We start from the raw sequence: 144179 nt of genomic DNA, 5'->3' as shown, positions 1-144179 counted from the left end.
TACCCTATCGCCTTTCTTGAATTTCACGAATCACTTTGGTAGGTCTTGTGGCTTTCTTTGCTCATTAGCCTGTGGCTCCTTGGGTTGCTTCCCACTTTTCTCCTTCAGCCTTCGACGCCTTAGGTGAATGGGTAGGTCACCTTTGGTACATCTAGTCTTAGGAGGTTGAGGCATTTTGGGATCACTATCTAAGCTTACTTCCGACTCAGAATTGAACTCTCTATCTTTACTAGAAGAGGGAGTCTCTCTTGGAGGTCGCAACTCAAAGGGTGAATCCGTCTTGAATAATGTTACGACACTTGGTTGGACTAGGCCTGCTTGCTCCTAATCCATCGCTCCTATGCGCTCCAACCCAGTCGCAATCCATGCACATGACTCCTTTCTTGATCCAAAAAACATTCCTCTTGCTTGGTTTGGAGTCTGCTCGAATCTGTTCTATCACCCGTCCCCCAGTGTCGTATTCTATGGTATCCATATCTCCTTTGCTTTGGCCACTAAAGGAACAACAATCCTCATATTCATCATTAGTGCTATCATTTCGTGGTTATAGGCACCGCATCTCCTTCATTGTGTAAATCTCCACCAATCTCTATTGTTGGTTGTATACAATTGACCATTATATACTTCAAGAGCTTTGCTCTGACGTACCAAGCATGCTCAGATGCATAGCAATCCTTCGAAAACTGTCACACATTTATAGGAAAAAGAGTTTTAGTTCATTATTGTTCTTACAATAGACTATATTTTTATCATCAATGAATATCTATCTTAAAGTTTAGCATCTTTCATATTACCTTTACATGTTTATCATCATTAAGATAAATAAAGTTAACCATTCTTCTAGCATTTGCAATCACCCTCTAGCCACAAGAATGGCTATCATCCTGATGAGGATATTGCAACCACCAACACAAAGTAAAACTATGAAATTTACGGATAGTAGTTCATAGAATAAACTTATGTTTCAATTATTTTAATCAATAACTTACCGCAACTTGTCTATATTGCATTGTTGCAAGCAAATCAGATGGCATAGGGGGCCTTTTCTCTAGCTCTTCAATTAATCTTTTTGCACTTCTATATATAAAATATATTGAAATTTAGAGTACTTACAAAAAAAAAAAGAATTGAAATATCAAGGAGCCCTTGGATAATATAACTTACAATTTAGCATTTCCATGGCTTCCTTTCATAGAGTTGATTAAAAAACATAGCTTATCCACCTAGTCTATTGCAATCAAGCTCCAATGAGAACTGAAAGCAATCATATCTCAACAAATTAGTAGGATAAAATCTCAGAAACTCTAATAGAATATTAAATCACTTACTTTTCATTATATGGAATTATAAGGAGCTCAAAAGTATTGAAGTCAATCAGATTGAACCACTGCTCAACAAAACTTGTATCAAGCTCGTTCCTCATAAAGAATGAGATAGATGGATCAAGAACCTCAATTTTCTGTTGCATATTCAAAGGAAACTCATGCATTACACACCTAGAAAAGGCATAGAAATAGTGAGTATAAACAAGAAAAATCTTATTATTAAAAAAAATCAAAAAGTAAAAGTAATTATGGGTGGATATACCTTAGGCAAGCAAGAATAATACTGTCATTTATTTCTCTTCTTTTATCTTTAAGAATCTGAACACATGTAGCATTAAAGGAGATAATCTCAATTCTTTTGCCTAAGTCACTAGGTAATAAACAAAACACATTGAATGCTTTTGGATTAGTGGCTTCAAGAAGGGTGACCGGCTCATTTTCAAAAGGCTCTAGTTGCTCTGCTTCCCTTTCTTCAGCCCTTTGCCTCCTATACTCTCTCCATTTATCTGCCCGCTCCTCTTTAGCTTTCTCCTCTTTTTCATATTGCCTTGTATCTCTCTCATGGGTGACATCCTCAACCTTTGGACCAGAATCATCTTTCTTTCTCCTAACTGGAGGCACATTAAGGATATTAAATGTGTTCTCATCAGTGAGGGGAATTGGCTCAAGGACCTTTGAAAATCTATATCTTAGCCTCCTAAGAATTACCATGTCCTTGTCCATGAGTGTGAGCCTATGAGCATGAGCAGCACAAATATAGACATCTTGAAAAAACTCAACTAAAAAATCCTATGTGGCATCTTGTATACAATCAAGGGCTATTCTTGTCCATCTGAAACTATCCAAACTATATTTGTAACAAATCTCCCTGACAAGCCTTTGAAAAGACAGCTTTGGAATTGCATTGTTAAGAGCCTTTATTGCCTTCTTCATCTCCCTTAGGCACCTAACATTTTGAGAAAACTTTCTCTTTTGCTTTGACTTTCTAGAGAGCTTCTGAGGCTTTGAATATTGATGAATCTTTGATGTTAAACCCCTAGGATCAATCTTCTCCTTCCTTATAGTTGCTTTAGTTCTAGCCATCTGCCAAAAAAAGACGTGTTACTTCTTGTCCAGTGTGTCCAGTGAAATGCGAGTTTCAGAAGAGAGACCTCCTTGCAGCATGTTATTTTCGTGTTTCACCAGACAACACATAAATAGCAAAAGAATCAACAAAACTAAGAAAAACAAAACATTAACCTAAGGAATGCCATAACAATTACCTACAATCTCTACACCATTAAAGCTATAGAAGCAATGTTATAAAACATTAGGGAAAAATAATTGTTTATAGTGCTCATAGGCTCACACTAGGGATAAAGTCCGTTTATAGTGCTCATAGGCTCATAATATTATAAAACATCAAGGAAAAGTGCAGAAAACCATACCTTGTTTGGCGCTTTGCTGGGAAAAGTCCTTTTAAAACCAATTTTGTGAATAACTCTGGTGAAACGCGAATACGTTCTTCACAACCAGAGCTCGAAGACCCTGCTGCATGACCATGAAAATGTGCTCCATGACCATAAAAATATGAAACAAATTTGGCCGTTGTTTCCCTTTATTGGGAGATTTTTTAAAAATTGATGGTACATGTATTACTTGGCGAAGTGTTAAGTAAAACACGTGTGACGTATTCTAAGACTGTTATTCTCAAAAAAAGGGAGTGCACACGTCTTGTGAGATATTTAATACAGTGTGTTAAGTGAGACACGTGCGCACGTATTCTGAGGTATTTCGTGCGTGTGAAAATATTGGAAATTTCGCTGAAATTTGCGGTCGCCTTTATTTTGCCATCATTACGTAAACTTTTTCGTTGGAACTATCAACACACGTTTGACCATCAATATAAAAGCTTTTTGAAATCATCTTCTTCGATATTGTCTTTCTTTCTCCCGAAATTTTGCTTCAATTTGCCTTCAAGGTCCTTGCTTCCTGTTTGAAGAACTGTTCAACAATTTTTGATAGGTAACAAAATTTTGTTATTACAAGTATCTGAACAAAATCTCATTGATTAGTATAGAAAGAATTTTTAATAACACTTGAAAAATTACAGATGTCATGTGCTTTGTGTCTTTCAAAAGGAGCATGGCACTTCCAGAAAGGATTTTATCATAAATTTCTATGTTTTAATAGAATTAATTCATAGTTCATGTTTTTCTTCTTGTTCTGCATCTATTGACCGATGAAACATGAAATAATGTCTCTGGTTAGTGGTGTGTTGCTAACTATCACGTTTCACCGGTGAAATGTTGAAATAACTCTCGTTTTCAAGTAGTGTTCGGTGAAACACGAGTTCTTCACCGGTTTTTGCCTCTAGACACTTGTTTTCGCATTTCACTGGTCACTTAAAAATTTTTCTCATTTTTTGATATTTTGTCTTGGAAAACGCGATTTTGGGGCCTCTTTCCATGGTTCTATCGTGTTTGATTGGACATTGTTGCCATTCTTCTTTGTTTGCAGGGATAAATCTTTAATTGGTCAAGATGACAAAGAGAAAGCTATCTTTGGAAGGAATGGATGAGGAGGGGCTAATGGAGACTTCTGATGATAGGCTCTTTGATTTCTTACACACAACTGGAAATTCTTCCAAGCTTAGCTATATTAGGAAAATTTTCAATGTTCCTCTTGATTTGAAAGAGTTATTGGAGGATCTTGAAGATATTTCAAATAACCCCTTTTAGCTCATCACCAAGCAAACACATCTATATACTCTCGCAAGAGAGTAATGAGACTTGCTTCCTCTTCCTCTGTCAAGTCATTGGCTATAAAGACATGTTGGGGTATCTCCTCTTCCTTGGCTAAATTGAGATTCTTAACCTTGACGGATCCTTCCATTGGTTTGCTGGCTTGCCTCTGCATCTCCCAGCAAGATCACTACCCTATCGCCTTTCTTGAATTTCCTGAATCACTTTGGTAGGTCTTGTGGCTTTCTTTGCTCATTAGCATGTGGCTCCTTGGGTTGCTTCCCACTTTTCTCCTTCAACCTTCGACGCCTTAGGTGAATGGGTAGGTCACCTTTGGTACATCTAGTCTTAGGAGGTTGAGGCATTTTGGGATCACTATATAAGCTTACTTCCTACTCAGAATTGAACTCTCTATCTTTACTAGAAGAGGGAGTCTCTCTTGGAGGTCGCAACTCAAAGGGTGAATCCGTCTTGAATAATGTTACGACACTTGGTTGGACTAGGCCTGCTTGCTCCTAATCCATCGCTCCTATGCGCTCCAACCCAGTCGCAATCCATGCACATGACTCCTTTCTTGATCCAAAAAACATTCCTCTTGCTTGGTTTGGAATCTGCTCGAATCTGTTCTATCACCCATCCCCTAGTGTCGTATTCTATGGTATCCAGCTCTCCTTTGCTTTGGCCACTAAAGGAACAATAGTCCTCATATTCATCTTTAGTGCTATCATTTCGTGGTTATAGGCACCGCATCTCCTTCATTGTGTAAATCCCCACCAATCTCTGTTGTTGGTTGTATAGAATTGACCATTATATACTTCAAGAGCTTTGCTCTGACGTACCAAACATGCTCATATGCATAGCAATCCTTTGAAAACTGTCACACATTTATAGGAAAAAGAGTTTTAGTTCATTATTGTTCTTACAATAGACTATATTTTTATCATCAATGAATATCTATCTTAAAGTTTAGCATCTTTCATATTACCTTTACATGTTTATCATCATTAAGATAAATAAAGTTAACCATTCTTCTAGCATTTGCAATCACCCTCTAGCCACAAGAATGGCTATCATCTTGATGAGGATATTGCAACCACCAACACAAAGTAAAACTATGAAATTTACGGATAGTAGTTCATAGAATAAACTTATGTTTCAATTATTTTAATCAATAACTTACCGCAACTTGTCTATATTGTATTGTTGCAATCAAATCAGATGGCATAGGGGGCCTTTTCTCTAGCTCTTCAATTAATCTTTTTGCACTTCTATATATAAAATATATTGAAATTTAGAGTACTTACAAAAAAAAAAGAATTGAAATATCAAGGAGCCCTTGGATAATATAACTTACAATTTAGCATTTCCATGGCTTCCTTTCATAGAGTTGATTAAAAAACATAGCTTATCCACATAGTCTATTGCAATCAAGCTCCAATGAGAACTGAAAGCAATCATATCTCAACAAATTAGTAGGATAAAATCTCAAAAACTCTAATAGAATATTAAATCACTTACTTTTCATTATATGGAATTATAAGGAGTTCAAAAGTATCGAAGTTAATCAGATTGAACCATTGCTCAACAAAACTTGTATCAAGCTCGTTCCTCATAAAGAATGAGATAGATGGATCAAGAACCTCAATTTTCTGTTGCATATTCAAAGGAAACTCATGCATTACACACCTAGAAAAGGCATAGAAATAGTGAGTATAAACAAGGAAAATCTTATTATTAAAAAAATCAAAAAGTAGAAGTAATTATGGGTGGATATACCTTAGGCTAGCAAGAATAATACTGTCATTTATTTCTTTTCTTTTATCCTTAAGAATTTGAACACATGCAGCATTAAAGGAGATAATCTCAATTCTTTTGCCTGAGTCACTAGGTAAGAAACAAAACACATTGAATGCTTTTGGATTAGTTGCTTCAAGAAGGGTGACCGGCTCATTTTCAAAGGGCTCTAGTTGCTCTGCTTCCCTTTCTCCAGCCCTTTGCCTCCTATACTCTCTCCATTTATCTGCCTGCTCCTCTTTAGCTTTCTCCTCTTTTTCATGTTGCATTGTATCTCTCTCATGGGTGACATCCTCAACCTTGGGACCAGAATCATCTTTCTTTCTCCTAGCTGGAGGCACATTAAGGATATTAAATGTCTTCTCATCAGTGAGGGGAATTGGCTCAAGGACCTTTGAAAATCTATATCTTAGCCTCCTAAGAATTACCATGTCCTTGTCCATGAGTGTGAGCCTATGAGCATGAGCAGCACAAATATAGGCATCTTGAAAAAACTCAACTAAAAAATCCTATGTGGCTTCTTGTATACAATTAAGGGCTATTCTTGTCCATCTGAAACTATCCAAACTAATGTCACAAATCTCCCCGACAAGCCTTTGAAAAGACAGCTTTGGAATTGCATTGTTAAGAGCCTTTATTGCCTTCTTGATCTCCCTTAGGCACCTAACATTTTGAGAAAACTTTCTCTTTGGCTTTGACTTTCTAGAGAGCTTCTGAGGCTTTGAATATTGATGAATCTTTGATGTTAAAACCCTAGGATCAATCTTCTCCTTCCTTATAGTTGCTTTAGTTCTAGCCATCTGAGCCAAAAAAAGACGTGTTACTTCTTGTCCAGTGTGTCTAGTGAAATGCGAGTTTCAGAAGAGAGACCTCCTTGTAGCATGTTATTTTCGTGTTTCACCAGGCAACACATAAATAGCAAAAGAATTAACAAAACTAAGAAAAACAAAACATTAACCTAAGGAATGCCATAACAATTACCTACAATCTCTACACCATTAAAGCTATAGAAGCAATGTTATAAAACATTAGGGAAAAATAATTGTTTATAGTGCTCATAGGTTCACACTAGGGAAAAAGTCCGTTTATAGTGCTCATAGGCTCATAATGTTATAAAACATCAAGGAAAAGTGCAGAAAACCATACCTTGTTTGGCGCTTTGCTGGGAAAAGTCCTTTTAAAACCAATTTTGTGAATAACTCTGGTGAAACGTGAATATGTTCTTCACAACCACAGCTCGAAGACCCAGCTGCATGACCATGAAAATGTGCTCCATGACCATAAAAATATGAAACAAATTTGGCCATTGTTTCCCTTTATTGGGGGATTTTTTAAAAATTGATGGTACATGCATTACTTGGCGAAATGTTAAGTAAAACACGTGTGACGTATTCTGAGACTGTTATTCTCAAAAAAAGGGAGTGCATACGTCTTTTGAGATATTTAATACAGTGTGTTAAGTGAGACACGTGCGCACGTATTCTGAGGTATTTCGTGCGTGTGAAAATATTGGAAATTTCGCTGAAATTTGCGGTCGCCTTTATTTTGCCATCATTACGTAAACTTTTTCGTTGGAACTATCAACACACGTTTGACCATCAAAATCTATCAACACACCTTTAACCATCAGTATAAAAGCTTTTTGAAATCATCTTATTCGATATTGTCTTTCTTTCTCCCGAAATTTTGCTTCAATTTGCCTTCAAGGTCCTTGCTTCTTGTTTGAAGAGCTGTTCAACAATTTCTGATAGGTAACAAAATTTTGTTATTACAAGTATCTGAACAAAATCTCATTGATTAGTATAGAAATAATTTTTAATAACACTTGAAAAATTACAGATGTCATGTGCTTTGTGTCTTTCAAAAGGAGCATGGCACTTCCAAAAAGGATTTTATCATAAATTTCTGTGTTTTAATAGAATTAATTCATAGTTCATGTTTTTCTTCTTGTTCTGCATCTATTGACCGATGAAACATGAAATAATGTCTCTGGTTAGTGGTGTGTTGCTAATTATCACGTTTCACCGGTGAAATGTTGAAATAACTCTCGTTTTCAAGTAGTATTCGGTGAAACATGAGTTCTTCACCGGCTTTTACCTCTAAACACTTGTTTTCGCATTTCACTGGTCACTTAAAAAATTTTCTCCTTTTTCGATATTTTGTCTTGGAAAACACGATTTTGGGGCCTCTTTCCATGGTTCTATCGTGTTTGATTGGACATTGTTGCCATTCTTCTTTGTTTGCAGGGATAAATCTTTTATTGGTGAAGATGACAAAGAGAAAGCTATCTTTGGAAGGAATGGATGAGAAGGAGCTAATGGAGACTTCTGATGATAGGCTCTTTGATTTCTTACACACAACTGGAAATTCTTCCAAGCTTAGCTATATTAGGAAAATTTTCAATGTTCCTTTTGATTTGAAAGAGTTACTAGCAAGTCTTGATGTTGAGGGAGAGAATTTCCAAGACATCTCTATAGCCTTACATACATGTATTAATCAGATCATAGAATACGAAAAGGGGGGGCTACCTACAGAAGAAAAGTTCTTGCAGGTCCAGAAGAGACTTCGTATTGATGATGTAGGATATGAAGAGAGATTGAAGTCTCCATCAGATGAGAAACCCAAGAGTTCAATAAATCTGTATGATGATAGTCTTCTCGAAGAAGACGAACACCGTAAGGTATGAAATATAATTCAAAGTTACCCATTGATTTTATGATAGACTAAATATCTTATATCTTATACTATTGTGGTTTGTTGTATAGATTGAGATTGAAGATCTAGACAACTTTCTTGGAAGGGCCAAGGGATCTAGGCCAATAAAGCTTGGGAAAAATCAAAGCCTTGGCCATTATATTGGAAACTTAAACAATCAAATAATTGTAATATATCATAGTAGATTGTCAAGCTCTCCAAGTCTACCAATGATGGCTTTGAGAGCTATCTTAAAGGTAATTGGATCTCAAGTTTTCAGCAGAGGTTTGGACAAGATCATTTTAGTGAAGAAGGAAGAAGCCATAAGAGTTTTTGGCTTCATGCCTGGATACAATGGATCTAGAGCTGGATATTTTGGGGTTCTTGGCTTCTATTTGCTCTCTTATATAGGAGATAGTAAGAATTTGAAGCTTCTTCCAGGCTATCGAAAACAAGAGTTTTTGAAATACAGAGGTCTTATTGAGTGGGATGAAACAAAAGATTCCTCTAGAGACCCTGTCGAGCTACTTGAAACCAAGGACTCCTCTGAAGGCCCTGTTGAGGTGCCTGAAACTAAGGACTCCTCTGGAGGCCCTGTCGAGGTGCTTGAAACTAAGGACTCTTCTACAACACAATCAGACTAGAAGATGCCAAAGATCAAGGGTTTCTTGAAACCCATCTTTTCCCAACTCTTTGTTTGGTTTGTAACCATTCCGTAAATCTTTGCTTTGCACAATAATTTAAATATCTATCTTTTCTTCTTTGGGTAACAATTTGTATAGTCCTTGCTAAAGATGATGTATTGCTTGATGTGGTTGTATCTTTAAGCTTGAATTTATGCCAGATTTGTTGATAGAACCATTGAAAGACCTCTAATAAACTGTTGGCTTTGTGTCTTCCACCTCCATGTCTTGTGTGCGTGAAATATTTGGTTCTTGCTTGATAATGTGATTTTTCCATACCTTGGGTTGACCAGATAGATAGAGATCCATATTGTTTAATAAAGTATGGAGCATGGTTGTATAAAATATGTTGCATAGTCAACAAATAATGAAAGTTATTAAAAAACATTATATGAGTTCGACAATGAAGAAACAGACATATACAAACTTCTTACCATATAGTGAGTAAAGTGTTGATCACCCCAAGCTTCTGTCATCGCCTTTTTGAAAAGGTTCAACTGGTTTTTAAAGTCTTTGAGATCATCATCATTCCATTCAGTCTTATCACAATAAAAAAACACTTTGTCTAGTGTTTCCCAAACTTTAGCTTTTCTATTTCGAGCTTGTCCATTATCAGTGTGATCCTTAATTGCATTATGTAGGGATTTCCACTGATTAAATTTAATAGTTGAGCCACCATTTCTTGAGTTTATCTTGCCAAGTCTCCCATGAAAGCCTAGAAACCTTCTAGCCTTTACTCCATCGATAGATGGTTTTTTTGGGACACAATTACCATCCTTGGACTTCTGAAGATCCGGTTCAATAACAACATTGCCACCATGCAAACCAATTGCAGAGAGAACTTTTTCAACCTTTGTTATAGCATCTGTTCTAGTTGATAATGACTTCAGCTTCCATGCAAATCCTATATAGAGATGAACAAGCTTTTCAATTATCCTACAAAGTGCATGAAGTGTATAAATATGGGCATTCGCTAAAGGAATGTCCAAGACTGGTTTAAGCTGTGGATCCTTATTGTGCCTAGAGGGAGCTCTATTCCAATCGTTTGAGTTTAACTCTGCAGAGCTGGCAACATGTAGTATAAGCAAGGAGATCTCGTGTTGGCTCCCTTTGATACATTATACATACATTTGAGTGTCTTTAGGTCACCAGCTATGTACCAGTCAATCCTGTAGTTCCCAAATCCTTCAATAAATAGCTCTCTCCTGCTTGTTGCCTTTGAATAACATTAGGTATTGTTGTTTGATGAAAAACCCAATATAATATATCAAAATTCTCAGTATCTACCTCAAATGCTCCTAGCCACTAGATGTTATATTCAGATTGAACACTAAATGATGTTGAGTGATTGCAATGACCTAACGAAAGTGCTCTATTCATCAAGGTGATAGAGATTCTCTCCAATTTTTTACATTTCAGAATCTCACTTTCATCAAGTTTAATCACAAATCTAGCCACTTCTTGTGCCTCTGCTACTGACAAGTCATAAAATTTTATCATTAAGCATTGTAGGGTGGGCAAGTCAAGGAAAATATTGTTAAATTCAATGAATGTAACCTCCTTTTTCTTGCCCTTGAAGGTAGCCTTGATATGAAAAGGCTCACCTAGAATCCCCATCACTTTGTTATTAACTCTGTTTGATAGTCCTAACCACAAATGCCTTCGGAAGTATGCAATTGCATGCCTGTCCTTGCTTCATATTTGATTGTAAAAGCTAGAAAAGTTGCATATAAGCATCTCGACTGATGCCAATACTATCCAGTGTCTTCTGTACTAACTCAGAATCCAAAGAATGATCCTTTACAAATGATTCCAAGCATTGTTTCTTTGCCTTTTTAAAATTTTTCTTCTCCAAAATATCATTTGAAACTACTGAAGGAAGAAGATGATAATAAAACTGAGCTGCTTTTAAAGAATCTCTTTCACTTGCATTTGATTGTACAAGAGATCTAAGCAAAATTAACATCACAAATCAATGCAAGTAATTTAAATAAAGCCATATTTAAGATTTTCCAAGTGAAAAAAAATATACCTTGCTGCTTGGATTCTTTTACCACAACCTCCTCCTCCTCGTTTGAGATTCTCGATATTTTTAAGAGCTCTTTGTCGATTTTGAAGGCCTAATAAAGTTTGCTTTCGTTGATAAGCTTTGATATGCTTTTCCAATGAATGAATTTTTTGTTGACAATCCTCTAGCTTCTACAACAACTCTATATTGTGTTTCATCAAAAGATGATTCTCTAGTCCAAGGATATCCTTTATGCAACAAGGTTAAGTGTATAACCTAAAAATCCATTGTAGCCATCACCAATAAACCTCATTAATAATGAACTATTATAGAAAGGAGGAGTGCTATTTCTGCTAGGATCTTTGGGATATAGCTTTCCATCTAACGCGGAGATATTGTGTGGTAATATCTATTTCTTTGTTGAGATTTCTTCCTCAAAGATACGTTGCTTTCTTTGAGATCAAAAGATCAATATTCTTCTTTCCTGCAAACCTTAGTATATGTTTCATAGACTCTGTAACCGCGATAGATTTTGTTCTCTCTCTTATTGGTTCATACTCATTATCCAACTCAATATGAAGATGATAGAGAGATCTTTTATGAGAGCTACAGAGATCATTGGATGATTGATCCATAGCTGAGTTACAGAGATCATTGGGTGATTGATCCTGGCTAAGGATATGATTAGAAGCAAGAACGAAAACAAAGAAGAGACTACTAAGGAGGAGAAAAAAAGAAGAGAGAAACGATGGAGGGAGGCAATCGAGTATCCACCAAAATTCAAATTGAATATTAGTTTTCACTTTAATGAGGAGAGGTAAGATCTTCATTATGACAACCTTTGCCAACTTTATGGCGACCTAGATTTCTAGGTTTGATGTGACCATGAGAATATCACGACAATGACTTATTAACAAATTTTGATATTTTAACTTACCAAAATATAAACCTTTTAAAAATTCTATAAAATGATTTTTATTTCTTAAATTGTTTTCTCTTTCTAGGATCTCTTACAGGGCATTTTCGAGACCTCAAAATTCCCCTAATGGGGGTTGGACTTGTGAGGTCTGTCAGTGAGCTCGAGTGTGTGAGAGCTATTGTCCATCCATGGTTACAATGAAGTTTTGAGCTTTTGTGCAACTAGAGTAATGGGTCCCATGAAGTCTATACTGCATTTCTCAAAGGGTCAATGGCCGATTACCAATATGAGTTTCATTTTATCCTTTTGAATAGGTAACTTTTTGCATTGGTGCTCATCGCATTGTTTGATAATTTTGGCTACATCCTTAAAGAGAGTGGCCACCATAATTTGAGTTGAAGAACTTTTTGGGCTATTGTATTGGTATCAAAATGTCCTCCAACTATACTGCCATGAGCCTCTTGTAAGGCACCCTCAATTTCATGCTTGCAAATGTGCTGCCTTAAGAGACCATACTTGCCCTATGCAATATAGTTGACCCATGATTAAGAGGTGTGTCAATTGAGCTTTTTTGATTGGTCATTCTAGTAGGCCTTGCTCAAGGATATGTATTATATTATCATCCAAATGAAGAGTGAGGTTGGCCTTAAAGAGTTGAGTTGCATGGCTAACATGGAACAAATGAGCATCATGGAGTAGATCATTGACTCTTATGGCCTTCCCACCACTAGTTACTCATGATAAGTGATTGGCAATGAAGTGTTGTTTCTCTATCACAATAGAAAAATAAAAAATCCAATAACAATAAAAGCCATCTTGATGCAATCCACGATACAAGGTTTATTTACAAGGTAAAACAATAGAAAAATCGAACTCCAATAACATTAAAAGCCATCTTGATGCAACCTATGGCATAATATTTATTTACAAGGTACGACAAGGCCTAATTGTCAACAAAAAAGTGAAAAGTGTAGCAAGGAGATAATAGGGAACTTTTTTACAGCGTAAAACATTGCTAACCCTTTCATTTCGATCGTGGAATATTTCATTTCTACCTTGATGAGATGGCATGATTGGGAAAGCTCACTAGGAAATCCATATTATGAGTAATGGGTTGTGATAACACTGTATAAGTAGAAATTTTAGAGGTATTGATATGTACATGGATTGTAATTGTCCAATTCGGGACTCGAAAGATAGAAGTAATCATAAGGGCCTTTTTTAATGCCTCATAGGAAGCTTAATCCAAGCCTAAGCAATCGACAACTTGTAGAGTGGTAATGGTAGTGTAGTTTAACAAAGAGTCGATAATACCTAGTATGGCCAAGGAAGTACTACATCCCCTTTGTATTGATGGGTGGAGAGAGATTCATGATAACCTTGGTTTTAGTAGTGTTAGTTGCAATATTGTATTTTGACATGACATAGCCCAAGATTATACCTCACTTAAACTAGAACTGACATTTGAGGAGATTAAAGGGAAGGATATATTGTATGTATCCTTTCAAAGACTAGGCGAAGCTTGTTGAGATATTTTTCCGAGTTAGACTATATACATGTCATCGGTGAGCACCACGAGCCACTTCCACAACATATTCTTGAACATAGTACACATGAGCCACTAGAAGGTTGCTAGTGCATTAGTCAGCCCAAAAGGCATGACAATATAAGAAAACAACCCCTTTCAGTGGCGAAGGCACAGTCTTTGGACAATCATCTAGGTGTTCTTGTACCTGAAAACATCCTAAAAACTTGTCTAGAAAGTTGTAAGCTTTCTTCCTTACTACTCATTCGAACATATGATCAATGTATGGTAGTGGATAGTGATCTCTCTTAGTTGCAACATACAACTTATTGTAATTAATGCATAAGTGAATTTTCTTGTTCTTCTCGATTATCTCAGCACAATCAGTGATATCTATTCTATATGCTCGATTTCATAGATGAATCCCACTTTTAGTAACTTGCTAATCTCCTTCCTAACATGATGCACATATCAAGGATTTATTGGATAGGGTCATTCATTGGCAGTATTGACATACCTAGTTTGTATACTTGATTTCATAAATGAATTCCCTTTTGATAACTTTTCAACACCCTCCCTAACATGATGGGTATATCAAGGATTCATCTTTAGATAGGGTCATTCCTTGATAGGATTGGCATCGTCCTTTATAGGAATTGTATGGGGGGTGAGGACTTGCAGTGGAACACTCTTAAGGTTAGCATAGTTCTAGGTGGAAATATCATAGTATTCCTTTATAAATTTAAATAGTTGTTCCTCATCCCTTGCACTCAGGGGATTCCCATGGTGCTACAATGTTTACTTCTTTGACCTTTGCCAATCCCTCAATGGGTTTGTTAAATGTGCATTTATGCTTCACTCGCCTAGCAAGTCAACTACCCAATCACTCTTTTTGAGCTTCATGAATATTGATGGAAGGTCTTATAGCTTCTTCTAACTTCCAACTTCTAACTTGTTCTTGGGAGGATTGCATCTTCTTAAGTGTTTTCATCTTAGGTGGACTAAAATTTTAGTCTTAAATTTGAAAGATTAGGTTGGTTGTTGTTGGGTTGGAGTTTCTACCTAATCTTCATATTCTTTATCAAAAGAATAAGAGAAAACAAAGAAATGCTCCACTTTGAATGGAAATCATCACATAGTATTCATCTTCAATAGCTTCTTAGTTTTCATGGTCTCTCTCTCGATCTCTCACTCATAGATACATTGTTTTACATAGATTTGGCTATCTCTCACCCTCTATCTCTCTCACACATACTCTCCCTCAATAGTACATTGGAACACAATAATAATCATCCATAACCTCTCTTTGGCCATGGATACCCCTCCCAAGAGGTATGCCTGACATGAAAGATCACTAGAGCCACTATAGTGTCCTTTCGTAGCTCAACAGTGTCACTCTCACTTCAGTCTTCATTTGAGTCTTTAGTAGCTACTTCTTTCACTTTTTTGAGCTATTTTGAACTTGTATTCGTCTCTTCCCAAGGTTAGAAAACTTTCCTAAGATATACATTCATCCAACATAATACTTACATAGGTATACATAATAGAAACAAAACAGAGACAGAGGCTCTACAGAAACTCAATAGAGGGTCTACATTACCATATAGAAGGTCATCAAAAAGCCTTTAGCTCAACTTAAACCATCAAGAACCAACTAGTAAGCTTCAAAATACTCTCAAACTCTATCAAAAATTATTCCATCCTCTCACAAAAAAAGAAATCAAAAGAAAATAGAAGCTTAATAGACTCAATCAGCACCAATCAAATACTATTAGGACATCAATAGAATATCATATCTCCATTGAAAAACATCATGAGCTTCTAAAACCTAATTAACCTTATCTAAAACACTCTAAAAAACTTCCAAAACAATCAATCAATATATAAAATCAATAAAAAATCAACCATTCAATCCTCAAAAACAACAAAAAGCAACAAAAAATAAGTCATTTTTCAGCCGTCAACATATCCCCACACTTAATTAGGGAGCACCCTTACGACCTTAGAAAAAGAGAATAAAAGTTTTAAAAAATAGCTCAACTAGATCTTCCACAACATCTTCAAGAAAAACCATCCAAGCACGACCCCAACTCATAACCTACATTTAATAAAGAATTGTAACAAAAGGAAAACATATTTATCCATTAACACAGCTTTGAAATAGAAAAGCATGACAAACTTGTAAAGGATATAAGATGTTTGTTTCGCAATAAACATCCATCCATCAGACAAAATCACAAGCCACCATCAGTCAACATCTTAATCAGCTCATCTTCATCTTCAACTCTGCACAAGAAGGATAAAACACCACATATACACCATAGAACATATACAAAACTCTCATACACACAAGACAATGTAATCTAAATCGCACATACTCCCAAAAAATGAAGAGCAAATAGAAAGATTTTCATTGAAAGGACCAATACATCCAAGAGAGTGTCCACAGGCTATGTAGAACGAATATATTTTTTCTTGAACTTCATACTTAGCTTGAGACATTCCAGACTCTTATTCTCATCCACAAAATGTAGAGGCACATTCTAAAGAAACTATAAACAACACATCCTTTCCAACATCATAATAAACCTAGTAGGAAAAGCTTGTGCAAAATAATTCATGACATCCATTTAAGCAACAATCACATTCTCATTAGGATTAATCATCAAGTTTAGAATACTCTTTCGAGTATTTAGGTGAGACAGTTGGTGCATAAAAGCAAGATACCAATAACAATGAGATGCCAAGCGTACCAAAGTATCCTCAAAACAAGTACGTGATCTAGCAAATTGAAGATAAGAAGTAGAATATTGTGCAAAAGTGTTCTAGGAACCATGAATGATAGGCCAATTAAACACTAGTCTTATCAAAGAATCATTCAATGTCCATTGCCGTCAATGGAGGATATCACTATTATACCTAGGAGTATCCATCACTAATTGTGGAGCAAGATTAATATAGTCAGATGGAGATGGTAAGAAAATAAGGGGGGAACAGTGAAGGGGTGGGTAAGATAAATCATAAAATGAAGATATTTAAAGGGATAATGAGGATGGGAAAAAAGGGAAAGAAAGTAAAAATTTCTTAAGGGATTTTGCAGGAAAAACAAAAGGAATAGCTGGGACAACTAGAGTAGGTTCAATAGGAGTAGGTGAGGATATAGGATTAGTAATTAATGGGCAAGTAGTAAAAACTAAAATTTGAGAGAAAATTATAGGGATAAAAGATAACAGAGGGATACTAATCTAGAACAGATGTGAGGATGGCCAATATACAAGGGTAATCGATAAGAAATTAGGGAATAAGATAGGATGTCATGAGGATCATATGAATAGATGGAGCATCAAAAATCACAAGTTGAAAATAAATCCTCATTGAATAAGGGATTGCTAGCAATATGGTTCAACACTTGGGATCTCAATGGTTGAATATCTGACTTATGAAAGACACTCTGTTGATGGTGAGGATCCAAAGCATCATCCTCCAAAGGAGGATGCCAAGCATAGCCTCTACACCACAATGTCTACTAATGATAATACTTTAGGCCATCAACCAAAGTCATTTCAACATAATGTACATACATGATTGCCTGCAAAATCACGTCTCCTACATAAATATTCATGCCCTCCTCATCAGGGATGTGCAAATCTCCTCGAAGATACATAAAAGATAGTAACTAAGTTTCATGAGAGATTAACTCATCAACAAATCTATCAAACATTGCTTTGAGTAAATTTCCAATTACATGTTCTGCCACCCATCCTCTAGAGGTTCTAAGTCCACATTACTCAAGGAAATGTACAATGCAAAGCGCTGTTATTGATATTGAATCCAAAAGGATGATGGAGGTGATACTAATTCAGCATAGTGGACAGAATCTTCCTTAACACAATTCATATGCTCCTGAAGGCGCTCTACCTTGGCAAAAAACCCATCATGCATTTTAGCCTTCTGTTGTAAATGTTTTAGCTCTTCCTTAAAAGACAACAAAGAAGACATCATTGGGGTTGAAGGAGGAATATAAAGAGTAGCAACTTTCTAGTTAAGTTCTTCAATAAACTTCTTTTGTGACTCTACAGTTTCTTGGGAATGCTACAACTGGCCCTCACATATACCAAGCTTACGAGCTAATTCTATCATTTCCTCAAGAGTGGCATTTTTCTCATTAATTAAGGACACATTCTCTTCCTCTAAAGTGGCAACCTTAGCTTCTAACTCCTTAATCATGGCCTTCTCTGAATCCATCAAATCTGTAGCTGCAGTCATTTGTGTATGGATATCACTTAAAGCAATCTTTTCAAAAGCTAAATCCTCTAGAGCTTTACTAGGCTGACTAGTCAAAGAATCCATCTTTCCTTGCAATGAGGTATACACTCATGTATAGATTGTCTGAAGATAGGAAGTCTTGGAACTCTCCAAAGCAAACTGGACACCAAAAACTAGCTATGAAAGCATAGATCTAGAAAGTACTGCTTGCAAGGAAAAAGGAATATGTGGATCCCATTGTCCTTCATGTTGCATTGCAAAGAGGTTGATACAAGATATGAATGAGGGAAGGGAGCTACTAGACACCTCAGGTATCGGAATCTGTACCATAGGAGTTGAAACATGGAGAGGATTAGAAGGACCCTATGTGCAACACTTATTTTGAATGATTCTAACAAGGGGTACATCTGCTAAATCTAAATTGATGTTTGTAGGAGGATAAGGAATAGGAGGTGGAGACTGTTGTGGAACTGGATGTAGATCAGGCACAAGAATGCACCTGGGGGAGGTGCCAATTGAATGATTTTCTATAGAAAAAACCCATAGAAAAAAAAAACTGAGTTGGCCTTTCGTGAAATGCTGAAAATGTTGATCCATTTTAGCCAACAAAAAGGTTATCCAATTAAGCTTAACCCCCTTTAGCATCTTGACAGATGCCATAAGGAGTTCTCGGGATAAACACTTTGATGCAGGCTGCCTAGCATAAGGTCATGGAGGAATTTGGACAACTTCTTCCATAAGGGAGAGGAAATATGTGCCACTGATACTCCTAAACTAGTGATAACATTATTCAGTACCAAAGGAGTAGAGGTCTCCTTTTGCAACAAGGTAAGGATCTCTATAGTGGATAATAAATGATTACCACTAAGCATAGGGGAAGCTGCAAAAGGCAAGAACAAGGCCTCATGAAAACTAATAGGGGATAAACAAAACCGACGGCCATAAACCAAGCCTGAAATCTTCTTGATAAGTCTCCAAAAAAGAGTAACAAAGCTTCATATCTCTAGAGGGAACTTCAAGGCCACAAAGAGATGAAGGCCAATCTTGTGAATACAGTCAGCATCCAAAAGGAGAGAGTAATCATGGATTGGTAATGGTACATGTTGAATCACAAGTGGGGGTGTAGAAGAAGATGCCATTTAAACCACACTAGATTACCCACACACATATACAAAACTAGGAAAAGGAGAAAGTATTCCTACAAAACCCACACAAGCCGCCACTGAGATAGATAACAAGGAAACAAAAACAACAACAAAAAACTAATTGGACTAGACCAAACCTTTCCAATCATTCCACATCTTACAAAAAATTCAACATGACTTATGCACATATGTGACTGAAAGCTTCATGCTATGCATACATACAAGCACCCAAAAACCTTGTAATCAAACACTCAAAAGAAAAGAAAATGCCACACATACTGTATCCCAGACACAATACAGAAATCAAGATTGAACCTTAGAGATGTCTAGCATTGATATATACACCAAGGTATGGTTATAACATGCTTTGGCACTTGGATTTGAGTTGCATTTGCTATACTTGGACTTTGGTTAGTTTCTTTGAGCTTTCGTGCTTACTCACTTGTGGATATTAAAGATTCATTGGACACTTATGCTCTCGGATGTATTTGTAATGTGCTTGGGCTTCTCAAATGTTTTGATGTATATGTCTTGAGCTTTGCTTGCTTACTTTGCATTCTGAATTTTCTTTCACTGGGAGATGCTTATGCTTACTTGGCAAAGCTTATTTATTTGAGACAATGGGACTCTTAGTTTATGTATATACTCTCTTGTATGTTATTGGATACAGATATCTATGCTTATGGGCTAATTTGATTCTGTATGCTTTGGACATTGACACTTACCTTTAGCAATAGTTTCTTAATGATGTATACATGCATATTGGTTATGTACCAAGCATCATCGCTCTTTGCTTAGTCCGTTGTGAATTTGGCTTATCTCTATACTTAGTCTTAAGTTCTTTTACATGCATGATGCATATGCTTTTGGGATGTATGGTTTATCGATACTTTGAGTTTATGATAGTTTAGTCAAGGTGGTCTATGCTCAATCATACTAATAGTTGTATCATTTGTATCTTGGTTGCTACCTAGATATCCCTCTTAGTGGAAGATTGCTATCTTGGCTATAAGCCCACAATTGGATTAAAATATACTACTACATTTATTTTAGCATTGTTGTAATTATAGTTTTTCAGCATTCTTTTGGAGAGTAGACAGTTTGTTTTGGCACACAGACTACTCAAGTCAATCTAAGTAGGGGTTGGGATGCAAATACGACTCACCATGCATTAATGGAATGATTTACTAATAAATTGTGATTAATTGGTCATCTAATAAAAACAAGTCATGTAGTTTTCACCCAGCCACTTCACCGCACACCATAGATATACGCCATACAAGGATTGGGGTTTCTTGTTTTAGAGACATAAGTATTGTTCGTCTATATTTATTTTGATGGTCCACAATAGATACATAATATACTGAAATACCATGTAAGCACAATAGGCATAAAACCTTCTTAGTAAAAGCTTGCTATCCACACTATTATAGTAGTGAATACACTATCAACACTAAGCTAGTGCAAGCTCAAATGTATTCAGAAGCACCTCAAGACATCCATAAATGATCCAGTATCAATATATGAGCATAGATGCATCAGTAGAAGCATAAATGAGCTCCGAACCTTGAAGTAAAAATATTCTAGACATGTATACAATAGATCTACTATATATAAAAACAATGATAAAGGTTGGCAATCTCTCGAATAATTCCCAAGAGAAAGCATCAATTCCGAGGAGAAAGCCAAAGTGTTTATCAAGTGTTGGGGATGGCCAAGGTGAGTGTTGTAGATGATGTAGGTTGTTAGGGACATGGAGCTGAAAACTGGTGCAAATCACACTGTATTTTTGGTCACTTTGCTGCTCCTACTTGCTACTACAAAGCCTCAAGCAAGGCTCAATGAAGGCTCTAGAACCCCTAGAACAAGCCTTGAATGATGCAAACAAGTTGGGAGAAGGAAAATGATCAATGCATACCTCGAGATGAAGAAGAAATGGTTGCCATGAAACCTTGAGTTGAAGCTTTTAATCTAGGCTAAAGAAAATGAAAATAAAGCTCCTTGAATGCTTGCTCTAATACCACTTAAAAGGTGAGAAAAAGGTAGAGGCATGAATGAAAGCAAGAAGAGAGCAAGAGCTATGGAGGTTCAAGCAAGAAAAGAGAGATTGGTGCATGGGAACTCCAACAGTCACAATATGTGGCCTACCCTCCCTTATTCTGTTTGTCACTAAAAGACTAAAGAATAAAGCAATAATGATGGGCACCCGCCACCTATAGTGTACAAGTATGCGGGTCTGTATACAATAAATATTGGTAGCTAGGCATAGGTGGCCTTTAACCCCCAACAAGCTCCACACACACACACACACACACACACACACACACTCTCTCTCTCTCTCTCTCTCTCTCTCTCTCTCTCTCTCTCTCTCTCTCTCTCTCTCTCTCTCTCTCTCTCTCTCTCTCTCTCTCTCTCTCTCTCATACACAATGGAAGCAAGAAAGAAAGTACACAAAGTTTTTACACATATGAATAGCATTTTCCATTAGTTCTTATCCTTTGCATAGAAGAAGTTTAGTGTAAGGGCTTCCTCTATCCTTTGGGCATCTTGCCCCTTCTATAGTCTTTCTAACTAGTCATGGATTCTATTACACTTGTAGACCTCATTCTATAACTGAAAATTAACTAATATACTTTACACCTTCAAAGTATCATCCAGTTATTTACAACTTGCATAGGTAGGAACATGGCTCTCATTGAAATAATAACATAAGCTGTTACAAAAACTATTTCTTTGGTAAAAATTTGTGGATCCAATTTTCTTTATTTTCTTCTTACATGGAGCATTTTCCCCCTTCCTAGATGATTGTCAATCCCATGGCACTTATACCAAAGATATGGTGTTGCTAGTAGTGAGAGGCTCTGAGACTCTGAGACATCTGATAATGGATTTGGTAGAGAAGAATGGTGTGTTATGGCAGAAAAAGTATGGAGTAGGCTCAAGGTAGTGGTGCCAAGAAACTTGAAGAAGGGTAGGTTGGGTTGAAGAGGAAAGGAGTAGTGCTAGAGGAATCATGATGTTTCAGGCCATTGATATTGATGGGTCATAAGGAACTCCACTCTACCTGTTAAGACACTCATGCTCAGCCTGTAGGGTGTGCCTACCTTAGTTTTGCAATATTTTGTATGCATGCAAGTACAACGAGGAGTTTCATTGAATTTCAAGTGGGTTTGGAATATTGTCCCACACTTGAGGACCCAACTGGTGAGAGATTATGGTGTTGTACTATTTTAAAGGTCGCAAGTCATCCGAGCAAGTCCGGGATATTCGATGTGCCCAAAGGTCATGACATGGGAAAATAGAGCTAGGGTATTACCCTAGGTGTAGTGAGGGTACATGTAGTTTTCTATTTTTCCCCCTTTTTTTAAATACAATACATAACAAGGTACAAGTGATGAAACAGGGGAAACACTTTACTCAAGAAGTGGCTTGAACGTGTGTATGAAAGACAACCCTTGCTAAGAAGATATTTTTTTACATACTTACATAGTTGCAATGATGATTCTAGGTAGAGAGAATGCATGCACATGGTAAAGATATTGTCCACCGTATCCTCCAATAATGGGGTACAAAAAGTTGGTAGTACTGGAACTCATAGGTAAAGGTAAACCATCAACACTTGATCAATTCTAGCATTGACATCAACAAAGAGTGGTGTAAGCCCATCTTTGTAAGGTCTTACTAGTTGTTGGAGGAGCTTGATGAGGAGTCGAAGGTAATTATAGATCATATAGTTTCTCTTAGATTAAATCAATTTCATATCTACATAAGCTAAAATATAAAAAATTGTGTGTGTTTAGCATAGTTGTGCTTCTATAGGAGTTAAAGTTGATATCCTATTTTTATTTCTAAATAATTTGAAATAAATGTATTAAAGGATATATGCATAGTTGAATATAGATTTGAATTGTTGAGCCTAATCCATTCAAATGCAACCTTACATTAATGTTGCCAATAAATTTATGTCCAGAGCTCTTGGCAAAGTTTATGGTCTAATCTTTGAAATTTGTTATCACATTAGAAGTGTTTGCTTATTAGTTTATTAGTTTTTGCTTAATAAATTAAGTTTTTTTCATTTCATTAATTTTTTCTTAAAAAATGACTTAGAAATGTAACCTTCTTGTTTGCTTGCTTGAGGTCCATCCAAACACAATGGACCATATATGAAAATCTTAGCCAACTTTGTATTTCCTTAAGAGTCCAATTCCATAATCCAACGAAATTTTGGCATTTTATTGAGTAAGGATGCCTAGATTTATCATGTGACTCTCTTGATCTGTAAAGTATAATGTGGTGATTACCAAATCTTATTTGCATCAAAATTGTCTATTTGAAATAGACTTGCTTATAGTGACTTTCTTAAACAACTTATGAAAAGATTACATTATAGATGAAGTGCATATTTCATTCGTTTCCATTAAAGATTCCATTTCTTGGTCATAATAATGTCTATTCTAGTTAAACTTAAAAACTACCATGAAATAAGTAAGAAAATAAAGTAAAAATCCTCTAAAATATGATAACACGCCATATACTAGAGCGAGAAACTGAGTTGTGGAGACAAAATTGATGGAAAACTACTACCAAAATTAGTTATATTTGACATGGCATGAACTTATAAGTTTTCCTTTTTGCCAACTAAAATTTACTTTGTGAACTTTACAATGAGAAAATAAGTCTTTCCCTATTACCTAAATTACTTTCCTCATGTATAATATGTAACCGAGAACTCTTTATTTCCCAATCAAACATTTGCCTAAGTAATTCTATGCATAAAATTCAATTGTCCAATGGTTAGCCAAGGAGAATGATTTAAGGTATTTTTTATTTCATCACCAAGCATGACGTTCTTATATAGTCTTACCTTTTCATCTAGATTAAAGGGTATGCTAGGGATGTGATTCAATTTTTAATCAAAGTTTGCAACCATGTTGCTCAGTTGTAAGCCAAAGAATTAAAATATCATTTAGATATTCTCTATGGAAAAGTTATTCTCTAAGCCTCCCTTCATTAATCACTAAAATTCTAAGTATCCGAGTGATCATATTATATCAAGGTTCTACTTATTGAAAATTCCTACTTCTATACGGCTTATAACTTGGCAACCTACCATAAAAGAACCCTATTAGGATATTCAAGTTCCAAGTATATTGGATCATTTTAATGGCCTATAGACACAAAATGTGCTTTATGGGGTGGTCACCTAGACATCATTTTTTAATGTGGTGCCCATTTTTTTGTTCATGGCCTATTGGACGTTTAATTCAAGGATAATAATTGATTGACACAATGTATACCGCTTTGACCTACTCTTCGCTACTACTAGGCATGTCCCTTAGTGTGGTCATCAATATTGGATACATTTGGGCAAAAAAGCTTACATATCTTCACTTGTGAAGGTTCACTAGGCCTCTTTTCGTTCCCCTTTTTCACTTTTCTAAACGTCAAAAATTGCCAAACATGCATCTTATTCTCATTAAAGATAACATCTTATTCTCATTAACCACTAGATACACGCAAAGAGTACGAAGTGCCAAATTTTGGCATTCCATCCGTTTGCATATCTTCCAACCAGAATTACTAGATACCATAAGTGACCCTAAACCATTGGCAAGTAACAAGTGTATGTCTCCTACTTCCACAATGATACAAGCAAGGTCATCTCCCAAATAAAAACATTCATTTCTACTAGCATCATATGTAGCAAACCACTTCTACTATGAGCATTAACATGAAATGATGCCCCTATATCAAGAATCTAACACATGCTATCATTTGTAGCAATCAAGAATACATCCCCAAGTGTAGAGACATACAACACATAGCCATTATCACTCTCATAGTATTGACTCCTATTAGTTGGTATAGATACTCAATTACCCTTATTCTTCATTATCTTCACTTATATATGATTGTACTGTGTATACTAGTACAAGGGGTGCCCGTTTTCAACTATTGACCATTGGCCTTTATCCCAACATCGACCATCCTTACATTCCCATACACACCCAAGTGCCTTGACATCTTCATAATAGACACCTCTCTTATCATCTCTATCTTAAATCTCTCCCCTCCACATTTGCACATTGCCTAGATCATCCAAATACTTTCATACATAAGCTCCTACATTTCACGGCATCCACCCACAAGAATCCATTGGATGCGATTGCTGTCAAGATTGTGGGAGAGAAGGAAGGAGTCTCACTTGTAGCTTTCTTGCTTGCACAATGGGGGAATACACACAAGGGTGGAGGCTGAAAACAATTTTCCTCTTCTTAGTTGTGGAAGCCAAAAGAACTCTCATACAAAGAAAATAGGAGAACCCTATATATGGGTCTCAAACCAAACTCAACTAACTAAGGTGGCATACTAACTGAACCACGAACTAGAGTAGATAAGGATAGCTATCACGTAGCTATTATTCATGGGCGGTGTACCAACCGCGTCTACAACTGACAAGTCGGTGACATAAATACACAACTGTCACCCTGGCGTATCACGAGTGGAGCTCGATATCTCAACACTCCCCCTCGAGCTCAATCCCAATTCCTGCACACCAAGCAGGTCTCTGAACTTGCGCAGCTTCTCTGCGCCCAATGCCTTTGTGAATATGTCAGCTACCTGATCCTCTGTGCTGACATAAACTAGATCAATAAGACCTAGTAAAACCCTCTCTCGCACATAGTGATAATGCACCTCAATGTGCTTTGTTCTAGCATGATAGACTGGATTATTTGCCAAGTGTATACTACTCATGTTGTCACAATAAATGACAACTGGCCCATCTGTAGACTGATGCATATCATAAAGTAGCTTATGCAACCAAGCTACCTCACATGCAGCCATTGCTGCATCCCTGTACTCAGCCTCTGTGCTGGACAAGGCAACTGTAGGCTGTTTCTTGCTGCTCCAAGTGACTGCAGCACTCCCAAAAGAGAACACATATCCACTGGTAGATCGTCTGAGTATGCGTCTAGCTGCATCCAAATGTGGTTTCCTTGGAGCCTGCATAAACTGACTTACCAATCCAACAGCATAGCTCAAATCTGGCCTGGTAATAGTCATATAAATCAAACTTTCTACTATGCGTCTGTACATAGAAGGGTCTTCTAGAAACTCACCTGTATCTGTGCTCAGCTTCACATTCTGCTCCAAAGGAACTGAAATAGGCTTACAGCCTGTCATCCCATATTTGGACAGCATGTCCAATCCACACTGCCTCTGCAAGAGCTGTATCCCACTTAGTGATCTGATCACCTCAATGCCCAAGAAATAACGCAGCTCTCCCAAATCCTTCATCTCAAACTTCTGCTTCAATAGCATTTTCACATGAAGGATATCTTCATCACTGTCACCTGTCATAATCAAATCATCAACATAAATGACAAGTAGCATAATACCTTTCTCTATTTTTCTCACATAAAGTGAGAAATCTGCCTTCAAAATCTGAAAGCCAATAGTGACAAGATACTGTCCTATCTTGTCAGACCATGCTCTAGGTGCTTGCTTCAAGCCATACAAGGCTTTCTTCAACCTGCAAACAAACTCAGGATAAACAGCATGCACATAACCTGGTGGCTGCTCCATATAGACCTCTTCTTGCAAATCACCATGCAAGAAGGCATTCTTTACATCCATCTGATGTAAAGACCATCTCTTTGATGCAGCCATAGCAATGACTGCTCTTACGCGCCATCCTTGCAACCGGACTGAATGTTTATTCATAGTCAATGCCATATGTTTGTGCATACCCCTTGACTACTAATCTTGCCTTGTATCTATTCACAGAACCATCTGCATTGTGCTTCACCTTATAAACCCACTTATAGCCAATTGCATTTTTACCTTTAGGCAAAGGTACCAATTCCCATGTAGCATTTGCTTCCAAGGCATCCATTTCTTCATCCATGCTTTCTCCCATTTTTCTTTTCCCATGGCTTCCTCAAAAGAAGTGGGTTCTGGTTCCTGTATCACTTTAACCATATATGCATAGTGAATGGCTGTAAATCCATCATATTTCAGCCTATCCACATGATACCTAGCTCTCGTAGACCTACACAAAGTAGATTCACTCCCAGGTGCTCTCAAAACATCCCTGGTCTTCCTTACTCCAAGTGTAACAATAGAAGGAATACCCAACTCATCATCAATGCTCTGTTCTGAGCCACTGGATTCACCATCCACATAAGAGTGACCTGCATTTACATCAAACATGGGCTGATCAACCTTCTCTTTTCCTTTTCGTAATACCTGCATACCACTATCTGCATTGCTTTGAGAAGATTCTCCTGATCTCAATCTGCCTGTCCATGGCGAAGAATGTGAACCACTGCTAGAGGACGCTCCAGGTCCACTAATATTTTGTGATTGCTGTTGTGAATTATGTGCAGCATTACCATTTTGTGCATCTACATCATCAATCACATTTACTGGTTTATACCAGCTACTCATCTCATTAAAAACAACATCTCTACTCACTGTAAACTTACGAGTAGAAGGGTTATAGCATCTATACCCTTTTTGCTGCAGAGAGTAACCAATAAAGATGCACTTTTCAGCTTTTGGATCCAACTTGGATCTCAGCTCATGTGGCACATGTACATAGGCAATGCAACCAAAAATTTTCAAATGAGAAATATCTGGTTTCCTACCAGTATACCTCTCCTCTGGAGTCATTCCATGTATTGCTGCAGTGGGAGTCCTGTTCATTATGTAGACTGCTGTAGCAACTGCTTCAGCCCAATAAAAATCTGGCAAGTCTTTTTCATTGAGCATGGCATGAGATACCTCTCCAATATGCCTGTTTTTTCTTTTTGCAATTCCATTTTGTTGTGGGGTATGACTGCATGAATATTGCTGCTTTATGCCATGCTCCTGCAGGAACCTTGCAAACTCATTTGAGAGGTACTCTCCCCCTCCATCTGACCTTAGGCATTTTATCTGCAGGCCTGTTTCTTTTTCAACCATAGCTTTAAGGGTTTTAAAATGCCCAAAAACTTCACTTTTCTTTTTCATAAAATACACCCAAACTTTTCTGCTATAGTCATCAATAAAACTGACAAAATAATGACAGCCTCCAAGAGATGCAGCTTTAGTAGTCCACACATCAGAGTGGATTAATTCCAATGGCTTCTCACTCTCTTGAACATGTCTAGGAAATGGTTTCCTTGCCTGTTTTCCAAACTGACAGGCTTCACATACCTTATGCATTTCTGCAACCTTGAATTTTGGCAATCCTGCAACAATATTTTGGGCCTGCATTGATTTAAGTCACTGTACATTAACATGACCAATGCGTTTATGCCAGATATCAATATCTGCAACTACACCGGTCCCATGTGCAAACATTGCTGCACTCAATTCAGGCATGTCTACATCCAATGTAAACATTCTGCCCTTCTTCTTTCCTTTTGCTACCAAGCGACCTTTATTTTTCATATCCTCAACAAAGCATCCATGAGGATTAAATCTTACCTGCAAGCCCTGCTCAACCATTTGACCAACAGAAACCAGATTCTTGGTGATATTCGAAACATGAAATACATCCGACAGGTATTTTTTTTTCCCATCCTGCATAAACAAGGGAATTTTTTCAATCTGCACAATAGAATGTGCAGTATCATCACCATTCTCCACAAATCCTGGTTTTTCCATTTTCCTTGCATCCTCCATCCATTCTGCATGACCTGTCATGTGGTTTGATGCACCTGAGTCAACATACCATACATCGTTGCTTTCTTCTGCACTTATCACAGAATTGTTCATGTGCTGCACCATAAACAAGTGCTCATTTCTGTCATCACCCTGTCTACTAGAAGATGCATAATTCCCTTGTTGCAATTTTCCATTCATGATGTCATTCTGCTTTTTATAGCAGTCTTTAGCCATATGACCCATTTTACCACAGTAGTAGCATTCAACATTGCTGTTTGCATTTTGGCCTCTTTGCCATCCACCACGACCTCTTTGGCTCCCCCTGCCTCTAGAGTTACCACGTCCTCCTCCATAGGACTGGTTTTCTTGAGTTTGCTGCATATTCTGATTTCTACCACGGCCTCCAAATCGGCCTCCTCTACCTCTGCCTCTACCTCTTCCAGCATTTGAGTAGAAGACAGCTTCTTTTGAAGTTCCTCCTGAAGAAGATGCACCACCATTTCTCTGCTCCTCAGAAATTAGAAAAGCAATCAACTCCTCAAAATCAGGAAATCTTTCACGAACTGAAATGGATGTCCGAAACTGTGCATAATCCTTTCCTAGACCATTCAAGGTCACGGAAACTAAATCATCATCTTCCACTGGCGACCCAATGGAAGCAAGTGCATCTGCAATCTTCTTCACCTTCATGTGGTAGTCATTGATGCTCATATTTTCTCTTTGCACATTATGCAACTCTTGCTTGAGCTACATTTTACTGGCTTGCGTATTTGTGCTATACATTTTTGACAAAGTATCCCATGCCTCCTTTGGCGTACTTGCATCCTGAATATGCACAATCATAGAATCTGAAATGCTGATAGGCAGCCAATACATAACTTTCCTGGCTCTCTCATGCCATGCTTTAAATGCCTGCATTTGCTGTTGATTGGGAACATCAGGAAGAACTGGTTCTTCTTCATTTCCTGCAACAAATTCCCAATATCCTTTTCCCATAAGGAAATTCGTCATTCTAAACTTCCATGCTTGGAAGTTGTTCTTGTCAAGCTTTTCAGTGACAATCTGTGAAAGAGAATCAGACGCCATTACAGAACACTGCAAAAAATTCTGTCACTGCAAAAAACACAACTTCACCCTCACAAGGGCAAATCTGCAAAACTGGCGAAAGTGGTATTTGACCACACAGTCACTTCCTAGTGACGATTTTGCATAAACAGGAACCAAGGATAATTCTGTAACTCCCAATGTCTCTGCACATAAGCATACGATGCAATTTCTGTGGTAACTTTTCACCGACCTGTAAAACAGTGGTCGCACAGCATAAAACTGGGCCTTTTCCTGAGTACGTGCAGAAAACTTCCGCCTCCAAAACAAGCCCCGAAATGGCCTCAAATGAAAAAAACAAGGTCGCCAAGGGCTAAAGCCCTTGCCCGCAGCATATACTGCCCTCTTGCTTCACCGCGAAGGGCGTCTCAACCTGAGACAATGCACTCTTGCAATTTTCGACTGTGCTACCTGCAGAGATCTGCTCCCAAAACAGAAAATGAAAGCAACACTACTCCTCTTACCAGAACACTGCGAGCTTGGCTTGCTTTCTTGAGCTCCTTACCACAAACAAGGCTCTGATACCATGTCGAGATTGTGGGAGAGAAGGAAGGAGTCTCACTTGTAGCTTTCTTGCTTGCACAATGGGGGAATACACACAAGGGTGGAGGCTGAAAACAGTTTTCCTCTTCTTAGTTGTGGAAGCCAAAAGAACTCTCATACAAAGAAAATAGGAGAACCCTATATATGGGTCTCAAACCAAACTCAACTAACTAAGGTGGCATACTAACTGAGCCACGAACTAGAGTAGATAAGGATAGCTATCATGTAGCTATTATTCATGGGCGGTGTACCAACCGCATGTACAACTGACAAGTCGGTGACATAAATACACAACGGTCACCCTGGCATATCACGAGTGGAGCTCGATATCTCAACAATTGCTACACTTTACCAACTAGTCCATTATTATCTATATTTTTGAGATGTCAATGGTTAAGTAAAGCCACTCACCACAAAAAAGGGAGCTAAATCCTTTTCTACATTTCATCACAAGTAGCCTTATCCATGGCCTACCTTCATGTTCTATGTACTACAAGATAGATCCAATAGATACTGGTAGAATGCATGGAGAGCTTATAACCCCATCACATTCCACTCTATGAGGTTCCTAATCTATCTTCCCTAAGTTGACCCTACCCCTCCTTTGTGTCACAATTAGAAGGATCTCACAAATGCTTTCAATTTTGGATTGCAAGGTAATAGTAGTTATTGTAGTGTATGTCAAAGGTTATCTTTAGCAACATCCACAAGAGTAATTCACTTTATAGCAAATATTTCTTCCTAAGCTCCACCTCTCATAACCACCTCCTCCTTTTTAATCCTACTATCTTATATCTCCACATCCTCTTTACAGATGATCACCTTGTCCTCACTACAATAGTGTTGGTCTTCTCCAATTATATCCATGGCAAACCATAGCCACCTCTAGTGTCACTCTTGTGAAGAAAATGCGGATCATTGGTGGTGAAGGAGAGAAATGTGTTGTTCAAGAAGCATGAGAAGGAGGTTCAAGTACAAGAAAAAGATCAAGTTGCTTATTAAGTTGCCCAAAGTACAAATGGTATACTCTCTCATCTACTAAGATGACTGGCCTTTGGCCATGGTTATATAGTCTCTGAGTGAGCTAGGGTTAGGTTTTCCCCTATTCTCTAGTCCATTCACACCTTGCCTTTCCTCATGCACCCTTACTTACATAGGGTTCTCATGCTATAATTCTAACACTCCCCCCCCTCGATCAATGCCAAGGTAGCACTGGATTACATAATATGTAAATGTTTCCCCACCTCAATGAATCACTAGGATGCCTTCATAAAGTAGGCTACAAGGGTGTTTATGGAAAGATGATACAAAGGATACTAGAAAAGACGGTCATTAGTTGCTTTGGAGACATAGTTGGCCTCCAATTCTTTTGGTGCTTTAGTAGAGTTCAGACATTTACTGGTGATATGTCATGTTTGCTTACATTTATTACACTTCATCTTGTTGGGATATTCTTTCTAGTTGTTGCTTACAATATGTCCCTTTTTATTGCAAAAGAAGCATATAGTGGAAATGCTATGAACCAAGAGTTGATCACAGGCTCTTGAGGTAGATGCTTGACTAGTGCTACTTCCTTTGATTTCGTTTTTCCTCATCCAAACAAGACTGAATGACATCTTCAAGTGTAGGATTTGATACATTTGTTAAAGTAGTTACAAGAGTTAGGAAGACTTTCCTTATGGCCTTTAAAAGTATTGCAATGGCTTCTTACGCAACTTGAGCTTGAATTGAAGCTAGTTGGGCCATTAGCCCCTTCATGTGGAAAATGAACTTTCCCAATTCTTCTCCTTGCTTGTATTCTACGCTGAAGAACTTGATTTTGAGGAAGATTTTGGAGTTCTTTCCTTTTGCACTATATAATTTTTCGAGCTCGTCCCACTTCTCCTTTGTAGTGCAAGTTGATCAATGTGGTGGATTAAGGATTCATCTAGGTGCAACTTATAGCTTGGGCTCTTTCATCATCTTCTACATCTATAGGTTGGATGGGTCAATGACCTTGGTTTCTTTGATGAAGGGTGAGTAACCCCTCTCCATCATTTTATATTTCACTAATACTTGCCATAGATGAAAATCTCTCCCATCAAACTTGCAAATTTGAGCTTTTACATCAACATAGGCCATGATAGGAAGGTCTTACTAATTGCACATGGTAATGGCAATGTCTAATCCTTTATAAAGCACACAATAAGAGTGGAAGAAAATGAAATGATGCTTAAATTAAATAAATAAAAGGCTAAAAGTGATTTAAAATTTAATTTAAAAAATAGCAAGATAACATTTGGAGAGGGATAGTGATATGGTGTATGTGTTTATAATTTTACACATAGCCTTACAGTTTCACTTAATGAGATAATCACTTAATGACCATACTAAAATGCTAAATGGCATTCACATCTTAGACTTAACATCCAAATTTTTTACAAGCATTAGCAACCAATGTCCAATGGATTGATCAATGTAGTGTTTAAAAACACTAATATCCAAGCTTAGGGAAATGGTTATGTTGAAGTCCGATTGAATGATGGGCTTAAGAGTCACGTTTGGGTTAAGATGTTCTGACTTTTGAGCCTCAAGACCTACAATGAACTCTAGAGATGGTTAGTCAATTATTAGAATCACTGTTATTGACAAGCAGGATGATTAAGGTTGAAAGAAAAAAGCTTGAAGCTTTCCGACTATGGCTATCACTTAGTGTAAGCAGCAAAGAAGGAATTTCGGCAAATCCTCTTAGGTGGATTTAGCCAACTTAGGGCGCTACCAAAGCCCTATGGAAGCCACCAACATTGCACCCTCTAATGGGCATGTATAGCAAAAAACACAGACTGTACCTTTTCCTTAGAAAATTAGTAATGTTGCCCTTCTGTGCGTGAATGTCGGGTCTTTGAAGTGCCAAGTTGGGACGCCTAGAGTTGAGGAGCAACTCCTTAGTTTAATGGCTCAGAGAGATATGCTATCAATATTCTCCACCAGGCCCTCCAAGCTTAGTGGGTATGGTTGGATATAGAGTTTCAAGCTTAACAATAGAGATGCAAGCACACTCAACCAAGCTTTGATACCATGTGAAGAAAGTGAGGATCAAAAGAGAAATGTATTGCTCAAGAAGCATGAGAAGGAGAGCTCAAGTATAAGAAAAAGATCTTACTTATTGAGTTGCTCAAAGTACAACTAGTACACTCTCTCATGTACTAAGAGTGACCTTTGGCCATGGTTATATAGCCGCTGAGTGAGCTAGGGTCAGGGTAACCCCTATCCTTTAGTCCATTAACATCTCACCTTCCCTCATGCACCCTTGTTTACATAGGGTTCTCATGCTATACGTCTAACAACTCTTCTCCCAACTTCCCTAACCCACATCTACATTCACCCTTGCGCTCAAATGACCTCAGTGTCCTCCTCTTCTTGGGCAACCCCTCTCCATCTCCACCACATCCCAAGCCTAGCTCCACTCCACTCCCAGAGAAAGTATTGTACCTCACCACTCACCACATTCCACTATTTTCCTATAATCAAGACATGGAGAATACTCACACTCTTCATGGTCACTCATAGGATAATTCTAACCTCCATTGAAGTGCCTCATGGCAATCATCTACAACATCAAAGATGACACCATTACCCTGCAACTTGGCTTGAAACTACAAAGGGTGCATGTGCAAGCTTCCAAACTATATCAGCAAATTGCCACTTGACAAAACTAATAAGCACTATGGAAGCTCATCTCTAGAGCACGGGAGACTCCTTAGCAACCACTTAGGCTAAACTCACGTGAGAGATAGAAAGACTTATTCAAAAGACTACGAACCCACATTATCCAACCATCAATCAAGCCACCTTATCTAAGGTGGCTCAAGCATTCATAACTCACCTATCGAGACCCGGGACATCTTAGATCTAGGAAGAGGCCCTTTAGAAGGAATTGTTGATGAATACCTGGCCCTACGTAGCATGCATGGGCATTACCTTTTCTCAGATACGCACTTGGTTCTGCTGACAGAAGGTGATTTGCAGCTTGCTAGAGTGTAACTCCAATGGCGCTACGGATGAAGTCTACTGCTACCTCCGATGACGCTACAGATCAACTCCACTGCAATCGTACAAAGACACATAGAAACAAAGATTTTCTCGTTCATTCAGGAAAGTAAAGGCATGGGCCTTACGTGAAGATCCGCTTTGCAGCCAGCTACTTTTCACAGCATCGTGAGTAAAGTTGCTGAGCAGCATTGTAAAGTTTTTCCCAAGGATTTTCTTTAGCAATACTTGTAACCTTCTTCTTCCATACAATATGCGTTTGGGCTTTAGCATTATTCTCCCTCTCTCTCACGGTGTTCTCTCTCTTTGTGCAACTCTCTCTCTCTCTCTCTCTCGTATTTATGTTTCGTCTTGAGTCCCCCCTTAGCTGCGGGATTAACCCTTCTCCGAGTAATCTCATGGAACACTCGATGCACACTACTATAGCTTTGCTATACTATTTCCTTAGCTCTACTCTTGCAAGACTCTAGCAGCAAAAGTGAGAGCATATAGTTGAGAGCCACTACATAGTTTCAACATCGACAGGTTCACCATATCCGTAAACCCTTACTATCATCTGCATTCACTACCATCTCTGTATGTAATTCACCCTCTCAAGTGCAACATGATGTTGCGAGTCTTTGATGCATCATAGATAAACAAGAGATCATGCTAAGATTGATACTCTAGTCATTAATGATGAGGTATTCAACATGATCCTTAAAGTGGGATGAAACACCTTATTATGCTAGCTAAGGGCCCTAAACTAACCAAGCTTTAGAAGAATAAGGAGTTAAAGTCCAAGGATGATGATGAGTTGTCAAATGATGATGGTGGTATTGAGACACCTCCACTAGCATTAGACTCAGATTAGAGATCATGGCACCTCAATTGCATGTACTCACACATATTGATTAAGGTGACAAACCCACTATGAGGCAAAGGACTCAAGGATACTCTAGGATTTAGGGTATGGTGGCACTAGCCTAATGTATATTTAGCTTCTCCCATGGTCCCTCATTCTCTCTCACTTTTTGTCTCACCTTCTCAAGCTTTGGCTATTGATGGATGAAAAAGAAAGCAAAAGCAAGAGATCCAAAGTTTGCATACACTAGAAAAAGTTGTCTATTCAATTCTACACATAATATGTATAGGATTTCTTTTTGGATGGGCACCCTAAACCCTCTTGTCCTTCCCTTGTCCACTTACAATGCTCGATCTTAAACTAGTCCTTCACAACATGCTCATGGAATTTTGAAATGCTTTCATGTGATTCTTCTATTTGTCCTACAAGATATCTTAATGTACATTTACTTTATGGACATTTTAGTTTTTACTCGTAGATTCATAAAATATACATTGCAATGAGTGACACACTCAAATGACATAAAACATACATTGCAATGAGTATCCCAGTGAGTCTCCACATGCTCCAGGTATTTTATAAGTTGACTCCAAATTTATGTGTAGTAGTCTCATAAGATTAGAAATTGAATAGAAACAATTTAAAGAGATGTTGAGGCCTTTAAATATTTCAAAAAATTAATCCATTTTTCAAAGGCCGCATCTTGATCTATTGCTAATTTCCTATTACCAATTGTAATTTACTACTTTTAGCAACTATTACATATAGTAACAGCTATTTTTGACAACTTATGAAAGTGATTTAGTAACTCCTACTAACCATGGTACCTTAGCTACTGCTATTTTTTGCAGGTTGCTACTATTAATATTGTTCTTTTTAAAAATTCTTGAAATTGGTTAGCAATGATTTCTTTAAGTTATCCATAAAGATTTACTACAATAATTATGCAAGATGAAAATCCAACACTAATATATATTCCAAACAACTTGCGTGTTTCTCAAGTATGAGCTTGGTTGGCCTTTACCTAGCCAACCACCTCATACAACAGACAAGGGCACAACACAAACTTTCTAACAATGCACCTCCTTAGCATAGACAATCACCATAATGACATAGACAAGGCATAAATTTCACCCAATAACCAACTTCAAGATTGAGAAATTCAATTTAAGATTTAAAATATATCACAAAGGAATCTAAATTGCCAGTTAATTAGTTTGCCATGATATGAGAGTAAGCCTTGTGTTGGAATCTCCCACGAAGAGCAAGTGAAAAGAGTAATAGTAGTTTTATTAAACATTGATATAATGAAACAACTATTTAGACTTCGCTGTAATTAGAAATCCATCGCAGTACTCATCTAAAGAGGAACTCTTTAATTAGAAATTTATTGCATTACTCATCTAAAGAGCAAGTGAAAGAGAGAGAGAGTGTAGTTTTAACATGGTAGAAACAATCCCATGATGCCTAAAAGGTACATCTCATTATTCGAACCCTAGTGGACTTGAAAATTTGGGAACTCTTCCACTAGCCATTTGTGTATGGAACCATTTGGAAACTCATCCATTAATCATATTAAGAAATGAGCGCACACACACACACACACATTTAAACACCTCATAACGACATGCAAGACAAAGAGACACATTGCAATTTTAAATACAATCCACTTCCACCTTGCAATAGCACAAAAAGAAATCTCCTTTGGGGTGTTGTTGCCACAAAAAGAAATCCAATTGTTAAAGCTTAAAAGTTACTAAATACATTATGACCCTAAGTTATAGCAACTCTAAGCTTAGGCTTTCTAATCCCTCTACGATAGCTCCATGGCCACATTAACTACCCATTTGCCCTCTTTTCTAGGCACCTTCATGTTGGCAATTTCACTTTGGTGATGTATTGGGTTGTGTTGTGTAAATATATCTATGACTCATTTTTTTTGTCCCCTTAAAACATTTTGATTGTTCTAAGACTTCAACTTTACTTGCATGTTGCCAAACACCTTATTTCATCATTGGTGCAAATGCATCTATAATCCACATCTTGGTCCCCATGAAACATTTTGATTATTTTTAGACTATCTGAAAATCCCAAAACCCAATTACTTTTATTAATTACTTAAATACCAAAAAAACTCAATTCACCTACTTATCAGAGCTTGGGGATTCCAAACAAATTCACCTTTTGGAACTCCCTTTACGAAAACCCATTAGGATAGAGTTTATTAGAATAATTAAAAGAATATGCTTTTGCGAACCAAGCAAGCCCACCATTTCCTTTCCAAACAAACTACACTTGCAAAATTCTTGCAAAATTTAGTAAATAAATTCAATTTTAACTTGATTTGCATGTTGCCATTACTTCATTACTTAACGATTTTTTGTGATACTATACAATCAAACGTTTTTTCTTCAATAGTAGCCTTTGTTTCTTAGATAATGCATACACCCCTAAATGCTCACAAAGGAGGCACTACCCCTTCAAATATTAACCAAAGAGAGCAAGAGCCACGTTCACATTTTTCCTTTGCACAAATAAGATAAGCTCACAATCTTAGTGGAACGGCCTTGATCACAAGGACCCTCCTCAATGACCATACCAAGGAGGACCAATAGGCAAGGACCCAAACTTAATCTAACACACCATGTGAACATAGGTGTCCAACCAAGTGATGCACCTAGTGAGACTTGAATCCACTATCTTAGAGTTATACCACCCACCAAGCCATCACCTTTGGGATCTTCCAATATTTGCCTTAGTTGGTTTTGTAGCCCGTGTGACTCTAGACATCCTTGGCAATCATCATCATCCAATTCCTCATGTTTCTTCATGCCATCCATAAGGAGGCACCCTAAGCCTGCATTGAATGCAATCTTAATTTGCAATGTAGCTTCATTTACTATTGAAAAGATAGTGTCTATCATACCTTGTTTATCTACCTCTTTTGTTATTTCAATTTCCTTATGTCCCTCCTCTTGCATGTCGGTTGTTCTTTCCTTGAATGCATCTTCACTCGTCTTATTAGTTATACCACCTCTATTGCCAACTCTCAATGGTAAAAAGTCTGTAGTGATTGTCCTATATGTGGACGACCTTCTTATTACAGGTGACTATGAAGATATGATCAACCAAACTCGTGTCTATGCTTCCAAGTTGCAAACTTACCAACGCTCCTTCCATGGGCTTGGTTCTCGATTTGGCTTGGTAGTGAATACCAAGAACACTAAGAAAATCTTCGGGTTCATCTCGTGGTCAGTATGAGAGCTCATGTCTAGCCCTCACCTGTAAGTGCTACCCTTGCACCATGGGTGGAGGTGATAAAAAAGATAAGAAAATGCTCAGTGCTTGTGCACCTGAACAGACATTCGTGCAAGGTCAGGTATAATGTAAAACTTCCACTATGAAGAGACTACCGAAGTGCAAACTAAAACAACTGTTGGAAGTGACAAAGAGAGGAACAGAGGTGAACTGTGGAAGAGGGGCAGACTAAGGTGAACTAACAACTGCTCTGTGTGTGTGTGTGTGTGTGTGTGTGTGTGTGTGTGTCTTTCGCATCCCATACTCATTTGTGTAAAGAGAAATAAATACTCCTGAGATTAACAAAGACAAAAATAATCCCCTTTAAAAGAATTCTGATATTCCGCATGCTGCCTTGAAAATCAGCATGAATTTATTGCAGAAACCAAGACACATTAGGCCTTTTCTGCTTATGAAGGGATTTTCATCACCTTCCAACATGACCAGAGCAATTGATATGGCCAAACAGTCTTGAGTGCCATCTGCCGAACAAAAGAATATATTGTGAATTCCATGGTACAGTAAATGAAGATGAAAGACTTCACTGTCATAAGAGGCTTAGAGGGAACTAGACTCATAAATGGGCCTTTCATGCCGAGCACAGCACCTTCAAATAAATCACCCCATGTTTTCAGTAAAGCAAGTTTGACCCACTTTTGGCATCAACCTGCACAAAAGCATTTCATAGGTTCGCGCTTACAAAATCCACATCAACATCTCTAAATTTCAGCAAAATGATATTCCACAACCACTCTTGCTAGAATAGACAAACCTACACTTATGCTCATTGGAGAGAAGTCACTAAGATATAAAAAATACTCTACATGCTTCCATTGAAATGGTGAAATGAATCAGAGTGCTAAAGACACTGTTGGCATCACCTGTACATTTGGCATGTAAAATCTCGCGTTCGTATATACCCCAGCCGATGATTGCTCATTCACATCCATCCAATGTTGGACCAATGTTTGATCAGGCAAAACACCAGTGTCAGTTACTAAAAGTCGGGGATGCAAACTCTCAGAAGCACGGGGTGGAAGATCTCTCATAACCCACAGTACCACAACTGAAGGTATTGACTCTCCTGCAAAAACATAAAAGCATTCACAATCACCCAACTTACTGTTCCAGCAAACATGTTTTCTTTGCTACTGCAACATTTTGCAAGCTGCTTATGAACCAGGTGGGAGGATTCCTACCACATAGCTTTTGGGGTAATAGGGTTTAGGGTTTAGGGTTTAGGTAATTTGTTGCTACACTCCATGCCATTTTGTCCCAAACATGTTTCTTTCTCATCAAGGGAAAAGTGCAGGTCGGAAACTCTCTTTCATATGAAAATGTTTCCATGCATCTGCCTAGATAATTGTGTCAGAATGCAGCTCTTTCATAAAAGTTGACATTAAGAATATATTCAAACTCTGAGATTGTATGATGTCAGAATGGCCAAATTCATATCTTTGCTTTTAAAGAGCTCCCATAGGCATGTCCACAGGCCATAAGAACATACTATAACACCATTCACTCTCTTTGCTTTCAAACAGCCCCCATAGGTGTGTCCACAGAACAAAAGAGCACAGTATAACATTGTTTGCTCTCTTTAACAAGGTCATCAGTACGCTGTGTGGCCAATAGTGCCATGGGCTCACCAAGGGCTAACCAAGTTCACTTTGGGTGACTCGTGATTATGGTAGCAATAACGTATGTGTACTCCTTAAGATGTTGTAAAGATCCCCCACCATTGATTAATTGGTCTCCACCCATATGAGTTCAAGTGGTGAGAAATTTCATGGATTTTGCATACTATGCAGCCTCATTTACACCACTTGATGAAGGAGAAAATGTAGGGTGACAAGCAGCAATAAGAATTTGATAAACTTAAGCAAGGTATGCATCCTGGCCCCCTGTTGATTGTGCCTCATCTAAGGAAGCCCCTTACATATATTTTACATGCCATCAGAGAGAAAAAGTTACAACCTCATACTGGCCTTATCGCCCAGTAAAGCATAATTTGTCATATTGTGAATGCATTGGGTTTCACTGTGTATGGATTATGGTTTATTGTACATGTACATTAAACAGAAACCCTCACCCTTGTTGTTGTGCGGTGACACAAAGTATGATATGATGTATGAAATGTCATGCACTATGATGTGGCATATTATCTGTCACATGATGTTGTCTCCATGTATGGGACCCATGATGATGGCTCTCGTGTATCTCATGTAAAGAGCTAAGTGTGGTAACATGGTTTAGACCTAGAGAAATCAAATCATGTGATGTGGCATGTGCCTTGTACCCAGACACTAGTAGCTGAAGAACTAACAGTGTGTGATATAGTCTGCTAAACAGTTGGCTACGCCAACCATGTGGAAAAAGCAGGAAAGCTCATCAAGAACATGGCAAACACAATCCCCATGACATCATACAGACCTCGCATTCATGTGCACACAGATCGTATTTCTATTCTGTGTGCACTTCCTCAGTTTTGGTTGAAATTTATTTTCAAGACTTCAAGAGCTGGCTGCCTTAGGGAGTAACTTGAGCTATGTGAGGCACTCATTTAGCAAGGTTGTATCCTGCAGGTGGTAAGCATTTTACTGCTGTCGATCTATACCGAAATGAGTTTCACAAGTATATTGAACTTCTTTAGTCTTATAGAACTAGCTACCCAATGATTAGATTTCTTCAGCTCTATAGAACTAGGTACCAATGATGCACTGAGCACTTGCATCTAAACATAGACAGCTATTCATTGCCTAATGTATAGCCAGGGCTAAGCTGATGCACACATATGCACATGCACATACACACACTGTGCATATCAACACAGGCACAATTACTACCCAGTGAAGCAGACTTCAAGGGTGTGTCAACAAGTAAAACTTTGAAGAGAGGATATGCTTCTTTGCTAGATCTCACCTATAAAGAACACTTGATTCGAAGCCACCACTTTTTGATGGCATTCCTTCAGTACTTCAGTGCTTTTCTGCATGTTTAAGTTAATATTATATCTATTATCCTACTCTTTTACTTTGACATTAATGACGGAGTAGCACTTCTTTTGTTCCAAACAACAATAATTTCCATTTTCGCCAACGGGGTCATGTAGTGGTTTGCATGTGGGTTGAGTTTGAGGGGTGTGTGAGTTCAAACCCAGCGCCCCACATCCCCAAAGGCACAACATATATTTGCTTCAAAAAAGTTCCATTTTCTACCAGTAATACTTTGCCTCATAAGAGCAACAGGTTACAAATATATGCTGAAGAAACAACCTACCTATAAAGTAGTATAAGAAGAGTAAAGTAGGAGATTGATCATGGTACACATGTTGTGATCGCCAAATGTCTAACGCCTGAAAAGTACCACCACATGTTATCAGATTTTATTGATGAAGCCCTCAGCTGTAACAGAAAGCATATAAGACTTACAGGAATGTCTGTAAACAACACTAAAAAAGCACGCAAAGAGAAGCAGACAACAGAGACCGCTGCTAAAACAGCAACCTGCAAAAACCAACTAAAGAACATGACTAGAAGAAACAAACAGAGAAGCATACTAGTAGCAATAAAAGCACTGCTCCTCCCATGAGCAGATACACTTCTGCTAAGCTGCAAGAAGGAAATTGGCACTTTTAGGTGTATGTACTGTGAATTCCCAGTACCACAATTGATAGTAATTCTCTAATGATTTTTGTAAAATGTGTTGCTTCTTGTGGTTCACAACAAAAACCTATCAAATCAAAGTTGACTTATGACAAGAGTATTTACGTCACCACTTTTATTACTACAAAAACGGAAGACTTTCACTTTTGGGAACAAAAACCTACTCCACTAAAGTCCATAGCAAATGGTCTCAAGGGATACTTGTTTGCACTACTCCACTAAAGTCATTGTAAAACCTACTCCACTAAAGTCCATAGCAAATGTTAGCAAAACATTGTTAGCAAATGGTCCATAACAAGTATATTGCTGCACCACATATAGAAGCCATTGTTTGCACCCCACCTCTACCTCTCCTCTCTTCCATGCTTGTATCCTGCAGCCTTTGCAAATCTTATAAAATTTTCACTTCATGTAGACAGTCAGACCGAGAGACTGGAGACTCTACATACAACATGCAGACCAGCTCCCAACTCATATTTGCATGAGCTGTAGCATTTTATCTGGCTTCAGTTACACATGGACATGCTGAACTTTTTGAGCTCACACTTGAAAGAAATCTTCTCTATAAGAGATGAAACACAAGAAGTTATTACATTAACATAGTTGTAAATAGTATCAAATACAACATCCTCCAGGTAAAGAGGTCCCAAAGCCAATGCCCATCGTTGTCACCAAGGATGGGAAACTGGATTAAAAATACGAAGCTGTTTGAAAGTTCTTAGAATGCACTAGTTGCCCTAAACAAAAGAAACCTGGATCCCAAGTCCCATACCTGTGTAGCATATACTAAGTACAAATATGATTAGAAACCACAGAAATAGTCTGTAAAGTTTTGCACCTTCTTGATGTCTCGGGAAGCGTTTTCTGAGCGAACTCTTCGCATTTTAAGAAACAAAACAAGCCCTGAATACCATGCACTATGAGGGTATCAGAGTACTTGAAGACAAAACTCACAAAAAGCATGCATAATTCACACTCAATGTGTCATTGACACAGCCAATTTAGGATCTGACTGACCATATCCTGCAAGACCACCTCCTGATATCAATATAACCACTGCAAAAACATCTGAATATATCTGCAACACCAAAAAACACACCCACCCACCCCCAAAAAAAGAAAAAAACAACAAAACAGAAAATAAATAACAAATAAAAAAATCATATCAACTTGATGGCTTTGGAGTAAATAAATGAACTCAGTTCTTTGATTTCTTTGTGTTTCCTCACAGATGCTACTATTCACTCCTATTAATATCCTGCTCTCCCTCAATTCGCTCAGCTTCCCCTTCCCTTGGTTTTCCCTCAAACAAAACTCTGCTTGCTCCCAGTCCCCTGCCATGCCCCCAAGTCCTCCCTCACTTAAATTACCCGTTCCTGCCAAGATCACCATTCAGAAGAGAGAACACTTCCGGTGAAACCATTCTCTGTCATAAAGTGGTCAGAATGAGGAAACTTCAAAGAAATTTATAGTCCTTCGTGAATCAGCAATTGGCATCTTCAACCAAAACAAGAATACAAGTGCACACTTTTGACAAAACAGTGTACTTCAGAGTGGATTTGGCTTATTCAACGAAGTGAAGAAACTACACAGAATATTATACTCCAACATAAATCAGCAATGCAAATCTGTCCAGAGCTTTTTAGACTTTTGACAAAATAGTCTGCGTTAACATCCTATACTTAGAAAATGGATTTGCTTATCCGATGCTGCCTGATTCTCTCTAAACTCTTTACAGAATACAAGTACTGGGCATCATGATATTGTTAGACATTTCCTTAAACCTCTAGGGCACCACTATGTATCTTACACGTGGTTTGTGAAAGATACTTCAGTAATAATGCTCTCCTGCTCTTACCTCGCTTGTTTCCCCCTCTTAAACCATTGTCTCTGTACCATTGCACACTACAATAAAGAGGCCCCTCAATAAGAGTGTCTGAAGAAAAGAAATGACAAATGTCGAAAGAATAAATCTGTATAACATTGATCTGCATGTTGCAATCTGAAGCATGTAAATATTGTCGCAGCAGAAATACTTGCCAATTTAAGAAGATGCAAACATCGTGTGATTCAACACAAGGCCCACCATAACCATAGTATCTTGTAGTTGTATTCCTCACAACAAAAAGAGATTGTGATCGTGTTCATCACCCGCAGTGTCCACATGTGACACACATCACCATCACTGGCTGATCTTCCACAACCATTGTTTGTTCTGACTGATCTAAAGTCAACAGACGGAACTGAAAAAGTCTCCTGCATAGCCACGCCTTCATACCCAGTTTCACCATTCAGCAGACTGTCTCGTCACAGTAATTGCCTTGCTCTAATCTTTTGTTCTAGACCAACTGATCTCCATTCCTTCTTTTTATCTTTTGATGAATGATTGAGGCACTATTGCACGATTACCATTACATATTTGTTCCCTTCTTTTCAAGGTGCCTGGACATTGCTTGCAAACACCCCAACTACCTATATTTCCATTGGGAAAAACAGAGGATCACAATCACGCCTAGCAAGGATGTGGAGCACCATGAAGGAAAAACATCTGTTGTACTCCATAGAAACAGGCTCTATTTTCACGTCCACCCAAAAGAAAGCCCCTCTTGGAAACATGAAGAACATGACCCAAAAGTGATGCAACCAAATGAACATGTGGAATGAGACACATTGGCAGCAATTTCAGTGTTATCCACACCGAACATGCTTGGCAAGATCAATAGAATTCAAAGGCATAGCACAAGCAAAATAAGCAGCTGCATGCATGTTTGCCACATTGATACGCTGATATTCAAGAAGAATATGCATAATAAAACCCTCCACGACTAAATTTTATCATCACCATACCATAAGTTGGTGATATCCTGGTAACCAGACCATGAAACTAGCCTTTGGTGAATCAAAGGGCAGTGATCTTTTATTTTGCAAGCACGTAATCTTCTTCTTTTTTTTGCAAGTGTGGCTAATTATATCGACGGAATGCTCATGCTCAACAAACTAGCTAGAGCTGATGCAAAGTCATAAATACATCATGTATTCAAGCCTCTCAAGGTGGTCTGGGGGGCAAGAAGCCATGGGGGGGGCGGGGTGGTGGTGGTGTTGTGTATCGCCATCTGGGGCTACCTGCCTACATCATGGAGAACAAGTCTTGGCCGCCCCAAGTGCGCAAGAAGTGAAAATGGAGCTCCTGACAAGCTCAAGACTCGCCCTGCACCTAGTCCCACCGGCCGCAAAGGGAGTGGATGATGGAAGTCCAGAGCTCTACCAAAGCCGCCTGTACTGAAAGGCTCTCCCTGCCAAAAACCTCCTAACAGCATGCCTTCCAGATGTGCCATCTAGTAAGCCTCCCTATGATCTCCCATACCTCAGAGCAGCCTGATGTAGGCTCTAGTACCTGGTGGTTGGGTAAAGCCTCCAAGCCGACCATTGCGCAAGACCCAACCTCAATGATGAAAATCGTGTCATGCATCCCGACCTCATACAAAAGGTGACGGCCCTAGCTGACTACCTGCCAGCAAAAAGCCCCCCACAAGATACATCCAAGGCTGGGTGCCAGATGGTGGAGAATGCGGCATGCTCCTCTCCACCACGAACTGTGTTGCCTCGCGCGACCAAAGGCAATGCTTTGGAGTTTCCAAAAGCTGTTATGGGCAGCGTTTATACCCTCCATCCTGCTGCATTTGGGCTAGCCAACTCCCCACCGCCAAACCTCCATGTGCCAAAAGCCATAGGAAATACAATACCCTCCTCGACCTCCAATTGTCCCATAGGCAGCACCAGAAAATCTGACGGAAGGCATCCATGATGTTGTGCTCCGCCCAGTATCTCCTATGCAAAGGCGCATTGTCCATGTCCTCCTGCATCAGTACGCATCTGCCAATCCTAGTTGTGTACTCCAAGAACCTCAATAGCTTCTTGGCAACCACAGTGGTGGCCAGCCATAGCCACTCTCCAGGGTCCCACTCCAGCTCATCAAGTGGCTTGCTCTCCCATATCCAAAGGCGCCACTCCCAAAACTCCTTCCAAAACACATAAGGCTCCAAACGCCAGGTCTTTCCCTGAAGACCAACCACATGAATCCTCCTCCAAAGAAGGACAGCAATCTCCTCATCCGGCTGCCCTCTGTCAAGGACCAAATGCAACCCTCCTGCACAATGAAGAAAATCCCATAGGGGGCACTACCCACTCTACCTGTTACCTATAGGGGGATACCTACCGGTGAAAATCTTGCGGCACATACCTCGCCAAGCTCTATCGGCTCTCGGATCGGAGGATCAATCCACTCCTGAGGTATCGTTGTGTCAATCTCCCTTCTCCTTAGCTTAGCTCCTCTCTGACAACCTGATGCCTGCTGGAACACCTCCTAGTCCACCATCCTATACACCTCCCACCACATCCTCATAGTACGAGCAGGGCCGGCCTCCCAACCAGCCCAATGGATGTGGGAGGCACTCACCAATCTATATCCCGTCCCGATCTCTGACCTGGGAATTCCAGACCATTGGTTGTTGGCGGTCTCTCTCCTACTGGCGCCCTAGGGGATTTTGAATTAGGGCCTCACGGAGGCCCTACCACACACGAAGTAGGCTACGAAGAAAGGAGGATCTAGGGGGTGTGATCTTGGCCATCATGAAGATCCATCTCAAGGATGGCTTCCAATCACCACCAAGCCTTGATTTGCACTTCTAGAAACCCTGCTACAGTAGGACCTTCCAGGTCTACCCTCCTAGTGTGAGCCCGCAAACTACTAGCTTGCCCAAAAGGTCCGAGCTTTGAAACTCGGAGTCTATGATCCCAAGCCCTCCCTCAACCCAATGTCGGATGATGGTCGCCCACGCCACCTTGGCCCGAGAATCTCTGGAACTGTCTGAACCGGCCCAAAGAAAATTCCGCACTAGGCGGCGAAGCTGAACTATATAAGACGAGGAAAAGCACCAACACGAGGCAATGTACCAAGCTGTCGCTAGGACCTAGTTGACCACCAGGTCTCGGCCCGCTAAGGAAAGGCAGATAGTACTCACGTATATTAGCTTGCGCTTGATAGAGTCGAGAATTGGAAGAAACTATTAGACAAGAGTGATGTTGAGTCCCACTGGGAACCCTAGGTATTGGACAGTCTGCCCTCTGCACACCCATCTAAATCCAAAGCAGACGCCCCACTCCGTACTAGAGTCCAGGTTCGTAAGAAAACCAACTGACTTTCGCCAGTTGGTTTTCACTCCTGCTGCAGTGCAAAACACCTCCAGAGCTAGTCTCACTCTCTCCAACATCAGCTCATCATCCTCTATATAAAGTGCGGTATCATCTACATACTCTGAATCTAATAGCTCTCCTCCCTCACTTGAAGTTGAAGGCCACATAGCCCGCCACACGTGACCGGAGAAAGCAAGACATCGCCTCTGCAAAGAGTAGGAATAGATACGGGGCCAGAGGATAGCCCTGCCGAACCGATCTCTCCAACTGAAACTCCTTCCCCCTCCTGCCACCTATGAGAACCCTACTGGTAGCCGATCTATAAAGTGCAGAGACCCCACGGAAACATACCTGGGGGAAACCCAACCTCACCATGGTGCCCTCTAAGAAGTCCCAGTCAACCCTATCACAGGCTTTCTTGAAGTCTAGAATAAGTACAGCCAATCCTTGACCACTGTGTTGGGCCCACTCAGTCACCTCCTCGAAGAAGGTGAAGACATTGTATAGGATGCTCCTATCTTGGAAAAAACCTATCTATGTGTCATGAATGATGTCTGGAAAAAAGGGATAGGGTCGCCTACCGATCATCTTGGCTAGTGCCTTATAGACCACTGCCAACAAGGTGATCGGTCTCCACTAGGATAGCTCCAACCGGTCTCCCCCTTTGGGGAGGAGACTGATAAGACCTGCCGATAGACTCCCTGGCATCCGTCCTGAGCTGAAAATCTCCTGAAAGGCCAGCAATAGGGGGTCCTTCACCACCTCCCAGTAGGTAGTGAAGAAGGCCTTAGAAAGACTGTCCTCTCCCGCACATATCTGCCCATCCTGTGCATGAAAAGCCTCCTCTAATTGCTTCTTTATGAAGGGGTCTAGGAGAGAGTGTCCCATCTCGTCTGTGACGAGGGACGGGATGTGGTCCCAGACCTGCTATCTACAATGATGTCCTCTAGCTAAGACTACCTCCTATTGGAAAAGGTGTTTGTAGTAGTCAATGGCAATCTCCATCACCTCATCTGGGCTAGAGTGAATCCTCCCATACTGATCCCGGCGGCTACAAATTTGATCTCCTAAGGTGCGAGGCTGATGCACTTGGAAAAACTCCCTACACATCATGTCCCTCTTCCGCACCCAAAAGGCTGCCAAGGTATGGAAAGAAAACTCCGAGCACCTGTCCTCGAGGCCGGCGAGGGCTGCCCGTGCGCGCACCTCCTGTGCGTGGAGAGTGGGATCCCCTGGTGCCTCCTAGAGTAGTCTCTACGTGGCTACTAGGTCTTACCGGAGTGCTCTCTCCTCCGCCTAGCTCTGTTGCCTGGTCTATAGGGCTGGCAGATCCTGCTACTCAACTCGACTAGGACCTTTGCAACCTCCTCTGCGATCCGGTCCCTCCTGTTCCACTCCCTAGTCCAGAGCTACTCAATCTACCTCCTCCCTCGTGTAGATCGAGTCAAGGATCCAACAAGATCATGTGTCCAAGGTTAAAACTGGAACATCAAGTGTCAGGAGAACTTGGGTGTGATCAGACAAAGTGGTGCCGGCCAACTATCCTACCTGGCCTCCGCAAGAGCATCCCCACTCTCCCACATATAACATGTCCAGCTGCTCCAGCAAAACTCTGCCCAGTCCCTTGTATCTCCAAGAGAAGTCCAGCGACCTCTCCCTCCTTTGGAAAGTTGGGTCCCTCCAAGCATCGCATGCTCCTACTACAAGGAGGAAGACCTCCCATGCCTCTTGCTTCTCCCCTGCCATACCCTGGTAGTTTCTGCCTCTGCCCTGTTGGTCCTCTAAGGCCACCAAATTGTTCAAGTCTCCTCCAACGATCCAAGAGTCCACCTTTGGGAGTCGTGCTACGATCTCCACCTAGAACCTGCTGGGTACCCTAACCTCAGTAGGGGCATAAAAATTGAGGGCTCCAAGGCACAAGTCCCCAACATCCAATCTAATCCATAGAACCCTCCCTGCCACAATCGTTCCGTGGTCATGTACATAGGCGGTGAGGCTTGGGCCAATAGAGATGCATACGCCTCCACTCCAGCCATGGGAACCAATGGTGTACTCCGAGTGAGTGTGTGAACTGCCTGGGAGTACCTTCCCTACCCGATGGGCCTGGGTCGGGGTGAGCTTGTGCTCCTACAGAAGTAAGATGTCGATCCGTCCGGCAAGGGCAGGCTGGAACTCATGCTGAACAATCAACTTCCTTGAACCACGCGCGCCCCACTGTAGTGGAGGCTATTCACGTTTCGGGATGCAAGATGTAGACTCATAGGGAAACTTGTGATCGACCGAACAAGCATCTATTCGGTGTGGAAACTACTAATGAAGAAGAAGAGCTATGGGGCATGCGAATACGCTTTGTTGCAAGCCTAGATGATGAAGAAAAAGAGCTATGTGCAAGGTGTTTGACTAGGGGGCACTCGCAAAATGCATCGGCATTTAACCAGAGGTTTCCATTGCACATCCCTGCTGAGAACCTACCAATCACACTATTGTGCTACCGGAGAGGGGGGAAGTTATTGTGCAGAGGGAGGGAGCAACTCAACCGGGGGGGGGGGGGGGGGGGGGGGGGGAAGGCTAGGCAGGGGAACAGTGTGCCACGGGGGCAACAAGCAAGGGAGAGTCGGTGCAAGGGAGAGTCGGTGCGATGGCGCGGCGGAACAGTAGCGCAACATGACGGGCAGGAGCCTCTATACATGTGCTTTTTTGCAAGCACGTAATCTTAGACATAGAAAATCAACAAACACATAAGTAAAACACATAGAGGAGCTAGAATGCTCCTACACCCAAACATAGAGAAAGATTGTGTTCCGTACAACTGCAAGGTGTTTTGGGGCGCGGGAGGACTTGGGGGGGTTTGTGTGAGCGGGAGGATTTTGGTTGTGTGTGTGTGTGTGTGTGTGTGTGTGTGTGTGTGTGTGTGGAAAGATATATAAGGCCAAAATTGGCCTATGAGACATAACCATATACAATGATGATTGTCCATGAGTATCAAAGTGTGGCATACTAAGATGTCATCCGTGATGGCAAGATGTGATCTGTGATGGTGATATAGAGTGTCAAGAGAAACTACAAAGATATATGATACAAGATAATGTGAGTATAATAGAGAGATAGTGGGGGAATCTATGGATTTGCTAGCTCCATCCAATGGGGATCAAGGGGTAGAGTATATCATACATCCCTGAGGAGATGGTGTAGGGGTAGTATCTGGTCTAATCTCCCACCTTTGCCAAGTACTAGTCGTGGCATCAGTGGATTTCCCTCATCTCTCTCTCCAGTGTAGCCTCTATGTCTAGAATCCCAGTCTTCCTCCTCAGAGAGAGTGATAAAGACCTGATTAATCAACAATTATAGCAAGCACAAAATTCACATAATTTGAAAATGCACACTGGCCCCAACTGATAACTCGAGGTCCTAGATCCCACATTATGAAATAATTAACTGGAACCTCACATGTGCAAGTTGTGAGAGTGCACAATAGAAAAAGGAAAGCGTACACGAAGAGTAGAAGACAAAGACTGAATGAACGTGAGAGAAGGAACAATGTGATTGCAATGGCTGAAGGTACAAGGCTACAACAGTAAACCCCAAGATGTAGCTCTACGCATCGGTGTGGGCGCCACATGGTAGCAAGGGAATGAAAGAATGGGGAGGGTTGGCTAATCACAAAGGATCAATGATGGATAATGAAAGTGGGAGGGCAATATGCATATATATAGGCAAATAGTGGAGAAACCCTAAATAGGGTCAAAACCCTAAAAATGGTCAATTGTGCCAAAAAAGAAATGCACTAAACTACCCTCCATCTAAAGTGTCTAAAATACATAAATTGACAAACAAATACAATGTCAGAGCTCCTAATGTCCTCATCAGGCTCAAACTAATGGCTCACCGGAAGGAGATGACCACACAAGACACACAACTGCTAACACCCCCTCTCAAATCTTGGATGTAGCAAAAGGCCAAAGGAGATGATCTAAGGGTGGCAAGAAGAGTGTCAATGCCAATGAAGTCTATCGATGAAGAAAGCCAACCAAGAAGCAAGACCCCCTCTCCATATAAAAATACGATCAAAAGGAAGGCCACCACAAGGGCAAGGGAAACGGAGAGGCCTCAAACGGATCATTCCTGGAAACTCTAGTTAGGAATGGATGAGCCAAGCCTCTAACCGAACTATGAGATGATAGTGAAAAACCATCAAAGGCGCCATAAGTTGCATAGAAACAATAGGGACCAAGGGCCAAGTGACAAGGAATAGCTCTATGTTGACCCCAAAGCATCAATTCATCATGTAAAGCTTCCAAGACATAACCCGATTGCAATAGGCATAAGAAACCTCTGACAAAACCACTTCAGCCCTAAAGTTTCCAGCATACATTCACTGCATAAATTTGAGTATTTTTTAGCTCAAGATCAGCCCAAAATGATGGCAAATCAGTAGGCATACATTCCTTAAACATCTAGCATCAACCATAGGCATTCGGGCATCAAATAGCCAATGCTATCCAAGCATAAACATAAAGTGCTGATGTAACACTGTTTGTGGCTCCCTATGGACTGTGGAAAACAGTCCTGGACTCAAGTCTGGGATCAATCAATCCACAAATCAATGCCAATGATAAACCACCAATGCCGAGCATCAAGGGGGTGTTCCCAAGTGCCAAATGAAGTGTTTTCAAGCTACCAATGAGTGCCAAGGGAGGGCTGAAGTAAAAAACTTTTTTTTTTTTGCAAGTCTTCAAGCTAGCGCAAACAAGGCTGATGTTGCTGGGTATGCTGCTGGTCCACATGGCATTAATGGGGTGGAAAAGGGACTCAAGTAGGGCCTAAAGAAGGCCTATACAAAGGCTTGTCAAGCCTAATCAAGCAGAAGCCAAGATATGAAATGGAGGAGCTCCAATGGTTGGAGCTATGGCTGTCCCTTCCTGCTGTACCCTGCAAATTGAAATAAACACTCAAAAGAATGCTTCAATACCTCTGAAGGAATGCCCTAAGAGTGCCCAAATGGGCCACATAGGTGTTCGGAAAGCCGGGGAGTGATGGGAGCTCAAAGGAGTCGGATATGAATGCCGGGAGAATGCACCAATGGTGTAGGGATTCAATGGGATGCTGATGAAGTCACAAACCACGCTAAAGTGCTCAAGCAACCTTACTCTGATACTAGTTGAAAGGTAAAAAGGATTGAAGCTTGCACGGGAGAGCTATGGCGAGAGAGCAAGAGCAAGAGAGAAAGAGACCCACAATGTGGGAACTCCAACAGTCACAATGTGTGGCCAGCCTTCCCTTTATTCATCTGTCACTAAAAGAATAAAGAATAAAGTGACGGTGACGAGCACCCGCCGCCTGCAATGTGCAGGCACGGGTACTGTCAATGTAGTAATACACGGGCGGCTAGGCGGAGGTACCTTTATCCCCAACAGTTGCCTGATTTCAAGTGGTCTTCTTGATCTTCAAGTGGACTGCTTGAATTCAGGTGGGTTGCTTCAAATCTTCTTCTTGAAGTTGCACTTGCTAGATTTTATCAAATCTGAATGACAAGAACTCCAGTTGACTGAGAAGGATAAGAAATTGAAGAGATTTGTAATATACCCCTTTAAAAAAATTTAATTTTAACACAAATTTTTTAATCCCTCCCTCTCTCCCCGCCGACAACAAGTCGGGGAGAGAGAGAGGGAGTAAAGTAGTGTTAGGGGGGCATGCAGCCCCCCAGATGGCAGAGAGCTCTCCCCCCCCCTTACTGCAACACGCCCCCCCCCCCCCCCCGGGGTGAAACACTATATAAAGGCTTAGTCTTTATGCAAGACAAAAATGGATGATCAGGCCGTCATGATGATAAGAGAGAGTGTGAGAGAGAGAGAAGAAGAAGAAGAAGAAGAAGAAGAAGAAGAAGGAGAGAGAGAGAGAAGGGAGAAGGAGAAGAAGAAGAGAAGGAGAAGAGGAGAAAAAGAGGTAGAAGAGAGGAGAGGGAGAAAAGAGAAGAAGGGGAAAGAGAAGAGAAAGAGGAGAAGGAGAGAAGAAGAGAAGGAGAGTGAGAAGAAGAGAAGGGGAGAGAGAAAAAAAGCAGAGAAGGAGAGAAGAAGAGGAGAGTGAGAAGAAAAGAAGAAGAGAGAGAAGAGGAAGAGAAGAGGGAGAGAAGGAGAGAAGGAGAGAGAGAAGGGAGAAGAAGAAGAAGAGAAGAAGGAGAAGAGGAGAAAAAGTAGTAGAAGAGAAAGAGGAGAAGAGGGAGAAGAGAAGAGAAGAAGAAGGAGAAGAAGAAGAAGAGAAAGAGAGAAGGAGAAGAAGAAGGAGAGAAAGAGGGAGAGAGAGGAGAGGAAGAAGAGGGAGAGAGAGAGGTAAAGAAGGGAAGAAGAAGGAGAGGAAGAGGAGAGAGAGAGAAGAAAAGAAGGAGATAGGGAGAGATAGAGTAGAGGGCTTAGAGATAGAGGTACACTCGGAGCCATGGCCCCCCCTAAAGGCGGAGCTTGAGCGACGTGGAAGCGACTGGAGCTGCAGGACCATCATGAGCCGACGGAGAGGCGGTTAGGAACACTAGTGGGAACGCGAATAACATGTCGAACCCCCCCCCCCCCTCCCCCTGGACCGCTCAGGCCCAGGTTCCTTGCTCTCGATCATATAGTAGCACATGTAAACAGATCTTTGAAATTGAAAATAATCCCATATCATGTAGTCATGAGGAAAGGAAGATTTGCATGATAAAAATACATAGAAAAGGAAAAGGACATATAGACTTGAATGAAATGATAGCTTTCTTTGAATGAAAGATCATAGATTTTATGTTGAAATTTTGCATGCGATGCTATTGTACAGAACTGCATGAACTGACCAAGCTATATTATTTCTTGGGAAATTATAAGTTGGGTGATGGGAGGGAGGATATTCAAGCTACATTGCATACATTGGGAATGGAAAGATAAGGGTGCAATAGGGATTGCAATGACAGAAAAGGAAGGTATCACAATTGCATTAGGAAGATATAAGGCAATCATAATTTATATTTCATTGAGAGTTAAATGAATCATAGGCCTTCGATTAACATACACTGCATACGAATGTTTATTGCATTCACGGCTTAGGCGGAAGAAAAGTAAAAGATAAAGAGTAAAAATTCTGCATAGTATCACACTTAAAGATAGAAGGTTAGAAGATGTTGCATTTACTTAAAGTTGATGTCCAACTGATGACCCAACAAGGAGGGTTTATTGCCATACCTTGAAAACCTAAGAACCCAACTCCAAGGACTTAGTCGTTTCTTTTCCAACTAAGGGTTGTCCATCAAAGGCTCTATGGTTGTGAAACTCAATAAACTAGACAGATTGTCAAGTAAGTCGCAACCGTCGAGGGCCGCGCAAGACAAAATGACCTAGAAGGAACTTGTTAAATCAACCTTGCGAAGCCCTAACCCAAGGGGAAGAGCGAACTTTAGGGTAGTTGATTCATGCTAAGCATGTTGCTTGGAACTGTTGAAATGGTTTTAACGAAGGTTGATCTTGTTAAAGATGAATTATTGACCCAAGTTATGCTTGGTGTTTTGAAAAGGTTGTAAAAGTGTTTTGATACATCCAAGTTAAATTATGGTTGTGCATGCAATGGGATTGCGATGCCTTGAAGCAAGAGATTGTGCATTCAGCTGTTTGTTGATGTGGTTTTGGATGCTAATCCAAGTTGTTTGTGATTGATGATTGCATGGCCGGGTCTAAGATGACTGATTGCCATGGAAACAAAAGGGATGTTTTCCCTAGTAAATGTTATTAAGCTGGTTGCTTCAGCTGTGGTTGATTTCCTAAAGGGATAATTAAGGAAGGATAGCGCTAGCTATCCCCTGCGAACCACCAAACCCTAACCAAGGGGGTTATGAATCCGCGCCGCGAATGTGAACCGAACCCGTCGCGAGAGGTCTCTCCGTGGAAATTACTTGGCGTAGGAGGACGCTTGAATGCCAATGGGGGCTCTAGCCGTAAATCCCAATACCTCCGGACCCTACACAAGTGTTCTACGTGACTCAAGATGGGATCTCGAGGCCTTGATACTAGTTACAAGGCGGAATCTTGGTAGGATAAACCTTCGGATTTTGTTGCTGGGAGACGGAAGGATTTTTCTACGGAGGCGGAAAGAAACACTTAATTCTCCTGTATGGGCGGGAGACAAGCATTAATCTGAAGATAAGTTAAGGAAGTGTTTGATCTTGTTTTATCTTGCTTTCGTGTCAATGCCCTAAATTACATTAAAAAACCTGTGATTAACGGGTTAATTAAAGAAGCTGCTTTTATGTGTCAAACATAATGTGGTAGGTAATTAGATAACTAAAACAACCCCCGAGGGAAGCGTGGTGGATGTGACTAATGGGTCTATCCTACGAAAGGGTGGTCTCGGTTAGCCGAGAGCTTTCCTCAAAGGAAATGTTAACGAGAAATATTAGGAAAAGTTAAATAATGACCTCGGAGAATATTGGTTAGAACCCTAGTTCATACCGTTTTAGGGGACCGAAATAAGACTATGCCCAATGGGTAGAGAGGTCGATCGATGCCTCCCTCTCATTTCCCATTCTCTTTGAACCAAGTGTGGTATGATTCTGCTTGGGTCCAGTTGTATATACGCAAAGCGGAGCGGCTGTCGACCGACGCTAGAAGGCTGTTAGGAAGACTTGACTGCTTGGGTCCAGTTGTATATACGCAAAGCGGAGCGGCTGTCGACCGACGCTAGAAGGCTGTTAGGAAGACTTGACTGCTAGGAACCCGGACTTCAAGTCGATCCTAGTGAGAACGGCCGGATAAGTTCCATTGCAAGGCAGACTCGAGAGACCCTAGTTGATAAACCCCGTGTCATTCCTTGGGAGTGCTGGGCAGCGTCTTCTAGATTGATCTCTCAATGGGCTGCTAAGACGTGTCCCACAATTTGGGAGGCCGGCACATTACAAGATTTTTGAGCTTGAAGTCCAAGGCCATGGAATCTCTGTTTTAGGGTTTCCTGTAAATCTGGTTTTTTGCTTGTACCAAGAGCTACAATGGATCATTTGCTACAATATTTATGTGGGAGATAGCTTATGTATAGACCTTCAAAAGCCCTATATCTGCAAGGTGAATCATGGCGTGTAGAGGTAGATTAGGCCGTATGACAGGAATCTGGCATAGAATTACGACGACAACGAAATTATGCAATGTTGGCTGCTCCGTGCATCAATTGGCTCAAATTTTGTGATGTTGCAACTCTCTAGAAGAAATCGAGTTGAGATATGGCCGAGATTCAAGTGAGGACTGAGGTCATGCATTCAAACTGAGCTGACCTAAGGTTGAGCAGAGCTGAGAGGAGTGAGAGAAGAGTTAACCCATGCTCAACTGAGCTCTAATACCATGTTAAAGATCACGGATCTAGAGCATGGCAGCTATGGAGGTTCGAAGATGAAGACCAAATTCATAGTGACATGGACAATGAATAGACCAACTGTTACACAAGTGAATTAGGTTCCAAGATGGAAGCTTGGACTCATAAACACAATCTTATGTAAGAGACTGACAATAACAATGACACAAGCTGAAAGTACAAAGCATCTTGATATTGCATTATTCACCTTGGAAGTACAATGCTTTATAGTAGTTGGGTTGTTCCACTCCCCTCACTGTGCATATGGGATTCAGGACATCTCTTCCTAAAGCATACATCATTTGTCATTTCTCAACAAAACCAACACTCCCCACAACAACAACAACAACCAGCGCCCCCCCCCCCCCAAAAAAAGGCACAACAGTCACAAACAGCACACACAGAAGCACATGCATTTCCAAGTACATGTTAATGCTAAACATAAGCTATCAAAATTTAGCATGTCTCATGTTCCATCAAAAGATTATCATTTAGGACAAAATCAACTTATTTGAAGCTTTGAATACTGAGAGAAGTATACTTGCAATGACTTACCTGAGCAAGAGTGCCAGAATTAATGGAATTATCCTCTCCCATGCCAACCCAAATAAGCACAGCAAAGGCTGCTGTCAACAGACATATGAGTATGACAACCTGAACACAAAGGCCCATCAGTTCAGATGCTTCAGTGGATCTACTAGACTGGCATGCTATGTAGCACATTCCATGTGATACATACCACAATCAATGTGCTACACAGCACAACCCATATGCTAAGCACATTTCACCACACTACATAGCATGCATGCATGCATGTTTGGCTGTGCTATGCAACACACTTAGTGTAATAAAGTACATACTTTATACTGAGCACACCACTTGTGCTCTACAGCACAAAAATTATGTGCTTGGCAATATAGCAAATTTAGAGAGAGCAGTTAAATCATGCACTCATGCCACTGGCTTGTCTATGCACAGGTTGTTGAATCTCTATGGCTCTAAAAGCACAGACAACCTCACAAAAAAAAATTTGCACAATGGAACTGAACAATATGCATATTAGTTATAAAACAGACACTTTATGCATGAACCTGCCTTTCCAGAAAAAATTTAGACATGATCAAGAATAATTGCAAGAAGTGAGCTCCCACTTTGAATCAGTATACTCAGTTCAATTAATTGTGAATTGTTCTAGCAACATTCGAACTTTCAAATAGCAATGATAGCAATTGATTGTGTGCAAAACTGCACAATGCAGGGTGACCTTCAGGCTTCCGTAGCTATAGATCACTTGAGTACATTTGTACCTTGTTTAACAGAAATATCAGTCACTGCAATTTGGTGAAAGAGGAAAGTTAAAGCGGATGAACCTCACCCCAATCACAAACTTCTGCCTGCTACGTATCCGAGGCAGCCTCAAGCATGCACAGCACCTCCTATTTGAGTCCTTCTGACAACCCAACACTGGAAGGACCGTATAATCGGGCTCATCTTCATCTTCCTCATCTTCTACCCTATCTGTAGCTTGGTGACAGAGATCCAGCCTACAAATCAGAAAACGATGCCAACTATGATAAATTTGATTCCTAAGCTCTACCAAAAGCTGATTTTGAACTTTCTGCAGACATCAATTAAAGTACAGTGCTGACACTTCATGTTGCTTTGCTGATTCATTTTACTTTAAACAAAATATTCTTCCTTAGAGAATAGCCAGCCAGGGACTGACTACTTGCTTCACATTTCTTACCTTGATGCAATACTTTGGTTAACTAATGCAAGGGACCTTGCAAGAAAAAAGGGGTGGGGGGTGGGTGGTACATAAGCCTGCTGTGATTGACTAACCAAACCATTCTGACGCTAATAACATTTGAATTGCTAGATGACATGAGTTGCTGCCAGACACAATGAAGTTGATCACTGAAAGGGTGTATAAAATTTGTGGCCAAATGCAAGGCTGAAGCATCAAGTCCTACAGGGTGTAAATAGACCTGATCTTGGCGTATGTAAAACAAGACTTTCTGAATGCAAGCCTTGGGAGATAGCTATGTCCAAGCACAATTTGAGTTATCATAAACAAGAAATTGAACTAGCACAAATGCGGTTTCAAAGCATCATGCATTTTCTGTGTACCCAAGTCTTGGACACAATGATGGGATCTACTTATTCAGCTTCTACAGACAGTGATAACAACTTGTAGAATATCTCTAAGGTTAGTGAATGTGAGAGCACGCAATGTAAGAAGGAACTCGAATACAAAGAGAAGAAGACAGCAGGAAGATGAAGGAAGAAAGAAATCTGCACTGACTGAAATAAATACTGAATACAAACTGGACTGATCAGTCCCTGCATGCAGCTGGAGGCATTAAGTGAGGGCACCAGATCTGGCTGGAAATTATGACTGCAGCAGCAGCAGTGAAGACGGAGGAGTATGCCCAAGTCAGAGGAGTAGCCTGCAAAAGATGATGGCCAAAGTGGGGAGGGACCAGCTATTAATAGCTCAAGTCCCACAAACCTGGCCAACCTGCATAAATGGGCCATAAATATGGCCGACCAGCTGAAATAGGCCATATGACTGCAATAAATGCAGTCCGACTGCATGGAAAAATGCCACAAATAATGTCATGGCATCCCTATCAAGAACAAGACAGTGAACGCCATGTGGCAGGCCACTTACCTAAAGCTAGGTCAGCTCCAACTCCCGCCTCCTACTTGTTTTGCTTCCTCTACACATGCTTGCCCGCCCGTAGGTCCCATCAACTCCCTTCCCACAGGTCCCATCAGCTCCAGCCTCATGTCTTGTCCACTGCCTCCATACAGTCTGCTCTCATCTGCAACACCGTCACCTCCTCTTCTCTCTTCCTTCTTCTCCAACTTCCCACTTTCCTCTTCCTTCTTCCTCTACTTCCCTCTTCTCTCTCTTCTCCATTTTTCTCTTCTTCTATGATATTAGTATCAAAAATAAATTCTAACTTGATTTCTTTAGATTGAAGGCCTCATACTTCTCACAAGTCATGATACCAATGTCAAATGGAGAGGCTTGACGGGGAGAGAGAGAGAGAGAGAGAGAGAGAGAGAGAGAGAGAGGTGGAGAGTGAGATGCTTGAGTCTTGACTCTTGAAAGTTGAAAGTGAAACCAGCCTTCCTTCTTGGAATGGGTGGTGATAACCTGATTTAAGAGTTAATTACAGCAATAAATAAATGCACATAAAATGAAATACACACTTTACCATAACATTCTTGGATAGTAGACTCCCTGTTGGCCCCAAAACTGGCGCCCCTTGCGGTATTTCTTTAGCTTTCATTCAATTGGAAGGAGTACAACTTGAGATTCTTCAATCTCCTCCTGCTAACCAATTGCTCTTACTATCATAAATGACTAGCAAGCCTTTTGGGTCATTTGCCCCATGATTCACCCAGGACTTCTTCTCCAATTTGACCCTTGCTGGCCAAATGCTGCCCCAAATCAATTCGGGATGGGCTGGCTCCTGAAATCCCTTGATAATCTTCAATTATCAGCTGCTGATTTCAGTCCCTTGAGCCTTCAATCTCTGGCGCGGATCCCAAGGTGGCTGCTAAATCCTAATTTCTGCTGTAAATTAGGGATTACTGCAAAAATTACAGATCAGCCCACCAAAAATGATTGAGATCTCCTCCGAATGGCTAAGAATTGCTGAGAATGGCTGAGCGTAGACTGAAGGAGATGAGAGAATGCTGTAGAGAGAGAAAATTCTGAGATTTGTCGCGAAGAACTTATCAAAATCAGATGCTGCCCTGCTGTAAACAGATGCACCAACAATAGGAGCATCAAAGACTGTGATCTTCAGGAGAAAGTGCATCAACAGCAATTGCCAGCTTCCCAAGGTCAAGAATATGCAATCTCCATCACCAAAATGGTCTCCAATGGCTGGGAAAATGGCCCCAAAAGCTGGCAGCAACAGTCCAACACCTCTTTCCAACAGCTCCAAAATGAAAAAACGAGATTTCCCTCTCCCTTCAGCCCTATTTAGCCTTTCCCCCACTTGCATGGGAAAGTTTTGCCAAGTGACAGCTTTCACAATCCATTTTCAACAATTTTCAGCCATTTAATTAATTTTCAGAATTAATTCAGCCCTTAATCCATGCCCAAAAAATTGACCTTGCCCATCCAAAAATTAATTGGCTAGGCAATTTGCAACCCAAAGTGGTCCCATGCATTAATTGACCCTTGGACAAGCATTAATCCATTAATTAATGCCTAGTCCCTAGTGTCACTACTGACACTTAAAGGCCAATTAATGGTCCTAGGGACAAACTGACACCAAAATTCACCTAGAGTCTAACAAGTGTAATTTGTTACAACTTTTACCTTTGACACCCATCTTTTTCACAGGGTCCCTCAGCCTTCAACTGTGAAAAAGTAGCTTGCACCTCACATGTGCAACACATGTGCATCTTTTAATTGCACATTTGATTAATCCTTTAATCAAATGCCAATTAAACATAAGCAAAGCATCAAATTTTCACGTCCTCGTGACAGAAAGAGAGGGGGAGGGTTGGGGTAAAGTTGAAAGAGCAAGAGTGAGACAAAGGCTTGAGGCTTGAGGCTTGAGGCTTGATAGAATGCGAGAAAGAGAAGAGAGTGAGAGACTAGAGCCTCACGAATCACAAATCACCACCAAGATTCAAGATTCAAGAGAGGAAAAGGAGAATGGCAAATGCTTATTAAATTGGTGTAGAAGCATGGAGAAGAGCACCTTTTGTAGATGAGAGAAGAGTCAAATAGTCAAACACGGCTGCAAGCTAGATGGATTTCAAGGGGGACTGGAGGAGAAGCGCATAGCTAGAAAAGGGAGTGGGCTAAAGTATCCAAGGCTTCCCACTGTCAAAAGATAACGTACCAGCGAGATAGTAGGGTTTGCGGGGAGGAACACGGAGTGAACTCGGCAAACATGGAGAAGAGAAGAGAAGAGCGAAGAAACTCTGATGAATGGAATGATGAAGTTTTGAATCATGGAATGAATGTGATACAAGGGAATAAGGATGCCGTAGCACAAGGAAGATGATGAAGACAGCCATGAACCACGAACCGCAATGTCCTCTTGAAGGGATGTGAGGGTAGTGGAGAGGCTAGAGAGAAGAGGTGACGGGCTGAATGAATCAGCTGTAAGCAATAAATGAGAGAGTGGCCTATAAATAGGCACAGTCAGTCTAGGATGGCGCCCCTTTTTGGGACTGCAAACCCTAAACGCAAAACGCAGAAACGCAAAAACACAAACTGCGGGTGAAGGATGAAGGGTTTCTCAACACCCCCTCTCAGGCCCAAAAAGGGGAACAAGAGAAGAGTGAGGTGGAGATACAATGCTACATGCTAAAAAATGCTCATGCAGCAAGTGCCACTTGGACTGTGTCCCTCGTGGGGAAATTGTTCACTTGCCCAAGCGCCCTAGTACAAAGATGATGAAAACATGCAATGCAGAGGAGAAATGTAGGACTTTGTGTGGTGCCAAGAACCATAAGGATATGCCCGTACTCGATCTCAGCACGTGGCTCCATGCTGACCAAGTGACGAAGAAGATCCACCCTGTAATTTGAGAATACCAACTGAAAGGAGACCTTTAAAGATAGTCAGGAGACTGGATGAGTTGTAGAATCCGAGACTCAACATCGGGAGGTAAGCCACTAGCTCCGTGACTCCATGCTAGAAGGAATAGGAAGGCCTAGTCACCAAGTCACTGCTAAAGACCCAAGGGCCCCAATCTAAATAGATCCTCTAGATCTTGGATATCAGTAGAAGAGATGACTAGTCGAAGACAGCCACCCCAAGAAAGTAGAGTATGGGTGAAGAACTTCATGTGGAGTAGGTTCCCCCTCTGAGGTGGGATGTGGAGGGGCCCCAGCTGAAGTCGAAGAAGAAGTAGTTGCCCCCTCTGAGAGCAAAGAAATAACATCCCCCTCTGAATCCCCCTCTGAAGTAGATAGGGAATCCAAAAACTCATGGATCACAAACTCTAAAATGTCTTATGACGAAGAAAGTGCCGCCGGTCGAGCCCCGAAGAAGGTATCTGGGGTATCAAAGAGCTCCCAAAGGTAGCCTCTCGAACCTAAGTAGTCGAGGGTGGGGAAGGGTGGGGCTCATAATGAGCAAGAGGTGGGCAATAGTCGATGTCTCTTAGTGGAGTGGACTGGGTAGCCGAAAAAGAGGAATGAGTCGAGCAGCCACTGTCTCTCGAAGGAGCGAACTAGCAAGGAGATAGTATCAAACAATCACTATCTCTCGATGGAGCGGACTGCAGATCCGTAGGTCGTGGAAGCCATTGTACCGGAAAATACATGGGAGAAGACTGCCGTTGGCATTGTGACAATCTCCAGGAGGCCGTAGCGCCGATCGATCATCCATGTGCTCGAAAGGACTTAGTGCGCATCGGATACGTCTTATTGCCTTGAGCATAGTACTCTGATAGCCGATGCAGAACAATCTCAGTGGCCCACAAAGAAGAGGTGGCACAAGGAGTGCCTAATGAAAGATGCATATACTCCGAGGGGTGGGGAGCAAGGGTCAAAGTCGGCAAGCATTGGTGGTGTGTCCAGTGATGCCACGGTAGGAGCACCTAGTAGTCTAGTCATCTATTGGTAAAGAAGCCATGGATACCAGTGTGCCTTGCTGAAGAAGGAAGAGGTCAGCCACCCTGAACTACGAACTGCAACGTCCGCCTCAAGGGGTGTGAGGACAATGTGAAGCACGAACCGCAATGTCCGCCTCAAGGGGTGGGAGGATAGTGGAAGGACTGGAAGTGAGCTGCCAGTGGGAGGATGTGACCAGCAATAAGAGATTGAAATATGCAAAAACAAGATTGTTTTCTGAATGGAGAGTGATCAACAACTATTGCTCTGCTGTAAACAGCTGCAAACTGCGGGTGGAAGGCTGAAAACAGGCGCCAAATTGTAGATAACGGCAATGGACAGCTGAGACTGTGATGTCCTCCGCAAAAGGGGTATGGGCAACAAGCTGAAAACACCTGGAATTTGCAAAAACGAGATTTTGATACAGAAGAAGAGAAGTGGATGCCGAAACCTGCCACCGGTCTTTGCCTTCACTGGAGTGGAGGATCTTTGCCGTTGTTTGAGCAGAACCAACTCTGATACCATGTCAAAAGATGACGTACCAGTGAGACAGTAGGGTTTGCGGGGAGGAACACGGAGTGAGCTCGGCAAGCATGGAGAAGAGAAGAGAAGAGACAAGAAACTCTGATGAATGGAATGATGAAGTTCTGAATCATGAAGTAAATGTGATACAAGGGAACAAGGGTGCCATAGCACAAGGAAGATGATGAAGACAGCCATGAACCACGAACCGCAATGTCCTCTTGAAGGAGTGTGAGGGTAGTGGAGAGGCTGGAGAGAAGAGGTGATGGACTGAATGAATCAGCCGTAAGGAATGAATGAGAGAGTGGCCTATAAATAGGCACAGTCAATCTAGGATGGCACCCCTTTTTGGGGCTACAAACCCTAAACGCAAAACGCAAAAACGCAAAAACGCAAACTGCGAGTGAATGGTGAAGGGTTTCTCAACACCCACCCCCTAAGGTGCCACACAAGACGACATAAATCCAAAGATGCACATGAGGGAATGTATAGTGATATGCAGAAACATGCCAAATGTGATGACCATAGAAACAACCAGTTTAACTGTACGAAATCAAACGGATACGTACCATATCGTATGGTACAATCAGTACTGTACGACATGCGGAGGAAAGTATGCCGCCCCTAGAATATGCAATAAAAGCCTTCGTAGAGCCGGATCCAATAGTCCCTACCTCTATGAGACACTCATCATGCTCCGAGACAAGCAATGAAAGCTCCTCTCAAAGAAGTGTATCTCGGGTCCTCGAAGCCAGAAGGTTGGTGTAGAAGACATTGTACTTAAGAGATGGTAGCTGAGTCAATAGAATCATGGCCATATTCTCCAAAGATAACATCCTCCTGAGGGACACATGTCACAATCTCATCCCACATATTGTCCACTTTCTTGATGTGATCTTTCATAGAAGGAGAGTCATCAACATCGAGCATCCGAAGCTCCTTTTTCAAGGAGATCATGTAGGCAAACATCTTCTAATGGTAAAGAGACCCAAGCTTCTTCCATACACTGTAGTCTTTAATCTACGAACATGAACCAAGACAAAATCTTATAAACTCATAAAGAGAAAGGATCGGGCTCAAGAGTTGAGCCAATCCCAAAGGGTTGCAGGATCCATCAATGACCCATGTGCACAATCTTCCACAGGCCAAGGAACAGGGAGAGAAATAAACTCCCAAAGATCAAAGGTGTTAAGAATGCACACCTTGCACAACCATAGAGAATAGTTGGAACCATCCAACTTGTCTTCTTTGGGCAAAGAAGGAAGCACAAGCACCTATATAGGGAGTGCCATGTAAGGCATCTTCAGGCCAATAGACAATGCCTTATGGGAAACATGGAGGGAGGGAGGAGGCAAGGGGTGCTCTAAACAAGGAGTCCGAAAGGGGGACTCTGACCTCTGATAATCTCACCATCTCTCAAAGGAATTATGAGAGACCTGATCCTTTGAGTCAATAAAGCTGAAAAACTAGTATTGAGAAATCTTCGATAACCTACAATCACCCAAAAAGTTCTATGTTTGCTTGGCAACAGCACAAGAACAAGAGGAAATCAGCTATAGAAGTGTGTAGATGTGCTTCTTGAATGGTAAATGCTGTTGCATAATGCAAAAACCTATCGCCTAATGGTGTAGACTGTCACCAATATTGCATTTGAAGGCAGAAAGCTGTCACTAGCAGCCGCCAAGCAAGGAGAAGCTATCACCTAGTCCAGATGGGATCACCTCAAGCAGATAGGGTTGACTTTGCAGCAAACACAAAGGCTGATGCCTGCATTTGATGACTGTGAGGTCTCCTCTGCAATTAGACTACATTGTGTCCTCTCTTAGGGGATGATACCATGAGAGAGCACAATGGAAGAAGGAACTCAAACACAGAGAGAAGAAGACACTAGGAAGATGAAGAAAGAAAGAAATCTGCATTGACTGAAATAAATGCTGAATACAAAAAATGTAATGGCATCCGGAACAGTCCGTGGCTGACAAGAGGTGTAAACCGACTAACACACGTAGAGAAAGGGCCTAAAGGAGGAGAAATACATGCTAAAATGCCAAAGCTCCCATGTCTCTGTTAGACTCTAACAGGAGCTAACAACCAAGAGATGACAGACTGACAACACTAAAAGTGACAGGCTAACAGGGGGAAGTACTAGCACAAGAGTTGAGGCACACTTGCAGGGGTCATGGAGATAAATAGATATAGGCTATCAACTTCTGGACCTGAGATCTCTCAAATGCTTTATCTCCAAGCATCAACTTTGAAAACATTCAGATCTTGAATTTCAAAAAAACTCATATTGAAGCATGGCCTAAATCCAATTGTAGTTTTGCAGCACAAAGGGGACATTTTCTTCGAGAAAGGAGAAGGTAAGAGTCCAGAAAGAGGAACAATTTGATGCTTGAACTAAGAGTTAAACATGAGCAAATGCTTAAGAGGTTTGAAACTCTCAAGAAGCTACAGACAGCTGAACTTTCTCTATGCTATGAATGACAACTTTAAGCCGAGTATATCGAGCTCTAAAATCTCTGACATTCTGAAACCATGATGTTATTGGCATCCTCAGAAATAACATCTTCCAATGCTTCATGCCATGCAACTGCTTCTGAAAAATATGTCAATCCAAGCAAGGGTATATTTATGATCTTTCAGGAGAAATGTCATCCAATCTTGCAGTATTACTTTCAACTGTCAAATTTCAAGAACTATGGGAGCTCAGCAGTCAATGTAAAAGTCAAACTATTGTCATCATTCACAGTAAAAATATTGTAGAGCAATCCAATAGATGGAAGACCTCTGCAAAAATTCTGTCACTTGAAATAGAAATGCCTTAAATACAATCTGAGTTTGTGTTATGCTACAAAATAGAGAGCCCTTAGGTATTTACAACTCTTGCTTTGAAGCATTCACCGACTATCAGGCACAAAAAACCTAGCATACCTTCAGAAGCATTCATAACAGCAACTAAAGTCTACTAACAGAAGCGAGAAAGTACCAGAAGGACAGGAGCAGGAGGAATGTAGCCAGAAACACAATCTGCGGAAGTGCTGCACATGGCGGGCAAGAAACAAACAAACTCATTAGTTTACATGCAACAGCAACAAGGCTTGACAATCGTTAAAAGCCTTGGGCAAATACAGCTGCAGCAATGAATTATAGCTACAGATGAGCCTAGTCATTTACAAGTTCACCAGTGCAAGATTAGAGCAAAGGTCATAGTTTGAACAGGAACCTGTAAAGCACATTAGCCTCATAGCTAATCATGTCAGTAAAAGATCACCAACCAATCTAACATCTATACTACAAAGTAGGCCCTAAAGGATGTGTTATTCTAGGGTATCTGACTAAATCCCTATAATTCTTTAAGCCTTACAGAAACCTGTCAGTTGGTTTCAAAGGTCACTATACTAAAAATTTACATGAGACTGAGAGAGACAGGAAAGAAATTCCTTGTTAACAAATTCAGAGATTACAGTCATACCCATCACCACAAAACCACAAGCATGTGACCAGCATGTCCAACCACTGCATTTTGCAATAGGTGTCAGCACAAAATAAATAAGATATCCTGCATTACAACAAAATACTCTAATCAAAGACTTACATTCCTTAAAGAGTTCTGTCAACCTTGTCCTATAATCACACTATTTAATCCAGTACAAAAGGTCAAAGATTCAACCACAACAGGTATACCTAAATTCGAAGCACCAATCAAACAATGGAAGACCTGCATTTAAAACAGTCCAGCAAATGGAAACAAATCAGCATAGACACTATCACTTGATTTAATCACTTTTTCCCTAACTGGCTAATCTCAAAATGTGTGTGCATAGGAGCTTCAAACCTTAACCCTGACATTGTTAGTTACTAGGATTCCACCTTTCCAGTACAATAAAAACAGCACAAGTTTAATAAGTCCCTAATTGTATCGTTATACCACACCATTTTGATAAGTCAATACTATTAGTGTGTATAGGAGCTTGAAGCCTTTTCCTCATTACTGAATAACCTTAGCCGACAAGACCAAGAGGAGAGATCAATACTACAAGGATGCAAGTGTTCAAGGAGACAAGGTACTCCCCGCTGCTAAGGGGGGGATCCACCTGGTGCCAAGATGGGGATCCAACATCTCCAACTATGATGGTGATGGACTGTCCCCAAGCCATGATTCCAAGTGCTATCGAATGTATTAGTTTTCATCATATTATTCCAACTCTTAGATAACATCGATGCTCCTATTGTGAGAAAGTAACAATATGTCATACTGCAGACTTGTTTAAGGCATGGACATTAAATGAACAGACCTCTCCTAAAGATTGAGAGAGGGAGACACACACCATTTTTAAAACTCACAACTAGTTTCACTATACCACACACAACAAGAGAAAGGTAGCTTTGAAAGATAAAGCGTGGACTCAGGAAATGTGCAGAACAGGCCTGGTCACATACAAAGAAGAATGGAGATCATCTGCAAAATTTGCACATTCTGGAGTTTTAAAAAATTTACAGCACAACCTCCACTGAAATTTCTATTGCAACAACTACAGCAAAGCTAAGCAGTGGCCAGATATTGCAGTTATGAGGCTGTGTCAATGCATGAGTCAGATATATAGATTACCTCACTTGCTCTACATCTTCAAATATAAGATGTCACTAGTTGCTTCTGATACACCCCTTTCTAAGTGTCAAACTCTGTAGGCAGTAAGTCTACTTACAGATTGGAGATTTTGCAAGGTCTTGAGCTAAACAATCTCAAAATGTTCAGAAAGATGTGTGTGACAATGACCATGACCTTTGTCCAGTAGTCAGCTTTCCCCCTCCCCTCCACTACAAAAGGAAAAAAAACCCAAAATAACCAAAAATGAAGAAGCAATGACTCTCCACATCAGTCTACAAAAGGAAGGGACAGAAGTCTAGAAAGGGAAGGTACAAGCATCCCCTTCAATTCAGCCAGTTGTGAAGATTATTCAGTATATTAAGCCCCGTATGCCTCCCTTTTATGACTTTGACCGCCAGCTTACGCTTTGTGAGGCTGAAGGATCAGGTCCATAAGAAAATGCACTTTCTTCTGAAAGTGCCCTGCTTTCCACTCTAAGAAGGGAAAATCAAGTAATGGATCTTAGTCAAAGGGGAAACGGGATACTCTGCAGAATAATTCCCCTCAAGCAAAACCCAAGAAGTGGTGGCACTACAATGTGCCCAGGAAAAACCACTGTTGTACTCATTGCCAAAAGGCAGGCCATGTGGACAAGGAGTGTTGTGCCAATGCCAAAGGGACTACCTCAAGCACTTGTGGTCACACCTCTGCTCCACAAGGACAAAGAGGGGCAAATACTATACATCAAATAAAAATAAAGGTAGCAGTAACAACCAGTGGTGGAATGCTGATCATCCAGCTTCTAGAAATCCCTATCAATCAGCACCCTTACGAACTCATCAGGGTATGTCTAATTGGTGAGCAAGACTTTCACTAGACCTCAACCTCAGTCCTCAAGCCAATCCAACCTCCATTGAGAGCACATGGGATTCTGGCTTGGCCCAAATTATTGAGCTGCTTGAGCTATGTGAGAGCAGGAAAGGATCGAAGCTCAGCTAAGAGTGGAGTAGATAGTGTAGAGTGTGAGAGCACGACACCCAATGCAATTATTTGAAGTGTAAGGTGCAAGTACAGAGTACAGCCCTTAAACCTTAGGGTTGTAAGAAGTTGTTCACACCCGAAGTGTGTGAAACATGATAAGTGCCCAAAACTGTGTAACATAGGCACATAAAATCAAGGAATAAATTTGGGGGGAAAAACCTTTCGTACAAAGAGTAAAAAGTGCCCCGGTGTCCTACTGAGGATCACCAACACTCCTCTGTGAGCGTAGGTGTGAGTGAAACCCAACCAACCCCCTTGGAGTGGAGAGTGATCAAAATACAAGGGTTGTCCACCAAAGGAGATCAAATTTAAATCATTGTGAAATGCTTCAATTTGTCGCGAGGAAGAGCTTTGGTGAAGATGTCTGCCACATTACTGGTGGTAGGACAATAGACAAGGCTGATATCTCCGTCATTGTAGCCTCTCTCTAACAAAGTGATAATAGATCTCAATGTGTTTCGAGTATGCATGAAACACTGGGTCTCGTGCCACTGCACTAACTGTCAGTGAGCAAAGGAGTAGGCTCCATGACAGATACATCCAAATCAGCTAGCAAGCATCTAAGCCATACACATTCAACTATGGTAGTGAAAGTTGCCTTGTATTCAGCTTCACCTGACGATGTAGTAACAATGGATTGTTTCTTGCTAAGCCAAGAAAAAAACAATTGCCACTAGTGGAGTGATGAGAATCATAATCACCAATCCAATTAGAATCTCTGTAAGCATGTAAGTGTAGTGGTCCCCCCCTTGGTATAAAGCAATCCAAAAGTCCTAGTACCCTGCAAGTAACGGAAAACATGCTTGACAGCTTGCCAATGTGACATGCGTGGCTGATGTATATATTTGCTCAAGGCTGAAACTACAGACTGTATGTCCGGCCTAATGTTTCATAGGTAGATAAGGCATCCAACTGCTGGAGCATATGTGTGGATATCAAACAAGTCACAGTCATCATGCAATGACAACTTCAATCCAGGTTCCATTGGTATACAGACTGGCTTGCAATCCTGTAAGCCAAACCTCTCAAGAAGTTTACCAATGTATCTCGATTGTGATAAACCAATAGCATCATGAATGAACTAAATGCCCAAGTAATAGTGCAAAGACCCCAAATCTGACATCTCAAAAGTTTGCTGTAAATTTTGTTTGAATGCTGAAATCTGGCCAACATGTGTCCCTATAAGCAAAAGGTCGTCAACATATAAACAAATGATCAGCAAGGATCCCCCCTCTTTACATACGTAAAGGGTAGACTCTAATGAGCTGTTTATGAATCCTTGGCTAAGTGAAAAAGCATTAATTTTTGCATACTAAGCTCGATGTGTCACAACTCTATAGAAACAGAATTTGTATCCTTTTTCATTAATTTGTCTATATAATGATTTATTAAATTTGTTTCCTTTGCAATAATTAGATATAAAGAAAAGTGCATTGGAGCTGGCCACTGATGAGTGGTCACAGGTTATGGTGCACCCACGCAGTGAGTTAGAGAAAAGATAGTTCACACTTCCACCTATATGGCCTGATCGGGCGCCTATGACCAGAACTCACGCATATCAGGGTTAGACTCGCACACAGAAAGGATTGATGCCTTGAAGTATGGGCTAGATCCACCAGAACAGACAGTTACAATCAACAAGATGGCATGATCATGAAATGCTTGTACAATGTGCATGTGTGGGCTGAAAGCTTGAAATGCACATTTATTTGCATAGAAAAATCACATGAAGATTCTGATACCGTTTTTGCGATGAAAATAGAAAAAGCTTTTATATAATATCCATATTGGGGGATCCCTAAATTTTAGAAGATCCCTAAATTTTAGGAGCCTCGAATTAGCCTAAAAATGCTAGTCCTAAAACATAGGGATGACATTCTAAAAATAGTAAATTCTATACCCTGACTGTGCTTACTAAATTTGGTTGTTTCTATTCTTGACAGTATTCAGCCCAAAAAGGAAGGCCATAGAGAAGAGACAAGTGTCAAGACACTTGTTATACAAGTTTCCAAGTGTCTCACCACTTGTCACATCTCATGACATGTGGTTGGACACTTGTCTTGTGTTACTCCACTTTCCCCTTTTGTACTAGCTCTTCCCTCTCCTATAAATAAGAGCTCGTTTTTCTTCCTTCAGCATCATTTTTCTTTGTTGTAAACTCATGTACAGCACCCACACATAGCCAGAAACTAGCCCATCCATCCCCATCATCATCCCCACTTCTCCATTATCAAATTCCTCCATATTTCCTCTTCTATCACTGCTGTTTTACAGGACAGCAAGCTTGTAAATTCATTACAGCACCTTCTTTTCGAGCTCTTTCTTCCATTTTAGCAACAAGAAGCAAGCCCTATCCATGTACTACTGATCAACGATGGAGAAAGGCTGATTTCTCCTCTTTCTTCTCTCATACTGTAAAAAAATCAGTTCTTATCATTGCATAATAGATAATGCATGTGTGTTTGTACATCTTTGCATGATCTTGTGAGAATGAGAATTACTTCTCCTCACTCTCAGGTTAATTGTAACTGAGCTCTTCCCTAAGGGACTTGGATTGAGCAGAAATACATTTCTTCGAGAGGGGGGGGAGGGAGAGAGATTGTTGCCCATCTTCAACCCTCAATCTTGTCTCCATTACTTTTACATTTTCATGGCTGTAATTTTGTGAGTAATTTTCATTTTCAGCTTAATGTTCATTCTCTTTTATATTAAATCTCGAAAACAAGCGAAAATCATAATTGTTAAGTATACTACGTTGTTCGGGGCGTTTACAATGGTATCAGAGCTTTGGCTCGGTCCTCACCCCAATACTGGTAGTGCTTACAATTATAAGTTTATTTGTTTTCAACCCTTGCATTGAGTGCTTGAGCATATTTTTCTTAGAGTCTCAATAGATCAGTCGAGTGCTATCCTTCAAGCCATTCAAAGTCTTAGAGAGGAGAATCAGCAAATTCGTGAGCAACTTCTCAAACTAGAAAAAGTTGAGAATCCCAAAGAATTCAAGGAAAGAAGCCCATCTGCTTCAAGGAGACAAAGCCATACCAATGAAAGGAGCCGATCAAGAAGTCCAACTACTTATAAGAGGCAATCCCATTCTACTTCGAGACAAAGAAAGGTATCGCGTCGAAGCTCATCCTCTTCTTCAAAGTCATTTGGCGCCTACTCTGATGGACCCTCTTCTAGTGAGGAAGAGTCACACCCTTCTTGTGGAAGACCTCATCATCGTCAAAGGCGTCGACATTCTTCACCCTCGTCCCCATCTTCATCCCCATCAAGCACTTCATCATCTTCAACCTCAAGATCCGGGCATGGACGAAGGCATAAGAAGAAGAAGAAGACTAAGTCACTATCTCAACTTGAAAAGAAGATCAAGTTCAGTATGTATGATGGTTCCCGAAATCCTGATCTTCTTTTGAAGTTTATTCGTCAATTTCAAATTTTGTATGGTCGTGACAAGTATAAAGAAAAAGAAAAGATTAAGTTTGCAGCTTTACATTTGACCAACTTAGCCCATACTTGGTGGACAAGGTTGAAATATGATCATGCTGCCCCAAAATCATGGCGGTCCTTTGTTCCCATGATACAAAACCAATTTCTTCTTGTTCATTTCAAAAGAGATGTAAAAATGGAATGGAATCGGCTTTGGCAAAGGAAAAATGAGTCACTTGGTGACTATACCAAGAGATTTTGGGAGCTACTTTTGAAGGTCCAACATTTCAAGAAGATCAGCAGTTCGGAAAAGCTTAGGAAGTTTCAAGGAGGTTTGCATTTTAAGCTTCGTACTGCTCTTAATCATTATCATTGTTCTAATCTCAGGGAACTCATTGACCATGCTGAGACATGGGAAATGGAGCACAATGGCAACAAATCATTCCAAAAGAATGATAAGAAGAGAGTAGCTGATGATGAGGAGTATTCAGCGCCAAATGAAGGACAAGAACAGCGGCAAAAGCAGCCATCAAATCAAAAGAAGATGAAGCCCTATGCACCTCCTAATGCTCCTCAATTTCACTCCAATCTATACCCACAAACAAAGCAACTTTCCGAAGAAGAAAAGCAACGCTTCATGAAAGAAGGGAAGTGCTTTAAATGTGGACAAACAGGTCACATAGCGAAGCAATGTCCAAACAAAGGACAAAGCAAGGTTTCTGACAACAAGCCTAAGTCACAAGTGAAAATCAATACTATCAGTGATGTAGTTGCAAACACAACTCACACTCCAGAGATGCGCAAATTATTAAAAGCTTGGGGACAGTTGCAAGGTAAGCAAGCACTATTCTTGATAGATCTTGGGACGAATGAAAATGTCATTTCCTTGCAATTAGCTAAAGAGCTTGGATTAAAGAATGAAGAGATGGACACTCCAGCAGAAGTTCGCCAAGCTTTAAATGCCGATGAAGGTGACACAGTGAAGACTGTGACACCCTACATTGGCAAGCTCAAGTTTCAAATTCAAGGCTACAGTGACGAAGATACCTTCTGTATCAGAGACCTTAATGGTTGCGATGTGATTCTTGGCATGCCCTGGAATCATAGAGTAGATTCAACCATCTTCTCTCAGAAAAAGAAGATAGAACTCACCAACAAAGGCAAGAAGTACGAGATCTAAGCTGGAGTTTCTGGAGACACCATACCTATGGTAAGCCATATACAAGTCTCTAGAGCAATTAAGAATTATATTCAATGTTGTTTGCTTTATGTCACTAATGTAAAAGATAATATGAATGCTGAAAACCAAGAGCGACTTCAGCTCTTGGAAAAGTATAAAGATTGTTTTTCGAAAGATCTTCCTTATCAGCTTCCCCAGAAAGGCCAGAAGTCCATCATATTGATATTATTCCAGGAAGTTCTTCTCCTAATACAGCACCATACCGTGTGAGCCGTCCTCAACAAGAAGAAATCAGAAAGCAAGTCGAAGACCTACTCAACCGTGGGCTAATTAGGCCAAGTAGCTCACCATTTTGTTCACCGGTTCTTCTTGTTCAAAAGAAAGATGGCACATTAGGGATGTGCATTGATTATCGAGCCCTCAACAAAATCACTGTGAAGAATTGGTTCCCTATTCCCAGAATTGACGACATTTTGGATCGTCTAGAAGGCTCAAAGGTTTTCAGCCGCATTGATCTAAAGAGTGGTTATCATCAAATTAGGGTAATACCACAAGATATATACAAAACTGCTTTCCGCACTTCATACGGTCTTTATGAATTCTTGGTGATTCCTTTCGAATTAACCAATGCACCAGCCACCTTTAATCGAATGATGGAGCGCATCTTTAGAGAGCATTGACAATATGTCGGTACTTTCTTTGATGATATTCTTGTCTTTAGCAAGAATGAAGAGGAGCATCATCAGCACTTGGAGATTGTTCTACAATTACTTCAACAAAATCAACTCTTAGTAAATGGTAAAAAGAGTGAATTTTTCATGCATAAAATAAATTACTTTGGGCATGTCATCTCTTCTGAAGGGATTCAGATGGATCCTGAAAAGATAAAGATAATCCAAGAATGGCCTCATCTTCATGATGTACATGAGGTGTGATCGTTTCTTGGCTTATGCTCTTATTACCGCCGCTTCATCAAGCATTTTGCACATATGGCTTCTCCACTTTATGACCTTACAAAGAAGAATAACTCTTTCCAATGGAAGGAAAAAGAGAAGGCAGCCTTCACAAGGCTGAAAACAGCTCTTACTTCTGGAACTGTTTTTATCATTCCAGATTTGGTAAAACCATTTGTGTGGAAGCAGATGCTTGCAGTGATTGTATTGGTGCAGTGCTAAATCAAAAAGGCCATGCCGTAGCCTTTGAAAGTCACCGTCTAAATGATGTGGAGAAAACGTTTGACATTTATGAAAAGGAGCCCTTCGCAGTGGTTCATGCTTTGAAGATATGGAAACATTATCTTTTAGGCAATGAATTTCTTATTAAAACTGATCATCAGAGCTTGAAGTATTTCAAGACTCAAAAGCATTTACAGGAGAAACATGCAAGATGGAAAAATTTCTTATCTATGTTTCATTTTCAAATTATGTACACTCCAGGGAAACAAAATATAGTTGCTGATGCACTTTCTAGAGTGCCTCGCATTGCAACTATTACAGTGGCTCATCATGAAGATTTTCAAACGATGAAGATACTGATTTTGCAGCAATTTGGTCAAATTTACAGCAAGGAGGTTCTCATCCAGATTATTCCATCAAAGACGGTTACCTTCTCATGAACAATCGCCTTTGTGTCACTCTTCCTGTTCGACAAAAGGTGCTTAAAGAAAGTCATGAACCCCCTTATGCAGGGCATAGAGAGAGGGTAGCCACTCTAAGTGCAATTGAGCACTACTTTTATTGGCCAACATTACGAAGAGATACACATAACTTCATTGAGGCTTGTCTAGTATGCCAAAATTCCAGGTATGATAGGCAAAAGACTCCAGGATTGTTGCAACCTCTTTCAATGTTCAAAGATCCATGGGAATCTATCACAATGGATTTCATCTCAGGTATTCCAAGAACACCTCAAGGTCATGATATGATTTGGGTCATAATTGATCGATTCAGCAAGCAATCACATTTTATTCCATGTCATAAAACATTGAAATCCGCACAAGCTGCAAGACTTTTCATTCAACATATCTTCAAATTACATATATGCCTTTTGAGATCATTTCAGATAGAGACTCCAAATTCACAAGTAACTTTTGGCGTACTTTATTTGAGAATTTGGGAACCACTTTAAAGTTCTCCTCAGCTTTTTATCCTCAAACTGATGGCCAAACAGAGGTGATGAATCTCACTCTTTTGGATATGTTGAAAGCTTATGTTAGTGAACACAAGTCACAATGGGAGAAATATCTTCCATTATTCGAGTTTGCTTACAACAATACAGTGCACTCATCCACAGGGAAAGCTCCAAATGAAATAGTACAGGGTAAAGTGATTCCTCCTCCAATTATTCGCACTAAAGATAAGATTTTCGCTACTGATGAGTTTGCTTCAGATTTAAAAACAGCAATGATCAAGTTCGAGCCACTATCAAAGTTGCCCAACAGCGACAAAAGAAGCAAGCAGATAAATGAAGAAGACCTTTGGCTTTTGAAAAAGGTCAATATGTCTTGCTAAAGTTTGATAAAAGCAGCCTCAAACAAGATTCCGGTCAAAATTCATATTTTCCAAAGCTCTCCAATAGATACTTTGGATCCTTCAAAGTGATTGAGAAAATAAATGAAGTTTCTTATCGACTTGAGCTTCCTGCTCATTGGAAAATACACAATGCTTTTCATGTAAGTTTGCTAAAACTTTACATAGGACCAGAACCAAAGGAGCCCATTACTGAAGATCCCCCAGAAGTTGAAGAAACAGAGCAACTCTTGGAACCTGAACAGATTTTGTTTCACAAGGATCGAACCACGAGAAGTGGCCTTATGACACAAAATTCTTACTAAAATTCAAAAATCTACCCACAATAGATGCACAATGGGTAGATGAAAAATTCATGAAGGATTACCCAAACATTCTTCAGCCATATCAAGAAGCTTTTCAACTGAGGACAGCTGAATAAAAGCCAGAGGGCTATCACAACTCTATAGAAACAGAATTTGTATCCTTTTTCATTAATTTGTCTATATAATGATTTATTAAATTTGTTTCCTTTGCACTAATTAGATATAAAGAAAAGTGCATTGGAGCTGGCCACTGATGAGTGGTCACAGGTTATGGTGGACCCACGCGGTTCACACTTCCACCTATATGGCCCGATTGGGCACCTGTGACCAGAACTCACGCATATCAGGGTTAGACTCGCACACAGAAAGGATTGATGCCTTGAAGTGTGGGCTAGATCTGCCAGAACAGATAGTTACAATCAACAAGATGGCATGATCATGAAATGCTTGTACAATGTGCATGTGTGGGCTGAAAGCTTGAAATGCAAATTTCTTTGCATAGGAAAGTCACATGAAGATTCTGATACCGTTTTTGCGATGTAAACGGAAAAAGCTTTCATATAACACCCATATTGGTGTCAGAGATCATAGCCTGTTTTGGAGGGCAGTCGGACCAGCAGCAGCAGTCGGACTGCTACAGTCGGACCAGCAGCAGTCGGACTGCCACGTGGCAGTCCGACTGCCTGCAGATTTATTCCAGGCTGCACCCTATTTCTGGCGCCCCGTTCTAGGTGGTTTTTCGCCTATTTATTGCCGACGTTTCCAGCAGTCTAGACACTCTTCTCTGTCACAGATTACAGACCGGTGCCGTGCAGATTTCTGTCTCTGTTCACAGATTTCAGACTGCAGCAGACTTCGAGGTGGACAGCAGGTCGCATCGTCGAGGTGGAGACACGCAGTCCAGCGCACTGCGCCCGTGTATATCTTTGTATTCAGCATTCTTTATACAGCAGATCTTCATTGTACTCTGTCTCTTTCTCTCCCTTTTTCTCTCTGCGTTCTCTCTCTCTCAGTCCTACGCTTCCGCACCGTTGCACTCTGACATGGTATCAGAGCAGTGTTTGAGGGCTGACTGAGCGCAGAATCAACCTGAAAAGGAGTTTCCATCGCGACACAAATTTGCGTTTTTTGCGTTTAAGGGCAGACAGGAGGGCTGCGCCTTGGAACAAGGCTGAAACGAGTGTGGGCGCACAGGAAAGGAGTACAGGTGGTGGATTTGCTGCTGTTTACTGCTGTTTAACGCGGAGGAAGTTGGAGTTTTCAACCTAAAAGTGCAGGTTTTGCTTTTTCATCGCCTCCGGCGGGTGAAGAAGCTTCAGGACGCGGAAGAGCCTTAGCAGGCTGAGTTTACTCAGTCAGAGGGGGCTGCTTTTGCGTTTGAGAAGGCATTGCAGGTGAAGATGTCTACAGAGATGGACTTGGAGTTCCAGGCGATTATGGACCGGAAGGTGCCTGTCTTACCGGCTCTTCCTACAGATCAGAAGCTCGACGGCGACAACTACCGCATTTGGCGCGTTATGATGTTGGCCATTCTTGAGTCCTATGATTTGGCGGAGTTGGTACAGGAAGATATTGACCGGCCTTCGGTAAGAGATGAGTCCAAACTCTCTTCCGATGCTCGTGCGGAGTTGGCCAGGGCCCAGTCTCATTGGGACAAACTGAATGCCAGGATTCGATCCTTTCTCTTTCTATCATGCACTACAGCCGTGATCGCTCACGGACCTTGTCCGTCAATAAGTCTTCTTCGCTAAGGGAACACATTAACAAGCTAAGGCAACTACAGATGCAGGTTCAGAATGCGGGGAAGCCAATTTCCTCCGAAGACATGGCGATTACACTCTTGTCCCAGTTGCCGCCACGATTCGGTACATTTTACTCTGCCCTTATTGCTTCGGGGCGAGAGTCTACTCTTCGGTGGGAAGAGTTGGTTCCTATGGTCCTAGACCAAGAGGAACAGTTAAAGGGACAGAATGCTTCCAAGACGGAGGCGTTGACAAGTCAAGCCTCTCAGAAGAAGGGAAAGGACCAAAAGAAGAAGAAGGGGGATAACAAGTCCAAGGAGGACAAGGAGAAGGACAAGGACAAAGACTCCACATGCCATATTTGTGGAAAGACTGGCCATTGGAAGAAGGATTGCCCTGACAAAGACTCGAAGGACACCAAGAAGAAGGAAACCAAGGATTCTGGAGTGATGGCTGCACTCTCATCAGCTGCATTTCTACATTTAGTTGTCATTGAGGACGCTTCACCGAATGCTTCTAATGCTGCGATGGCGGCTCCCCAATCTCGAGAGTGGATTATTGATAGTGGTGCCTCACGACACATGACTCCTTCATCAGATGGTGTTGCCCAGCTGCGACCTTCGCGTGGGCAGGTTCTCATTGGAGACAGCTCTTCAGTTTCTATTGCAGGTCGGGGTAAGATGCAGCTTATTCCGGATGGACGAGGTGGCACCCATACCTCAGAGGTTTTGCATGTACCAGGATTGGGGTACCATCTCCTTTCAGTTCATAAGATTTGCTCCCTTGGTCTTTTGGTGGAATTTCACAGTTCTACTGTGCGAGTCCTTGATCGTGAATCGAGGAAGGTTCTATCATCTGGATATGAGGAGAACGGCATTTACAAACTGAAGTCTTCCACTGCCCTCTCTTCTCTTCTTCTTACCTCACAGTCACACTCTGAATTATGGCATGCTCGGTTTGGTCACCTGAACTATGACTATCTTCGGAAGGCGTCACGTGGACAGCTTGTTCGAGGGTTGCTGGATATAGTGGTGAGCCAGCAGCCATGTGTCTCCTGCATACGGGGGAATCAGCATCGGGATGCCATTCCCCACACAGCTTCGCGGCGGTCTACTTCACCGATGGAGCTAGTATCTACGGATCTATGTGGCCCTATGAGGAATGAGTCCCTACGTGGGAGCTCGTACTTCATGCTGATCGTGGATGACTACAGCAGGATGACATGGGCCTACTTTTTGGCACTAAAGTCAGAAGCTTTCTCGCACTTCAAGGATTGGCTTCTCTTTGAGGAGAACCGATCAGGCCGGAAGTTGAAGACCTTGTGATCCGACAAGGGAGGTGAATTTGTGTCTAATGAATTTGCTCGGTTTTGTGCAGATAGAGGAATTCACCAGGAGTTTGCCAATACCAATACTCCTCAAGAAAATGGTATTCTAGAACGGAAGAACCGCAGTGTGATCGAGATGGCGCGCACCATGATGGAGCACCGACAGACCCCTCAGGTTCTGTGGGCCGAGGCTGTGGCTACTGCAGTCCACATCCTTAATCGATCCCCTACTTCGGCCGTGGAAGGGATGACTCCATTTGAGGCTTATTTTGGGACAAAGCCAGATGTTTCTTACTTTCGGGTCTTTGGGTGTGATGCCTATGTTCACATTCCCAAGGCTCACCGTGACAAATTTGAAGCGGCTTCCCGAAAACAGGTATTTGTTGGCTACAGCTCCCAGTCCCAAGGCTACCGACTGTATGATCCCGTCAAGCGGGATGTATATACTAGCCGTGATGTGCGGTTTGTGGAGGTTCCGGCTTCTTCAACAGGTGAGGAGCATCCCGTTCTTGGAGATCCAGGGGAGAGTTTGGCTCCTTCTACAGTTCCACTGGAGCCTGTGCCGTTTGATTATGATTCTGTTTCTGACACAGAGTCTACTGTTCCACCGGATCCTTCTGCGGAGTTACCACCGGTGGACATTCCAGAGTCTTCTACTGATGGAGAACGACGAGGGGAGGTTCGGCCTCCTCCTCGCTGGGCCCGTGACACACTCCGTGATTCAGGGATCGAGGGGGTTCCTGAGGAGTGGGGACCGCAAGATGGTCCGCGGCGGTCACGGAGGCACCAGGCGCATTCTTCGGAGCTTGTTTGCTCCAATTATTGTTTAATGTCCCGAGTTATGCAGGATCGAGAGCCCACCTCCGTAAAGGAGGCTTTACAGTCCGCCCCATGGAAGAAAGCTATGGAAGCTGAGTTGGAGGCTATTGAGAGGAATGGCACTTGGTCACTTGTGCCACGCCCCCCGAAGAAGAAGGTCATTGGAGTCAAGTGGGTCTTCAAGACCAAATATCTCAGTGATGGTACTTTGGATAAGCACAAGGCTCGCCTTGTTGCTAAGGGTTTTGCCCAGCGCCCAGGGATTGACTGTCATGACTCCTTTGCCCCTACAGCTCGTATGGCAACCATTAGAGCTGTTCTTGCTTTGGCTGGCCATAGGAGATGGCCTGTTTATCAGCTGGATGTGAAGTCGGCCTTCCTGAATGGTGATTTGAAGGAGGAGATCTACATTGAGCAGCCTCCTGGCTTTGGTTCTTCAGATGGGAAAGTCTACAGGTTGAAGAAGGCCCTGTATGGTCTCAAGCAGGCCCCGCGAGCTTGGAACGAGAAGATTGATTCGTTCCTCCAGACTCAGTTGAGATATCGGCGGTCCAAGGCCGATCCGCAGCTGTATGTTCACACTTCCGAGGATGGTTGTGTGTTGTTTGTATTATATGTTGATGATTTGATTGTCACAGGTAATGATGCACAGCAGGTCCAGGAGACAAAGTCAGCTTTACATCGGACGTTCGAGATGACGGATTTAGGGCTACTCCATTTCTTTTTAGGCCATGAGATTTATCAGTCTCAGAGGGGGATCTTTCTCTCCCAACAGAGATATGTACAGGAGCTCTTGGTGACTTTTGAGATGGAAGATTGTCGGGCCCTCTCTACTCCTATGGATCCGAACTGGAAGGCCACTTCCCACTCAGCTTCTCCTTTGGCGGATGCTTCCCGCTATCGACAGTTGATAGGGTCCTTGATTTGGCTTCTCAACACGAGGGTTGATCTATGTTTTGCTGTTGGGCTCTTGGCAGGGTTCATGAGTGAACCTAAGACGGTGCATTGGCAGGCTGCTCAGAGGATACTTCGGTATCTGAGGGGGACGTCTGATTTGGGGATTCATTACCCCGCAGGGACAGATGGGTCAGATCTTGTACTTGCAAGTTGGAGCGACTCGGATTGGGCCGGTGACGTGGACCACAGGCGGTCTACAACAGGTTACTGCTTTACTTTGGGTGCAGGTGTTATTTCATGGAGTAGCAAGAAGCAGCCCACGGTAGCCCTTTCGTCTACTAAGGCGGAGTATCGGGCCGCATCTTCCACCACATGCGAGGTTGTGTGGCTTCGGAGATTGTTGGAGGAGCTTGGGTGCCCCTAGACTCGTCCTACATTGCTGCGATGTGACAATGAGAGTTGCATTGCCTTGGCAAGAAATCCTGTTTTTCATGCCCGAACGAAGCACATTGAGATCCAGTACCACTTCATCCAAGAAAAGCTTCTGGATGAGACCATCACTGTGGAGTATTGCAAGACGGAGGATAATCTTGCGGATTTGTTTACGAAGGCGCTTCCTCAGGCTCTACTTCGGCAACATTCCCGATCCCTCAGGCTTCTGCCCTGTCCAGGCTCTGAGAGGGGGTGTCAGAGATCATAGCCTGTTTTGGAGGGCAGTCGGACCAGCAGCAGCAGTCGGACTGCTGCAATCGGACCAGCAGCAGTCGGACTGCCACGTGGCAGTCCGACTGCCTGCAGATTTATTCCAGGCTGCACCCTATTTCTGGCGCCCCGTTCTAGGTGGTTTTTCGCCTATTTATTGCCGACGTTTCCAGCAGTCTAGACACTCTTCTCTGTCGCAGATTACAGACCGGTGCCGTGCAGATTTCTGTCTCTGTTCACAGATTTCAGACAGCAGACAGTGCAGACTGCAGCAGACTTCGAGGTGGACAGCAGGTCGCATCGTCGAGGTGGAGACACGCAATCCAGCGCACTGCGCCCGTGTATATCTTTGTATTCAGCATTCTTTATACAGCAAATCTTCATTGTACTCTGTCTCTTTCTCTCCCTTTTTCTCTCTGCGTTCTCTCTCTCTCAGTCCTACGCTTCCGCACCGTTGCACTCTGACAATTGGGGGGTCCCTAAATTTTAGGAGCCTCGAATTAGCCTAAAAATGCTAATCCTAAAAAATAGGGATGGCATTCTAAAAATAGTAAATTCTGTACCCCGACTATGCTTACTAAATTTGGTTGTTTCTATTCTTGATAGTATTCAGCCCAAAAAGGAAGGCCATAGAGAAGAGACAAGTGTCAAGACACTTGTCACACAAGTTTCCAAGTGTCCCACCACTTGTCACATCTCATGACATGTAGCTGGACACTTGTCTTGTGCTACTCCACTTTTCCCTTTTGTACTAGCTCTTCCTCTCCTATAAATAAAAGCTCGTTTTTCTTCGTTCAGCATCATTTTTCTTTGCTGTAAACTCATGTACAGCACCCACACATAGCCAGAAACTGGCCCATCCATCCCCATCATCATCCCCCACTTCTCCATTATCAAATTCCTCCATATTCCCTCTTCTATCACTGCTGTTTTACAGGACAGCAAGCCTGTAAATTCATTATAGCACCTCCTTCTCAAGCTCTTTCTTCCATTTTAGCAACAAGAAGCAAGCCCTATCCATATACTGCTGATCAACGATGGAGAAAGGCTGATTTTCCCTCTTTCTTCTCTCATACTGTAAAGAAATCAGTTCTTATCATTGCATAATAGATAATGCATGTGTGTTTGTACATCTTTGCATGATCTTATGAGAGTGAGAATTACTTCTCCTCACTCTCAGGTTGATTGTAACTGAGCTCTTCCCTAAGGGACTTGGGTTGAGCAAAAATACATTCCTTCCGGGGGAGGAGGGGGCGGCGTTGGTTGCCCATCTTCAACCCTCAATCTTGTCTCCATTACGTTTACATTTTCATGGCTATAATTTTGTGAGTAATTTTCATTTTCAGCTTAAGTGTTCATTATCTTTTATATTAAATCTCGGAAACAAGCGAAAATCATAATTGTTAAGCATACTACATTGTTCGGGGCGTTTACACGATGAGCTTGTTTCAAGCCATATAAAGCCTTTTTCAGTTACAGACCAAGTGTTCAGATCCCTCAACTGCAAAACAAATGGGTTATTGTACATACACTTCTTCATAAAGATCCCCATGTAAAAATGCAGTCTTTATATCCAGCTGATGCACAGTCCATCAATAATGGGCAGCCAAAACAATCATAGACCTAATGATAGTCATGCAAGAGGTAGGAGCAAATGTCTCCTCATAGTTAATGCCTTTTTTCTGTGCATAGCCCTTGGCTACAAGCTTGGCTTTATTTTTGTCAATAGATCCATCTGCATTCCTTTTCAACTTATAGACCCATTTTGTTCCAATTGCTTTCTTCCCAATAGGCAAAGACACTAAATCCCATGTTTGATTCTTTATGATGGAATCAAACTCAGCTTGCATTGCAGCCATCCAATGCACACTATATTGTGTATCCTCAAAATATCTAGGCTCCTCATCATCAACTCTATGTGCTGCCATAACAAACTCCATAGTGGGTGTACCATCTTGCATACGAGCTTGTCTTCTAGTACGACCAGCCATAGGAGCATCCAAATGACTATCTTTCATAATCTGTAAATACCATCTAGGCATTTGTCTAGCCTCCTGACTGAGTACAAGCTCTTGCTGAATTTCAAATTCACTACCTTGCTGAATATTCAAATCAATCATGGGCTGATTTTCTGCATTATCCAATGGAGCAACTGGCTAAACATTAAGTTCACTTGCTGAAACTCCAACTGTATCACCAAATGAAATGGGCAGTAGCCCTTTAAATACATCACTGGCAGCCTGATATGTGTCAAAACCAGTAAGGGATAATTCTGATTTTTCATTGAAAACCACATCCCTACTGACAAATACCTTTTTAGAGACAGGATCATATAATCTATATCCTTTTCTCTCACTGTTGTACCCCACAAAAATGCATTTGATGACCTTGTTATCCAACTTTTTCCTTAATACCTTGGGAATGTGTACATACGCAAGACACCCAAAAGTACAAAAATGCCCAACATAAGGTTTCCGACTGTTCCAAGCCTCAAAAGGCATGATATTCTTTAATGCTTTGGTGGGGCATCTATTCAAAACATAGCAAGCTCACATAACTGCTTCCATCCAAAAACTGTGTGGCAAGCTTTTTGCTTTCAGCATACATTTGGCCATCTCCATAAGTGACAAATTCTTCCTCTTTGCAACCCCATTCTGTTGTGGAGTATAAGCAATAGTGTACTGATGGATGATGCCCTTCTGCTTCAAAAAAGAATTCAACATTGAGGACAGGTATTCCCCCCCTTAGTCCGAATGGAGAGTCTTCACCCTATAGCTAGATTGGTTTTCAACAAGTGCTAGAAAAGCCAAAAATGCATCATACACTTTTGACTTTTGCACTAAAGAGTAGACCCAGCAGAGGCGAGTACATCTGAGTGCACAATCTGTAATCTGGCAATGGCTCTAAAAGCAACATCACGGGAAAACGAAAACCGATGCATTTTTCCCAAAATACATCTCTCGCATAAGTGCTTAGGAGGTCTCTCCAAGAGAGGTAATCCATCAAGCATATGTGTACGCTACAAAAGCATCAAGCTACTATAGTTTACATGCCCCATGCGAGCATGCCATAACTCCACCTATAACATAGCAAGAATAAGAGTGGACGCTAAATAGACCGACTGATCAACTAAAAGAGCATCCAACTCATATGACCCATGACATAGAGTGCCAGTAAAAACCAAAGTCGTGTTCCTTATCTCTCACCATCCATCTATCATCATCAAAGGTGACCTATAAACCACACCGTGCCAAAGAAAAAATAAATAACAAATTCTTCTTTATACCTAGCACAAACAAGGCATCATGTAGACAGAGAATAGAGCCATCAATGGCTATGAGCACAATCTCCCCAATATCTCTAACAGGGTATGATGCATTGTTGGCACACTGTACAAACTTGCCAACCGGGGCTGCAACAACAAAAGTAGACAAATCTCTGCGAGATATGATGTGCCTAGATGGACCACTATCAAAAAAGCCATGTGTATGCATCCTCAATAGAGCTAAATGCTCTGTTAGCCCAAGAAGAGTCATGACTGCATATATAAAAACAATAGTCCCTGTCTGCAACAAAGAACATAACTCAATAGCAAAGGAAGGTGCATCAAAAACAAACATTCCTGACTTCTTCTTCTTCTCCTTGGCTATGTGCTTTCTACATTCAGTGATGTAGTGGCCTAGCTTCTTGCAATAGTGGCACTTACCCTTCTTGATTTGTGTGCCCCCTTGTTTCTTATTACCTTATGAAGTGCTTGAAGTCCCAGAGCTATGCGGAGCATTTTTTGCTTGGCTGCCCTTGCCCTTCTGTCGTGCCACGAAAGCCTGCTCAAAGGCTATAACATCCACAACACTGTTCTTTTGTGTTTGTTCCTCCTCTAAGAGCAAACTAACCAGCTGAAGAAAAGTAAGTGGCTGTGGGGCTATCCTCATGGTGAGGTTCAAGGCTGTATGAAAGGCCAAGTACAAGGGCGGCAATGAATTCAAGGTAGTAGATATCAACTATGCATCTAAGTAATACTCATCAACATTCATAAGCTGCTCACGCAAGTCCTATATTTTATTTAGGTGATCCTGCATAGAATCACTCTCATCCGTCTTCACTGTTCTTCAAGAAAGAGATGTGGGTCTCATTCTTTCCACCAAACATCTGCTCCAAGGTCAGCCAAGCTTCTCATGAAGAAGTTGCAAACCGAATGTGAGGGATAATAGACCGTTGAACTACCAATGCAATCAACGACAAAGCTTATGCATCCCGTGTATCCCAAGCCTTTTGTGTTGCTGATCTTTGGGGAAATGGCTGAGCTGAAGCAAGTTGAACAGGCTAAGTTGCCCGTTGTCCACGTGCTCTTGGAGAAGTGGCTGAAGCCACAACTCCGAGCCTAACTTCTTCACCGCTGTCATAATCCCAAAGATTCTTCGCTATCAACACATTCTTCATCATGAAGGACTAGAGTGAATAGTTGTTACCATCCAACCTATCCTCCTTGGACACATAAGTAAATACATCACCTCCCTGATTTGCCATGATAAACAATATTGATCAGAGCACAAAAGAGCAATTTCCCAAGCTGGACCAACCTGGAAATCTCAAAATTTCCAGAAATTACAGCAAGTAATTTGCTGTAATTAGCGAATTGAAGCACACTGTCAAAACTTCTGAAATGCACGCAGTCCAAGGTGCAATAAATGCTAAACAGCACTGTAGAAGCAAAAGCCCCAAAATTTATTGTCCCAAAATGGTCAAAATCAGTCTATTTCAGACTGTAGTTGTACTATATGTACCAATGTTTGCTCAATACCCAAAAGCCCCAAATTTCCTGACTGACTTGCCAAGAAACCTCTGCAGTAATCGTGTCCCAGACACGAATTGAACCTAATGCCTAGGCAAAAAGCCCCTTCCCCTAAACCTGAATTAAAAACTTAAAAAAAAACTTGTACCTCCGATTCTGAGCTGACAGGCAGCAACTAGAGGTCAATGTGGAGGCCTGTGCTGGTGGCGACGGCCTGTGTTGGTGGCATGCTTGGAACTGGGGGCCAATGTGGGCAGACACGCGCATGTTATAGGTGGTGCCCAGGTCGCAGGAGCACACCAGGCAGGCAGGCGCAGGAGTTGTACTAAGCACAAGGCACAGGCTGCAGGGCGTCACAGCTGGCCAAGCTGCGCAGATGGCTGACGGGCAAGCACTGGTTTACTGGCGGCACAGACTGCAGGTCGCAATGACAAGGCAGAGACTCTAGTGCAGGCAGGCACAGGAACTCTGGTGCAGACAGGTGCAGGGCAGCTGACGTGGACTCCTGGAGCAAGGCAGCTCCTGCTAAATTGACGACTTTTGACAAGTGTCAACTGGTTTTGCTAATCAGCAGCTAACCAGGTTCAAGATAGAGTAGAGAGAGAAGATTGAGTTTAACACAACTCTGATACCAACTATGAGAACAAGAATGGATCGGAGCTCGGCTGAGAGTGGAGTAGATAGTGTAAAGTGAGCACAACACCCAATCCAATTATCTGAAGTGTAAGGTGCAAGTACAAAGCACAACCCTTAAACCTTAGGGTTGTAAGAGGGTGTTCACACCCGAAGTGTGTGAACCATGATAAGTGCCCAAAATTGTGTAACCTAGGCACATAAAATCAAGGAATAAATCTGGGGGAAAAACCTCTTGTACGAAAAGTAAAAAGTGCCCCAGTGTCCTACTAAGGATCATCGACACTCCTCTGTGAGCGTAGGTGTGAGTGAAACCCAACAAGCTAGTAGTTGAGGCCCAACCCACTCGTCCTTATGGTCATCCGGTCCAATGGATAGTTGATAGATGTGCTACTCACCATATGACCCCCATCTGCAACATTTTCATCTCCAAACCATCCTCCAAGGGATATATCTACTATGGTGATAGCTCTAAGGCCAAAATTCAAAGCGTTAGTTTGTTTCAATTTCATACTAACCACCATCAACAATGTTTACTTTGTCCCGTAGTGGGTCAATTTACTCTTAGTTAGTTGACTTTGCCAATGAGGACGAGATGTCTCTTTCACCAAAGACACAATTGAGCTCATTGATGAGTCTACACATTTGATTGTGGCTCAAGACACTGCTCATCCAAATGGCCTCAACTATATGCCTGAGGTCTAGTCCAAGCCTGTCAGAGTGCAGCGATGCGGAAGCGTGGGACCAAGACTGAGAGAGAGAGTGAACACAGAGAGAAGAGAGAGAGAGAAAGAGACAGTGGAAGATGAAGATTTGCTGTATCAGGTGTGCTGTATACAAAGATATGCAGATATATACACGGGCGCAGTGCGCAGGACTGCGTGTCTCCACCTCAACAATGCAACCTGCTGTCCACCTCGAAGTACGCTGCAGTCTGCACGAATATCCAGCCTGAAATCTACAAACAGAACTGTGGAATAATGTGCAGAATGTCGGCTATAAATAGCCAAAAATAATGCGATCAAATATGACAGGTCGGCTGCATTAAATGCAGCCGACTGGTACAGTCCGACTGTACCAGACTGCCACGTGGCTGCCTGCTCCGTACTGTTCACGGGATGACAATCGCTAACACCCCCTCTCAGAGCCTGGATGGGGCAAAAGCCCGAGGGATCTGGCATGTCTCCAAAGTAAAGCCTGGGAAAGCGCCTTTGTAAACAAATCTGCAAGATTGTCCTCCGTCTTGCAGTACCCCACAGCTATGGTCTCATCCAGAAGCTTCTCCCTGATGAAGTGGTACTGGATCTCTATGTGCTTCGTCGCGGCATGGAAAACAGGATTCTGTGCCAAGGCAATGCAACTCTCATTGTCGCATCACAGAAAAGTAGGACGAGTCTGGGGGCATCCAAGCTCCTCCAACAATCTCGAAGCCACACAGCCTCACATGTGGTGGAAGACGCGGCCCGATACTCCGCCTCAATAGACGAGAGGGCTACCGTGGGCTGCTTCTTGCTACTCCATGAGATAACACCTACACCCGAGGTAAAACAGTAGCCTGTAGGACACCGCCTGTGGTCCACATCGCCAGCCCAATCCGAGTCGCTCCAACCTGCAAGTACAAGATCTGAATCACCTGTGCCTGCTGGATAATGAATCCCTAAGTCAGATACCGAAGTATCCTCTAAGCAGCCTGCCAATGCACCGTCTGAGATTCACTCATGAACCCCGCCAAGAGACCTACAGCAAAACAAAGATCAACACGAGTGTTGAGGAGCCAAATCAATGATCCAATCAATTGACGGTAGCGGGAAGCATCCGCCAAGGGAGAATTTGAATGTGAAGTGGCCTTCCAGTTCGGATCCATAGGAGTAGAAATGGTCCGACAATCCTCCATCGCAAAAGAACCCAAGAGCTCCTGTACATATCTCTGCTGAGAGATGAAAATCCCCCTCTGAGACTGATAAATCTCATGGCCCAAGAAAAAGTGGAGTAGACCAAAGTCCGCAATCTCGAACGCCTGATGTAAAGTTGCCTTCGTCTCTTTGACCCTTCTGTGCATGATCACTTGTGACAATCAAATCATCAGCATACAACACAAAAAGCACACAACCGGCCTCGGAAGTGTGTACATAAAGCTGCGGATCGGCCTTGGAGCGCCGATATCCCGACTGTGACTGAAGGAACGAGTCAATCTTCTCGTTCCATGCACGCGGAGCCTGCTTGAGGCCATACAAGGCCTTCTTTAACCTATAGACTTGCCCATCTGAAGATCCAAAGCCAGGATGCTGCTCTACATAGATCTCCTCCTGTACAAGCTCTGCCAAATCGTAAGACTCAAGGATGGCCAACATCATCACGCACCAGATGCGGTAATTATCGCCATCGAGCTTTTGATCTGAGGGAAGAGCCGATAAAACAGGCACGTTCCGATCCATGATCGTCTGGAACTCCAAGTCAATCTCTATAGACATCTTCACCTGTAATGCCTACACAAATGCAAAAGCAGCCCCCTCTAACTGTGAAAACGCAGCCTGCTAGGGCTCTTTCTTCCGCGTCCCGAACCTTCTTCACCCGTCAGAGGCGATGAAAAAGTAAAACCTGCACTTGAAAGCTGAAAACACAGCCTTCCTCCTCTTCAAATAGCAGCAAATCCACCAACTGGACTCTTTTCCACGCGCCCACGCTCGCTTCAGCCTTGTTCCGATGCGCAGCCCTCCCGCTCGCCCTCGAACGCTGGAAACGCAGCCGTGTGTCATGATGGAATCTCCTCTTCAGACAGGTTCTTCACTCAGTCAGCCCTTCTTCACTGCTCTAATACCATGTCAGAGTGCAGCGATGCGGAAGCGTGGGACCAAGACTGAGAGAGAGTGAACATAGAGAGAAGAGAGAGAAAGAGACAGTGGAAGATGAAGAACTGCTGTATAAGGTGTGCTGTATACAAAGATATGCAGATATATACACGGGCGCAGTGCGCGGGACTGCGTGTCTCCACCTCGACGATGCAACCTGCTGTCCACCTCGAAGTACGCTGCAGTCTGCATGAATCTCCAGCCTGAAATCTGCAAACAGAAGTGTGGAATAATGTGCAAAATGTCGGCTATAAATAGCCAGAAATAATGCGATCAAATATGACAGGTCGGCTGCATTTAGACTGGTACAGTCTGACTGTACCAGACTGCCACATGGCAGCCTACTCCGTACTGTCCAGCTGCCTGCTCCGCGACATGGCTGCCTGCTCCGTACTATCCAAGGGATGACAATTGCTAACAAAACCCACATTTGAGAACTCCAAGTTCCATTGGATGCATGCACTCGTGACTCTGAGCCCCTCTAATTTGGAGCAATTATGGCATTATCGTCTTAAGACACCTCTCATATGATACTCCTTATGAGTTGTCATGAGATAAGCTTGTTGATGGCATTCCTCACCTAGAATTAGCTAAGGATTTCTATGGACCGTGTCAGCTGGACAAGCAACATCAAATCCCATTCCCACACTAAAAAATACTTCAATTGGTTCATATAACCATCTTTGACAAGTGCACAATACTAAGTATTGTTTGCAGATGATTATTCGCTATATATGGGTCTACTTTCTAAAGGAGAAGTTTGAGGCTTTTGTTTATTTTGGTCTATGGATGTGGCTCATCACTAATCAAACAAGTGTCCAGCTAGGAACAATCCGATCTGATAAAGGTGTGAGTTGTTTCAAATGAATTAGTTAGTTTCTACAATACTTTGGTATCCATAAATAGTTATCTTCTTCCAACTCCCCCTCGTAGATGTAGTGGAATGACATAACAAGATACTCATGAATATGGCTCGTTCTAAGTTGTCTATTGTTGAGCTTCCCAAACACCTATAGTCTAAGGCAATTAACACTTTAGCATATCTCCTCGAGTGACACTTGACAAAGGCAATTCTATACTAGACCCCTTTCAATGATTAAGTGCTCTAGGTCCTAAAAAAATTTCACAACGAATGGCTTGAGTTATTCATTTCAGCTACTACGGATGCAATTGGCCTAAGAAACATCCGAAGATATGAATGTTGGACTTATCTCATCTTTGGCCATTTATGCAGATGCTAATGAGGTCCTTGCAAAGCCTTTTGCTCCAAATCACTGAATCTCATGAGCAAGGTTTTTAACGGTGAGAAGCCTTCTCTTTCCCACTTGTGTACATTTGGGTGTCATGTTTACACACACAACCCCTAAATGGCAAGAAATTAAAGCTCTCACATAGAGCAACATTCCACATTTTATGGGTTACTCTATAAAGGCAAAGGCTTACCAGGTGTTTAATCCCTGCATGAACAAGATCTATAGCCGCAGCGAGGCATTGCCTTTGATGAGAGAGATGTGCTTAATGTTTTTTCATCTTCTAATGAGATACCCTCTCCCATGCTTAGTGAGCCCAAATCACTTCCCAAACCTGATCCCATCACAGAGCCGTCTACCTTTAGACAACCTCTAAAGGCCCTATTCTCCCACTGGTACCAGCAAACCGTGCAAGACTTGAGATACTTCCTTCTAACACCCGCAAATAATCCTAGGTACTTTGCAAGGCTTGCTCCGTTGCATTTTAATAAATCAGTCTTCATGGCTGACTATCTCGCACATAGTGAGCTTGAATCATCGAGGAGCTCTCAGAGATCCCAATCGGCATAATGGCATGGAGCAAGAACTAGAGAGTATCAACCGAAATGGGACTTGGACTCTTGTTGACCGTCCTCCTCACAAGAAGGTGATCAGCACAAAGTGGACTTTCCATGTTAAGTGCAAGGCATATAGTACTTTGGACAAGTACAAGGTTCACTTAGTTGTGCATGGTTTTACACCCACTGCTTTCTAGACATCCATCCGCCTCCTTCTGAGCTTGGCTTCCCATCATAAGTGGCCATGAAACCAACCTTCCTTCTTGGAAAGGGTGGTAAATGACCTGATTTGACTTAATTACAACAAGCAATACCTTCACAAATCTGAAAATACCACTTTACCCTTAATCTTGGACAGTCGATTCCCAATTGGCCTGAACAAATGGTGCCCCTTGTGGTCCTTTAGATTGTATTACTGGAACTTGCACTACAAAGAGACCACTTTGCAGTCAAATCAAATGTAGATGGGCAAACCCTTCAAATCAGCCATGAATTATTCCATCACACTACTACACTGATCACTAGGTTTTCAACTAAATGGGCACGGTCTTCAAGGAGCTTGCAAAATCCTAATTTCTGCTATAAATGAGGGTTTTGCAGCAAAAATCAATACTACCTACCAACAACTGCTGAGATAAGCTGAGAATGGCTGAGGAGAGAGAAACTTCTGATTTCTTTTGCTGGAATTTGCCCAAATCAGCTATCCCCTATTGTCTATAACCCCTCAACAAGTCGCCTACAGCCCTATAGCCTGTAGATGCTATCACCTGTAGCCTTGACGCCTCTTGGGGCAATCATCTACAGCTGATCACCTTCCTGATGGCTGCAAATCACTTTCTAGGTGGGTGTCTACAGCCTTAACAGTCTCTCTCCACCTCCACCAACCTTAGAATGGTTGTCTTAGCCTCCCAGCCAGCCTCCTCCAGCTTGCATGGGGCAGGTGCCCCCGTCACAATCTAGCAAGTGACACACATTCCAATGCAAGACTCAACCTCTAACATTAATTTTCAGCAATTAGTAATCCTCTTGCCCCTACCCATTAATTGGCCTGTGCCCATCCACATTTAATGTGCTAAGCCCTTTGAACTTGAAAATTGTTCAAGTTTTCAGTTGGCCTCAGACTAACATTAAATGTTTAATCTTTGCCTAGGCCACATGACACCACAAGTCATTTCAAGGGTACATTTAATGCTATAGACTAGACTTGACACTAAGCATTTATCACAACTTTTGCCAATGTCCCCCAATACATAACTTGCATTTTGGATCTGTCATCTTGCCTTAACTAACTTTCACTTCATGTGTGCACCTCACATGTGCACAACTTAATAATACCAAAGCCAAGTATTAAAAATGCACATCTCCATGATAGACCTCCCCCTTGAAATCCTTGCAATCATCCCTAATTGCACTACAATGTGACCAAAGTAAAATTACTTAACTAGAAAAAGCATAAGGCACCATAGACAAACAACATTGGCCATAGTTGTTTAACCATGCTACTACCAAACACACGCTGAAATTTCCAGCCAGCAAAATTAAGTCCTAATGCATACAAATGAATCATAACCACTATCAAAACCACGTGGGATGCATCCATAAACTATGTAGCAAAAATATTCTGAACAACAAAGAATAGTAAAGCATAAATTGAGCATAAACCATGCCTACACTTTCAATGGCATCACATCACATTGCTGTCCAACAAATCTTAGCTAAAAACCACTAATATCCAATACAAATGTATAGTCTCACGGAATACAAATGTATAGTCTCATAGCCATGCTGAAAACTATATTCATTTGCATACCAACTACAATGACTAGTGCATTGAATAGGGACCTCATGGCAAACATACTATCAACATACACTGAATAGTGACCTTGGATGCAAGTTGAATACATCCGAGATCCACTATATACATAAGCTGCCCAACACTAGAGAAGTGGAAGTGCTAGCTCCCCCTTGAGCATCAAGTGGTACTCTAAACCACCAACTATGATGACTAGTACATTGAATAGTGACCTCATGGCAAACATACTATCAGCATACATTGAATCGTGAATAGTAGCTAGAAATGTTGGAAACATTTAGAAACAAAACATTAGAAACATGTTTCGTTTCTTTCAAGATGGGGTAAAATAAGAATTGTTGATTTTGTAATATAGGAATTTTTTAATAGTTTTAACTAGGGAAAGAGGTTTTGGACCTCTATGGAACTCTCTCTTAAACAAAGAAAGTCCAATTGAGCTTGAGTGATAATACATGAGTCAATTGAGAATAATACATTACATATTCATGATCCATTATTGATTTATGTCAAAGTTAGTCTTTAGACAAGCTATACTATGGTTCAAACCTCAAACATTATGACTTGTACATATCACACAAAGAAAATTGAAATAAACATGTAAATAGCTCATGTATAATATGTACCAAGTCAAGTTGCAACATCATGATTCCTCTTTCTCTTAGGTTGAAAAGGGTTCCTAGGTTGTGTTGAACATATTCAACTAGTAGCATATGGGCAAATTCCAAGAGATGTTCCTAGTCCAATGTTTAGCTAAAACACACTTTACAGCTGATTAGCATTTTTAAATAGACCCAAAACACAATTGATGAAAAACGCAAATTTGGTATGCGGTTCGAGAGAGTTTATGTGGTCCCCCAAAACCCTAATTTTTTGGCACACCCTTCAACATCTTTAAATAGATAGACTGCCCACCATTCAACCTAATCCTTTTGTACATGTTTCTCGCTCTACTTTATAGATTTCAGTCATCAGCCATCTACCATCTGTTGTCCAACCATTAGCAACTACAGCCCATCAATATCCAGCCCTAGGGGGCCTATTTTCAGCCATCCCCTTGCTTTTTGCAGGTCTCCATCTGTTGCATCATCATAACACCTGATCAACCTGCGATTTCAGCATCTAGTGCTAGGTGACAGACTGTTGCCATCTCTCCCACCAGGCAACTACTACAGTACCTGCGTTTTTGCTATCTAGTAGGCCATCTACATCAGCAAACACCTCTCCTATTGTTTCCTAACAGTTCTCTCCCTCGATCAATTACTTTTCAGCCTTCCTCCGGTGATACACTGCCGCATTTACTAGATTTCAGCCTCCGACTATCGTTTTTTGGTGACCAACCAGCTACCCTTCATTATTCGGCACTTCTAATGGTCCATCAAGTGCAATTTTTATTCCTTCTTAGGAAAGATCTCGGCTTACCGAGATCACCCAACCATAGGTCCAGTCCACTGTTAGGGGTCCATCCTCCCACTTCCCTTGATAGAGTAGTTTTAGTTATTTAATTACCTACCACATTAGGTTCAACATATAAAATTAGCTTCCTTGAATTATCTCTTGATACAAATTTGTTATACGCCCTTAATTCACAACACAAAACATAGTAAAGCAATTTCTTCTTAATAGTTCCTTTCAGAAAAATAATGACCTTTACAATGTTTTCTAGTTAAATATTCTCTCCAATTTCCATTCCCCAACTAGTATTGGAAAGTGTTTACTGCACTTGGGATCCATCTCCAGTGGATGTCACTCTCCAACACTGCATTGCTCTGCCCTTGGGCATTCTATACACTCTTACATTCATTTACAACATTCATTTACTTCAAAGTTTCTTCTCTCTATAATTGAGTTTTGAGTTTTTGAGTTTTTTGTGTTTTGTGTTTTGCGTTTTGTGTTTTGCTTATAGGGTTTGAGTTTTGCTCGTCTCTCTCTAAGTCTTTGTGTTTCAATCTTGGTCGTGCATGCTGTGTTTCTTTGGTGTGCAAACCCTAGAATATCTTCCCATCCAAGTCCTAGGACATCTCAACCACAGAAGTCACCTCTACACAACAATGAGCACCTTGCTCAGATTGTGGAGGGGCTTGAGAATCAGCCATGACATCATCAAGGGTATGCTCACTGCATTCCATCACTGCATCGGAGAAATATTTACCGCATTTAACGGGGGGTTGCACATCAAAGCCGGGCTGGACATCGGAACCGGGGGCAGCCATCTCCATGCAAGAAACCATTTCTTCCCGCTCTTCATTGTCTAAACCAGGCCCCAAGGCATCCACCATCTGACCTATGAAGACCATGTTGAGTTCTAGCATGGTGCAAAGCCTCAGTATTCATCTACTATCCATCATACTCTTCCACCTGCTCTCTCTCTCTCTCTCTCTCTCTCTCTCTCTGTGTGTGAGCAAGCAGGTTTGTAGGTCATCTGCCCACAGGCCTGGGATTCTATCTGCACACAGGGACATAGGTGTTCTGCCCACAGGTCAATCTGCACGCGGGCCTCTTTGCACATGATCCACTGTTCTTCAGGGCATCTAATCACTGGTCTGCAGTGCAGAAGGCAAACTGCTAGCTGGCTAGATTGAGATGCTTCCATGTTTTGCTGTATTGACTGATGATAAGCCTCCAGACGACCTGTGCAGGAATGCACAGCCTGTAGGCACATATTCCCACTCACTGGTTCAGTGGACGCTGGTTCAGGCTTCCACTGAGGATAGTCTCGCTGCAGATCTGGACGTTGCTGGAGGTCTGCCCTGAGAAAACCCTAACGTGCCTTCTCTGCAATCCCTTCGGCAGCAGGGGTACAAAACTGGAACAAGATTTTGCAGGTCGTCACCTGGACATGATTCGGCAGGTTGACTTGTGGAGGGCTTTCCTGCAAACCCTAACGTGCCTCACTGTAGTCATGCAAGCTGCACAGGGCTGGGGAACGGATCACAGGTAGCGTATAGGGCCATAGATAGCACCAAGTGCTTGCAGGGATGATCAGGGCACCGTGCAGGGTTGGACACACTCTCTCTCTCTATAAAAAAAAAAAACTTCCCTTTGGGACATGAAAGCAAGCCCTCCAAACCCACCTAGATAGAGGGTGGTTACAGAGTCCAGACTTCTTCATCAAGGCTACACCAAAGTTCTGTCTTCACCTAATGTCTTCTCAGTTACCCTTTTCCCAGCAAACGCTATATGCTTGGAGCTCGGCTTTAATAGTGTCTACTAACATGCCAAAACTTGCAGTCATACCACCTGTGGTGGGATAAGTAAGAACTGAAATACATAATAACTTATTTTGGATCTGTTAAATTTGTTGAGCAGAAAATATCTTAGCCATTTGCCTTGGACTCAGCATTCCTTCTTGCATGCATGCCCCTTCAGAGGCACAGACAACCGCAGGAGATAGGGATTGGTTCTAAATCTACCCCTCCAGATCTAGGACAGCCCTATGCCAAAGCGAGGCATCCCCAACCTCAAGGTGACAACCCTGCTGTCCTCATCAACATCAGTTTCAAGGCATTATCACCAGCCACAAGAGACACTTTCTAAGACACTTCAGCTGCCCTATGTTGGAGTAGATATTGCAACACCCTATGAAAGAGAGATTGGGATGAGCAAACATCACATCAGACATTATGCTGGACTTACACTTCTGGGGACATGACTACGTCCTATATTAGGATTTCTTTCATCCATATTTTAATTTAGTCTTTTGTGTATGTTTGTATAAGTTAGGAATAAAAATCTTTCTTTAATAAATAATCATCATAGCACACAAGACTTCATTCATTTATCCAGTGTTCGTAATCTAAAACTTGAAATTCCCACAAAATACACATTGAAAGCTGCATTTCAAGGTACCAAATAGAATAGTTTGCATGTAGTCAAGAATTCCTTGGATACCTACCATCTTGATGCTTGGCATATAGGCCTAAATGTCACAAAATAGACAATAGTACCCTGTCTTGTAGAGCTCCCAATCAGCAAAACCAGATTGAGAGAGAGACAAAAACATATGGAGAAACTCCTTTATAGAAAGCAGATAAGACCACGAAGCTCACATTGGTGCACTATTACTTTTACTGAATATGAAAGATAGTTAGTTGGATGTCATCGACTGTCATGCACTTAACAAAATGACTGTAACAAGGATACGTGCCTCATAATGTGGGTATGTAGACTTGCTTACATAGGATGTACATCCATCAATAGGATTTATACTGTGGAGATTGTTTCTTGATTTTAAAAAAGATGTGGGATAGCATCATTCCTTGTCATTTATTGCCCACTCATCCTAAATTGTTACAACCAGCATCCACTGTATGCATAAAGGAACTCTTGGTTCAGGTTGTAGTCTCTTTTGATACACGAGAATATATGTAGCAGTGATATGCAATCTTGAAGCTAAGCTTCACACAAATCCACCGATCATACTGGTAGATATAAACATGGCACCTTACTGAACTTGGACATGAGTCTTGAACAAAATAACCGTGTGTAAAATGCCTGGGCTTTGGAGCTGGAAATGTGCATTACAAATGACAAGGTTGAAACACCATTTCAAGAGAATAACCCAATGAGAAGATGACCTTATGGATGACATTTTCATGAAGTATGCCAAACATTTAACAGCTTGTTTATTGACCATCTACTTTAAAAGAAGTGCATCCACCAGATTATCTGGACCTGATCAGAAAGTATGTCATCTACACATACTGAAGTAACCTTTTGATTGCAAACCAGAAAATTGCAATACAAAAAAGAATTACCAGCTTTACTACTTCACTCAAAGTCTAAATTTAGGTCTGCAATCATCCTTTTCTCCCTACTAACAAAGCTGTTCCAAGTGTCACTGAAACCTCTTGCTTTTTATCTCACTTACTGAAAAGGAGATCATTCTCTCAGGTTTCCCTCAGAAGTCTTGCCTTAATCTCACTTACTGAAGATATTGAAAGAAGGTGAGTCTCTAAAGCAATATTTAGTGCTATCTTTATATGTCGATCCCAAGTCACAAAGACTTAGGCCATACTCTCATTTACTAACTGCTAAAAAGCAAATAAATGCAAATTTAAAAATGACCTTAAAGGACTCGTTAATTTCAAAACTAGAATGCCAGCATCTACCATGCAAAAAGCATACCTTTTGTCTCGTGCAGCCCACACTATAATTCCGCAAATAAAGCCTTAAAAGCTGTAACAGTTACCAGGACTGAGTCAGTAATTATTTATAGTCATCATTATGCTTGCAGGTACAAACACCACTTTTTTACACACCACCAACTTGCACAAGCTGTGTTATTTCACCTGCTCTGCACAGATACAATGCGAGTGATCATTGTGAAAGGAATATTGTTTCCTACCCAGCTTTTAAAAACATATGCACTTTTTGTGTAAACCAACATGTCTTCAAATCACATGCAAAGCACGGGGTTCATCACACTTTTCCAGAAAGAGACTCGTGTTGATAGACTCCTACGTATTCAAGGAATCCCAAAAAATCACCAAATACAAAACCAGATAAGTGAAGCATCAGCGACATGCAGATGAGGATAAAAGACTAGGGGAGAACAGGGTTCGAGAACCTTTTTTCATAGGATAGCCCATGTAAGTATGCAGAATACTTTATCACAGTACTGCAGAATGTTGTTATTCAAGACTTTGTAACCTCTAGTCACCTGGTAGTAGGTGCATTTAAGAACAGGCAGCCACAAACATATGCGCACTTCAGGCAGCCTGCAAACAAGGGTCATTTTGATTGGCCATTTGATATTCTTGAGCTTTCCATCACTGGATTACTGTTTCTTCTCATCAACATCATACTAGAGACAATCACAACATATACCTTGATCCTTAACAAAAAGAGGCATCCTGCCAAGTCAACTAGGAGCCTTCACAACATTTCCCCATTACTGCCAAAAAACAAATAGAAGACGATAATATCAGCAAATAATAGAGCGAAGGTCATTCTTTCCCATGGGCCATTCCTAACAGAATTCATATTGAATGTACTTATCACCTGCTTCCACTTCCTCATAAGGAAACAAGGCAAGACTCTTCCCCATATGACCTCTAATTTGCTGAAGGCCCATGTCAACTACAATGAAAACTAATGATACACCCTAACAGATCAATAGCTGGCTTTTGATCACTTTACGCCACATTGATTCAGAAGCTTTGTTTCTAAATGCTTGTTTCTTTGTCTTGTGCAGTGTACAGAATTTTGTATGCCATGGTTATTAGGACCCAGAATATTTTTTGTTTTCTTTTTGAGTTCCCCAAATGGCCAGCCATCTGCCATCAAAAGAACTTAAGACATGAGGATTAGCCTAAATATGGCTTTGATTTGTGCCATATGTTGTTTCATGTATTAGTTTTTGAACCTGAAGCAGAATGTCAAACTCTCCATTTGTTCAATCTGGTACGCTGTAACCTCCCTAACCACCTCGTTGCAGCAGACACACTAATCTTCACTAGTTCTACTGGTGAAAATAAATTGTATGCTCATAATGCATGCGAAACAAGAATTGGTTACCTCCACGGGAGCTGCTCATTTAAGCAGCTTACTATTTTCAGCTGCACTGATGTACAAAGCAGTGCATGTGATTTTGGCAGAGTTTACCCCTTCAAGCTTGTCATACTTTCTCCACATGCCCCACTATGTATAGGCAGATCAAATTTGAAGGCTACCTTTCAATTGAACTATTTTTCTGCTAGTTTATAAAAAGTAGAAGGTTTGCTGCATTGCAAGGTAAATATTTGCTGTCAATGGCTAGCCATCAAAAAGCTAATGACTGGCCCTATAGATCAATAATTCAACAAACATATAAAAAGCCCATTAAAATTTGCCTTAGGCTTTGGACCATTGCCTTCAGCTTTCTTTGTAACAAATTTAAATCTGATTTCCAGGTAAAATGTGGGCACATTCACCTCTCGTCCACAGATATATGAAAGTAACATCAGTTCTTTCTCTCTCAATTTTTGGAGGCAGATTCTAATCCTCAGTTTTCACCCATGCAATACACACCAGTTAATGTGTGACATGGACATTTTATCAGCAGTACAGTGCTACTGTCAATCAGTTAATTAGTCTATCAATCAATCATGCACTGTCTGTTCATGGAATTTTAAAATCTGAAGAAGTCCCAGGACTATGTAAAGTTATGCTGGCATCTGAACATCATGCAATTACCCAAGCTTTATCCAGCATATCTTAACATACTACAAAGGAGGTTCTCAAAGGTTGTATGTGCTGAGCAGACCCATGGGGTGCTCACTGCATACACAAGTTCCAAACCTCCTTTCTTTAAGTTTATTCATGAAGAGGTATTGTTGGAGTTAGGTGACAAGTGCATGGGTTAGAAGGAGCAGATCATTGCAGGTGGTACAGGGACAGCCGTGTCAGGATTAGTTGGACATCATGCAGTTGGTCAGCCTTCTAGCATAATGGCACAAAACAATGGAAGCAAAAGAATAACAACATGATAATCAATGAATGCAAAGGAACACAAGACGAACAGTGAAATGGGGTAAGAATTCCACAAGCAATCGTCAACAAGATACATCCAGCATGTGACATGATGCCACATGCAATGTGCTCAAGTTTCCTCTCCTCCACACACACAAAGCAATTGCACAATGAAGTGTGTCCCATGCTGAAACCAGCCTTCCTCCTCGAATAGGGTGGTAAATCCCTGATTACAACTTAATTACAATGGCAAACAATAAATGCAAATCTGAAAATATAAATTTACCTTCTGATCTTGTACAACGCACACCCAATTGGCCCCAAAATTGGCACCCCTTTCGGTATTTCTTTACCTTTATTGAAAAAAAAGTTGACTTACAATGGGATTCTCCCAATCCCTTTCGGTATTTCAACTCCCCTTGCTGTCCAAAAGTGACCAGCAAATTTTCAATCTATTTTGCCCCTTGATTCGAGCACTCAATTGGCCTTCACCCACTTCATAGACGATGGAAATGCCCCAAATTCAATGGCTGGCTAATCCTCCACATAAATTTAACTGAAATTCACCTTCAGCCTTGTTGAACCCAAGTCTTGGAGCTTCCAATTTCTGGCACGCTTCCCAAGGCTGCCACTAAACCCTAATCTCTGCTGTAAATTAGGGTTTACACAACAGAGAAATTTGCAATTTCTCAACCTCCAAGGGTCCAAATGCTGAGATCTTCGGAGCAAGGCTGTGAAATGGCTGGGAGATAAGAGGGAAAGCTGTAGAGGGAGAAAATTCAGAGTTTTGTCGGGAAGAATGACTAAAAATCAATCAAGTGCAGCTACTGCCCTACCACAACAGCATGTAGATGCAAAGAATCAGTCATTTACTGCTGCTACCCTACCTCAACAGCCTGTAGATATTGTCTCCTGCTGTTGATTGGTCTTCTTTTGCCCCTGGCTGCCTCAGAAGGTCCTCCAATGGCTACAAATCAGACCAGCAACCTCTTCTCCCTCTCTCTTGCAAGTTGAATTTATAAAAATGCATCTCTCCAGTCTCTGAAGACGTTTTTCAGTCTTGCATGGGCATTTTTCACAAGTGGCAACCTTCCCAAATGGTTTTTCCAGCATTTTTCATAATTAAATATTAATTTTTAGTCTTAAAATATTAAAAATTAATCTAATAATTATTTCAATGCCCTAAAAAATAATCTGACTAGCCAATAATTAAATTGGCTAGGCAACTTCCATTCCCAAGTGTCTTTGCAACATCTTTGACAGTAGGATTGGCGTTAGGTACCATTAAACATCACTTATGGCCAAATGGATGACCTAGGCCAACAACTAGTACCAGATACCGCCAAGTACCTGTGCAGCATAACTTATAGCAACTTTTGCCTTTGACATCCCGTGATTTCTTCAGGTCTCGGGCTCGTAAATTTACTTTAACCCCAATTGCACCTCACATGTGCATCATTTACTTAATCATGTGATTAAAAATTAATCCACATATTAAGTGAGGTTTCAAAAATACATGTCCTCATGACACATGTCCCCCCTCCCCCCGGCAAATATATAGGTGCGAACTCTCATGAGCATTCACTACAACCATGGAGTGGCATAGGAAAGGTACAAAAGTAACCACACATGATATGCACAATTAATAAGTCTAAACACCCTCTCTTAGATCATAGGTGATCACATGTCATAATCAATACAAAAAGTAGAAACCCAAGATGCGATATAGATACTCCAACATCATGCACTCTACCAAATGCTCCTCGATAGTAAAGCACCACAAGTAATGAAGGTAGTAGTGCCCGATAAAGATGAGAGAGAGAAAGGAAGGGACACCTAACCATCATTCGTCGTACCAGTAACTAGTGAGCCAGCCCCACAAGACCAGATTCCTCATCGTAGAGTATCATTATTGGCCCCAAGATACCCCCATGTGAAAAGGAAGTTGAAACTTTGACATGTCAATATCCATCATGGACCTGAAGGTAATACATATTCATCAAGTATTCCACACTAAAAAGAATCATTAGAAGATGAATACATTTTATTTGGCAGTATGACAAATGCCCAAAAATTTCCCATTTCAGGACGTGAACATCCCTTTCCATCCCAATCACTCATTCTGTTGCCAACTCTCCATCATCATTATCATCCTTCATCATCTACCTCTTCATAACTGCTGCCACTGCCCTAGTTGCTGCCACCTACACCTTCAGACTGCCACCCAGCCAATTGGTGGCTCCACCCTGCTCAGCCAGCTGCATTTACCATCCTGCCAACTAGGCAACCTTCTAGACAGCCGCTCCTTCAGAGTCTAGACAGACTGCATTTTTAGCTGCTGCTCCTTCCTCAGTCTGCTCCTGAAACAGGCTACATTTTCATGTCCTACTATGGTATACACTACCCAGACAGTCTTCATCAACTATGACTGCTGCTTTTTGGTAATCACAGCATTATCATCAGCTCCTTAACATCATACCTCATTGGCATTGGTGGTTTGCTGTACTCAAGATCTGTTCTCGGAGAACGACACTCTACCACTCTCCCTTGGCCTGCTCCCATGAGAGAGTGGCTGTTGGGAAGCCTCTACTCTGATCAGCCTCTGATGTATCTCTTCCCTCCATCATTCATTCCTTACAGCATTTCCTCACTCTTCAGTTTCTTCTTTTTTTGCTGTCACGAGGACATGAAATTTTGAGATACTTTAATTTTGCTGATAACATTTGATTAAGTTATTTATCAAATGTGCAAGGTTGTTTAAAGCACATGTGATGCATATGGCAAATATTCCATAGTAACAAGCCAAGGACCCTAAGGATGCAATGTGTGTCAAAGAAAAAGGTTGTGATAAGTTCTACCGGCTGAGTTCTATTGGTCAATTGGCACCCAATGGGACCTTAGGGCAGTGGTTTGGCCAATAAGTGTCGATGGTAACACTAGGGACTATTATTAATTAATTAATTAGTGTCAATCTAAGGGTCAACTAAGATTGGGGACCACTCCATGTTGCAAATGGCCTAGCCAATTTAATTATGGATGGGCAAATTTAATTTCGGGCAAGGTCAAAAGGGTTAAAAGTAATTTTCACGATTATTTAATTCTAAAAATTTAATTAAATGGCTAGATAATGCTGAAAAATGAGTTTAGAAGGCTGCCACTTGGCAAAAATGCCCATGCAATCTAAGGGGTTGGTTCTTAGCCTTTAATCAATTTACAGCTTGGGAGAGGGGGAGAGAGAGCTGTTGGTCCACTTTCTGATCAGAGAATAGCAATTTGCTATAGAAGACAACCATCTGGGGGCCTCAACAGGCAAGGGACAGCAAGAAGTCACCTTCCAGGGATCTGGCAACACTTTCAAGGAGAGAGAGAGAGAGAGTTGTTGGTCCACTTTCTGATCAGAGAATAGCAATTTGCTATAGAAGACAGCCGTTTGGGGGCCTCAACAGGCAGGGGACAGCAAGGAGTCACCTTCCAAGGGTCTAGCAACAGCATTGTGGATCAAGTAACAACATTTTAAAGGTGCCTCACAATAGGTGACTATACGAAATGCACCTTCTCCAAACCATTGTTAGGAGATCTCAGCATTTCTTAGCCATTTTGAGTAGATCTCATCCAAATTTGGTGAACGACAAAGAGATCTTTGCTGTAAACCCTAAATTTCTGTAGAAATTAGGGTTTACCAGTCACCTTGGGACCCGTGCCAATAGGAGAAGGCATCGTATATTGAAATCAGCACCTCGAATTCATGGAATTCACAAGGATTTTAGATGCAAGGCCATCCATTATGAACTGGCATAACATTTGGCCAATTGGCAGCTCCATTTGTGCAATTCCTAGGGAAAAATCAAGGGGCAATTGGCCCGAATTGATTGTTGATTGCTGTTATAGCAAAGAGGCTTTTTGAAATAGCAAAGGAAATTGTGAATCTCAACTTGTACTCATTCCATTAGCAATCAAGTTAAAGAAATACCCAAAGAGACACTAGTTTTGGGACCAACAAAGTGTCCAATGCCTGAGATTATTAAGGTAATTTGTGCATTTCAAGTAATATTCATTTGTTGATTGCTGTAGTTAAGTGTTTAATCAAGAAATTACCGCCCTTTCCAAGAAGGAAGGCTGGTTTCACCTACCCTCTGAGTAAAACCCTTGGCAGCAAGCCTAGCTTTGTGCTTGTCCAACGAACCATCTACAAGGTACTTGGTCCTATAGACCCACTTCACACCTATCACCTTCCACTTCAAGGGACATGAAACCAACTCCCAAGTCTAATTATACTTAATAGAATCGAGATCCTCCAGCATGGCCTAACACCAAATATCCTATGTAAGAGCCTCCTTAGCTATAGTAGACTCACTATCATAAAGAATATGTGGTATAAGAGCATAGTTCACATAAAGTGGACTATTCCATTGTGCTTGTAAGCAAGCTGATCAGCGTGGACCAATAGGAGAAGCTGAAAAGTGAGAAACACTTGAATCTTGCATGAGCTGTTGGTACCAATGGGAAATCCCTCGTCCTACTGTGAGGGAGACTGAGTAGCCTCTGATACATGTAATGCACTTGTTTGTGGTAGGGACTTCCACTCACCAAGGGAAGGTAAATCCTCCTCATCTGTAGAAGACTCCCCCTCTAACAATTGAGTATCCCTAGAGAACTCCGAAGGGGAGGCTAGAGGGGTGGAATACTCGACGACCACGAAGAAGTAGTCGCATCCGTCAAGGGTGGTAGGGAAGCCAAGGTAGAGGGTGGAGGAGGAGGACGAGGGAGGAGCCGAAGACAAAGGAGAGGAAAGAGGCAACCTAGAAGGAAGAAGAGAAACTAAGGGTGAGGGAGGGTCAGTTGATAACAAAGAATAACCTATAAGAGAACCATCAATAGGATCCTCGAAGGCCCCTACCTCGTCGAAGATCGCATCCCTACTCACCTCAAGCTTCCATGTCGTCAAGCCATAGAGTCAATAGCCTTTCGAGGTAGTACTATTGCCCATGAAAATGAGCTTCCTAGACTTCGTGTCAAGCTTTGTCTTCCTCTTCTTCTTGTCCACATGGAAAAATGCATCACATTTGAAGATACGGAAGTGAGATATTGGAGGGCTTTCAACCAAAGAAACCTCGTAGGAAGTCATGTCCTATGACGCACAAGTTGAGAAGCGGTTGTGGATGTGAACCGCAATCGCCACCACCTCACCCCAAAGGGTACGAGGAAGAGCGAATACTCCAACATCGATCGGGCCATCTCTGGCATGGTCCAATTTGCATACTCCACCACACCATTCTCCAAAGGTGTGTTCGCATGGTTATACTCCACCCAAATGCCATGATCCCTACAAATCTGAGAAAAGAGGTTAGAAGGGAACTCTCCACCGTGATCTGCTTATATGCCATGAACTTTGGAAGTAGTCTGTGCCTCCACAAACACCTTCCACTCAGAGAAACGAGAGAACACCTAGCTCTTCAACTCCAAAAAATAAGGCCACACATAACAACTTAAGTTGTCTATGATTAGCATCAAATACGTGGCCTTAGATTTGCAAAGGTCGATGTGAATCAACTCAAACAGAGTAAAAGCCCTCCTAGGGCAACCTGGGGATATGGCTATCTATGTTGCTTGCCCCTCAAACAGCTAGGGCACAAAGTGTGAATAGGAGGAAAATTAAGAAGTCCCTCCACCATCTTTTTCCGAGAAGACCACCATATAGCATCAAAGTTGAGATCACCACAATGAGCATGCCATAGCATCCAAGCTCATGGAAAGACCTCGCGTCTAAGGCTATGAGCGTGTAAAGCCCACCCTCATAGGATCATGTCCAAATAACGACACTCGTAGACTCATCCTCCACTATCACCGCATCCTATTAAAGACCACAAGTACCAAGCCATGTAAGGCCATGAAGACACAAGATGTTAAAACCTAAATCTGGTACATAGAGAACTTTGGTTGAAGAAGAGTGCATGTCTGGCAATAAAGGAATAGTCCCCACTCTTCGAACAAGATCAGTAGAGTTGTCACCAATGGTGATTGTGCCCCCTCTCGCACTTAGGTCCCGAAGCCAATCTTGTCTGTAGGTCATGTGAGAAGAGGCCCCACTATCAACGAGCCAAGGCTTCTCTTGAGCGGAAGAAGTAAGAGCTATATCCTCCTCAGCAAATACATACACAAAGATAGACTCTGTCATCATGGCGGCAGCCTTCGTATCCTTCAAATCCTTCTCCTTTGGCTTCAAATGGGGGTACTTTTGCCAATACTTCTCCTCAAGATGAGTACCCTTCCCACAATGTGGACACTTAGGCAACTGCTCCTTCTCATCCTTCTTGTCCTCCTATTTCTTGTCCTTGGCCTACGGCTTCTTCCCTCCACTTGTACCTGCAGTAAATACCTTGGACAAGTAAGACATCTTCGATGCTGCAATCACCCAAAAAGCTGTATTTTGGTGGAGAAAGCACGGGAGACATAAGGCAATCAGCTACATCAATGCTGCAATCACTCAAAAAGCTGTGTTTTGGTGGAGAAAGCGCAAGAGACAGAAGGCAATCAGCTACATGGACTGCAGATGTGGCATCTATCAAGGAAAAGTTGTCACCTACCACCAAAAGGGGGTCACCTACGCTAGGAAGCTATCGCTATGCTAGAAAGATATCGCCTGAGCCAGAAAGCTTCTGCCTACAAAACACAAATTTGCATTTGCCGCAAAACACAAAAAGCTAGAGCTGCCTGATATCTAGACAAGGTCGTCTAGTCTCTCGAAGGGTCAACTGGGCACTAGACCACCAGTACAAGCAGTGAATGCAGCAAATGCGAGCTAAGAATCTTCATTTAATAAATCCGGGCTGCTCCTTCGCAATGAAAACTTCCTCTTCTACAAGAAATCTCCAGATTGTGTCCTCACTTAGGCAATGATACCATGTGAGAATGCGCAACGGAAGAGAACCACGAACACAAAGAGAAGCAGAGAAAGAGAGCACGCAAAAGAGAGGAAGTAAAAGATGAAGGCAGAATACAGAACTGACTGAAGAAAAATGCTCATACAATGGGGATGGACTAATCAATCCCTGCAAGCAGCTCAAAGCCTCAATGAGAGCACCAAATCAAGTTGACAACAATGGTAGAACCAAGCATAGAGTGTCAAAGTGTCAAGGTGTCAAAGTGTGCACTACAAATGGAAGACCGAAAACTGAAGTGTGCGTGTCTCTCCCAAGGGGCGATGTGGCTATAAATAGCCATAAGACCAAAAAAACTCGCCAACCTGCACCTATAGGGGCCATAAATGCTGGCTGATCAGCAATAACTACTAGTCCACTGAAGAAAAATGCTAGAAAAATAGGGGAGCCCCCGGGAAAAAACAGGTGACAATGACAATGCCACACGAGTGTAGGCACACTATGGAAAGCAAAAATGACTGACTGACATAACTAACATAGGTAGGCTAACATAAGATGTGCTAACATGGGATACCGATAATGCACGTGCCTATTCTGCTCTTCTTCAATGTATTTCTAAAAGAAGTTCTACTAACAGTTACCTCCTACAAGACATCTCTAGAAGTATGGTCGAAGCTTCAAACATTGTACAAGGCACCTTCCACCATGCGTACAATGACACTTTGTGGACAACTCCAATAAATGAAGTTCAAGCCTAAGGACACTATTCAATCATTTTTGCTCCATGTTACACAAGTACAAGACCAACTTCGACACATGTAGTCTGCCCTTCCAGAAGCACATCTTATGGGGACAATACTCTTACAAGCTCCCCCTAGAATCTAATGGGATGGCCAATGCTTTGAGGACACAGACATCCTTGATACCTACAAGTTTTACACATGTTCTCAATGTTGCTTGAGTATGAGGCATCTTTGTGTCTACAGAGCAAGCTTCCATCTCATTGAGGAGATTCTAGTGAGGCATTTATAGCTTCAAAGAGGGGTGATAAGAAGAAGAAGTCAAAGGCCCAATGTTATCATTGTGGTAAGAAGGGACACTTGCAGAAGGACTATAAAGAATTAGCGACTTCCAAGAAGAAGAAGAAGCAAAATCCGAACTCTTCCATTGAGTCCTCCTCTTCCTCGGACTTTGATTCAAATCCTCTGACCCAAGGGAAGGCCAAGGCATGGAAGGAATCCTTGTCTTCCCATCAAGGGAAGGGCTTGGTTGCCTCTTCCTTTGTTGCTTTCTAGTACAGGTGATACAGTAATCCCTCACAACTCTCCACTACCAAAGAGGGAGTGTGAGAGGGTGATGAGATGGGGCACGTGAACCTCATCTATACAAGTGCACAAGTGCACATGTTCCAAAGAAGAACGTCCTTGACGCATCACCCAAAGTCTAGCATATTCAAATCTTAGAGTTGGGATTGGCATTCACGTTCATGATGAGTTGATACATGACAAAAAGTGGATTGGCACTTAGTCTGGTGCTCACATAAGGGGACACTTTGGCGGTTTGGCTAAAGGCAGAGAATCCATGGTCACATATGTTCAAGGCATTTTGGATAGGATGGTATTACAATCGACATTGACATCACGGTCTCTTCAACGCACCTAGGTGGTGAAGAAAATACCCTAACATAGAAATACAAATAACTCCGTACGACAAAGCATAGACTGATAGAAAAACACAGTTAGGGTTAGGGTAACTCAGAGACAATGAACACAAAGAATGAATGAAGTGATATGATTATTGAATATACAATGCTCATGCAGTAAATACACTATGCAATGAATAAATACTGAACCTCGAACTCCTATATCTCAAGGATCAAGCTGCGCGAGAGAGAAAGCAGCAGCAACAAGCTGAGGAGATGATGGCGACACCTGGAGGAGAGAGAAAATCTACAAGGCAGTAGTTGGAGCCTGCAAACACAGCAGTATGCTGACATGGCAGGCTATACAACAGCTGGATGATGGACAGTGGCAGTCCCTTGGTTGGAAACAATAGCAAACTAATGATGGAGAGCTGGAAACAGACATCAAATGAGTGAAGACTGCAATGGACAGCTTGGACTGCGATTAGGGCTGAATGGAGAGCAACATACCTATTTATAAAATGTTTGGGCCCTCCCAAGTGGGTTTGTGTTTATGGGATACAGACACTCTCTAGGAACGCATTTCTTTTTAAATAAACAAGGTTTCTTCCTTAATTAAGTATGTTTTGGGGCTGTTTACGTGAAGCTAATGCATTTTTAGCTCAACACATGGTTCTACTCTAGTGGACATTGTTGTGTGTATTGTGATGGGACATTATCAATGTATATTGTATTGTATCAAATCACCCACGATCTAAGAGAGGGTGTTAGCAGATATATCAACTCATGTGTGAGTTTCTGCATGCCACATTGAGCTAGGCACATGACCGATATTTTAGGCATTTTATTGTGCATTATTTGTGGCATTTTAGCACATTTTATGGCAATCAACCAGCATTTAAATATGAAGATCATCTCTTGGCCCTAGGAGGTGCACATGGACTAGCCATTTTTTATGGCATGGCTAGATGGCCAAGATCAAATGTTCTCACATGCTTTCCACCTAAGCATGCAACTAGATAGTCAAGAGGAAGCCCATCTACAAGACTTGCACAAGCTTAAAGTGAGCACAATGGATTACCTATTAGGATCCTTATCTCACATCCCGGATATACAGTTTTTCACCATCTCCCCACACACCATTGCAATAGCTGCAAACTATGCCTACCTCCATTTCAACATCACTTGCTGTTACGATTTGATCCCACGATGGAGATGCCTATAGCAATTCCCCAAGTATCATTTCACCATAGAAACAACAAGTGCCTACTCAAACCACCTATACCACGCCTTGCAAGACAAAGAACCTTACATACCTTTGGAGAAGTTCACGACACAACTTGCCTCCACACTTCATTCCTCATCTAACACATATTTCCCTCACTCGCCCTTCTCTCACCCCTTCGAGAAAGAAGGACCCATAGAATAGCTAGTACGATGAGGAATGCCAAGAAGCTCGTGCTCACCTCCACCAAGAAGAGGCACAAGGGACCTACACGCATGGCCAAGTCTTTCGTCACCTCATGCGAAGGAAGAAAAGGGCATTCTTGGCCAAGCTAGAGAATGAGATCTATTAGCTAATCTTGGGATGAGACAGCAAGGTGGCATGGAAGGCATTTTGAGAGCTTAGATCCCATACCCCTATTACCTCTCCAAAGACATGGCACACATATGCCACTTCACTCTTCCAGGTGTCTAGACAAGCACTGTACCCCAACTACCAAAGAGCAAACCCACCTCCTCCACCTTCTTCAAAATAGATATGGTCGAAGATGCCATCAACAAACTCAAGACCTCTCCAAAGACATCGCACACATATGCTACTTCACTCTTCCATGTGTCTAGACAAGCACTCTACCCCAACTACCAAAGAGCAAACCCACCTCCTCCACCTTCTTCAACATAGATATGGTCCAAGATGCCATCAACAGACTCAAGACCATGATGGATTGGTAGCAGAGCACCTCTCATATGCTAAAGATGTGTTGTCACCACTCCTCGCCCACCTATTCAACAGGGCCCTTTATGACGGCTTCCTTGCCTGTTGGTTAGCTAATACTATAGTACCAATCCTAAAAGCTAGAGACCCCATGGTTTCCACTAACTATAGAACCATCATGGTCGCCCACAAGCGTGGGTTAGGAGACGCTATTCCACACTCGACCACATCCCCACACTTCAAGCTATCATTGAGGATGATAGGGCACAAGGGAGACAAATCTATTGTTGCTTTATGGATATACGCAAAGCTTTTGATACAATGCCATGAGCTAGGCTCATACAAAGACTACAAGAGTTGGAGATCCTTGCTAAGATGCAATGAGGTGTCTTGGCATTATATGAGTTAGTCACTCCACAGGTCGGAGCCCCAGGTGGGATGTCACAAGAGATTATCAGCAATATTAGAGTCAAGCAAGGTTGCCCCCTTTCACATACACTCTTCACACTATACATCGATGAGAGATCAAACTATATTATAGATTGGGACAAGATAGACCTAACCGTGGGGAAGCATAGATACCTCTACTACTAAATGCACATGATATGGTGCTTATCTCAAATATCCCACAGGGATTGAAACACCACCTAGATACACTACATAGCTTTTGCCAAGAGAGAGATCTCTCTTTGTGATGTTAGTTATTATTCATCCCCATGTGTAAACACACATTATTGCATGTAAAATTGTGTTTCAATGTGAACACTTCTTATACCACTCTTTTTTTTTTCGTAAATCTTATACCTCTCTCTCTCTCTCTCTCTCTCTCTCTCTCTCTCTCTTTGTGGGTACATGAGCAAGGTTCCATCTCCTTCATGCTGACATGGAAGTATGCCCTTGCACCTTTCAAACCAAAAGCCTAATGGACATTTAAATATGTGCCTGATAGAATATCCTGACATATTGAATCACGCAATAGATAGGTATGCTCCAACAACCACTAATCCCTGGTTGGATTTCAGCCATGTGTCCAATCTTTCTCTTTCTCTCCCCTCTATGGAGTTTCATTCTCCAAAGCCTGCTAGATCATCTTCACAAGCTCCATATCCAACAATGATATCAGAGTGCGTTCGATTTAGCTCACCACCATCTCTTGTTAGTTGTTCATGGTAATGCACTAAAGTAGTAGGAGAGGAAGAAGAGGTCAACCCTGGGTATCACCCTGTCCAAAAAAACACCGCCCAAATTTGTTTGCCACATCAACACTATGCCTGCTATAGACACACTACTTAGCAATAACCACGATCTGCAACATTGATAGGACTGCTATGACCTTTCCTTGGTCTTCACACCCCCTCTACCCATCTCGAATTGCATCGCCTACACATTGTCAAAAGATGACATACCAGCGAGACAATAGGGTTTGCAAGGAGGAACTCAGAGTGAACTCAGCAAACATGGAGAAGAGAAGGGAAGAGAGAAGAAACTCTGATGAATGGAATGATAAGGACCTAAATCATGGGGTGAATGTGATATAAGGGAACAAGGGTGCCGTAGCACAAGGAAGATGATGAAGACAGCCACAAACCAGGAACCGCAATGTCCTCCTGAAGGGGTATGAGGGCAGTGGAGAGGCTGGAGAGAAGAGATGATGGACAAAATGAATCAATCGTAAGAAATGAATGAGAGAGTGGCCTATAAATAGGCATAGTTAGTCTAGGGTGGCGCCCCTTTTTGGGGCTGCAAACCCTAAATGCAAAATGCAAAACGGGAGAAACACAAAAACGCAAAAACGCAAGCTGTGGGTGAAGGGTGAAGAGTGAAGGGTTTCTCAACACCCCCTCTCAAGCCCAAAAGGGGAAACAAGAGGAGAGAGGTGGAGATGCAATGCTACATGTTGAAGAATGCTCATGCAGCAAGTGCCACTTGGACAGTGTCCCTTGTGGGGAAATTGTTCACTTGCCCAAGCACCCTAGTACAAAAATGATAAAAAAATGCAATGCATAGGAGGAATGTCAGACTTTGTCTCGTACTCAATCTCGAAAGGTGGCTCCATGCTGACCAAGGGATGAAGAATATCCACCCTGTAATCAGAGAATACCACCTAAAAGGAGACCTTTGAAGATAGTCAGGCGACTGGATGAGCTATAGAACTCGAAACTCAACCTCGGGAGAGAAGCCACTAGCTCCATGACTCCATGCTCAAAGGAATACGAAAGCCTAGCCACCAAGTCGTTGTTGAAGACCCAAGGGCCCTGATCTAGGTAGATCCTCTAGATCCTAGGTATGAGTAGAGGAAATGACTGCTCAAAGGAGAGCCACTCCTCGAAAGTGAAAGGTGGTGGTGGGTGAAGAAATTCATGGCACATAGGATCCCTCTCTAAATCGAAAGGAGTAGAAGTAGGAGTCCCGCTCTGAAGCCAAAGAAGAACTGGAAGCCCCCTTTAAGAGTGAAGTAAAAAAATCCCCCTCTGAATCCCACTATGATAGAGAAAGGGAATCTAACCACTGATGATGGCTCACAGATTGCAAAGCATTTGATGACAAAGGAAGTGCCGACGGTCGTGCCGAAGAAGGTATCTCGGGCTCGAAAGAAGAAGCCAGGAAGCACCCAAAAGTGGCCTCTCGAACCTAAGTGAAAGAGGGTGGGAAAGAAGGAGGCTCAAGATGAGCCAAGCGTGGGAAACAATTGCAGGCTCTTAGGAGAGTGGACTGTGGAGTAGATGTGGGCCATGGAAGCCACTGTATCTAAAAGTGGGTGGGGGAAACCTCCATGCAGTGGGGTGGTCTTCGGGAGGACTTATTGCCTCGGAAGGTCTTAGAGCCTTCGTGTACTCGAAAGGACTTAGTACACGTCGGATGCGGCTTATTGCCTTGAGCATAATACTTTGATAGCCGATGCAGAACGATCTCTGTGGCCCAGAAAGGAGAGGTGGCACAAGGAGTGCCTAGTGGAAGACGCATATACTTTGGAGGGATGGGGAGCAAAGGTAAATGTCAACACTCTTCGATGGGATGACCATTCGTGCCGCAGTAGTAGCACCCAATAGAAGGGCAATCTATCGATGGAGATGCCATGGTATTGATGTGGCAAACTGAAGAAGGGAGGGTGGGAGGGAGAAATAGGATATCTCCCAATGTGCAGTAGAAATGATAGAGAAATCAAATGTTAATGACGAACCCACCACCGGTCTTTGTCTTATCTGATGAGGAGGATCTTTGTGGGCAAATGCAGCCAAGGAAGGTTGGATTTGATGCAAACGACAATGTAGGAGAGAGAAAAACTAAAAACGCAAGTGAGGAGAGAGAAATACTAAAAACGCAAGAAAAACCAATAGTAGCAATCAATATGCTGAAATCAGCTCCGAACAGTGTGTGGTAGGCTGGAAATAGGCGCCAGACTGTTATAGACAACAATGGCCAGCTTGGACTACGATGTCCTCCGCATTCGGGGTGTGGGCAACAAGCTGAAATACCTGAAATCTGCAAAAACGAGATTGTTTTCTGAATGGAGAGTGATCAACAGCAATCACTCTGCTGTAAACAGCTACAAACTGCAGGTGGAAAGCTAGAAACAGGTGCCAGACTATAGATGACAGCAAGGGACAGCTGAGACTGCGATGTCCTCCGTGAAAGAGGTATGGGCAGCAAGTTGAAAACCCCTGAAACCTGCAAAAACGAGATTTTCATGCAGCAGAAGAAGAGAAGTGGATGTTGAACCCGCCACCGGTCTTTACCATCACTGGAGTGGAGGACCTTTGCCGCTATTTGAGCAAATCCAGCTCTAATACCATGTCAAAAGATGATGTACCAACGAGACAGTAGGGTTTGCGGGGAGGAACACAGAGTGAACTCAGCAAACATGGAGAAGAGAAGGAAAGAGAGAAGAAACTCTGATGAATGGAATGATGAAGACCTGAATCATGGAGTGAATGTGATACAAGGGAACAAGGGTGCCGTAGCACAAGGAAAATGATGAAGACAGTCACAAATCATGAACCGCAATATCCTCCTAAAGGGGTGTAAGGGCAGTGGAGAGGTTGGAGAGAAGAGGTGACGGACTGAATGAATCAGACGTAAGGAATGAATGAGAGAGTGGCCTATAAATAGGCACAGTTAGTCTAGGGCAACGCCCCTTTTTGGGGCTGCAAACCCTAAGCGCAAAACACAAAAACACAAATTGTGGGTGAAGGGTAAAGGGTTTCTCAACACACATGTCCAACATCCTCCTATCATATGTTCCTTGTTGGGTCCTTCCTACATCGACTGCCACATGTTGTGCACCACATAATAGACTGTCCATCATGCCTTCAATCTACCATCCTTGCACCACATCATCTACTTGAGTGCTCTAATTCAGCTACTCATCATCAGCACCATCAACTCAACACTAGCCACATTGTGATCAAGCATACAACACCTACCCCGTTTTGTCATTTGTCTATTGATGCCCATCCCAACACCTACAAGCCACGTCACACTCCAACCTATTTGACCATACATTTTGACAAAGATAAGGTTTTCTCAAATCTTAATGAATGAAAATTAAGATTTTGGTTAGGGGTTATTTACATGTGGATTGAGGCGTTTCGGTTTCTATTGAAATTTCTCAAATTTCTTCACCAGAATTTGGGAGTTTTCAACTATGGTCAAAATTTCTTAAAATTCCCTTGATAAAAATTGGGGCCTTTCACATTCGCACCCTCTGGCATCCAATCAAGGCGTTTGATGACACATTTGTATAACAATCTGGGCACTCGCGTTCGACATCATCCAAAAAAATAATGCCCCAAGTCCCTAGCGCTTGGCAACACCGTCGAAAGTAGTCAACATCGATCGCATCATCCTCGAGAATGATGTGGAATTTAATCCCATCAAAAAGTTAACTTATTAAATAATTGTAGAGGGTCCTCTACCCCAATTTTAATCAAAAATGAGTTGTGTTTCTTTTTCTTTTCTTTACTTCTAATTCACAAAGGAGCTATATTAGGGGAGGATTGTAACCACTTTACACATGAACTCTAAGTTGAGCCCGAAAGCTATACTTGCATATTTGGCCCCTGGACATGTGCCCAATGCTCTGAGCCATGATGGCTTTTGATCAGCCTCTGAGCTACGCACATGCACCTCTAAACCATGCTTTAATTTGATTCCCTAAGCTTCTCGATAGAGCATGTCATGACCATCCTAATGTTGCATCTCTCTAACTTATCTATCTCCTTTTCCAAAATCATTGTGTAGGATTAGACACTGCCCCTTCACAATAAGACCTTCCCATTCTCTTTCGCATGTTTCATGTCCAAACACCCATGATCCAAAGGGGGGGAATTGTTAGTTATGATGCATCTGTTAGCGATTGACAGTCATCCCCTGGCAGAGCAGGCAGCCACGTCACTGCCACATGGCAGTCTGGTACAGTCGGACAGATCTGTACCAGTCGGCTGCATTTAATGCAGCCAACCTGCCATATTTGATTGCATTATTCTTGGCTATCTATAGCCGGCAGTCAGCACATTATTCCACACTTGTGTTTTGCAGATTTCAGGCTGTGGAGATTTGTGCAGACTGCAGCGTACTTCGAGGTGAACAACAGGTTGCATTGTCGAGGTGGAGACACACAGTCCCGCGCACTGCGCCCGTGTATATATCTGCATATCTTTGTATACAACACACCTTATACAGCAGATCTTCATCTTCCACTGTCTCTCTCTCTCTCCTGTGTTCACTCTCTCTCTCTCTCTCAGTCTTGGTCCCACGCTTCCGCATCGCTGCACTCTGACATGGTATCAGAGCAGTGAAGAAGGGCTGACCGAGTGAAGAACCTACCTGAAGAGGAGTTTCCATCGCGACACAAGGCTGCGTTTCCAGCGTTCGAGGGCGAGCGGGAGGGCTGCGCATCGGAACAAGGCTGAAGCGAGCATGGGCGCGTGGGAAAGGAGTCCAGTTGGTGAATTTGCTGCTGTTTGCTGCTGTTTGAAGAGGAGGAAGGCTGTGTTTTCAGCTTTCAAGTGCAGGTTTTACTTTTTCATCGCCTCCGGCGGTTGAAGAAGGTTCGGGACGCAGAAGAAAGAGCCCTAGCAGGCTGCGTTTTCACAGTCAGAGGGGGCTACTTTTGCATTTGCGCAAGCATTACACGTGAAAATGTCTACAGAGATTGACTTGGAGTTCCAAACGATCATGGATCGGAAGGTGCCTGTTTTACCGGCTCTTCCCTCAAATCAAAAGCTCGATGGCGACAATTACCGCATCTGGCGCGTGATGATATTGGCCATCCTTGAGTCTTACGATTTGGCAGAGCTTGTACAGGAGGAGATCGAACGGCCCTCGGTGAGAGATGAGTCCAAACTCTCTTCCAATGCTTGTGCGGAGTTGGCCAAGGCCCAGTCTCACTGGGACAAACTGAATGCCCGGATTCGTTCTTTTCTTTTTCTATCTTGTACTACAGCCGTGATAGCCCACATCGAGCACTTGACGGTGGCTCGGGAGATATGGCTGGAGCTTGACCAGATGTATAATCGGATGACCCTTATGAAGAGGGTTTCTTTGGAGGTGCAGATGTGGACCTTGTCCATGAACAAGTCTTCTTCGTTGCGGGAGCACATCAACAAGCTTAGACAGCTTCAAATGCAAGTTCAGAATGCGGGGAAGCCGATTTCCTCCGAAGACATGGCGATCACACTCTTGTCCCAGTTGCCGCCACGATTCGATGCTTTCTACTCCGCCCTTATTGCTGCGGGGCGTGAGTCTACTCTTCGGTGGGAAGAGCTGGTTCCTATGATCTTGGACCAAGAGGAACAACTGAAGGGACAGCATGCTTCCAAGTCGGAAGCTTTGACAGGTCAAGCCTCTCAGAAGAAGGGGAAGGACCAAAAGAAGAAGGAGGAGGACAACAAGTCAAAGAAGAACAAGGAAAAAGAATCCATATGTCATATTTGTGGTAAGACCGGCCATTGGAAGGATTGCCCCGACAAAGACAAGAAGGACACCAACAAGAAGGACTCGAAGGATTCTAGAGCGATGGCTGCACCCTTATCAGCTGCGTTTCTTCATCTAGCAGTCATTGGGGACTCTACACCGAAGGCTTCTGATGCTGCGATGACAGTCCCCCCAGGCTCGAGAGTGGATCATAGACAGTGGTGCCTCCCGGCACATGACTCCTTCATTAGTTGGTGTTGCCCAGTTGCGACCTTCGTGTGGGCAGATTCTCATCGGAGATAGCTCTTCGGTGAGATGCAGCTTATTCCAGATGGACGTGGTGATACCCATACCTCAGAGGTGTTGCATGTGCCAGGTTTAGGGTATCATCTACTATCAATTCATAAGATTTGTTCACTTGGACTTTTGGTGGAGTTTGACAGTGATTCGGTACGAGTCCTTGATCGTGGATCACGGAAGGTTCTCTCATCAGGATATGAAGAGAACGACATCTACAAATTGATGTCTTCTACCACTCTCCCTACTCTTCTTCTTACCTCTCAGACACAGTCCGAGCTATGGCATGCTCGGTTTGGTCACCTAAACTATGATTATCTTCGGAGGGCGTCACGTGGACAGCTTGTTCGAGGGTTGCCGGACATAGTGGTGAGCCAGCAACCATGCTTCTCCTGCATTCGTGGGAAGCAGCATAGGGATGCGATTCCCAACAAAGCTTCGCGGCGGTCTACTTCCCCGATGGAGCTTATATCTACGGATCTTTGTGGCCCTATGCGGGACGAGTCCTTGAAAGGGAGCTCGTACTTCATGTTGATCGTAGATGATTATAGCAGGATGACTTGGGCCTACTTCTTGGCGTTGAAGTCGGAGGCTTTCTCCCACTTCAAGGATTGGCTTCTCTTTGAGAAGAACCAATCGGGCCGGCAATTGAAGACCTTGCGCTCCAACAAGGGTGGTGAATTTGATTCTAATGAGTTTGCTCGTTTTTGTACAAATAAAGGCATTCACCAGGAGTTTGCTAACACCAATACTCCTCAAGAAAATGGCATTCTTGAACGGAAGAATCGAAGTGTGATCGAGATGGCGCGCACCATGATGGAGCATCGACAGACACCTCAGTTTCTGTGGGCCGAGGCTGTGGCTACTGCAGTTCACATCCTCAACCGATCCCCCACTTCGGCTGTTGATGGGATGACACCTTTTGAGGCTTACTTTGGGACTAAGCCCGATGTTTCTTATTTTAGGGTTTTTGGGTGTGATGCCTATGTTCACATTCCCAAGCCTCATCGTGATAAATTTGAAGCGGCTTCCCGAAGACAGGTGTTCGTTGGCTACAGCTCTCAGTCCCAAGACTATCGTTTATATGATCCCGTAAAGCGAGATGTGTACACCAGTCGAGATGTGCGGTTCGTGGAGGTTCCGGCCATATCAGCAGGTGAGGAGCATCCCGTTCTTGGAGATCCAGGGGAGAGTTGGGCTCCCGAGACAGTTCCTTTGAAGCCAGTGCCTTTTGATTCCGATTCTGTTTCCGAGACAAATTCTATTATTCCACCGGTCATCCCTGAGGAGTTACCACCGGTGGATATCCCAGAGTCTTCAGCTGATGGAGAGCGACAAGTAGAGGTCCGACCTCCTCCTCGTTGGGCCCGTGGCACACTCCGTGATTCAGGGATCGAGGGGGTCCCTGAGGAGTGGGGACCACAGGATGGTCCGCAGCAGTCACGGAGGCACCAGACACATTCTACGGAGCTTGTTTGCTCTAACTATTGTTTGATGGCCCGTGTTATGCAGGATCGAGAGCCCATCTCCGTGAAGGAGGCTTTACAGTCAACACCATGAAAGAAAGCTATGGAAGCCGAGTTGGAGGCTATTGAGAGGAATGGCACTTGGTACCTCGTGCCTCGCCCCTCTCATAAGAAGGTGATTGGCGTCAAATGGGTCTTCAAGACCAAGTACCTTAGCGATGGTTCTTTGGACAAGCACAAGGCTCGCCTTGTTGCTAAAGGTTTTGCACAGTGCCCCGGGATTGACTGTCATGATACTTTTGCCCCCATTACTCGTATGGCGACTATTCAAGCTGTTCTTGCCTTGGCTGGCCATAAGAGATAGCCTGTCTACCAGTTGGATGTGAAGTTGACCTTCCTCAATGGTGATTTGAAGGAGGAGATCTATGTAGAGCAGCCTCTTGGCTTTGGATCTTCATATGGACAAGTCTATAGGTTAAAGAAGGCCTTATATGGCCTCAAGCAGGCTCCGCGTGCATGGAACGAGAAGATTGACTCGTTCCTTCAGTCACAGTTGGGATATCGGCGTTCCAAGGCCGATCCGCAACTTTAAATACACACTTCCGAGGCTCGTTGTGTGCTTTTTGTGTTGTATGTTGACGATTTGATTGTCACAAGTGATCATGCATAGAAGGTCAAAGAGACGAAGGCAGCTTTACATCAGATGTCCGAGATGACGGACTTGGGTCTACTCCATTTTTTCTTGGGCCATGAGATTTATCAGTTTCAAAGGGGGATTTTCTTCTCTCAGCAGAGATATGTACAGGAGCTCTTGGTTTCTTTTGCGATGGAGGATTGTCGGCTCATTTCTACTCCTATGGATCCGAACTGGAAGGCCACTTCACATTCACATTCTCCCTTGGCGGATGCTTCCCGCTACCGTCAGTTGATTGGATCATTGATTTGGCTCTTGAACACTCATGTTGATCTTTGTTTTGTTGTAGGTCTCTTGGCAGGGTTCATGAGTGATCCTCAGACGGTGCATTGGCAGGCTGCTCAAAGGATACTTCGGTATTTGAGGGGGACCTCTGACTTAGGGATTCATTATCCAGCAGGCACAGGTGGTTCAGATCTTGTACTTGCAGGTTGGAGCGACTCGGATTGGGCTGGCGATGTGGACCACCGGCGTTCTACTACAGGCTACTGTTTTGCCTTGGGTGTTGGTGTTATCTCATGGAGTAGCAAGAAGCAGCCCACGGTAGCCCTTTCGTCTTCTGAGGCGGAGTATCGGGCCGCGTCTTCCACCACATGTGAGGCTGTGTGGCTTCGGAGATTGTTGGAGGAGCTTGGATGCCCCCAGACTCGTCCTACTTTTCTGCGATGCAACAATGAGAGTTGCATTGCCTTGGCACGGAATCCTGTTTTCCATGCCCGAACGAAGCACATAGAGATCCAATATCACTCCATTAGGGAGAAGCTTCTGGATGAGACCATAGTTGTGGAGTACTGCAAAGACAGAGAACAATCTTGCAGATTTGTTTACGAAGGCGCTTCCCTAGGCTCCACTTTGGAAATATGCCAGATCCCTCAGGCTTTTGCCCCGTCCAAGGTCTGAGGGGGGGTGGTAGCAATTGCCAGTCATCCTCTGGCGGAGCAGGCAGCCACGTCACTGCCGCGTCAGCTGCCACGTGGCAGTCTCGTACAGTCGGACAGATCTGTACCAATCGGCTGACCTGCCATATTTGATCGCATTATTCCTGGCTATTTATAGCCGGTAGTCAGCACATTATTCCACACTTTTGTTTTGCAGATTTCAGGCTGGAGATTCGTGCAGACTTCAGCGTACTTCGAGGTAAACAGCAGGTTGCATCGTTGAGGTGGAGACACGCAGTCCCGCGCACTGCGCCCGTGTATATATCTGCATATCTTTGTATACAGCACACCTTATACAGCAGATCTTCATCTTCCACTGTCTCTTTCTCTCTCTTCTCTCTGTGTTCACTCTCTCTCTCAATCTTGGTCCCACGCTTCCGCATCGCTGCACTCTGACAGCATCCCCATGTGTGAACACATATTATTGTGTTTACTATAAAGAGCATTACCCTATACTTTGTCAATTGCTCATCTCCTAGTTGTGAGCTCCATCAAAGTATGACAAAGACATCACAGCTCTAACTGTTTCAACTTTCAGCCCATTTTGTTTTTGTGCATTTCTCTTTCAGTGAGTTTAGGGTGTGTTCACACTCGCACCAGCCTATCTGCATTTCTTTTTCAGTAGTCGAGCAACCTATTTTCATGGCCACAATGGTTAACTAGCCGACTGCTCCAGATATGTGCCACCAGATCAGGTCGGCCAATTTTGGGCCCAGTTGACTATTTAGTCCCCCATCCCACTTGTGGCCGATTATTTTCTCTATTTTGCACATTCAACACACTCCATCTTCAGTCCCCCCCTCCACCTCTAGTGCTACTGTTGTAATTAACGTGATCCAATGCCCTCGCTGATGCCTAGGGTTGCATGCGGGACTAATCAATCCATCATTGTATTCAAGCTTCCATTCAGATTCAATGGAAATTATAAGTTCATTCACTCATTTTCTTGTTGTCTCTCTCCTCTTTACTCTCCGTGTTCGTGTTCCTCTTCCATTGTGCACTCTCACATGGTATCATCGCCTAAGTGAGGACATTGAAACTTCAACCAGAGGAGACCACACTGCTGCTGAAAATGCAGATTTCAGCCTGCTGTCTACTGCAGAAAACATATATTTTCTGCACTGTTCAAGCGCTTTCAACAAAGGGGGGACATCTACCATTTTCTTCTTGAAGGCGTAGCTGATTATACTCTCCAATGGCTCTCCTTTTCTTCAAAAGACAAAGGTTCTCACCAGTCCAAATGTCATAAAGAGCAATGGGAAGAAAGATCAAAGCACCACTCCAAAGGAAACACCACTCTAATAGGTCTCAAACATTGGAGTGACTTTCTCCTGCTTCTTTGCATGACTCACATAGGGCCCATGCCATGATAGCACCCTCTATACAAGTACTGGTTATTCCTTCATTACTCAAAGAAGATTGACTTGACGGGTCAAACTACTCCCTTTCATCATGTAAAGTGAAGTGCGTCCTCCACACCTTTGATCTTTGGAATTTTATTATGACCCCTATTCCTCAACCCATAGAGGATCCTGTTCCGAGGGATCAGCTCGACTCACAAGCTAGGTCCTTTGTTTTTATGAGTCAATAAGAAGTTGTCCTTGTTCATGTACACTAGTTGTGGACTGCAGCAAAGGTGTGGACAAAGTTCTCTTATTAGTCTTGAGAAGAAACTCAAAATGCTCTCGGTTGATGACTCTCCTTCTACAAAAGACATGGCAATAATTCTTCTTACCCCAAAGAAATAGGAACGAGTGGACTAGGCTCTACCAAGGATTTTACCACATGCAATAGGGGGGAACAAGAAGAAGAACAAGAAGGCTAATAAAAAGAAGCAAGAAGAAAATAAGGATGAGAACAAGTCCAAGCTCGCCACCCTTGCGGCACAAACTTCACACGAGCTTGGGCTGCTTTGACATGCCTATTATAGGAACCTAAACTTTGACACCATAAGACAAACTTCTCAAAAGAAGTTCATGGAGACTTCTAGATTTTCCCCCATACACGTGGTCCCGCTCTTGTTCTAATTATCACATGACATTGACAATGCTATTTATTCGAGGCTTGATATGCAAGTGTCACGAATGCCTAATCTATCACAAAAGGCTTGATGTGCAAGCATCATGAATGCCTAGTCTTCAATCTCACATAAAATCATTGGATGCATAGTACCTAATTGATACAAGGTTGCCTACCCTTTAAGAAATTGCATGCTTAACCCATCAATATTGCTCTTACAAGGCTTGGGAGAGCACAGGCTAAGATGTATCACACCCACATCATAAAAGTTGTAGATCATATAATCAAGCAGGTCATGAAGGATATAACTAAAGCAGCACAAGGTTGAATTTTCCTGGTAGACAACCACATGCACCTTGTTTCTTCCAAGTTATATATTGGGTGTAGATGAAGACCCATAAAGGCACTGCCAAAGCTTCAAAAGGTGACTAAAAGCTAACTCCTACATAGACATGTCCCTTCTAACTCATGGACAATCAAAGTCTTGTAAACATATTGAAGTTACCATTATGGAATTGTAGTCAAGATGAACCACAACCAGCTTGGCAAAAGGTGGAAGAGTACAATAGCCAAATGAAGCTTAACGGGTACTCAATGGATGAATGACTTGGCCCATGGCCGCCAAAGGCAGCCCAGCTTCTTTGTTTTTTCATTTTTCCACATTCTTCCAGCCTAAATTCTATTGTCCTTGACCCCCAAATACCCTTGGTTCTCAAGAATTGCATAAGATGTGATTAGCAATTGCATAGGATTTCATAGTTGACCTGTACTAATTGATTTTAAGAGACTTTGATAAGTCTGCTGCAGCTTTGCAATTTTACTTCAGGACACTCCTGCAGTTTGCAACTTATTTCTAGATACTCTACAGGTGTCTCAGCCCTAGTGGCTAATGTACTCAGCAGATTTTTCCCTCATTGTCACTGTTTCTCACCCTAACCCTGCTTCAACTCAAACCCTCCCCTACCTCTTTCATACACCTGACCTATATGAACACAGTTGTTGATTTGCAAACACCTGAACTCTACAAGAATGTAACAATTTCCTTGAGGACTTCCCATACTTTAAAACTAAAAGAAGCTTGCTACCTGTTTAGCACATGCTTGTTTTAATCCATGTGTGCAAAAGTAGCTTTAGAATCAGCTGGCATCCTCAGTTCATGTTGACTTGGAATCAAAATCAAGCTATGGGTGTAATTTCTTCAAACCAGCAAACTAGTCCAATCGAGACAGACTATGCAAACTACCTTAACACTACAAAGTAATATCAGGAAAATGCTCAAATATTTCAAACCTACCGATAACTCAAACCCAATTAAAGGAAAAGAGTAAGATAATGCTCTGTTACTATTAAGATGTATCCAATAACAACTTCCAGCAATGCACGTAAAGTTTAGTGCTCAAGACCTGGAAAAATGCCGCAATTGCTATGAAAGCATCAACAATAGCCAAGGTAAAGTTTACTGCTGCCATCGCTACTCCCAGGCACTGGCCTTCTGATAAGAAGGGATCCATGATGACCTCGTGGGGTCTGTATGCCATAGGAAACTGCAATGCCAGATTCCTTGCCGACCTTACATAGTCGAAGGTCTTCCAGCGCCATAATACATTGATTTACCCATTCCTCTAGCCAAGTTTGTCCTGTGCGCCTTCGTTGAATCTCGCTTTCGCTTCATGGGAATGTGCAAACACTGTATGTCCAGTAGATCACAAAAGGAAATCTATGAGGGGGAGTAAGGTGCTTTATCTTCCTGTAGGGCAAAGGCAGCTAAGTCAAGCTACAAATGCAGTAGCTGACTCCGCGGACTGCAAAGCAATGCACACGACGCTGTGTGACGCCAAAATCAGCAGGTACATGTAGGACGAAGTTCTGAAGACGAATGGCAGAACCCTTCAGATGATCCTGATCCACCCCGCGCAATCTGTCTGAAAGAAGCGATAATTCCAGACCCGTGAACCCACCTTTCGATGATGCGGCCACGATTAAGACTGGGGCTTGTGAAGCCTTTGCTGGGCCGAGGATAGAAACCCACCGGCAGAGCTTAATCTCAGAAGCGCCCTCGTTGAAGGGAATCTGTTTTCTTTTAATGGCGAGAGGGGCGAACGGTCGCAATGTATGACGCAGGCAGCAATTCAGGACTCCTCTCTCTGTCTGTGTCTGCGTCTCTGTGTGTCTGTCTCTGTCTCTGTGTCTCTTCGTCTCTTTTAACGTGCACATCTGGAAATGAAGGCGAATCAATCCACTTGGCTCGACAGGAGGCACTTCGTAAGTCAATCTCTCTCTCTCTCTCTCTCTCTCTCTCTCTCTCTCGCGGCCAGCCACCCTCCCCCCAGGAGCTGCGTCCCGTGCTGACTCCCACGGCCGGCTTAGACTCATCAAAAGGGGTAATATCCAAGACTTTAAGCCTCACTATCCAAGATGGACCTCATTAATTTCAGCCGGCTTAGACTCATCAAAAGGGGTAATATCCAAGACTTCAAGCCTCATATCCAAGGTGGACCTCATTAATTTCAGCCCTAAGTTCTTAAGAATGCAAAGTGAAAAGAGATATTTATATCGCCAATTGGGATTGTAACTCAATGGTCGCTCCATGGGTTGAGTTTCGTGGGTGTGTGAGCCTCCACCTTGGGTGTCTAGACCACTAGCAAGTTGCAATGTTATCAAAAATCTCCTCGGTTTTTTGAGAGCAAGATATTTATAGTGACCCACTCAGGGCATAAGGGGCACATCTCATGGTTAGCTCATAGATCAAAAAACTACCTTACAAAAGGTCCTTAAGAGCCTTATGTAAGTTGCCTTCTAGAGCGGACCTTTCTTCAATATTCTAGTGAGACTAGTGGTTTGCAAAAGTAATGGGAGCTTAAGAAAGAGAGGCCCATTCATAGGCCTAAGGTAAAAACTCAAATTTTTCAGCATTCAAACTCTACTATAAAATCTTAGATTATCTAAGATACTTAGAACTTAGCACTTTTAACCTTTGCAAAATGTCGCTTTTTTTGTTGTTTTACAAATTCGTATTCAACACATCCATTTGTGTCCAAGAATCTCCTTCTTATATGACAAAGAGATCACTATGAGAAGAATACTAAGTTCACTAGTTTAGATTCGAGTATGAGTGGCTCAACATCCTTACGTCTTATTGATGATGAGACTAGGATGAAGCCTAGTTGTTGACAAATAAACAACATATCCACATAACAATGAAATGCACATGTCCATAATAAAAACTCATTGCAAAATACCTAAATAATCCAAAGTCTACCTTCTCGTAATAACCACTACAAATGAGAATCAGCACCATCATTTTGAACATGGATAAATAAGCATTCAAGATAAAAGGTACCAATATGTTACCTAACTTGTAAACTTAATGAATTAGTTCTCGAAAGGTTAGGAAAGCGTGTTTAATTTCCATATGAAACTTAAAAGGCATGTAGCTTTTGGAAGATCAAGGTCATCAAACCTTAGCCATGGCCACAAGTTTCCCTACATTTGTATTGCTTCCCAACTTTGCATTACTTAAAGGATAAAGAAGAGATTAAAGTGTGGATTGAAATCTTCAATTTGTTGTGCATGTAGTGTGAAAGAATGGCCAATAAGAACCACTAGATATCAAGACAAACATGAACATTTGACACCCATCAACATTGGTGTTGAGAAATTTGACATTAGCAATGTATGATGCCTATCAAATGCGAGGATATTGTTTTGAAAGTTAAGTGGTTTTGGGGAATGACCTATAAAATGGGGAAATCCCAAACCCCCCCCTTCGACATGGAAATGATGCAACACTTTGCTTACATAATCCTTTTGGGATAGATAGAGCAATCTCTTTGTTCTATCCTTGATTATATGCATACCAAGAATGTGATTGGCATGTTGAGAGAGGGATAGAAATAGCACATTGCACACAAATCTCCCTTGTTGAGTAACTTGTAAGCACTTTGATATTTTTTTAATATATTACTTATCCATTCACATCTAATAAGAAGCATTAGATTGAACGTGAAGCACACACTACATCCAAAAATTACCTAAACTTTTCAACTGAGGGATTCCTATATCTACAAGAAAACTTCAAGTTAAGCTTTTCAAGTGAGGGATTCCCACATCAATAAGAGGACTTCAGGTTGTGCAACAAGTGTGTGTGTGTGTGTGTGTGTGTGTGTGTGTGTGTGTGTGTGTGTGTGTGTGTGTGTGTGTGTGTGTGTGTGTGTGTGTGTGCGTGCGTGCGTGCGTGCGTGCGTGCGTGCGTGCGTGCGTGCGTGTGATCATGGAAGTATTAAATAATAATCAATATGTGGTGGGCTTTTACACTCAAATAGTCATCTTATGCATAATGATTTTCTTGTTAAGTAAACCACATTTGGACTCACTTAGCAAGTTGTGTTTTTGGCTTTACCAAGTTAGTGTATCCTCTTGAAAGATCTGGTAGACATAAATAGGAACAAAAAGCAAGGAATGTCTTATAAATGTGACTTTGTGAAAGGTAGTTAGACTTACATATGTTCAAGTCTTTTTCAACTTCTTGTCCTTAAGTATGTTCATTTTGTCTATTGGCTAGAAGTTGAAAAGCCAAAAGAGGAAGGCTATTTGATATGAAAAAAAGGCTTTCCTCTTATTAGCAAACTTAGCTTGGCAATCAAAATATTTGACACATGAACTAGTTAGCTAAATTTATTAAGTGTTCTAAAGTAATGAGAATAAAAGGAGAGTGATGAATGCTCTTGCATTGTAACAATGGATACCAATCTCATCAAGTGGCATCTCAAACTCATTGAAACTATTACCAAAATCTTAAAATTCCAAACTAGCCCAACATTATCCTCATGGACATTTTATTTCAATATTACCATTCTATGCTAAATTATGGAGAATAACATTTGAGCCATGTTCACCTTTTTTGCAAAAAGTGCCATCACTTACTTACATTTTCAACTTGCAAGTTATAGGTAGTATAATCTAAGCCATTGATATGGGAATAATGTGCAACATAGTACCATTGGACAACATTCAATATAATCATCATTATTATGTTTGCAATCTTTTATAAGACTACTGTGCAATAAGTGCATAATAGTAAATATTAGACAATGACAACCACTTGCAACGCTTTTATTAAAGTGCCAATAGTTAACATGTTAAATGCTTGAAAACAAATATTAAAAGTGGGCATTCAAATCAAGCTTATGTGGATGTCTCAACTCATTTAACATAATACTATCAAATTTAAATTGCAAGTAGCCTTCATAAATTTTTCCATAAGCATGTTTGTAGAGTGATCCCCTCCATTCAACAACATAGGACTTATAACCATTTAGTGGGCATCCTATGCAAAAAGAAAGCATGTGGCTACTTATAGCAAGGATATGAATAAGTAAAATATTAGCACTCTCCCTTATTGGAGACTATCATTTAAGTATTTCAATATTTATTTGTAAGATTTTATTAAGAGGTCATTTGTATTTAGCTTTACTCAAAGTTTCATGTAATAAACTAAATCCCACAAGTCATAAATTGTCATAGTTGTAAATGATTGACTTTCAATTCATACTCTCCTTATGCATCTAATGCAAGCAAATTAATCATTTGATCACTTTTCTCATAGCAAGAGAATGATGTGCATTCTCTTTGTCATGTTTTCATTCTTTTACATATGGTATGTGGTAAGCGATCTTTTCTTCCTAGTCTTCCCATGCTTTGTTTGTGTAGTTATAAAAAGTCATTTTCTTGGTTGTCAAGCAAGTATACCTCCATTGTGCTTAGACAAAGTATGCAAACTTACTAGAGAAGCTAGAGTAATGAGTCAAAACCAAGTCACACCACAATTTTTATCATATTTTACTGAGATTTTACTTCAACCTTTTCATAAAAGGACCATCGTTTATATGATTGCATTTTTTCAAACCATGATCATTTTAGGTTTCTTCTAATGAAGTTTGTTTGTAGTATTAGCTCATTCTAAACTCTTTGAATTGGCCATGATCCTACACACTATTGACAACAAGCAATCAACCTTATAATTTGCCCATAACTATATACTTATAAACATCGATAAAGTTATCGTACTAGTCAATTAGGTGCTTGTGAATGTCTATACTTATTATAATAGAAATGTAGCCTTTCATCCTAATCACCACAATGTGAGTGGGCATTTTCTTGAATGAGAAACCCCCTCTCATTATGGTGATAAGGGTATGAGAGTACATTGAGCCAAGAGCCCCTCACAATCTGATGTTTGGTGTCTAAGACCTTGTTCTAATTACCATCTTGTTATCAACATCTCAAGTTGTGGTGATTTAGACACCCCATTCTAATTTCTTTTAAAGCACATGGATGTGTTTCTCATATAACATTTGTGAATGTTTCTCTTCTTTCTATAGAACATTTGTAGAAGGATTTTAATGTAGAATGAATAATAACATACACATTCATATGATCCTCTACATAAAGGGAGTTGAATCTAACAACACCAATCCTCTAGAGGTAGAGATGTATAGAGAAATGGGAAAGAGAACACTAACTTATTGGGACAAGTCTTGATATGCCCAAAGGCTCTCCCATGACAAACAACTCTAAAGCTTGTTGGCTTCCCTACATTTGTCAAGGTGTCTATGCAAGGGAAATATATGATTACTTGCCTACACACAAAGGCTAGCAAATCAATGGCACAATATTTACTAATCTATACAAGGATAACCAATTCAATGAGCAAAAGATGTTGCAAAAATGCAAGCTACATGAAGACAAGGGACCATGTTTTACATGCTTCAAAATTATGAATGCATGGGAAAGAAAGTCTTTCTTAGAAGAACCTTTGAGCATGTGACTAAGTGTCTTGTCAATTATAAAGCATAGAGTATACATCTGAGCTTATCAAGCATCAAGATCCTCATAGCTTTTAGTAGGCAATCTTGCCCATTCTCAAGGAAAAGGAAACAAATCAACCTCAAGATCAACCACAAATCCTAGCTCAAAGAGTCAGGAAGTTCTTAAAGTGTTACTCAAGGCTCAAGAAGAGAAAAGAAAGCCACTTAGCATAGGGTGCTACTTGTGCTCAAGTATAGTGCACTACTGCTTGGTAGATTGGCATATACTCCAACTTGAGAAGTGCTAGTGCTTGGGACATGACAATCTCTTGGAAAGGATCCCTTACACATAGGAAATAAAGATCCTTCTCCTCTTGGATCAGCCTCAACTCTAGTAATACCTTTCTCCTCTTGTTATCACCTATTAACTTTAGAATTTCATTTGAATACCTTCCTATTCTATTAGAGTTATGTAGTCATAGTTGTCAAGTTGCCAGTACTAAGAGGAGACGAGGGCATTAATTGTTTAGGAGGAGTAGAAGTGTTAGCTTGTCCACCACACTTTCCTTAGGTTGCTTTAGCTATCTAATTACCTGCCACATTTAGTTTAACAAGCAAAAATAGCTTCCTTAATTAGCCAATTAATCACCGGTTCCTTCACGTAACTTAGGCACTGACAAAGAAAAACATTGTCAAGCAAGTTCCTTTTTCAACATTTGATCTTTATTTATCAGTATTTGGAATACATTAAATAACTTGCCCGAAGGCTATTCCAGCAATCCTCAGGGATTGCTATTCCAAGTTCCACCCGTTGACTAGTCTACGGACCTCAAGATCCCATCTCAAGTCATGTTGGTCTCTTGTGCAGGATCCGGAGGCAAGGGATTTACGGCCAGAGCCTCCCCTGGCACCCAAGCATCCTCCTACTCCAAGTAGCACCCACGAAGAGACCTCTCGCAGAGCAGGTTCGGTCTACGTACCTAGCACGGCTAATAACCCCCTTGGATAGGGTTAGGTAGACAGTCGGAGGTAACTGGTACTGCCTCTCCCTCCAGGCTTTCAACCTGAAGCATTAGTTGTTTTTCCTGAATTAGTTCCTTGAGCAAAGAAGTACAAAGAGTGCACCTAAGTGTACAATCACGAACATTCGAGTGGTCATTTGTACGGCCAACTACTAAGGTGAGATTCCTTCTCCCCGAATGCTTCCAGCATTCGATCCTGGATCAATTGTGACTTGTCAAGATCCCAAGGGTTTCGTAAGCTGAGTTGCTTGTTTACCCTCTTTCCTTGGGTTAGGTTTTATACCCTATTGACCCAAATTGTCAATACCTTAGGTTTCCTTATATTAAGGTTAATAAATCGTGGGCAACCTCGTTGCTCTAACTTGGTTGGGTCAACTGCTTTCTTAGCAAATTCGTAACTCCCCTAGCTTGGCAGATAAGTCCAAGGAAGAGTGATGTAGCAGGATGACTAATCATCCTCTAGAAAAGTTAGACTTGTACTTAGAACTCGCCAAAATTGGTCTAGGGAGTGGCAATACTATTATGTAATTTAGACACAAGACCATACGACGTTGCAGCTTGTTGCACAAGATAGGTTTTAGCACCTAACTTGTGGGATTATTTTCTCATCACACGGTATTCCTTGGTTAAGAATGCTTTCGATTAAGATGTAGGATTCGGGAGTCCTATTGACCCAATCCAAAACCTTGACCCTACTAGGTTGATGGTCATTTTGGCCCTAGGGTTCCTAAATTCCTTGCGGAGGTCTAGTATTTGGTCAATTGATCCTGAGGGTGAGGACCCTAGATCGTAACATTTCGAGAATGTGGGTAGGACCTTTGAGATTGGAAGTATTAAGTTGGCATCCCAAGTGCGATACTAGGTAGAATTTTATCATAGCTTACCCTACCTAGCACATTGAGGTGATCGTCATATGCTAACTCATCATACCTTTATGATTCTCATGTAAGCTACTCAATTATACGCGAATTACTTAGTTGATCTAACCAACCCACGATTTAAGATGATCTTCCCTTTTAAAGATGCAAATACTTTCTTCTAAATTTGCAAGTACTTTCCCCTAAAAGATGTAAGTAACTACAAGATAGGTGAGATGCATCATTCCATGCAATTTCGAGACCATAGACCTTTTTGCCTTTATGCAACTTAAAGGATCTACAGAGATCTTTCTTTTCCTTGCCCTATACTATAATGATTGACATTCAGAGCTAACTCTTATAAACCCTACGTTGATGCAACGAAATCAAAGCTTTAATATTTTTAATGAAGATGCATTCAAACTTTGATAAAAGAACTCCATGCATGAGTGAATGCCATGAGTCCATCATTGATTTAATCCTTCCTTTACCACTTAACCCAACCTAGGATGTAACTATCATTGCATGCGAATTGCATAATATTAAAGTTCATAAATCTTTTCCTTTCATTGCAACAATTTAGACATCATTTAATGTCCGTCTATGATTACCTTAATCACGAGACACAACCAGGAATTTATTACATAAATGAGTTAGGTGTTATATGCCCTATCCTAACCAGGAACTTTTCTCAAAAGATCTGACAGCGAGGTAACAATGACCTAGAATCAATAAAAGCTAGAATCCCGATTTGTGCTGTTTTAGGGGAATGGAATGGGACTTTGCCTTACAGGCAGAGAGATCAAGCTTCGCATCCCTCTCGTTTCCCATTCTCCTTGAACTAAGTGCAGTATAAATCCGCTTTGACTCTGATGTTTCTGCGCAAAGTAGTGTGTCTAGGGCTCGATGCTAGCTACCTTCTAGGAACTTGACCATTAGGAAAACCTTGATTCAGGTCTGTCCTAAGTGGGAATGACCGGAATGCTTTCGCTTCATGGCAGACTCGAGAAGACCTAGATCACAAATCCCATGACATTCCTTGGGAGTGTCGGATGGTGCTTTCTAGACTCTCTTCTTGATGGGCTGCTAAGACATGTCCTACAAGTGGACAAGGGGACATGTTACAATTGGTATCAGAGCAAACCAACGGAATCTAATATTTATAAAGAAACTTAATGAGAGGAAGTAGAGCAATGTTGCGGTTAAGAATATTTCCTTACTTACTGATGCTGGCCTGCAGAGTCGCGAAGCATGGAACAAATTCTTGGTGTTCCAAGTTATGTTTATGACTACAATGCATGCTTCGGATTATCGATGGAGTCTAGGCATGATGAATATTCTAGACCATATCTACAATCCTTCACCCCTGTACATGGAATGGAGATGGACAAGTGAATCAGGAATATATTACATAGCGGCCCACCGACTTGCATACCTTCGGACCAACTTGAAGAGAATCAAGTGGATGGAGGATTTAAAGATTGTGAAGCTATACATCTTTGTTTAGGCTCACGCAAATGCAACCCTACATGTCGATGGGTCGGAAAGTCAAACAAAACAAGTATATATACGAAGAAGTGACTCGAGTAATCCCTACCGACAGAATCAAGGTGCTGGGACATTATGAGAGAAATGGGTATCAAAGGAAGGGATACCCTAAGCTTCCTATGACCTATCGATTCTTGAAAATCCATGACGCCTCTCCATATTATTACTCAGTCCCCGTAGCCGAATGTAATACAATCCTATTTTCCCCAAATTAATATATCAGCTTGTTCTAGCTTCCCAAAATAAATGTACTCAAAAGGGGCTATTTCCACAAGAATGAATAAGATTTTTATCACTATCTGTCTTGGCTGTAAGTGTTGGTAAAGGAGTTAAGTGATTAGGTTACTTGACTAAAAGCTAAATTGGGCATAATAATGTAATGTGAGAAACGCTTAGCAAGTTTTTAACGTAAAGAATCTTTTTGCCCAGGCGCAACCTCAAGTGCAGATTCCTAGTCCGACCCCTGCACTAAGTACGACTGTAATTCAAGAGAAGAAGTTCCTTCTCAAACAAATCAAGCCACCTGAATTCAATGGTAAGGGAAGGACCGTCCAAACTGATGCTGAGGTCTGATCGAATCCATCGAGGATTACTTCAAGGCAGCAGGTACTGCACCCGCTAACCAAGCAATGCTCGTCAAACTGAAGCTTACCGGCGAAGCAAGACTTTGGTGGAAACAATGGTGCAGAGACCAAGGGATCTCGGAAGGGTCAGTTACTTGGGAGAAGCTTAAAAGAGATGTGTGAGGGAGAGATCTGCCACCTGCCTACCGCACACAGAAGATGAACGAATTCTATGATTTAAAGGAGCTTGGTCTATCCTTGGATGCATATTATTCAAAGTTTGTCTCTCTCTTAAAGTACGCGCCACAAATGGATATGACACAATAGGTGTCAAAGTTTTGTGCTGGGTTAAATCCACCTATAAACACCCACTTGGAATCAATGCGTCCAACAAACCTGCAAGACGCGCTCATTCGAGTTGCACCAATAATACAGGAGGTGCAGACCAAGCCAAGGAATAACAGGACTTGGTCTTACAGAGATAAGAACAAGGGAATATTTAGGTCTCAGGCTAAGAGAGCATAGGGCAAAAATCAGGGACAAAGGAAGAAAGCTAGGGCGAGTACTGTCAACAACTTCGCTCCTACACAAGGTAATGGCCGCAATCTCCATTGCTTCCATTGCAACTAGCCTGGTCACTTTAAAAGGCAGTGTTCCAAACTTAGGAGAGGACAACGTCAAGGGCCATTCCAAGGAGCCGCCCAGGGCCAAGGAGCCATCGTCATGGCCAGAGGGAGAACCTCCAGTGTTGCCAACAAGGAGTTGGGTGATGAAGAAGACCCATCCATGGAAGCTGACATTGAGAGGGCAACGGTTCATGCCGCTCTTCATAAGAAAGTCCCGAATTGCCAATTCTCGGTGATTCAAACTCCATTGGATTATCAAGGTAAAAGCTTCAAAACCTTGATTGATTGTGGCAATACACATTCCTTCATTTCACCAGTTTGTGCAAAAAGATTAGGAATAGCCACAAAAGATGCAGCTACCTTACTTGTGGAATTAGCAAATGGTCGAGAGGTCTCTTGTACCAGGCAAACTGCTAAGGTGAAATTCCTACTGGGTGGAACCTAGGAGTCCATGAATGTTTGCTCGGTATGGATTGGCTAATACCCAATGATGTCCACATTCACTATAGAAAAGGCCAAGTCTCCTTTTGAAATTATGAAGGGGAACTAGTTACAACTCAAGGAGAGGCTGGTAAGCCAAAAAATTCAGCTAGCAAAAGAAACCCGAGGAAAGTGCGGTGGACGTGACTATGGGTCCATCCTACGGAAGGGTGGTCTCGGTTGGTCGGGAACTTTTCTCAAAGGATTTGACTGTGAGGTAACAATGACCTAGAAACTATAGAGCTAGAGTCCCGATTTATGCTGTTTTAGGGGAACGGAATGGGACTATGCCTTATGGGCAGAGAGGTCGAGCTTCGCATCCCTCTCGTTTTCCATTCTCCTTGAACCAAGTGCAGTATAAATCTGCTTCGACCTTGATGTTTTTGTGCAAAGTAGTTCATCTGGGGCTCAACACTAGCTACTTCCTAGGAACTCGACCATTAGGAAAACCTTGATTTAGGTCGGTCCTAAGTGGGAATGGTCGGAATGCTTCCGCTTCGTGGCAGACTCGGGAAGACCTAGATCGCAAACCCCGTGACATTCCTTGTGAGTGCCAGGCAGTGCTTTCTAGACTCTCTTCCCGATGGGCTGCTAAGATGTGTCCTACAAGTGGACAGGGGGACATGTTACACTAGAGGATGAGATCGATGATCTCTCCAGCATAAGCACGCCACTCTCACCCCCTCGACTAAAGTCGGGGGATGTGACCGCACCACAAGTAGTACTACTTAGGCCAAGTCTTGATGCTGCAGGCCCGCAAATCAGTCATGGCCTTTGGCCAGGACAATCTGGATTCGGAGAGAGACGCTCTGGCTAAAATTGAAGCTCTACTTCCATAGCCATGGCTGCCCACAAGTGCATGTCTTCAAATCTTGCTTCTAATCTTCTTCACGTGCTTCTTGATGGGGCTGAAATCTTGAGCTAGGCTTGAAAAGGGACTCCCGGGGGACTAAGAAAAGACCAAAAACTTCAAGATTTTTGAGCTTGATACCAAGCTTCCATGGCTGCCATGGACTGCACAAGATCATGGTTTCTTGAAGTGGAAGAGGAGTCGAAGAAGCTGAGAAGGAAGCCTTCAATCTTGACCAAGGGACTTGTCAAGAGCTGGCTATGGCAAGACCTAAAATAGTGGGTTGAAGGATCACGAGAGCAAGATGTTGATCTACATGACCATGATGCAGAGACATAAATACTGACTCTGACATTGCACTCTATGCCAAAGTCCTTGTATGTTAATGCCTTTTGGGAGGGCACCAAGATGCATGCGGTCTTATCGGTCCTACCCCTAGGCGACACAACGAGAAAGGGGATCGTAGACATGGGAGCTGGGGTTAGTGTGCTTAGCCACGTAGTGCTTCAGACTTGGGGAAACCCACCTGCTGAGACTGCTAAGTTTAATGTCACACTAGAAAATGGTATGAGAGTGAAACCATTCAGGGTGTTAAAAAGCTGGCCAGTGAAAATCGCAGGTGTCCAGTTCTTGGTTGACTTTATAGTCATGAAGGGTGTGGACTATGATATCCTATTAGGCCGACCTTGGATGCGCAATGTTGCCAGAGTCATCGAAGATTGGGTTAATGGCTTAATCTTCCTTGTCAATAGAATGAATGCCGTGAGGGTAGAGATGGACACCTGGAAGACCTCACCAGTCGACTTGGATGCCATCTCCGTGATGCTTAAAGGGAATGCTCAAGTCAAGAAGTCCTATGGACCCTTGACCAAGTATATTCCTTAGAGGGCAAGCGAGATTGGATGCATGTCCTCTACAATTGACATGCCATTCTCGGATCATGAGGCATACAAGCAAGCCATCAAGAAAATTGGTAAGTCTAAAGACGCACTCTCCGTACCAATTTGCATGATGGCAGGAACCCTTCAGGGGAGACCTAAACCTGTCACCTTCCAGGTGCCAAATAACAAGAGGAAACTTTAGGAGATTTTGGAATATTTAATGGGCAAGCTAGCTGGCAATCCAACAACAAACTTCAAACCACTCCAGGACCTCTTAGATGAATCTAAGTGGCAATGGACTAGGGTACATGACTTGAACCTCATGTACAACTGGGCCCTAATCCCTGATCAAAGACAAGAGATATACCAAGACCTAGGAGACGACGAGCAGTTTGACGAAGAGGACTCCAACGACGAATACGAAGATTTTCGATCTTTCAGTGATGAAAGCAAGGGTGAGATGGATACCGTAGAATACGACACTAAGGGACGGGAAATATAACAAATACGGGCAGAATTCAAGCTGCAGAAAAAGAGTGTCTTCAGGATAGAGCGAGGGGTCATGCGCATCGATTGTGATCACACCTGGTTGGAACACGTAGGAGCCATAGATTTCATTCAAGCAGGCCTAGCCCAATCCGGTACGACACCAGTGCTTAGGACAAAGTTACCATTTGAGTTGCAACCACCAAGGGAGACCACCTCTTCTAGCAAAGATGGGGAGTTCGACTTTGAGTTGGAGGTAAGTTCAGATTGCGATCCAGAGATACCTAGGCCAATGCACCAAGGGGGACCTATCCGTCCACTTGAGACGCAGACAGTTGAAAGAGGAAAGGATAAAACAACCCAGGGACACACGAACGAAAGAACATAGAAAACCGCAGGACCTCCCTAAAAGATTTATGAAATTCAAGAAAGGGGATAGGGTAGTGATCCTGTTGGGTACCAAATGTCAAGGGAAAATGAGTGAACCGATCGAGGGACCAGCCAAGGTCAAGGAGGTAAACCTAGCCCAGGAAGGAAAGACACCCTGAGCAGTCTTCATTGCCGATGACTTGACTGAGGAAGAGGAAACGAGTCTTATCGCTCTCTTGCGAGAGTACATAGACGTATTCTCTTAGTCCTTAGAAGAGCTTAAGGGGGTAAATCTGAGTGTAGTTACTCATAACATACCCATGATGCCAGATGCTACTCCAGTCAAGCAGCGACCGTACCCCATGAATCCAAAACACACTCACGCGATCAAGGAAGAGATTGACAAGATGATAAGAGCATGATTCATTTACGAAATTGAGCACACGGACTAGGTATCGCCCATAGTCATTGTCATGAAGAAAAACAGAAAAATTAGAGTGTGCATCAATTACAAGAAGGTGAATGTTGCTACTAAGAGGAACAACTATCCATTGCCGTACACCGAGCACATGCTTGAAAGAGTGGTTGGCAAGGAAGCCTACAGTTTTTTGGACGACTTCTTAGGATACAATCAGGTGCAAGTGCATCCTATCGACAGGCATAAGACTGCCTTCACCACTAAGTGGGGCATCTTTGCTTACATAGTCATGCCCTTCGTGTTGACTAATGCCCCCGCCACCTTCCAATGCCTCATGTGCGCCATATTTAAAGACATGCTTCACAAAGAGTTGGAAGTCTTCGTAGATGACTTGTGTGTTCACTCGACATGGAGAGAACAGTTAGACAAACCCCGAGTAGTCTTTGAGCGGTGTCACCTATATCGTCTCTCCCTGAACCCCTTAAAGTGCCAGTTTTGGGTGAAGCATGGATGCATTCTAGGGCACATGGTGTCAAAGAATGGCATTGCCACTGACTTCTCAAAAGTCAGGGTTATTGTTGATCTTCCATCCCCAATCAACTATAAGGGAGTTCAATGCTTCTTAGGCCATACAAGATACTATCGACGGTTTGTGTTGAATTACGCATTGATTGCCGGACCTTTATACAAGCTACTGATTGTCTTTGAATGGACTAAAGCATGCCAACGAGCATATGAAGAGTTGAAGAAGGCTCTAACCAAAACATCGATTCTATGAGCCCCGGATTGGACCATTACCTTCCATGTGCATATCGATGCCTCGAAATTTGCTGTGGGGGCAGAGTTGTGCCAACCTGATGAATACAACCTGGACTACCCAGTGAGCTTTGCTAGTAGACAACTCACTGAGACGGAAATGAATTACTCAATGACAGAGAGAGAGGGCTTGGCCATGGTGTTTGCTGTGAAGAAATTCCGGTATTATCTATTGGCTACACCCTTTACCTTCTTTGTGGACCATCAAGCCTTGCTATATCTAGTGAATAAACCTTGTGCTACAGGACACATAGCTCAATGGCTCCTTCTGCTTTTGGAGTTCAACTTCTCCGTGGTTGTACGAAAAGGAAAACAACACTACATGGCTGACCATATGTCACGCATCCCCACGGGAGGGGCCGCTGGAGAAGGCATTGCCGATGAATTGCCAAAGCCCATCTCTTTAACCTTTCCAGCAAGAGAGATTTATTCAAGGATGATCTAGTGCCATATTGGGCAAATGATAAGTCCAAGTGCTTGAGCACGGACTGCTTGAGCGACCGATAGAAAAGGCAAGACTTAGGCGACTCATCCTCAAGTTCCAACCCTACCAGTTGATAGCATGCCAGCTATATCGACTAGGGCAAGATGGATTGCTGCATAGATGCAAGTGCGAGCATGAGATGCATGATGTGCTCTCAGAGGCGCATAGTGGAATCGTTGGGGGGCACTTTAGCGGAGACATGATAGCCCGCAAGGTGCTGCAGTCTCAACTATGGTAGCCAACGCTATTTCGTGATGCAGCACGATTCGTTAAGCATTGTGACGAGTGTCAGCGACAGACAAAGGTCTCGATTTGCAATGATAAAATAGAGTTGACCCCAATCATTGCATGACAACCCTTCGAAAAATGGAAAATTGTCTTCATAGGACCCATCAGCCCAGTTGCATAGTATTCACAAGCCAAATACATCATTGTGGCCACAGACTACCTAACGAAATGGGAGAAGCGAGAGCGACACGAAAGAACGATGTTAGAATGACTGCCAAGTTCTTGTGGGAGCAGGTGATTTCTTGATTCGGTTACCCCTTCGAACTAGTCAGTGACCAGGGCACACACTTCATCAATGAAGTGATAGCACACCTTCTATCCACCTTTCTAATTATCCATCAAAAATCCTCTCTATACTACCCTCAAGCAAATAGCTAGGCGGAATCCATGAATAAGATTCTTATAAACGTCCTGACCAAAGTAGTCTCTGCTTCGTGCAACTACTGGGATAACAAGCTGATGGCAGCCTTGTGGGCTTACCCTACAACTTATAAAACGGTTGTTGGCCAGACTCCCTTTAGGTTGACCTACAAAATTGAAGCAATTCTCCTTGTAGATTTCTTCGTTCTTAGCTTGAGAATAGCACTTCAGGAACGATGGGAAGGAAAGGAGGCATGGATGCAACGCCTGGTTGAGCTTGAACGCCTCTCAAAAACTCGTCTTCTAGCCACTCATGCACTTATATGTGAGAAGGCACGACACAAGAGCTGGTTTGAGAAGCACGTCAAGTAACACGATTTTGAACAAGGAGACTTAGTACTCCTGTACTCAGTTAAGGGACATAAGTAGAAAATGAAGTTTAGAGGTCTTGGACCTTTCAAAGTTTGTGCAATTAGCCGAACTGGCAACGTTGAGCTTGAGACTCTAGACGGCGAGGACATAGGCTTCTTCAATGGTAGTCGTATCAAGAAGTACTACCCTCCCATGCATCCTCTGCATGAGTCACCAATGTTAGAACCCCCTGTCAAAGTACGAGTAGCCATGATTACTGAAATGGATAATAAGGATGAGAAAGCCGTAGAACCTACATACCTACACATCACGGTCACTGCCAAGTGAACATGTGCTTTCAATGCCTTGATCGACGAGGGAGCAGACTTCAATATCTTAACTCATGATCATTGGACCCAATTGGGCAAACCACCACTACAGCCCACCAATGCCAAATTAAGCGCATATGGGGGCCGCTCATACACACTTATTGGCAAGTGCAAGGCCATCATTTTTATAGAGTCTGAGAATGTACCAATGATCTTCTATGTGTTGCCAAATGCTGAAAACGTAGGCACAGAATCGATGCTAGGGCGAACCTTCAAGAAGCAAACTCATTGCAATGTTGATTATAAATCGCAACGTATCCACCTCGCCATAGGCAATGTTCACATTGTTACAACCTTCAATAAGGGCTACGTGACCTTATCAAAGTCTGCAAGACCACCGGTAGAAATATTAGCAGCCAAGTCTAAGGAGGGGGTAGTGCTCGGCCACCACCCACCAAATCTCTAGAATCGCCACTCACAGTAGCAAAGGCTAAGGTCCAACAGCCTAGGCTTCAATGGAGGCCCAAGCAATCCCAAGCGCCACCCAGGAGTCGACGCTCACATCCTCATAACACCAAAAACTCTAAACCTAGGAAGCCAAGGTGCAGTTATAGAAATCAATGCATGATCAAGCCAAGATGGGTCCCTAAAGCCAATACATCTGTGGCGCGGGACTCTGCTGCGCATAGAGCTCCTGAATCTTCTCCCATAAATCCCATGCACTCTAATTCTCATCTTCAACAACGTTACGATGGACCTCTTCTGAGAGTGACAAAATAATGATAGACTTGCATAGCTCATCAACTTTCATCCAAACATCGTCATCCGTATCCTTAGGTTTGACACCTTTGAAAAGCAAGGGTTTAATCTACAACTTCTACACCAAAACCTGCCATATTTGGGACTTCCAATACCCATAGTTTGTACCATCCAACTTGGCAATGTTAAAGAGAGTTGTGTCTTTTAGATGACCAGTCATATTGTCCCAAATTGATGCAAAAAGGAAAAATTACAGGTTGCTATAATTAGCAGAAAATGCACTAAAACCACTACTAAAACTGGCTGAAGGAGTGGATTTTACCAAGAGAAGCACCTGTCCACCAAATATGACCAAGATAACATCAAATAGTAAGCATTACCCTCAGAGAAGTGCTCAAAATTTGCAGATTTCAGCTTGTGGTAATAAATGACAGATTTTAGTAAATGAGATCTAAGTGTGCCAGAAGCGGATCCCAAGTCAATTATATACTGCCAAGACCATAAATAGCATCATGTGGGTATAACATAGGCATATGACAGTCGATAAGCATGAATCCAACACCCAAACATGTCATGAAATATCTACCAGTGAGTAGGCACACCCCCCAATCAACATAGTAAAGTGTGCCAATGAGTAGGCACACCCCCTAGTCAACAGAGTAAAGTGTGCCTGCCACAACCAAGACTTGACACAAGTAGGTGTTAGCTCACAAGGAAAGGGACCCAAGTCTATCAACAAGTTTTGATGAATCTGCGAATTCTTGGTCAGTAATGGCAGAAGTGGTTTGTTTATCATAGGACGTGATGAGGCACTGTTTGATGGCCTACTCTTTGGATATCTTGCTAATGAGCAATTCAGCAGTAGAGTTATAGGCTTTTGCAAATGCAAATTCAAACATCTCCCAAGAACAAGGTATCGTTTGAACTTCATTTGCAAAGGGTTCTTGTAGTAGGCCTAAATCCAAGTGATCATAGCTTAGAGCTAACGACATGAAAGTGGTATCGAGTCATCTAATACAATCAACCACATCCTCCTCTGTGTCCTCAGCCAGATTGATGGCCAATGTTAAGAATGATTTCCGCTCATAAGGGGGTCGAAGGCCTGTTGGCGATTGGGCTTTGATAGAACTAGAGCCTTTGACAACAAATAGTTGCGGTTGCGGGTGTTCTTGAGATTGCGGTTGGACCTCTTGAATTAGGGCTGGGGTAGTAGCAGTGACGTCTGATGGACTGTTACCTTCAGTATGGATCAAGGAAGTCTGAGCGGCTCTATCGGGTGTTGATTCATGTGACAGTGTTTGTCGTTTGGGCCG

The 144179-nt window shown here is 42.0% G+C and overlaps 2 protein-coding genes across 4 annotated transcripts; both read right to left on the bottom strand.

The window, feature by feature from the left end:
• Positions 1-37615: 37615 nt before the first annotated feature.
• LOC148028188 (uncharacterized) lies at positions 37616-38697 on the bottom strand. Its single transcript, XM_087689966.1, has 3 exons — positions 38422-38697; positions 38183-38334; positions 37616-38113 (listed from the first exon to the last, which is right to left on the bottom strand). Exons 1-3 carry the CDS (start codon positions 38523-38525, stop codon positions 37953-37955), a joined length of 417 nt encoding a protein of 138 aa, XP_087546092.1. The 5' UTR covers positions 38526-38697; the 3' UTR covers positions 37616-37952.
• A 130-nt stretch (positions 38698-38827) lies between these two features.
• CAND3 (tobamovirus multiplication protein) lies at positions 38828-126887 on the bottom strand. Of its 3 annotated transcripts, none has more exons than XR_015692692.1 (14): positions 125977-126884; positions 99461-99511; positions 67569-67602; positions 67357-67443; positions 66871-66922; positions 58135-58303; positions 57315-57413; positions 43233-43293; positions 43054-43118; positions 41982-42056; positions 41830-41905; positions 39435-39637; positions 39128-39220; positions 38828-39035 (listed from the first exon to the last, which is right to left on the bottom strand). XR_015692692.1 is itself a non-coding variant. In XM_087689964.1 (14 exons), the coding sequence occupies exons 1-13, from the start codon at positions 126109-126111 to the stop codon at positions 39185-39187; spliced, it is 1143 nt and encodes a 380-aa protein (XP_087546090.1). In that variant the 5' UTR covers positions 126112-126886; the 3' UTR covers positions 38828-39035; positions 39161-39184. The 3 variants fall into 3 exon arrangements, 2 of the variants coding, with proteins under 2 accessions (XP_087546090.1, XP_087546091.1); XM_087689964.1 differs by having other exon boundaries at positions 39161-39220; positions 125977-126886; XM_087689965.1 differs by lacking the exon at positions 41982-42056 and having other exon boundaries at positions 38828-39220; positions 125977-126887.
• Between the last annotated feature and the right edge of the window lie 17292 nt (positions 126888-144179).

Source organism: Lygodium microphyllum, chromosome 12 (genome assembly GCF_053477565.2).
Source record: "Lygodium microphyllum isolate KBCC chromosome 12, Lygodium_microphyllum_v1.1.10, whole genome shotgun sequence".
NCBI classification, from domain to species: Eukaryota; Viridiplantae; Streptophyta; class Polypodiopsida; order Schizaeales; family Lygodiaceae; genus Lygodium; species Lygodium microphyllum.
The sequence above is the reverse complement of the archived record's forward strand: the minus strand, read 5'-3'. Positions and strand labels throughout refer to the sequence as shown.

Bases quoted from the DNA above. Each gene is read 5' to 3' on its own strand.
- LOC148028188 (XM_087689966.1), bottom strand. From the start codon at position 38,525: ATGAGCTCTCATACTGACCACGAGATGAACCCGAAGATTTTCTTAGTG. The intron at 38,335-38,421 runs GTAAGTTTGCAA...GTCCACATATAG, and splicing joins AGCCCATGGAAGGAGCGTTG to GACAATCACTACAGACTTTT. The intron at 38,114-38,182 runs GTATGATAGACA...CATTCAATGCAG, and splicing joins AAAAGAGGTAGATAAACAAG to GCTTAGGGTGCCTCCTTATG.
- CAND3 (XM_087689964.1), bottom strand. From the start codon at position 126,111: ATGGCATACAGACCCCACGAGGTCATCATGGATCCCTTCTTATCAGAA. The intron at 66,923-67,356 runs GTATGACTGTAA...CGCCATGTGCAG, and splicing joins TTGTGGTTTTGTGGTGATGG to CACTTCCGCAGATTGTGTTT. The intron at 43,119-43,232 runs GTCAGTCAGATC...CATGGTATTCAG, and splicing joins AGGTGGTCTTGCAGGATATG to GGCTTGTTTTGTTTCTTAAA.